Source organism: Anolis sagrei, chromosome 1 (assembly GCF_037176765.1).
Source record: "Anolis sagrei isolate rAnoSag1 chromosome 1, rAnoSag1.mat, whole genome shotgun sequence".
NCBI lineage: Eukaryota > Metazoa > Chordata > Lepidosauria > Squamata > Dactyloidae > Anolis > Anolis sagrei.
Window position 1 is genome coordinate 88646076 of NC_090021.1, and position 102433 is coordinate 88748508.

At 38.8% G+C, this 102433-nt stretch overlaps 1 protein-coding gene across 1 annotated transcript; it reads left to right on the forward strand.

The window, feature by feature from the left end:
* The first annotated feature begins 4878 nt into the window (after window positions 1–4878).
* Window positions 4879–64116, forward strand: MAN1A1 (mannosidase alpha class 1A member 1). The gene is made up of 12 exons (XM_060753255.2): window positions 4879–5839; window positions 19918–20014; window positions 25611–25726; window positions 34546–34626; window positions 39834–39928; window positions 49214–49337; window positions 51836–51929; window positions 53521–53636; window positions 55674–55893; window positions 56849–57021; window positions 60027–60142; window positions 60887–64116. Exons 1-12 carry the CDS (start codon window positions 5228–5230, stop codon window positions 61008–61010), a joined length of 1968 nt encoding a protein of 655 aa, XP_060609238.2. The 5' UTR covers window positions 4879–5227; the 3' UTR covers window positions 61011–64116.
* Window positions 64117–102433: the final 38317 nt, after the last annotated feature.

Genomic DNA, 102433 nt, shown 5'->3' on the forward strand with positions numbered 1-102433 from the left:
CCATTACAACTGTAACTGTGGAAAGTGGAAACTAGCATGGCCCTGAAATCTCAATTCAGATCAGAAAAGGGGGACAAAGGCATTTCCAATGCATGTATTTTCCCCTCTCTTTCATATTAAATAACATTCCCTTAATCTGCAGCAATTACTAGGCTCCAAACGTAGCACCACTGCACATGACTGGGCATCAATCTTTAGAAGCAGAAAATGTTTGATTTTCAGTTGGCATGCATACATTTCCATCTATTTATTTATTTTATTTATTTATTTATTTATTTATTTGGTACGCTTATATACCGCCAATATCTCAGCCTGTGCGGCGACTCATTGCGGTTTACAGCATGTTAAAATATACAATACACTTTAAGCATATAGATTAAAAATTTAAAAATACATACAAAACAGTCATAGTATTGGGCCACCAATACAGATCGGAACATCTCATCGTTTAAATCGTAGTCCAATTCGTTATCCTTGATTGCTAATCCATGGTCAAACAACATCACATCAAAAATCAATTGAAGGCTTGCACGAACATCCAAGTTTTTAGTTTCTTCCGAAATGCCATTAGCGAGGTGGCTGATCTTAGTTCAGTAGGGAGGGCATTCCAAAGCCGGGGGGCCACCACAGAAAAAGCCCTATCTCTCGTTCCCACAAGCCGCACCTGTGAAGCAGGTGGGATAGAGAGAAGGGCTTCTCCTGAAGATCTTAGGGTCCTGGTGGGCTGATAGGCCGAGATACGTTCGGATAGGTATGTATCTAGAAGTACCATGCTTCCTGCACTTTTCAACCAATTTTCCCTCTCAGATGAAAGTGAGGATATATATGCATCGTGATGGCAAGTTATTGAGGAAGCATGAATCTGTAGAAGTTTGCTTTTGCCTAAATTTATGGGGAAGGACAAGGTTTCTCCCCTTTCTCTCCTCTCCCTTTTCTGAGTTAATTGAATGTAAAATACATTGCAGTTTTAATTTGGTTTGCAGCAGTTGAAGTAGTCTTGAGCAGAAAAGGAGATGACGGAAAATTAATTGGGCCTGCCCCAATGGGACATTTGTGGGTGTGAATGGTCATTTCCAAGATGGAATCAATGGGCACAGGATGGATTAAGATGGACCTGTCAATTTGCCCCGATAAATGCCGCTATCCAATTTCCTACAATCTCTGTAGCAGCAGACTTGGTGAAGCAGGTCTCCTCCGAACGACTGGACTCTTGACTTTTTGCTAAGAACCCAATATCTTTTGCTATCTAGCACTGTAACCCTTCATGTTTATGCTTTTAAAATAAAAGCCATACCTGCAGATACATGCAGATAAGAGGCTGCCCCTCTCCTCTGATATTCTTTATCCCCAAAGACTCATTTGTGTCTGTATGTCTCCCTGACATGGTATACAATTTCAAAAAATATATATCTTCAAACAAGGTTTTCACGAGCAAGGATTTCTTTTTTTCTTTATCTCATGTACAGAGTTATATGCCACCTTATATTAAGAGATCTCAGGGTGGCTCATAAGTATTGAGGTCTCAAGCCATTTTGTGCTTTAAATGTTATCACCGGTTCCTTGATTTCACATTGGAAACTTATTGGCAGTCAGTGAAATTTCTTTAGAATTGATGTTACATGGTGTATGTATGGAGTTTTAATGAGCAGTGTAGATGCTGTATTTTGTCCTTCATGGGCAGCCACACATCAAATGCATTGCAGTAATCTAATTTAGAGGTGACACTGTATGGACTACTGTAGTTAATTTATTTGTGGCTTGCTGTAGCTGGTGGACTAGTTATAGGTGGCCCAAAGCACTGAGATCCCATCTACATTGCCATATATTGCAGTTTCAGAATACAGTTTAACTGCATCGAACTAAATAATATGCCAGTAGACTCATATTATCCACTTCAATATAGTTAAACTGCATTATTTGGCAGTTTAGATCCAGCCTGAACCACCAGCTCTAACCTCCAGTGACAGAAATTGAGGGTGGTTCCACACAGGCAATAAAATCCAATCTAATGTCATCTTAAAAGCAGGGTATCTACAAAGCATACACCCCTGCCCACTGCAACACACATCCAGCCAGAAACAGTATCTTTAAAAACTGCTCGTGAGGACAGGCCTAGCACTGAGGCATTCAGAGATGAAACAGGAAACACAGCTGGCTGAAAAGTAAACATACACCCTCCCCCTGGAGAGGAAGCCATGGAAACATTTGCTTTCCTCCCTTTGTTACTGTGTCTTGACTAGTTCTAGCGCTGATCATTATTACTACAGCATCAACGCATCCCACCAGACAAGGCAAGAAAAATATGTTTTTGGATTGATCCATAATCAGTGGACCTTTGTGGCTACCATCCCAGCTTCCACCTGGTTTGTAAGGTGCCTGTGTAGGCAGGGATACATAGATTGACCCAATTTATATGGCTGAGTAAAACGTCCCTGTGCAACGGCTCCTTCAGAGAAAATGCAACCCCATCCAGACCTACCCAATTCCCAGAGCCACTAATCCACAGTCTCCATTTAATAGTGTTTCATTTTCAGATGGTCTCCATCCTGCCCATTTCACGTAACTCAGAGGACAAGAAGAAGTGGAGCTGAGTGTCTTCAACATAATGATGGCATCAGGTCATAATCCATAATCCCCAATAGGTTGCGATCCTAACAGGTCATAACCCATAACCCCCAATAGGTTGTGATTCTAACAGGTCATCATCCTTATCCCAATAGGCCAAGTCACATTCTCTCAGCCTCAAAGAAAAACCAAGACAGATCTCCCTCTGAATAAATCTTTTCAATAAAAACCCATAACACGGCAACATTTACATTGTAGAATTAATCCAGTTTGACAGCACAGTGCAATGAAATCCTAGGAATTGTACTTTCCGCAGCCTCTTTAGTTTTCCCTGCCCAAGAGTGCAGATGCCTTGCCAATTTAAACGAGAGCTCCCCTGCTTCCATGAGCCATGGAAGTCAATGCTGTACCAGACTGAATTCATTCTACACCAGGCCTGGGCAAACTTGAGTCCTCCCTCCAGGTATTTTGGACTCCAAATCCCACAATTCCTAATGGCATGGGCAAACTTGGGCCCTCCCTCCAGGTGTTTTGGACTCCAAATCCCACAATTCCTAATGGCATGGGAAAACTTGGGTCCTCCCTCCAGGTGTTTTGGACTCCAAATCCCACAATTCCTAATGGCATAGGCAAACTTGGGCCCTCCCTCCAGGTGTTTTGGACTCCAAATCCCACCAATCCTAACAGCCTACCGGCTGTTAGGAATGGTAGGAGTTGAAGTCCAAAACACCTGGAGGGAGGGCCCAAGTTTGCCCATGCCTTTTCTACACAGGGTCAATATAAACTGAGGAACGACTTCAAAGCGCTCAACATCAAAGTCCCATTTAACCCATTCCGAAAAAACCTGCCTGTTGTGAAGGCACTCAAAAATGAGATAGACTTAGGGCCCTTCCAAACAGCCCTAAAGCGATTGTCCTCCCAACCCTGCTACATGCCTGCGAAACGTGGACTGTCTACAGGCGCCACATGCAACTCCTGGAACGTTTCCATCAGCGCTGCCTCCGGAAAATCCTGCAAATCTCTTGGGAAGACAAGCGGACAAACGTCAATGTGCTGGAAGAAGCAAAGACCACCAGCATTGAAGCAATAGTCCTCCACCATCAATGCCGCTGGACCGGTCACGTTGTCCGGATGCCCGACCACCGTCTCCCAAAGCAGTTGCTCTACTCCGAACTCAAGAATGGAAAAGGGAATGTTGGTGGGCAGAAAAAGAGATTTAAAGATGGGCTCAAAGCCAACCTTAAAATCTCTGGCATAAGTAGTGGGAGAGAAAAAAGGCGGAAAAAGGACAGATATATGACAGTTTTAAAAAGTAGTTTAGAAACTGTTTCTTTTTGTTGACTTCCGCCTTTATCTTCCCTGGGTAGTCTTCCGCCTTTTTTCTCTCCCACTACTTCCCCCCCCCCCTTGTTTCTCACCCTTCCCCCCCTTTTTTCCCCATTGCCATCCCCCTGCTTCTTCATTGCCCCCTATTCTTGACGCTTGAATGCGTCCATCCCCAACCTCCTTGCCTACCCCACACCTATCCACTATCTTCCCTTTCCTCTTTCTAAGAACTCTAGTGTTTTTAAATGTTTGTAAACAAAACTACAATAAACATATTTTTAAAAAATCTCTGGCATAGACACTGAGAACTGGGAAGCCCTGTCCCTTGAGTGCTCCAGCTGGAGGTCAACTGTGACCAGCAGTGCTGCAGAATTTGAAGAGGCACGAATGGAGGATGAAAGAGAGAAACGTGCCAGGAGGAAGGCGCATCAAGCCAACCCCGACCGAGACCGCCTTCCACCTGGAAACCAATGCCCTCACTGCGGGAGAAGATACAGGTCAAGAATAGGGCTCCACAGCCACCTACGGATCCACAAGAAAACTGATCATGAAAGACTATCCTAAGTAAGTAAGTAGTCTCAGAATATCAGGGCAGAAAATCCCACAATATCTGCTTTGAACTGGGTTATCTGAGTCCACACTCAGTTAATGTGGGATTTCCTCCCTTGATACTTTGGGATATAGGGCTGTGTGGAGGGGCCCTTATTGGCATCCAGTTCTGACCCGGAGGAAAGGAAACAGCGCCCCACCTGCAGCGCCAACGACGCCTGCCCGCTATTTTCCAACCACAAGCCAAGCCCCGCCCCTTTTTAAAAATCCAGGGGACGCCCCGCCCCCTCACGGCGCGCCCCCTTTTCTTTCCCGTAAGCCTCATTATCATCCTCTCCATCTCCTCCTTTCCTTAGCCCCGCCCACTCCCCGATTGGCCCAACCGGCTGCTTTCCCCGCCCCTTCCCTCGCGCCCGCTCCCTTCCTTGACTTTCGCCTCGACTCTCGAGGCTGCCTCAGTCCCGCGCGCTGTGGCGTCGGAGGAAGAGCAAAGCCAGAGGAAGCGGGGCGCGAGGGGAAAGAAGGAGGAAAGTGAGGAGGAGGAGGAGGAGGAGGAGGGCTTCCTGGCCGAGATGGGAGAGGAGAGGAGCTGACGGAGGAGGGGCCGGAGAAGCCCTGAAGGCAGAGGGAGCGGGAAAGTTCTTTTTCTCCGCCGCTGCCGCTGCCGCCTTGAAGGGAGCGAGGCGCTCTTGCTTCCGCCGCTCAGGCTGCCGCTGCGGGCGCTCTTGCCCCGCGGGCGGGCGGCCTGCAGAGGGCGCTGCCGTGACGACGGGTGCAGGTGAGGGCCATGCCTGCCGTCAGCCTGTTGCCGCTCTTCGGCAGCCCCTCGGGGCCGGGCGCCTTGGGCGTCTCCTTAGGCGGCGGGGCCCCCGGCGGGGCGCGGAAAGCCCCGGGTCCTAGCGCCTTCCGCCTGACGGAGAAGTTCGTCCTGCTCCTCGTCTTCAGCGCCTTCATCACGCTCTGCTTCGGGGCCATCTTCTTCCTGCCGGACTCGCCTAAGCTCCTCAGCGGCGTCTTTTTCCACTCCGCCACCCAGCAGCAGCAGCAGCACCACCCTCCGCCTTTGCCCCCGTTGCCGCCCGCGGAAGGCAGCCTCAGCAGCAGCAGCAGCGGCAGCGATGCCCTGAGCGGCGCGGCCAACTTGGCCAAGATCCGCGAGGACCACGAGCGCGCGCTGCGGGAGGCCAAAGAGACCCTCCAGAAGCAGCCCGACGAGATCCGCAGCGACATCCACCGGGACAAGGAGAAGTTCCTCCTCCTCCAGGACCGGCTGGGCAGGAGGAGCGGGGCCGCGGCCAGGGACGGCCTGCCCGAGCTGCCCTTCCGCAAACCCGTGGGCGCCGTGGGAGGGGAGCCGCCCGACCCCGCCACCCGACAGAAGAGGGCCAAGATCAAGGAGGTGGGTGGCCTCGCCTCGCTCTCCTTCCTCCTTCCCTCCCTCTGAATCAACCTTGGCAAGAAAAACCCAGCACACTCAGGCATGGGCAAACGTGGGCCCCCCCTCCAGGGGTTTTGGACTCCAACTCCCACCATTCCTAACACCTTCAGGCCCTTCCCTACCCTACCTATGAAAAAACTCATTATACTCTGCCATGGGCAAACTTGGGCCCTCCCTCCAGGTGATTTGGACTCCAACTCCCACTATTCCTAACACCTTCAGACCCTTTCCTCCCTACCTATGAAAAAACCCATCATACTCAGGCATGGGCAAACTTGGGCCCTCCCTCCAGGTGTTTTGGACTCCAACCGGCTGTTAGGAATGGTGGGAGTTGGAGTCCAAAACACCTGGAGGGAGGGCCCAAGTTTGCCCATGCAGTTAGGAATGGTGGGAGTTGGAGTCCAAAACACCTGGAGGGAGGGCCCAAGTTTGCCCATGCAGTTAGGAATGGTGGGAGTTGGAGTCCAAAACACCTGGAGGGAGGGCCCAAGTTTGCCCATGCAGTCAGGAATGGTGGGAGTTGGAGTCCAAAACACCTGGAGGGAGGGCCCAAGTTTGCCCATGCCTGGCGTTGATCCACCCTGAAGAGTCTTCTTCTCTCCAAAGCATCTTCACTGTTGTTGAAGGAACAGTTTGACACTGCTTTGGCAGCCCTGTGGAATAATATGAGTTGTGGTATGCACTTTTTGGCAAAAGAAGCTAAAAGACCTACTCATACCACAACTCCCATTATCCCATAGTACTTTTTTTCGTGTCAGGAGTCCAGGAGACGCCCAGATGTTTTGATGTTTTACCGTCCTTGTGGGAGGCTTTTCTCATGTCCCTGCATGAAGAGTTGGAGCTGACAGAGGGAGCTCATCCATGCTCTCCCCAGATTCAGACCTCCGACCTGTCGGTTTTCAGTCCTGCCGGCAAAGGGCTGATCAGGGGCTCCATCCCATAGTACGGAGCCATGGCTGGTAAAGGCAATGTCAAACTGCATTAATTCTAGGGTATGGGTTGCTGTGAGTTTTCCGGGCTGTATAGCCATGTTCCAGAAGCATTCTCTCCTGACGTTTCACCCACATCTATGGCAGGTATCCTTAGAGGCTGTGAGGATTCTACAGCATGCTTGTGCCCATGGTCACCCCCTTGGATTTGGGTGCTTTCTCTCCTTTCTGTCTCTTTTGTTCCCCCTTGCTGTAATGGTTTGCAATACGTAGTTTGACAATTTTAGATGATCACCGGTGGCGTAATGGGTTAAACCCTTGTGCTGGCAGGACTGAAAACCAACAAGTTGCAGGTTCAAAACTGGGGAGAGCACGGATGAGCGCTCTCTGTCAGCTCTGGCTCCCCATGCAGAAACATGAGAGAAGCCTCCCACAAGGATGGTAAAGCATCAAAACATCTGGGCACCCCCTGGGCAAGGTTGTTGCAGACGACCAATTTTCTCACACCAGAAGCGACTTGCAGTTTCTCAAGTTGCTCCTGACACACACACACACACACAAAATCAGGTTGCTGTAAGGAATTGATTGGGTTTTCATCTGTTTTAATTTTTTTAACCTTGTATGTTCTTATTGTGTTGTTGGCCGCTTTGAATCTCACTTTGGTGCAGGAGAAAAGTGGGGTAAGAATCAGCTCAAATAAAATAAATTGTAATTGCTGTATAGCTTTGAGCTGGGATCTTTCCCAACCCCAATACAAGCAGTCCCCAAGCATGTGGACAATTTCAACACAGGATGAAACCATGAAAATGAACAAAATCTAGCTACCAGTATTTTAAAAACTCTAAGATCAGGACAGTAAATAAAGAGCAGCACCCAAAAAGCAGGGGAATTCCCGACAAGAATCACTCAGGGCCAGATAACACCTCCCAACAAAGGAGTCCCCCAGACAGCAACCGGCCAGGCTTTGAAGCTGCAAGGCCATTCGGTGCTAATCAAGGTGATCAGTTACAACATTCACACTTGCCTCAAGCAGACAGGAGTTCATTCTTCCACCCAGGACATTCCACAGATATATAAACCCTACTTGCCTAGTTTCCAACAGACTTCACAACCTCTGAGGATGCCTGCCATAGATGTGGGCAAAATGTCAAAAGAGAATGCTTCTGGAACATGGCCATACGGGTCCGGAAAAATTGCAGTAACCCAGTGCCGTGAAAGCCTTTGACAACACATTAGTCCCCAAGTTATGAACAAGATAGGTTCTGTAAATTAAATTAAATTTGTATGTAAGTCAGAACAGGTGTAAATAGATAGACAGATAGATAGATAGCCATTTAGCTTTGGCTAGTATAGGGAAGGGTGAACACCCCTGCAGTTTTTGTTTTGCTGTCTGTCTCCCAGTTCAGAAGATTTCCCCTCACTTTCTGTCTCTGTGATAATTGGATTTTTTAAAAAATTAGGCCTGTTGTAGAAACAAGGATTGGGGAGAAAGCTTCAGTAGATCTCCCTCTCCCCATGGTAACATTTTCAGTTCTGAATTTCCTTTCTGAGGGATAGATTTCCTTCACTTTCTGTTGTCTCACCCCAGTTCTTAGTTGTAAATTGTTTCTAAGCCGGATTTTTTTTTAAACTCAGGACTGCCTGTATATTTATTTCCTTTTGCCTCTTCCCTTTTTCGGGTGTGGTCCGCTGATAGCAGTGCCTATTGACGTGGGCAGGAACTTTCAGTGACAAAAGAGAAGAACACGTGTCTTTCCCTGCGCTCAAGGGCTTCCTAGAGTTCACTGCCTGGGCAGCCCTCCAAAAGTTGGGTTGACCCAGTCAGCCTTCTCCAGGGTTGAGGTGTGAGACAAATTACAGAGAGATGTGATGCTCCAAATGCTTTAGAGCCTGGGAGTGACAACTTGGGTGAAACTTGATGTCTCTTGCTCTAGAAGAGAAAGGGGGGGGGGTGTTCTTTTTCTGTTCAGTCGTGTTGAACTTTGCCACTCTCAGAATATGCTGAGGAAAAGAGATCTCTGGATTTTCTGCCAGAAGTTATTTTTGTTCAAGTGCTACTTGGGATCTCAGCATTCAAAACCAAAAAGGTAGTGGACATGGAATTAAGATAAGTCGATTATGTAATTTTCTAAACTAAATACATTTATATTATATAACTCATTTAGTTTTATCAGACATAACTTGCATTAACTGCACTGAATGCATGTGGACATGGACGTACAGTGCTAATCACAATGCATTTTAAAATTGGGGGATCTTTTCAGCTATGATTATATTATATTGATACTATATTTTCAGTTATGATTATATTCATCCCCTGCTAGTGCTGGATGACATTTTCCTACTATTTCGAGAAATGTAGCAGGGATTGTATACACTAAGCTGTAAACAGGTCCTTAAGTTGGAGAACACTAAATCATTTAGTAAACATTATATTATGGATAGCATACTACTGGCTCTTCACGTTTGCTAAACTTTTAAAACTTTTCAACTATCTAGCACAATTATTGCATGTGAAGCATTGTTCTGTAGAAATATACAAAAACAGACTCTGACAATGCTGTATGTCCAAAGTCCAATCAAGGGAAATTAGCATTAATCCACACGAATTATTGCAGCGACTGCCATGTCAGGGTTAAATATTTAACTGATAAATCCTACACATGAGCCACTTCCAGTTTTTAACATGTGGAATGATCTCCAAATTAGCACAAATCTAGAAGACAAACTTCCAATTAGTACAGTTAGAAATGGATATAGCAAAACATCATAGCAGTCTGGTCAATTGAATGTGTGTCCATGTGTGCTATTGTTTCAGCCTTAAAACAAATCAAAACTGGTGTAGTAGGTTTGGATGAAATCCAGAGTAGATGTACAAAGTCTTGAATGATTTAAGAGGCTGGCTCTGATCGACATAACTACAAAGCTGTCTGTATGGAGGTTTTATACATGCAGCTTTGGTTTCTGGGATGCGGGATTTCTGAATCTGAAAGAACAAAACAGCTTTCATGAAAATGTGCTGGTACCTGCATGCAAAATGGTAATTGCTTCAGTCTAACCCTATCCCTAGTCGTGTGCCTGCCTGTCTGCTTGAGGGTTTTTTTAAAAAACAACTTTTTTGATACTGAATAGCTTGAATTTACCAATCTCTGTGTTAAGTTACCCTTATTAGGCTGAATCGCTCAATAAATCATCTAATTAAATTTAAGATCAAAGCGTCTGCTGTTATCAGTAACCATTTGGCTGACATGTCAGGCTTGTAATTACAAGAGTCTGATTTCATGGGTCTGTGATGTTCTACCTGTGCTACATTTTTGTTTGATAAGAGCAAAGTGCTTGTTCAAGCTTCTGTTTCAGACTATTAGGGAAATAAAATTAAAGCTATTTTCAAAGCTTTGGGAGTCAGTTGGAGGGGACACTGTCAGTGATACAGTATCATAACTGTTGTCATTATCTTGGATTTTCTTTGTTGTTGGTTTTTGTTTTGTTTTTTTGTAAAATGCATATTATATTAAATTGTAGTGACAAAATATCCCTGGAGAACAGTAATTTCCTTATGCTCACCTACCTTCTGAGCAGTTCAGCATCTCACATTCTTGTGGGGTAGGGTGAGGGATGGTTGAAAAATCACCCATGCAGGAGGGGGAGGGATCCACCCTTCTGTACCCTTTGCCTTCCTTCTTTTTGACAAGGGACCACTTTGACCAGGGACTACTCCCCAACATTAGTACTGAAAGGGTTATGAAACAGTTTTTGGTCAACTTTAGATTTGGTTTGGGATGCTGATTCAGGAAGTTGCATTGGATAGGCCACATCAGATCTAGTTTCTGATACAGAACATACGCCATGGTCAGAGACAGAGAAGGAGTGGCAGGCAGCATGAAAGGAGCAGAAATATAATAAAATACAGAAGAAGGAGACTCGCAGACCCATTTTTCATTTTCACGGCCCATTGGTGGTCCGCAACCAACAGGTTAAGAACAACTGTACTAGGGAAACCAACACCAAATACTGAGAAATCCAACTGCAGACAGAGGCTGATAGTTGAGAACGCCACATTGGATTGTTCAGATGATTCTGTAATGGTGTATTGAAAAGGACCAACATAAATGTGAAACACAATTCACCTGATGTCATATAGTGGTGATCTTTTTGAACAATGTTCAATAACTTTAGGATTCTAATAGAACCTTGATCCTCCTCCCAATCTTTGTTATATTTGTTAGCATACATTTTTAACACTTAAAATGGTGTTTGGCCAGTGAAGCGCTCTGTTGAGGCGCCATGCAAATTAGAACGTTTGAAAGCTATGTATTGGCTGGATGATTTCCATATCCATGGTCTTAGTATTCAAAGACTTAGCCGTGTTAGCCTGGATCAATATTCAAAGAGATCTTGAAGTACCCCCGAGACTACTGAGATAAAGAAGTTTAATGCATCTGATGAAGTAGACCCAGTTTACAAAAACTTATGCTTCTTTTTCTCAGTTTCAAAATTGCCACAAGAGGAAATTATATGCTCAATTACATATTACATAATCTTGTAAATAATACGATAGAACTATATCCTTACATATTATTTTTATAATAATAAGTGTTAAAAGAAAGTGTCTGTAACTCTGGTTGGGCACACGCTTTACAGTTTAAAAATCTGGTTTGGTTTCCTTTAGAAATCCCACTTAAGCTAAATACAGTGGTGGGAAATTATGGCTAACTAAGATGTTGTTGGGTCTACCTCAATCGTCATGGTTAATGTTAAGGCATTATGGGAATTGGAGTCCAACCACATCTGGAAGACTACAGGTTTTTCACTTACAGCTTTATGGGATTTTTCTAGATGAGTGTACCTAGGCTAAAATCTTAACTTCATCTAACAGAAACAAAGGGATCAAAAGAATACATATATCTATTTTATTCTTCTTGTAAAGTTTAACAATTACAGCCCTTTTTAACTGTTTTGTTTGAACTCCAAAGTTAAGCAATATCAATTGATCATTCTTACATGAATCTAATCACTTCTCTCTAGAAATCTTTTGCTGCAAACTAAGCACATTTGCAGATAGTCTTCATAACTTCCTAAATCTAACAGTTAAGCTATTTAAATTGGTTTTGTTTTTGTTTTGTCTTTGTTTTTTGCAGAAATATTGTTTTCCTTATTGTAGTAGCAGAGCGGAAAACTGATATTCTGTCTAAGACTTGCTTTAGGATGTGGGATCTGCATAAGGTCCTGGCCTTATAACAGTTTGAATGGGTTGTCTTAACATTCTCTGCAAACTTTCACCTTTCTCCTCTAACTGTTACAAACTTGTTACATGACATAATAGTATATATTATATTGTTGCCTATACCTATCCTTTTTAAAAAGTGTATCTAAAAAGTGTTGCTTGTCAGTATGAACTTGGTTAATCTAAGCAAAAAAAAAAAAAAAGAAAGAAAAGCTGCTTCTAGCATGGATTGCTTTAGAAGGAATGTTTTGGTTGATCTTGAGCTGTTTCATGATAGCTATGTTGTATGTTGTCTTTGTGAGACCTAGAAACCATGCAGCTGTTTGACTTCAGACTTAATGTTTCTTGACAGTTTTACTAGTACGTGATTACAGGCAGTCCCTAAATTACAAACACGATAGGTTCAGTAGGTTTGTTCTTAAGTTGAATGTGTATGTAAGTCAGAACAGGTATTTTTCAAAGTGTAACTCCAACCACATATGTAAAAGCTTTGGATAGCATAGGAAAGGGTTATTACTCCTGTGGTGTTTGTTTTTATGTCTGGGCCCCTGTTCAAAAGATTTCACCTCATTTTAAGCCCCTGTGATCATTACATTTTGGAAAATTTAGCATGTTGTGAAAACAAGATTGGTGATAAAATCTTCAGTGGAGACACCTTTTCCCCATGATAACTCTTTCAGGAGTGAATTTCCCTTCCAAGGGGTAGATTTCTCTCACTCCCTGTTGCCTTACCCCCGTTCTTAATGGTGAGTCATTTGTAAGTCGGTTGTTTGTAACTCGAGAACTGCCTGTACTTAGAAATCCTTGCTGACTTCAGAGTAGCTTCTTGGTAAGTACTGTATGTTCTCAAAGAGCAGTGTTGTATAATACACCTTCTGAAGCATAAAGAAATGCTTCTGGCAGCAAAAGCAAGATTGCTAGATAAATATTCTATGGCCATCCATATGGCATGAGTGAAAATCTGCTGTGTTACATGTTGATGGGCACTCTTATAAAATTGGTTATCTAGATTATACAGTTTACATATGTTACTGTATCATGTGCTGCAGTGGGCTCTCAAATTCAGATGAAAAAAGTTATGTCACAAATGTTGCAAACCCAACCTTTACAACAGGCTTCCCAAGGAGATTACAGTCTTGGTCACCCAGATTCTTTCTTAAAAAAAAATAAAAATAAATAGTTCCATTTTAGTTGTTGGTTTGTAGTTTATTTTTGAGAAAGTTCAAAGTACTGGAGTTTATACAACAATGACATGTTCTTAAGTTCACAATATCAGCCTAAATTAGTTGTAGTTGGAGCAAAATGGTTTGAGCAGGATTTGGTATCATCACTTAGTAAGATTTTAACTTTGTTGAATTGCCATTGCAGATATTTAGAAGTATTATAGTCAAATCAATTTGCTTTTAATTGTAAAAGTGCCTAGAATGTTTCTCAAGAGAAAGCTGATGAATGAAAAATACAGTAATATAATTAAATCCTATAATACTTTAAGAAATCAAGGCAGAAATCCTGTTTGATATAGTTGGGAGAAATCCACTTTGTCCTTTCTGGACTAGTTTCTGTTCATGTCTACATTTCATTATTGGCTATTTCCTGTTCCCTATAGCATACAAATAGCTTATGATTAAAATTTCATAGAGGTTAGGAAAGGAAGCTATAATCCTATATAAAAAACATTTGAAATTATGGAAACAGAAAACTCCAACCTATATCAAATCTGACAGCCTGAGATTACATAATTAGAGACAACAAATATTATCCTAAGGATTTGGCATAGGCTATCATAGACTGAAATGCACATGTTGACCATGTGATAAAGCTATTTCCTGATTCTGCTTTTTCAGCTCTAACATAGGTTACTGCTGAATAATCAGTAAAATTTAGTGTTGCCAGTTCTGTTGTGTAAAAGACAGCTTAGGACTTGCTTATGTGGTTCTCGTTCTCCACCCATCTGTAGCTCTGAGAAATGCACATGTAGGTTTTCAAGATGAAAAGTTAAAATTCAGTATTAACATCAGACTTTGAACATTATAATTGTACGTTCACATTAGTCATATATGTTTAATTTTACAGAGCAATATGATTATTATTTTTATTAAATATCAGATGATTGACAAATAGCTTTTATTGGCAAACCCAAATGCACAAAATGCATCATGGAAGCTTTCGAAGCTCAACTGGATTCTTCTTGGGGCAAAAGATTTTGTGGAAGCCCAGGGGCAAAAGGCAATGACAGAAAACTTCCCTTGAGATCCAGATTGCCCTTATCCTGTGCAAACTTAATTGCTCTTTTCCTAGACAGGGAACTGTGCTACTACGTTATAGGTAAATCTTATTCATTGTAATCCAAATGAAAAGTTTTACTTTTTTTTTTTTGAGGTAACAGTCTCAAAGAGTGAAATCCCAAAGCATTAGCTCCCTCTTCCTAAAATGTTCTGTTGCTGGTGGAGTCATTGTGTGCCTGCAAGTTTCCAAGTTATGGAAACTCCAATGGAGGGTCACAGAGTTTTCTTGGCAAGATTTGTTCAGTGGGGCTTTGTCTCTGCCTTCTTCTGAGGTTGAGAGAGTGTGACCTGCCCAAAGTCGCATAGTGGGTTTGTATGAGTAGAGATCCAATCCCTGGTTTCCAGAATTGAAGTCCAGTGCTCAGATCACCACAACATGCTGACTCTACCAGTCTTTTATTGTTCTTTGTCCCTGGTCTCACATGATCAAGAAGAAGAGTAGCATGGAAATCTCTCCAAAACAACTGAACTACAATTGAAACAACATCTGATACAAAACCTATCCCTGTGACTGCCTCTTGTTTTCTCCTCTGTTACGTTTTAAACATCTTTTGCCTGATGAAGAAGTCAAAGTTTGCATAATATATTTTGTATATTTTGCTTGGCCAAGGAAAATATTCTTCGTGGGTTTTGAATTTTGGTGTCTTATGCTGCATGGCCAGTACAGCTACAGAAGATTAAAGTATTTCAAGAAAACTTTATTTTCTAGTTTACTTGCTGGGGAAGACCCATCCACTACTCTTTTTTTAGCAATTTTCCAAAAACCAATGAAATAATTATGACTTGATATCCACCTTTTGTAGAATGTTCTCTTTCTCCCTAACCACTTTTTACTGTAACGTGCTGCAAAGGGACTCCAAAAACAGAAATTTAGAATGTTTTCTTTGAAAACATTTTACAGGCATTAAAGTTCCATTTTCACCTGCCACAAATTTAGTAAAATCTTTACTGTAATACAGACTGTGCTTGGGACACACTTTTTTGTACTTTGATATTTCAGCTAACTTTGAATTGATTGATAACCTATTTCATGAACACAACAGCATATTATTTATCCAGTTTTCCATGACGGAAATAGGTAATTCTTTCCTGTGTGACAAATAATGGATAATTATATACAAGGGACCCTTGGAATATGCTAAAGTTTGGCTCCAGGACCCCTCAAGGATACGAAAATCCATGGATTTTCAAGTCCCATCATACACAGTGGTGGTGTCCCTCATATAAATAGGAAACAACTCAAACAAGTACCAGAGAGAACATGAGGATGTATGAAATGTTAGGCTATAGCAGGGTATGTACACATTAGTGTAGTGCTGGGCAAATTGCAAAATCAAGACTTTGAAGAGGTTTTTTTTAAAAAAAAGATGTGGTTGAATCCATGTATACATAAACTGTGGATACAGAGGGCCAACTGTAGCTTTTGAAATAACATTTTATTTGGAATAAAAAAGTATTATGGAATAAATTATTTGCTTACCCTTGTTATGTTTCTCAGGTTCTCTTTTTAACAGACTGTATATACTTGTATATAAGTCAACCTTAAGTATAAGTCAAAGGCAGGTTTTAGTGCCAAAATTATGGATTCTGATATGATCTGTGGATAAGACAAGGCTCATTCCATGTGGAGGAGATTAGCACCAATGCCAACTCAGGGGTCCAGCCACCCCTGGCTGCCACAGCTATTTTTCTGCCAAGGAATTTAAAAAGTCTGGAAGTAGCCCCACAGCAGAGAAAGTAGAGGGGAGCAGTGTTTATTTTAGGTTCTCCTGGAATGGGCTAAGTGCTTGCCTTTTGCCACTTTACTCAGAGAAGGGTTTGGTTTCTTTTTTGATAAGAGGTAAAGTACAGTAATCACACTGATCCATGGATAAGTCAATCCAGGTTCTCACATTCCAAGTAATTTACCTTATTACCATCTGATACTTATCCATTAGTATATAGGAAGAGTGTATCTCAATCGGTTTTATAGTTGACAGGTGTGATCTTGACCCTTGGATATCAACAGACGGTATCTGAAAAGGAGTTAAATACATCAATGTTCAGTCCGTCAATGATCCAGATCTTTTCTTAGTACATTTCAGGGGATTGTGCTGGAAGACTAACATTCAGAAATTTAAATGGGTCTTGTGAATATAGGCATATCACAGCTAAGAAATCCAGAGGCAAGGCACCGCTTTTTACACATTATTTTTAAACTCAAGTAGTCCCTTTCTGCACCTAATGACAAACTTTGGGTACTAGGTGGCAGCAGCATGAATGCTATAAAACCACAATAAAGAAAGCTTGAGCTAGAAAAGAATGGGATTCACAATAGCCTGTCCTACTGCAGCTGCACATGCCTGCCTACTACAGGCAAAATTAACAGAAGCTGCACCAGAATTCCTTAGCAAGTATGTGTGAACAGTAAACAGAGAGAAAAGACGAAAACAGTTAAGCCTATCTCATGTTTCAATGTATAAATCTGTATGTTTGTCCACCAAAATGAAAAGCAAATTGGAGGATGTTGAAAAGAAAAAGGGTTTTGTTTACTTATGCAACATTTACATGATTTATTTTATTCCATTTCACATGTGCATACTGTTTGGGTTTTTTTATGATGTTGGACCTTATCACTACTCGTTTGATTGTATTTCTGTCTCTGGTACAAAATTTTCTATTATATTAAAGAAGTAACACCCAGGGGCACATCTTCTTTGTTAACTGAGATTAAACCTATAAATAGCTTTTACTTAGTTGTTTATCTAACATACAATTCTCTAAAGAAAATATATTGTTTCTAAAACTCAGTCATAATATTTCTGTCCAGCAGAAGGTGCATTAGGGTATAATAATTGGAAAGAACAAGAAACTTTACAAAAAAACCCAACAAATTTACTCATGTGATTCCTTCCTTTCCAAATGTGGCTACTATGGGACAATTCAAAATATGCAGTAAGGAAGCATTCTTATGAAGAGATGACCATCCCTTTCTGCATTTGGTTTTTTGAAATAATCACAAGATATTAAACAGTTTTAGGTATGACATTCAATTTAGCCTACAGATTCATCGTTAAACCCACCCCCTCTCCAAATCTTGAGCAGTATCTTTTATCATCTTGCTGACACTACGACTAGTCATTTGAGATAAATCTCCATAACCAAATAAGTAATATAATTTGGGCATTATCAAAATCGCCATGCTTTAAATACACTAGAGTTCATCTTTACTCCCATAGGCAGTATTTCCAACTTGGACCAGTTCAACGAATGCCCAGATAGTTTATGAAAATTATTAATCAATTGCATTAACACAGATTGACTGCTGGGGCTTTGAAAGGAGCAATAAAATATCATTACAAAATATCATTTTTCAGTTCTAAACCAACACATCCAAGTCCATTAGTCATAGATTTTTATCTGATACCACATGCTGAAAGTTCAAAGCACAAATTGAATATTAAATTAGGCAATTGACATCATTGTCTTATACACCGCCTCAATACAAAAAAGACAAAGAAAAATGTTGCCATTAATAAATATTCTTGGTCCTGAATATGATGGGAACAATTGTGACATTTTTTAAAATATCAAATAGCTGTCAATATTTGCATATTAGCATATAGGCTGATGGTTAATACGCTTTTCAAAAAATTACCCCGAAGAATACCGTTTTAAAGTTTGGTGAGATGTATTGTCCATAGGCTATACTTCCATCATCCTTGCACTAGACTGGGGTAGGCAATGTGCCTTTTGAGACTGTTTTGAGCCCCCAGTGGTCATTTTTTTCCAAACCAAAATACCCCCCCCCCCCAAACACTCTCTAGGATGTGTGGAGGGCATTTTGTCACGTTTCAACATCCCCATCCCCTGCCATTTCAGTCCCAGGAGAAGCCTTTTTTAAAAAAAAAGTTAATTGATCAGGAAAGACCCATTCCCTGTGGTTAAAAAAGGCCCCTGGTCTGGGCTGGCTTTGCATTAATCAACAACAACAACAACAATATTGTGTGATTGATAAGAACTTGGATCGGACTTTTAGGTGGACATAGGGATGGTAATAATAATAATAATAATAATTGTTACTGTTATTATAAAAACAAACAGGTAATTTCTCTGGTGAGACATAAACGTTGAAACAGGTATCCACCAACATGAAAATTAACATTTGAACATGCATATCTTTTACTCTCAAATTTGTAATTCTCTTTCTGTTCTCAAGTTAGATTTTGCCCTTTTAAAATGGAAATTATGCAAGGATTCTAAGCAAGATCCATAACAGCATAAATATGCCTTGGGTTGTGCGATGTAATTATCTCTGCTTTCAATAATTGTAATACTCACCATAGTTAGTAGTGGTTTTTTTTACTTATGTTGGCAGTGAAGTCAATATATATTTTGCCAGGTTGTCAGTGGGTTTAATTTATCTGTTAATTGTGCTGTCTTTTGTTTGTTTCTACGGTCTCAATTTACTTTCTTGTTTTTTGTGTTATTGTTATAAACCACCTTGAGGGCACTTATGGAGGAGATGCTCAAAGGCAGTATGTAAATAGCTTTATAAATAAATACTTACATTAAAAAAAAGGCCTCTCCTGGATATAAAACTGCAAAGGAAGCTCTGAAACAAAAAATACCCTCACACCACGCATCTGGGGGCATTGGTAGGAATATTTCACCATCTGTTGGGGATAGTAGGGAGATGAAGCCTCACCAAGTTCTCCTGAGGTGAAGTTCATCTGAAATATGAAAGTTGCAAATGGTATAATATCCCCTTCCACAATCTGCCATTTTAGGTATTGTCGAAGGCTTTCATGGCTGGAATCACTAGGTTGTTGTAGGTTTTTCAGGCTATATGGCCATGTTCTAGAATTTTAGGTGTTTGGGATCTCAACTCCCATAGCCCCATTCAATGGTCAAGAGTAGCTGAAAGGGAAGAGGAGAAGGGATTGGAATATGGGTGCTAGGAAATTTGAATATATCATATTTCAATGATGAAAATATGTCATTTCCATCTACCCTTAGAAGGCCTCTACCTATGACTTCCACAACTTGATAAAGTGTGTGGTCAAGCAATATTGTATACTATGCTATGGGTTTTAATAGAAATATCCTGTAAGCATAGAGTCTGTTTCCTTACACAACTTTCTTTTCATCTAAGCCAACCTGTTCAGATAGCTAGCTGGTTACAAAACTTACAACCTCTGCCAGCCTTTTGATTTACCTTCTATAACTTTTCAAACATAGGTTCCAAATGAATAAATATCTGAGCTTTACTGTGGTATCTTTAAGAGCCTATTATTTTAAAGAAAAAATCTTAATGGTATTAGTAGCCTTTTAATTAAGCATCATTATGAAAATTAATAGGTAAGTATTATAAATTCCTAACTAACAAGGGAATTGGATAAAAGCAGGCATATTATTATAAGTAAAAAATATACCACAACAGCAACATGCTGTTGTAATAATGTTTAATATTTAAATATTATTTCTTCAATATGATATGGATTTAATTAACCACTGAGTTAAACACATGGATCTTTGGTGCACAGTATATTTTCTGCTTGTATTTATCATACCGGTTTCCTGCTAAATCAACATTATAATCCTGCTTTCATTTCCCACCAGATGATGAAACACGCCTGGGATAATTATAAACATTACGCATGGGGATTAAATGAACTGAAACCCATATCAAAACAAGGACACTCAAGCAATTTATTTGGTAAGTAATATGTGCTTTTGTGCTTAGCGACATCAACTGATTTGCTGCTCTGAAGTAAGAGATTACATAGAAACATGTGTGCTCTTAACCAGATGTTATGGCTGTCTTTAAATGGTTGATTATTATTAGAAGAAGAAAATACTAAAACAGCATTACTTTGTCACAGTCTTGTCCTTCAGATACAGGAAATATCATGCCATAGCATTCAGTTCTATATTTCTATATCCATACATCCTTGAATCCCATGAGTGAATTAAAATAACAAATAAATGCTATAAAAACATGACAGGTTGAGTATTCTTTATCTTGAAATCCAAAATACCCCAAAATTGTTAATTTGAGTGACTAAAATAAACAACGTTGCTTTCTGTTAGTTCACAGTATACAAACTTGGATTCATGCACAATATTATTTAAAATACAGTGTATAACATTACCTTCAGGCTATGTGTATTAGGTGTTTTTGACACATAAATGATTTTCAGGTTTACAATTGGATCCAATCTCCAAGATATCTTATTATGCAATGCCAGATATTCCTAAATTCAAAACATTTCTTTTCTCAAGCTCTTTGGATAAAAGGCATCAGCCTTAACATGTTGAGGGTGAAATTCTCAAAAAGAAGGAAAGAGCAGACTGTGGAAACTATCAAGGTATCCCCCTTCTAACCTCCACTGGGAAAATCCTCACAATAATCCTTGCAAAACACGTTCTACGTGTCCCAGAAGACACTCTCCCAGAATCCCAGAATGGCTTCCGCCCCTCCAGAGAAACAGTGAACATGATCTTCACTGCACGATTGCTCCAACAAAAATACAGGGAACAAAACCAACCTCTGTACATGGCATTCATTGACTTTGCAAAGGCATTCGGCACAGTGAACCACAGTGCTCTCTGGACCATCCGCTGAAAAATGGGATGCCCTGACAAATTTGTAAACATCCTGCAGCTCCTCCATGATGATATGATGGCAATAGTCTTGGACAGCAATAGCTCTCAAAGTGACCCATTTAAGGTGGAATCAGGTGTCAAACAGGGATGTGTTATTGTCCCAACTTTATTTTCCATTTTCATCACTAAGTAAGGAATTCTTTCATGCTGGTAAACATATGGGTTCACCAGAATAAGAAAAAGATACACGGATGGGAAATACCTCCAAACTGGCACAAAAAGTGATGCACATTTGAGTTCTTTGGAGCTCTTTATTTGGCTGATAAGACTGTACTCTTCATAGAGTAAATTAACCAAAATGCTCTCTAACTTTTGCAGTTCAGGTCTGCTCCTTTATACAAGATCTAACAATGTTCAGTGTACAGGTAAATGATAGTTTCTCATAGAAACATTGATTTTATTGATAATTTATTGATAATTATTTAAATAACTTTATTTGTTGATATAGGTTTATAAAGAACAACAAAACTGTCTCCTTGCGCTGCTGAGTATCTTTTTTGTTCTTCATTTCTCTTTTACCTTTACAGTGGTAGAATCCTAATTGTTGTATTTCTCTCCTCCTTCATTCAACCAAAAATCCAAAGTAGAAATCTTCGCTTGGGTCACACATTCTTGTAAAGCTCTTTATAATCTAAGCCACTTCAGAGAAGAGACCCAAGCTGATACAGTGGTTAAAATATTGAACTCATTCATGATCATTAGATGACCATGGGCCACCTGCTTTGTCTCAGGGTTGCTGTAAGGAGTAAATGGAAAGGTTGAGCCACATATACTGTCATGAAGTATGGCCAAGGTGTGAATTTAGTACAGTAATAGAAATGTAATGAATGCATATCAAATGTAACTAACAAGTAGCCCTGTATCTATTGCACTGGGTGGAGTACTTCCCCTTAGTTTGAACTGTGTTCCTGTCTGCAGTGTGCCAGAGCTGCTCTTTCCTATTACTTGGATCTTTATTGTTCTTTGTTCAGTTGTATCACATCTAACCCAGTTAAAATAGAACAGTAAACAGTTTTTTTTATTTATAATGCTTTGAACTTCAACATTTGCATTCCACTCTGCCTCTCCCACGTCCCCAGGAGATGATTGTGGGTGCTTGTTGTTATTGTCATTGTTGTGTGCTTTTAAGTAGTTTCCAACTTATAGCAACCATATCATGAGGATGTCTTCAACAAGATTTGTTCAGAGATGGGTTGCATTTGCTTCCCTCTCTGACAGTGTATGACTTGCTCAAGGACACCAGTGTCCCGATTCAGACTTCAGCATCCTCACAGACGGTTGTTACAGTGGAAGCATTTAATTAGCTCTTCCAGACAAAGTAGGGTAGTAAATCAAGCATAGGTGCAGGAGACACACTTACCTGGAAGGCATTGTTTGCAAGAGAACACACAGGAGAAGTTAAAGCCAATCCAAAAGTTTGAGAGCCAAACAACATTATCAGCCACTCCAAGATTCCAGGAGTCACACAAGGTGGTTAGCAAGTCTCAAGTCTGGGTTTCAGGTATTGGAATCAGAGGCATGGGAAAACATGCCAACACTGAAGAGTGGTCAGTTATTTCCAGCATAGACCCTTTCTTAAACTGGTCCCTGACCTTGATTAAGAGAGTTTCTCCTTTTGTTTGAAAAGAAGCCTCAGTTAACATTTTTCTGTCTATCAAGACCGCGGGTTTGGGCTCAGCATTGTCATCTGACTGTACTAGCTGGTCTAATCACGACAATGTCTCGTTAATCTCAGATAAGTCCTAACTGTGTGTGTTGAATTTGCCATTTCACAGGATGAATATCATTTTTATCTGGCCTTGTGCCAGGACACTTTGTGGACTTCTATGGCCAAGCAGGGATTTGAACTCCGATCTCCAGATTTATAGTCCAATATTCAAACCACTACAACAGACTGTCTTTCATGACTGCATTTACCAACCACAACCATAAGATTTGAAGCTATATTATTACTATTAACCATAGATAATCTTGGCCATAGTTTATTTGCATTCACATATAATGGTTAATGTCTTCAGAGCATGCTCAATCTTCACTGGGTTGGAGTATGTGGGAGTATTTGTGTATGCCTCTGCCTGTCTTCCTCTTTTATTTTGTCTGTTTCTGCCAGCTGATTTTCTTCCCCGAAATCTTGGGGAAATGTGAAGGGAAGAGGAATTTGGTATGTAATGGAGAAGAGGCATCAATCAGAAAAGGATTAGATTGGGAATATAGGATGAGTGGGAGGGAGTGCTAAGTAAGTGAGCAGGAGATGGGATAAAGTAGGACAACTGAAACATTTATTTTTAAAAGCTCAGATTTTTAAAATTTAAATTGATTTTTTAAAAAGCTGTATATCTCTGTTCTGTTTAATGTGTTGTCAAAGGCTTTAATGGCTGGAATCATTGGATTGCTGTAAGTTTTTTAGGCTGTTTGGCAATATTCCAGAAGCATTTTCTCCTGCCGTTTCACCTGCATCTGTGGCAGGCATCCTCAGAGGTTATGAGGTCTGTTGGAAAATAGGAAAATGGGTTTATATATCTGTGGAATGTCCAGAGTGGGAGAAAGAACTCTTTTCTGTTTGCGGCAGGTGTGAATGTTTCAATTGGCCACCTTGATTAGCATTTAATGGCCTAGCAGTTCTCAAAGTGTGGCTTTTTACTGCCTGGGGGCATCCTTTGTTGTGAGGTGATTAACTGTCCCAGATTGTTTCTGTTCTGTTTGTTTGCTTTTAGAGACAATTAAGAAATGGGATCCTTTACTATGTGAATTGTCCTACTGGAATTGTAAACTGACATTTCGTATTTATAACTTGTGCTGATTTAATATTATAAAACTATTTTAAATCCAATAACACTTCCTTCTGGAAGCTTAATTAGTGCCAAGATTTATTGGTAAATCAAATAACTTTATCATATTTGTGCTCTGCTCATTTTAAATTAGATTAACCTATTTTGCCCTGTAAATGATGCTGTCAAATAAGTATGCTTGTATCTTAAAGGACCTGCCTCCATTTGTTTCATATTACTCAGAAGAATTATGATGTAAGATGTATGTGAATGACCAAAATGGAGACAGATGGTATTTGTCTTCACAAGATATCTAATATATAAATTGTTAAACATCTGTGAAGTTCCACTTAGAGATGCATTTTTCTAGTTCCCACTCATTGACTGAAACAGCAAGTAATTTCATCCACTACAGAAAAAGAAATAGTGGTTTTATTTGATTTGACAAAATGCTACCTTATAGTCAGAACAAACACAGAGACCAACATGATGCATACTTATTAGTAAGTCAGTAGGAGCCATTTCCTTGTGAGTGTACATTGGATAGTACCATCCAGCAAGCTTAGAGAATAAAATTATTTTATTCTCTATAATAAATTATGTCTGATCTTACTGGAATAGGAACATTTTATGCATGGTATTTGCTGAATATGGACAAAGTTCAGCCCTTCCTTCCTTCTGTTATTAAAGATGTAGACCACATTTCCTGTAGGTAAGTGTTGGGCTTGTTTTGCAATGAACATTCAGTGACTGAGAACTTACCCACTTCAGTTAGTCACAGTTCAGTTTATTGTGGATAGAGAGAAAACAGTGTGTTTTACATAGGACATGCCTGAAATGTTCAGTATTTCTGCTTTTATAATTAATTAAACATAAAGGCCATTTATGTTCATTAATGTGCATTTGCTTCAGTATTTCCATATAATTTCTATGCATTCCAATAGGATGCATTCTAGGTAGATTATGCTTTCATAAAAGCACATTTCTATTCTTCTAGGCCTACTAAAAGCTTACATTGCAGGCAAAGTATTTGTGTATGAAAATTCAATATTGTACAGGACTACAACAGTTACCTCATTAATAGATAGTACACTTTCAGTCATAAGGATTGTGCTACTAAGGGAACACTTAAGCTTGAATTAGTAAGGATGAACAAAGTGAATCAGAGTTCAAATACTGAGCCCTTAAAATCGTTGATACAATCCACTTCCTTGTCATTCTAGATACAAAATCATAGCGGTACACTAACATTTAAAATAAATTAACATTACAGCTCAGACATTAGAGAATAAAACTGAACTAGAATTTAAAATCTAGCATGAATAACTTAAGTAGAGCATAGTGTGAACTGATGTAAGATAGATATGAAAGGGAACTGCAAGGGGATGAGAGTAAAGGATGTAGTTTATATGAGCAACTAATGTTCTAAACCAGGTCTGCACAACTCAGCAGTAGTAAAAGGCCAAAATTAAAATAGATTAAACTTCTTTAGGCTACTCCTCTCCTCCTTCCATGCTCAAACTTGATTGGCTGCAACTCCGCACATGCCCACCAGTTCGTCCCGCACCTCTCCCTCCCCCCTCCCAGGATAAGGAGACGTGACTAGAACCTTTGCTCCCTTCTACTGTGAGGATTATATGACGCAGTGGCATCCTCTTCATGTCACCAAAAATCCTTGTGGGAAGGGGCCCACGTTGTGCAGCTGTGCTCTAAACTGTACACTCACTGCTCTTTTATGAAAATTACTTCAGCTACCATCTGGAATTAGAATTACTCTTCATTATATGGATAGAAATGTATAAAAGTCGTTTCACTAGAAACTCATGACACCAACTAGTGAAGAATTACATCAGTAATGGTTTTCATGACTATTTTCAGGTAATATTCAAGGAGCAACAATTGTTGATGCCTTGGACACACTATATATCATGGAAATGAAAGATGAATTTAAAGAAGCCAAAGAATGGGTGGAGAAAAATCTTGATTTCAATGTGGTGAGTATTGCTCTTTTGGACCTTCTATATGACTATGATCTAAGTTTTAAGCTTTTTCATGAGGAAGAACAGACATGTTTTCTGCCAATTAAATGATTGATATTTCATGTACAGTGATACTAACGAGCAACCCAACGTATGAGTTTTTCGAGATACAAGTGGTCATCTGGTTTGTTTTTCCCTTCAATATATGAGCGTAGATCTGACTTACGAACCCAGAAAAGCAAGGGACAGGGCTCATTGCAAAGGCCCACTCCCTCTCCCCCACCACCAGGCCACCCTGGGAAGTGGCCCCATGACCCAGGATGGGTTTTCACCATGGCCGCCATCTTTAAAGCAGGAAGGACTCTGGCTTCACAATAGCAACCCTCCCTTTCAGCTCTTCCGCATGGGGCGCAGAGTGGGAAAATTAGTCCCTCCGGCTCCACAGAGAGAGAGAGAGCCACCCCAGGCATGGGAGGGGAGGGGGCTCTTTAACTTGCTGTGTCCAGGCCAACTTTCTTAGGTATCTGAGGGCAGGGACCGTGACCCAGCTGGATGCCCCCTTCCCCGAGGGCCCCTTGGGACTATAAAGGTGTCATGGGTGCTCTGCAGAGGGTTACCCTCACCAAGGCAGTGATACATTTTGTCCTGTAAGACGGAAAGAGGCAGTGGAGAAGGAGGCAGCCTCAGCAGGAAGATAGCATGGGGGGGGGGGGAATCTATCTGCGTTGGTTGTACAGCAGCCAGAAGGCAAGCCGTCAGCTGTGGCCCAGGCTGGTGCAGTCCACTAGTTGGGAAAATGTGCCTGCTGGATGCATTCTCTCCCCTGGCTCTTCCTCCTCTGTCTGGATAAACTTTAGGTTCCCTTCCTGTGTCTTTCTCTTTGCCAGCCTACCAGGAGCAACTCTTCCAGCAGATCCCAATAAAAGCATGTCAGTGGGATAGATTGAGAGGGAAGAGTATAGGTTGAAGGGAAGCCTGGGGATGTCTTTCTGTTTTGTGTTCCTCTTTTCTTGCTCCTCAGTGTCTCCTTTAAAGTTGACTTTTCTTTGGTTATTGTTCCATGTGAGTGTGTTGGTTTTGCTTTACTGTTACACAGGCCAATAAACATTTTGTTGCCTCAAATGTGCTTCCTTGCTGCAGTGGCTAGATGAAACCAAGCACTTACCTATCTCTGAACATTTTTCCTTACCAATGTTCATAATAGTGTAATGTTTTGAATATGATCTGACTATTTAAATAAAGGTTAGCGTTTCTAACATCAGAAATAGAAGTAGTCTCTGTTTAAGTGGATCTTTTTACTGATGGAATTCATGATGTGTATTTTAAAACACATAACAAAAATGGGGGGAGGGCAGAATGGAAAATTTCACTTTGAGATAAGAGTGATTTGAGTTAAGAGCTCGGTCACAGAACAAATTAAACTCCTAACTCTAGGTGTCACTTTATATGTGTTTTTCTACTCTTCATATGAAGAGAATACTCAACTGAATTCTGCACTACCCAACACAAAAATGCACATCTACATCCCATTTTTTCACGAGTACCTGTTCAGAGTGGCAATTTTTAGGAACTGAAACAATATAAGAATTGTCTCAGATTTTGAGATAAGTGTGGATATAAAGTTGAAAAGTTGTGATCAGTTCCCACCAAGGCAAAAAACAATTAGTTGTTTAAAGTTGCAGAGTTTTTTCTTGCTGAAGTTTCAAATTAGATTTACTACCATCTTTGTCAGCTCATAACAACTAATTGCAGGAAATCCTTTGATGTAGAATTACAACGGTGTCACCTCTCTTCAATCTGTTTCCTGCATAATGTTTCATGGAAACAAATCTTTCTGCAAAGATTGTTTGTAATGTCACTGTGGAATTAGAATTTAGAATTATCTAAACTTTGTCCCAAAGTCTGTATGTGTCTAATACTGAGATCTTACACACATCTTCTCAGAAACAATTCCCTGAATTCTGTGTGATTCAAATTCACAAAAATACCTTTTGGATTTCTGCCAAAGTTTAAGTCTTGGCTGCTTAATGTGATATTATCCAAGGGAACATCCAAAGAACTAATCTCTAATTTTAATCCATCTATGTAAATGTTCTTTATATGTATCCTGTGCTTTATCATGGAATCTCAGACCTGCATACAAGAAAGACAATTAAGAACAGTTGCAGATTAAAAGACTACATTATTTAAACAAGGTATAGATATTAAACATAGCAACATTTAACCCCCTCTCCCCTTTAAAAACAGTTCAAACCATGTACATGTATGGTTTATATTAAAATAAAATAGTTCCTGAAGACTTTAATTAAAAAAACACATTTTGTCTTGATACCAGATGGAAAACTAACATTATCACTGTTGTGGACTTCAGATGAATTCCACTGAAACTTGAGAAGGTTGTCTCCCATTTCATATTGTAATGCATTTAGTTTTTGCAAATACTTGTAAGGTATCATTATAGCAATCCCACGAATAGCATAAGCAATTCGAGGTACAGCATTCATTTTCATTATGTTTACTCTGTCCCACAGACTCATCTGTAAGCCTACACATCTCTATCAATCATACACAATATCTTTTTTCAACTTACTTAAGATTACACTTTTGAGATAAGTACCTAGGGATAATTATACACAAATAAATAATTTAATTTGGACAACATTAGAATGGCGAAGCTTTACATACCCTAGAGTCTGCCTTGTTTCCCTCTGGCAGTATATCTGACTTGGACCATTTAATTGAACACCCAGATATTTTATCAAAATTATTAACAGGGATCAATTACTGGGGCTTTAGAATTGCAATAGTCTAATCAGAAAGCTACCAGTACATGGACTATTGTGGCTAAATCATCCTCATCCAAGAAAGGTCTAAGCTGGCACATGAGTCAGAGCTGGTGTCAAGCATTCTGTGCCATGGAGTTCACTCGGTTCTGCAGTGACACATTCCATCTAGAGTTCTCCCAAGCTGCACTTCTGGTTCTTCAAGGAGAGTTCAGACTCATTCAGAGCAAGTTGCTTATACTAATAACACTATAATAACCCACCCTATCTCCTCGAGGGGACTCAAGGTAGTTCCCAACTTATCAATTCCCCAGGCGTGAGAAGCAACAATCCACAGAGCCTCCATCTTATTGAAACTCACCTTCAATTTACTGATGATAATCCAGGCCATTAGAGCATCCAGGCTCTACTCCAGCACCTGCACAGGCCCAGCTGACTCCAACAATTGAAATTTCTCATGGCACCCAGCCCCATAACTCCTAACGATTCAGTGGGTTCCCATGGCTGAACATGGATTCAAACCCTTATATCCAGAGTTGTAGTCCAATATTCAAACCACTACATCAAAATGACTCATCCCGCTCCTCAGCCATTGACTGTATCCACTACCAACTAACTAATATCAACTGTCATTCACTTGCCTTATTCAAATCCCTTCCTATCACCATGCACTCTTAACATTCCATTCACTTCCCTCTCATCAACTCCTTACCTGATTGCCTATATTATTCAATATATATCAAAACCAAATGATCTTAATATAAAATATTTTGTACAAAGTCTGTGACATCACGCCAATCAAGTCAAGCATTTTGTCCACTTTGTCAATCCACAGTAACTGAGACTGATCCCAAAAAACTTGACCACACAGAACACTTATGAGAAAATACAAGCAATTTTCTCCTTGAAGTGCCTGGCAAATGTATCACAGGAGGCAACTGAAAGCTACACTGCTGTTTTCTCTTAATCTGATCTCAACAGATTCCTCACAACATGGAATAACGCTACTAGACTACATGTTGAGATATAGTAATGAATGCATTGTATGACTGTTTGAAAACTCACTGTCACATAATAGGCACAACTGAGTTTTTGTTTACTGTATCTTCTATTACCTATGCGACTTGCATTTTAGCCATTGACTAGCCCATTTGATTGCCTGTATGTCTTCTGTATATCAAGTTGAATTATGTGTTTCACAACAGTGGATTGGATACCTAGGAGCAATTGCCTTAATGGCAATCTCCATCCCATTGTTCTATAATGGCAGCATTAAGACAACTTAATTGCAAGTTGCTAAGCCTACATTATACCCATTGAGTCATTGAATTTATTTAATTTTTGACTTACTGGTATGTAGTTGATTCAGTGGGTCCATACTAGTTGGGAATAGCAATTGGGTTTAGCCCAAAATGTTTAAATGTCTTGCTTGTGGAGAAGAGCAAGCCACAGACCACTTACTGCAATTCAGCCTGAGCCCTGCCACATGCACAATGGAGAACCTTCTTAGAGCGACACCAGAGGCACTCAGAGTGGCCAGCTTCTGGTCAAATGAATTTTAGCAGAATGCCAAGTTTTTAACTTTATGGTTTTTTTAATACATTATAACTGTACTCTCAGTTTGCTTCTGATACGATAAAAAAACCTTAGGTTTTGGTTCTTTATGCATTGTTCTCTGATTTACTGAGGAAACACCATGAGGGTTAACAACAACAACAACACCGCCATGAGTCGCCCTTATGGGCTGAGAATGGCGGTTAATAAGTGCATCAAATAAATAAATCAAATAAATAAATAATTTCTAGACCACTGTCTTTCCCCAGAGGGACGTATTACCATTGTGTTCTGTTTTAAGCTTCCCAAAATGTGTATCGGGTCTGAATAGTGTAATGGAAGAGTAGTTGTAGAGCAGTGGTTCTCAACCTGGGGTCCCCAGATGTTTTTGGCCTTCAACTCCCAGAAATCCTAACAGCTGGTAAACTGGCTGGGATTTCTGGGAGTTGTAGGCCAAAAACATCTGGGGACCCAAGGTTGAGAACCACTGTTGTAGAGGGAGACTGCATTATCTCTCACAGTTATCATGCTATGGCTTTAGAATATGCCTCTTGTTTCAGATACTTGAATTGATCTCTTGCATGTGTCAAGGCAACAAAATTTGGATATCATCAACTCATTAAATCTGAGCAGTGGTCATCCACTGGCAGAGTAAGGTTCAGCAGAAGCTAATTCCCCCTCCTAGTCTAAGCCCTAATGGATTCCCAGCCCTGAAGGGCTGGGATATTGAGTAGTGACAGTTTTCTGGCAACAATGGGGAGAGAAGAAGAAAAATCTGTTGTGATTACCAGTCAAATATTTGATTTAACCCTCATAGTTTTAGGCCCAATAAATATTGACATTCATGAACATTAAACAGTCCCCAAGTGATAGAAGGGAATTGATGAGAAGAAGTATTTCTAAATTAGCTTAAGAAGTAGAATTTGGCAACCTTAAAATACTTTCATTAAGGGTATTATATGAAAACATTGTCATTCTGTAATGTACTTTTATTAGTGATAACTACTTGAGCAAGTTATTTAAAAGAATGTATACCTCCAGAGCAGGGCTGGTTTTGTGGGCCCCAAGGATCAAAACAATGGGGGGGGGAGGGGTGTTGTTGTTGTTGTCCTCAAATGCTGTCTAGGAGGCAGCATAGGCATTTTTGCCACTCCCTCCTCAGAGTCATTTTAGATTTAGGATAATCTTTTTTTCTAAAAACAGAAAGGTTACAGGAAGTGACTTCTGTTCTCTTTTTTGTTGCCAAGAAAGGCTTATTCTGGAATAAATGGTCCCATTGAGGCTTGAAACATAGCAGTGATACTTCCATACCCCATAGGAGACTTTTGAGGACAAAACGTCTGTATTTTTGTTCTGTTTAGTTTGGGATGCCACTGTACAAGGTCTCCTGAATAGGCCATTCCTGTGCTGTGGCCTGCATACTGGTAGATAGGCATAATTTTCCACTTGTGATCTAGTTTGCATTTTAATTATCAAATTATTTTTGTGTACACCATATATCCCATTTCAAATTTTGCACATGATCATCAGATTAAAAGAAATACATTTTGTAGACATGCACAAATTTAACTTTGCTTCAAAGCCTCTTCCAACTGTTTACAAAAAAAGACCAGTTTATTTCTTTAGTTTATTGAAATGGCTTTGGTGATTGAAAAAAAGTCTAAAATATTCCCAAGTGAGGAAATAGATGAATGCTGTCAAGCCAAGAATGCCAGTAGTCAGTCTGGGTCTGACTATGATGGGAAGCTTGCAGATGAAAGAAGTTTGGGAGCACAATAAACTTACACCTGAAAATTCCTTGTTTTCCCTTTTCCCTACCCAGTACACTTTTTTGTGTGTGCAGATTGTAAACCTGCAAGCACAAATTATTTGGTTTCTTCTAGCATGTAAGCAATTCCAAAAGCCTGCAGGGAATCAATTCTTTACATAAATAAAGCAAATTGTCATTACTCATGCCTGGCACAACATACAACTGGCTGATGGACACAAGTGAGACTTGTGAAAAGGAGGCTCCAGCTAATGCTGTCTAAACTGAAGGGAAAGATCCTGATCCAAACTGGGTTTATCAATTCATGAGTGTAAATGACTATCCTCTTCTCTTCCCCCTTCTAGTATGGCTATTCTATATTTGTATTTAATAATTAAAATATTTATTTTGTGCATTATACCTGAGTTTACATACAAAAAAATAAAAATGAAATGTTTGATATTATTTAAAACAGTATAATTGATTTAAAGACTAAAAGCACATTAAACCACTCAGAATAGGACAATTTAAAAGCAGTTAAAACAATTTCAAACTATTTGCATGTGCAAATTTGGGTGAAAGCAATCATGTTCCAAAAGCTTTAGTAAGCAACCATGTTATTATTTCTTAGTGCCAGAATTACAGCATTTTTGGCACAGTATAATCCACAGTAGACAAGGCCCTTCCATGTCCTCCCACTGCATATTTTCCCAACTGTTGAGCCTCAACGCGATGCATACCTCAGTCAGATGTATATCAGGAAAGGTGCTCTGCTGGTTATACTGAAATCTTCTCATTCTAGATCCGCCGCCTCTCCAACATTTTCCTTAATTCATACAGAGGTAATTGTTGGTAATGAAAATAAGAATTCTTCATGGTACAATCCTTCTTAAAATTGGTGGCTCCATTGCATTTTTAGCTCCTTTTTATTATGTGGCATATTGATTTGCAGCTTTTTGTCATATATTTCATGCTTTACCTTGGACTTCTGTAGATCTTTATAATGGTTCAGAAGTTACCTGACAGGAGAAAGAACTTTTAAACATATTCTGGTACATCATTAATAATAATCCTCTTATAATGAATTCTAATACAGTTTTCATTAAACTCCCCATTCCTCCTCCACCACTCCATTCACCTGTGTGATGCAGATTGGCTTCCTGGATGTCAGGGTAAAGACTTTTCAGCTGTTCTCCAAATCTCTCTCATCCACATGCTTTCCCAGGCTGGTGCTAGCTTGCCATAATGAGCTTAAGGATAACTATCCTATTAAAGACAGGGCTTTCAAATCTATACTGAATACAATCTCTTGCTCCATTTGTTCCACATGCATCAGTGGATTGTATAACATACTCTGCAAGAGTTGTGATTTGAGCAGTTGTTAGTTTCAGCACATCTAGTAGAAGCTTATTTGGGGCTGATATTTTTAAATGATAGAATATTCAGATGGTTTCATATCTGAGTAATTCATTGCTCATTTAGTGTATGATAAGGCACAGTGTTCATTTTCACAAAATCCCTTTGCATTTTTCTCTCCACATTAAAGCTAACTTTGCCTTTTGGAAGGATCAGTATTCTGTCTAGTAAAAACAGCTTTTTGCTTTGAAGCATCTGAACATTGCTAAATCGGAAAGTAATTTAAGGGTCAGTTTGCCAATGTGAACATTGTGTGTGGTGTGTGTGTGTGTGTTAAAAATGAGGTGTTGATAAAGAAAAAAGGCTGTTTCCTGCAGAACCCATATTGGAACTTATTCCACAGTTCCCAGGTTCTTCCAGGAAAAGCCATTCCCGTGGCTGCAATCCTCATCAAGGTGTTGTTTTCAATAGAATGAGGGGAATGGTGAAGGATCTGGACACCAAGCCTCATGTCCAACTGTTCAAAGACATGTATTTTTATTTTGAAGAAAGGACAATAAAAGGGAGAAATGCTAATGATCTTAAAATATCTGAAATACTGTCAGTCAGAAGATGGAGTATATTTGTTTCATGTTACCAAGTGCAGGACTAGAAGCAAGGGGGCAAACTGAAGAGCCCAAATCTTACTAGCTTCCAAATGAAGATAGCGTTCCCCAGCAGTGGTGGGGCTGAAACTGCCTTGCAGGAGATATGTTCTCATTTACAGAGAGCATTTAAACAAAACATTTGGTCACCATATCTTGGGAATGCTGTAGCTGCATCCTGCATTGCAGAATTTGCATTGGGCAAAAGGTTGGATGAAATTATTTCCAATATCATATCAACAGGCTGATGGAATTTATGATATATGGTTTGATTTTATGACATATTTCAACACAACACTAAAATGAGCCCTCCACAGTCCCACTGAGATTTATTTATGGAAGAACCTGTGTAATCAATTAATACTTTTAAAGTTTAAAATGCATACTAATCACATAAATTCAATTTGGATTACCTTGTATATCTTTGGGATTGGTGCCATTCAGCATTAACTGCTGTCTGGCCTTCCTGGTTTACACTAATTGCTCTTTGTTGTTTTCTAATAAATTTTGTACTCCTGATAGAAAAGAATTCAAAATAGAATGGAAAGGAAGAATTCAAAGTAACTAGATTACTTTCTTTGATACATACCACATTTCCAACCATGATTACAAAACTGAAATATAGTATTTTTATGTTAGAGCTATACAAGAAAGCTATACAAAGATGTATTATGAACCTATTATTGACATTTGGTTAACATTTTCATGTTGAAAATTAACTTGAAACCCTTAATGTATTTGTATTTCTAGAATGCAGAAGTCTCTGTTTTTGAAGTGAACATTCGTTTTGTTGGTGGGCTGCTTTCAGCATATTATCTTTCTGGAGAAGAGGTAAGATCATACATAGTGAACTAACATTGCTGCAGAGGTACAGACTAAAGTCCAAAGTTCTGTGTGTAGACTGGAAAACAGCCAATAATATGTCCTTGACAGACTGGTTGGAAAAATACTGCTGCTCATAGCAGTTACTAGAGTTATATAATTTGGAAGAGATTACCTGTAAATCTGCTTTTCAGGGAAGAAGATGTGTTCCCAGTTTATATCTGCTTAGGAAAACAAACAAAAATCTGAAATCCACAACATAAGAAGTTAGCATAGGACATTGGATAAGTTCCTAGTGTTGGGTCCAACACTCAAAGGGTAGCACAACCATAGATTAACTGAATATGATAATAATTCTTCATGATGAACATTCAGAACATGCAGTATAACCTTCCCAGTTAAGTGAGAACCTTGCTTAATAATATAGTAGTTTCCCATCTGCTGATAGATTTAATTGATTTTTTTTTAAACTAGAATAGGAACATTAAAACATCATCTGGCAGCCTGTGCCTTGGAAGAGCTTCTGGGAATAGGTTGAACCACATGCTTTTTCTGAATATGTAAATCTACTTCCAAGGATTGTTGTTCTGAGTTGTTACATTCTACTCTTACAGGTGTTTGTGCTCAGTTACTTTTATCAGAGTCTGTGGGTCTGCATAATTCCTTCCCTTTCATGAAAATTCCCACCACTTGATTTTGATGTAGCAGCTGATAAATGCTTGCCATAAATTGGGGAATGTGAAGGCATTCTTAAGCTCTGCTGAGTTTACATTCAATCTTATTCTGATAAGGGGGGAAACTGGGGGAAGAGGATTTATAGTCTCTTGGGGCTCCTCCACACAGCCCTATAACCCAGAATCTCAAGGCAAAAAATCTCACAATATCTCCTTTGAACTGGATTATCTACATCCACACTGAGATAATGTAGGATTTTCTACCTTGATATTTCAGGGCTGTGTGGAAGGGTCCTTGATCTTCTCTTAGGGCCCTTCCACACAGCCCTATATCCCAGAATATCAAGGCAGTAAATCCCACAATATCCACTTTGAACTGGGTTATCTGAGTCCACACTCAGATAATGTGGGATTTTCTGCCATGATATTCTGGCATGTAGGGCTGTGTGGAAAAGCCCTATAATACTTAATTCTACTTAAAGACTACAGTCTGGCTCCACCAGTCATAAGTGCTTTAAAATAATTTCCCCAATATAGCTGGTCTTTTATTGTCTTAATTATGGAAAGTATTTTCTGCTGTGTGTAAGGATCATACAATTTGCTCTGAAATCCCAGGATTCGTAGTATCAACAAGGAAGTAAGGAAGTATTCCCAAACTAGTTGTGTGTTCATTATTCCTGTGAATGATCTGGCATCATCTTTTAAAAATTGTTTCAGATTGATAATTTTTATGGATGGTTCTGATTTACCAATGGGAGAGGAGAATCTCCTTTGCTCCCAAAATATTTCTGTGTAAAATCCCTGAAACATTTAAGATGAGAATGCCTCATTACTACATTCCTACATATGCATCATTGTTTGTGCAAGAATGCGGTATGTTTTCAAACTGATTATTGTTTAAACTCTGAAGATTTTTATAAAACAAAATTAGAAGCAACACAACTTGTAATCTGAATATGAAAATGTATTTATATTATCACAGCATATGTTTAGTCTGCTCAAGTGATACCATTCTGCTCAGGTGATATAATAAATTACGTTAATTAATTTAAGTTTAATTTTTATCATTTACTACTTAGCTTTTATTACTGATTAGAATAGAATGGTTAAATTGCAGTTTGGTTTCCATTTCTAGAAGTATAATTGCACGTTATCGAAACAAGATTTTTGTCATCTGATACTAATGTGTAGAATATAGCCACTCTTTCTAGTCATGAAATGCCATGTCTGGCTTGGATGGAAAGAATAATGAGCTTTCAAAACAGCATATGAGCTTCCATTTAAAAAATCCTACTTGTCCTTTATGAAAAGGTCAAGTTTATCAGCCTTGCTAATATCACAAGTGGTGTGCTTAATGGCACGTGATAACTATTAATACCTAGCTCTGATTAAATATTTTAATAATTACAATTAACAATTACTTATTTTATAGGAGTCAATGGGAAACACCTTTAAAATAAAATGACAGTGTAAATAGTTAAAAGCAAAGGTGTTGATGTAAGTTGGTTTTTGTTATTTATTTTCTGGTTTTCACCTAAAACCTTTACCTAAGGCAGTTTATAGCACATTGAATCATTCGAATGAACACTGTAAATTATAAATATAGGTAGAGTTTCCCTTACCCCAAACATTTGTGGCTAGAAATGGTTTGGATATTGAATGTTTTTTTTTAATTTAGTAATAGCTGTGTGTGTGTGTGTGTGTGTATACACACACACACACATACATAAACACACACACATAATGAGATAACTTGGAGATAGAACCCAAGTCTAAACATGAATTTCATTTATGTTTCACATATGCAAAGTTTATACAGACTAAACCATCAGAAAGCAAAGATGTCACCCTCTCAGCCACCTATGTGGAGAGTTTCACAATTTGGGGTATTTGGGATCTTAAAATTCTGGATAAAGATTGCTCAACCTGTTGAAGGCTTGTTCGAATATAATGTTAATTGTCAGAGTGAGGACAACTGGTAGGGGTTGGCCCAATAAGCCTATTTTGCAGAAAACACCATCTAACAATTAGTCTTCCTGCCCAAACCTACTCCAGTAAATGCTCATTTTATTCTTTTAGTTTAATTTAATTTTGTAAATTTGTAATATTTGATCACTGTTCAAAGAGGCTATGTTTTACAAGAATGAGACGCCAAACCAGTCTAAGAAGAGTTGAGAGTTCAGATCCCTGTGTGTGTGTGTGTGTGTGTGTGTGTGTGTGTGTGTGTGGTTGTTGTTGTTGTTGTTGTTGTTGTTGTTGTTAGGAATCAAGAGCTGTTCGGCTCAAAAATAACCCTCACTTGGGGGTGATTCCACAAAATGTAGCAGAGTGCCAGAAACACCATACGTAACCAGAAGAAGCTTACGTGTAGAAAGCAAGGATTAGTTTTCATTTAGCAGGATAGAACAGGATTGCAGATCCACAACTTCATAGGTTCTAAAAATAATATGTTTACTAAAGTCAAAATAAATCCATTCTGGATAGGAAAGGTTCTTGGAACTAACTAGCTTCACTGAGCTATCTTCTAAGGAAAAGGAAAAATAACAAAATAGCCATGCATCTACATCTTGCCTGGGGAATGGCAAGATGCCTCCTCACTCAAGAAGAACAAAAGAAGAGGAGAGGCCAAAAATGGAGAATTGACCACATGGGTTCACCAGGGCAATAAAAATACCTTTAAAGAGGAAATTATGTCTTCCCTGAAGATACCACATTACTAAGTATTCAAAGGGGGAGGAGATAGTGGCATGGAGGATAAGTAAGACAACCCCCCTTCTAAGCCCCTTCTTGAGATAGGCATGCACAGGGAATTTTGGGGAAGGAATCCCTCATTCTAATCTATCTAGGCTAACTATTCATTGAGGGCTGGAGACTTGTGCAGTCAGGGATGAAACCCAACATATATGATACTTTGTACATACATGGGTCATTTCTTAACCCACTGAATACCATAAATGGTGATCTTAATTCTCACTCGGTCTTTATATTGTTCATATGAGTTATCATAAAAGAGAAAAAGAATAAACTTTTGCTGAGAGAGATGGTAGGGTCTCTCATTCAGGACATAGTCAAAAAAAGGCTGGGCATCTATGTACTGGGAATGCTTTGGTAGTCTATGAGGTCACTTTCAATTCCGTGACTTTATGATAGTTTTCTTAAAGAAATGACAACCTTAAAGAAATCTTTTACTGCAAGTATTTACAAGCACTGTAAAATGAAGCAAAGGAATTTGATTGGAATATTAGAAAATGAATGTACATCTCATCTGATTTGAGGGATGTTTCAGCTGCTGCCAAAAATAAGTAGTGCACAGAATAAATGGAATGCAAATATTCATCTTTGTCAGAGATGATAAAATTAAATATTTATATACCATAACATATTCAGCATTTGCCACAGTTAAAACAAATGGTAATAAATGGCTTTTCCAGCTCTCCTGTGTGGTGGTGTGCTGCTGTTAGTGTGCTCTATCACTGGCCCCATAACAGGCATATAAGAATTATGGAAGCTTAAGCAGGAAAGTATCACTTCCCCCCCCCCCCCCAAAATATCTTTTACAGACATAGTATATGAAATGATGAATAAGGCATAGAATTATTTGCTTCATTGGATATTTACTGTTATCAGTGGCTAGTAAACAAGAAAGCTCTATGTTACCTTTTGGGGTAGTATTTAGAACCTGAAATGGAGATAAGAGACAGTCATACTGAACTGAACTAGGACCAAAATTTATTCAGTTAATGGCAAAATACGAGCAGTGAATGAAAGGATAAATGGACAGTCTGTTCATTCAGTTTTTGAATAAAAAAAATTCACCTGAGGGCCCTTCCACACAGCCCTATATCCCAGGCATATCAAGGCAGAAAATCCCACAATATCTGCTTTGAGCTGGGTTATCTGAGTCCACACTCAGATAATGTGGGATTTTCTGCCTTGATATTCTGGGCTATAGGGCAGTGTGGAAGGGCCCTGAGAGAAAGACAGGTAGGATAATGTTCCTGCTATTTGTCAAGGTTCAGCCTTTTTTTTTTTTACACTTCATTTTGAAAAGTGTGGCTTTATTCTAAATATCATAATTATTCAACTGTTCTGGTTCCATCTGCCTGCTTAAATACTGCCTATTTTTTGTTTCTTTGTTTCATATTTTTACAGGTTGCTTAAATTTAGCGTTCTATTGTAAATTGTAAATTTGTAAAGACATTTGTCAAGATTCTTTTTGCCTTTCCTGCAAATTGTTTTGCCTCCTGCTCCACCCACCCCCAAATATAACAAGCCCTATTGTAACATGCTGTGCTTGGGAATTCTTAGCATAAACATATTTCTCTCATTGTTGAATCTGTCTTATAGAATGACCTCAAGAGCTGATGAAGTCGTTATAAAACAATGAATTCTACATGCCGCAGTCTGGTGGTTTACTGTATAACTTCTGATCCGAGTTTAATTCATATATCTAGGCTGAATCAGAAACTTTGTTATCACATGATCATTGCTTATTATAATTTTACAGATATCACTTGACAGTTGCTTATTATAACTTTACAGATATTTCGAACGAAAGCAGTGGAACTAGGAGAGAAGCTGCTTCCAGCCTTTAACACTCCCACAGGAATTCCTTGGGCATTACTAAATATCAAAAGGTAACAAGTTCCAAATTCCAAGTAAAATAACTTCTATCTATTTAGCTCAGCATTTAAAACTGACACGCTTTCCTGTATTGTCTCACCAATTGTATTCCCTTTCCTCAAAAGTCTGAATCAGCATTGCTTTTTCTCCTTTTGCCTTATATTATTGTTGCAAGTTGTCTGCATTGTTTCCACTTTTTGTTCTCACTATTGATGGTACAGTAGAGTCTCGCTTATCCAACCTTCACTCATCCAATGTTCTGTATTATCCAACTCAGCCTGCCTCCCACCCGGATCCACAGCTGTTTCAATACATTGCAATGTGTTGGTACTAAATTCATAAATACAGTACAATACCATGTATTGAACTACTTTTTCTGACGATTTGTAGTCAAACATGATGCTTGGTGCTTAATTTGTAAAATCATAAAGTAATTTGACATTTAATAGGCTTTTCCTTAATCCCTCCTTATTATCCAACATTTTCACTTATTAAACATTCTGCCAGCTCATTTATGTTGGATAAACGAGACTCTACTGTATTTATTTTTTTACTTGTCACACTGTGCTCTGAAATTCTATAACAAGATAGTAAATGAACCTTATCATAGGGGTGTTGTGTGTTTTCCGGGCTATGGCCATCTTCTAGCAGCATTTTCTCCTGATGTTTTGCCTGTATCTGTGGTTGGCATCTTCAGAGGATCTAACCCTATCATAGTATTCTAAGCTGAATGTTTACCACCCAAAATTTATCCTTAGACGTTTTGGTTCAGGTATGTCTTGTATGAACAAAGTTAATGTATTGGCAGCTGTAGAGACTTAGGGGAATGAAATCTGGCTTTGAGAGAGGCAGAATAATCTTCAGGCCGCTGCCTCAATTAAATGTAACACGCTGCCACCAATTAATAATATTCTGAGGAGTTTTTACTATGGAATCAGGCTACCACCAAAGACAAAAGGGGTTTTAGGTTTTTGTTTGACCAGTGTATTGAAAGCAAGCTGGTTTGTGCTGAATTTGAACTCAGGGCGCAGAACTCTGAGGTGGATATTAGGGCTGGGCGGTTTCGTTTTGTAATTTCGTAATTCGTTAAAAATTCTTTTTTTTTATAACGAAGCGATAACGAACCATTCAGGTGATTATACAATTAAGCCTTGATCTTTTTCAAGGCACAAGAAAAGAATGTGCAACTTTTCTACTTTAGATGGGGCAACGGCTTATATGCATTAAATTACCAAATCTTCTCACATAGTGCCAGCCTTCTTGTTCCTCCAGCGTGCCATTTGCCTAGTTTCTGTTTAATGTGTCATTCTTCATTGTAATATTAGAGAACCTTGTATGAGCAGGAAAAGTATAAACAAAAGCTGTTGCCCCATATTGGATATCCAATACTGAGAAAGTAGAAAGAAAACTGTGAAAAATGCATGATACAGCACAACTGCTACCCACCAGAAACAGACTTCGGTTACGGTAAATTAAGATACCACTGCTTAGCTAGACTTCTGTTTCAGCAAATTAAGATACTTCCATCACAATAAATTGTATAGCAAGGTAAAAGTCAAGAACTTGTCTTCCACAGAATTACTATCATGTATTGATAGAATTAAAAACATACCACTTTGTCAAGATTAATTTAATAAAGAGGATTATATATCATGGAAGCATAAGATGTCAGTTATAAATTAGTCATAATGAAAGTCATAGCTGTAAGCATAGTGATAGACTATTCATATTACACAACTAACATTCTTGCAACTTCTGCATTAAGGAAAGTTTATTGGGTGACAGGCAAAAACATTGATGAATATACATAATTAGGAACATAAAAATTGCCATATTGGGCCATGAAAGAAGCTCCACAAGGTATAAAATCAACTTGCATGATAAAGTGTTATTGCATAATGGAAAATGGCAGGCATTGCTGGTGCACTTGAAAGATTTCTTCTATAAATTATACAGAGATTTGCAAAGTGATATATTGTATTAGCCATTTATCTTGAACCATGCAAAGTTTAGTTTAAGAATCATAAGGTTGTATTACCTGATGTAAAAAAAAGTATTTTTTTATTCAACTTCTAAGTTAGATGAAGTACAGAACAGTGTTTTTCTAACACATGCATCAACACTGTCTTAGATAGAGCAGGGTTTGGAGATAAAAAGGCTCACTTTATAAGTATTTTCCTCTTCCTGGATAAGTTCTTGAACACTTACACTGTCTGACACAAACATTTATATAACATAGTTATGTCAGCCTTCCCCATACTAGTGTATCCATTTGACCAACCAACCAAACTACCCGAGTCACTGAGTTTATATATTTCGGTGTAGTTTGATATCTTTTGAGTACATCTTAATTTTTTTTTGGGGGGGGGGGGTGTCACATGTTTATTGGTCACTCTTCAACCCAAGCTTAGAAAATCACAATGAAATAAAAACTATTAACCAGTTTGAGGTCTTTTGTAATCTTGCATTTCCATTTCCATCATGTCCTAGACATATTGTATGAATCTTTAGTGATATCCTGTGGCTTTAGAAAAATTCTGAGATATTACAATGATATGTCATTAATTCTCCTCCATACTTGCTCCTCTTGCCCCATATTTGAAATACCTCTTTCATGCAAATCTTAGATTTTTTCCCATCTTTATGGCATGGTTCACCATGCTTGTTTATTTGAAATGGGCAATGTACCTTGATGCCAGGGCTTCTGAAATCTTGCAGTTCCTACCTTGAAATGAAAAATGCTAAGTGAAAACTTCTGGGAAACATGTCAGACTCTCGACATTGGCTAGGCAGTTTTCATTTTGACATTTCAGTTTAGGTACTTGACTGAGCTTGCATGACGGATAGGAAGGTTAATAACTTCTGGCGGAATAATGCTGCCCTTTTCCATACTTGGCCAAATGTGAAAATACATAGAAGGAAAGAGATACGTTAGAAATTGAATATTCCTTGCTTCTGGGAGGTGCAGTGTTTACATGAACAGAAGGCACATACCTAGCTTCCTAGTTAGATTTCTGTTTAGTGTAAAATGAGATAGAACCAGATTTCAGACTCTACAGCACTTCCAGTCTCAGATTGGAGGGATTGAATAATGGCTTCATTTGATATTCTCATCTTCTGTCAGAAGTTATGCAGATTGTGTTTCTATCAAGTTAGCCACAACACAGCTATTTCTGTGGCCAGTCAACTTGCCCTCCAAGGGAAGTTTGTTTGCTTTTTCCTCCAAGGAACAGTGGGCTGACAGCTGGTGAGGAAAGTTATGATGTGGGGGTGCTTGAGTTCCCCAGGTTTAATTTTTGGCATTGGAGCAATGCTAATTTTAAAACCCTGTGTTGCAGCAGGCCTTATAGTTCACAAACTCATGCTCTATGTAAAGAGTAGTTGCAGATAACCTGAAGAGATGACTTTGTTCAGTGCAGTAACAATGCAATGCTTCTTAAGATTAGTTTTAATGTAGATAAGCATTATCTGTTTTTCAGCCATAGCAATAATTAATTTTAGTCCCAATTAAAGTAGACCCATTAAATCAATAGAACTAACTTACCTACTTAATCATATTCCATTGATTTATAATTCTAGTTGGAACTAATTGGATCTGGGTCTCTTCTTGTAACATATTACTATTTTCCTAGAGATTTGATTATGAACATTCCATACACATTTTTAGGATGTTACACTTTTTCAATTTTGCTCACAATTTATTAGTATTAAATTAGATGTACTATGATATATACATTGTGTCCTTATCTCACCATGTTGGTAGGTTTTCATTTAGTAGCCAATGTCCTTTTCTCATTTTATAGAGTAATATTTTGGTTCTGGTAGTGAACCACTCCATTATATTATATTATGCATCTGGCTACTGTAAAACTGTTTATCTAACAGGTTTCCTTTTCAAATGTTCTTCTTTATTGTTATCATGTGAATATTAGAAGACTAGATTCATATTCATGACTTTCTGATTTAATGTTCTACTTTTTCTCTTTGGGGGAGCTGATTTAACATTGGCTCTCTCTGATGCATATTATCTTGCAATTATCTTGAATTTTATTCCTTCCTCCTATGTTTAAATGCCTAGAGAAGTGATTAGTTAAACCCATTGTGCATAAAGCTATAGAAAATGTGTATTGTTTATTTTTTATGCATCAGTATTGAACACCTCTTTTTACTGATAGTAAAAAGAGGTGTTCAATACTGAGTATTCATGAGTTTTACAGAAGTTGGCATATCATACCTATTAAGAAATCAAACTGAATTTACTGCCTAAAGAAGTGTATACAACTCAAAAGTCCCTGGCTTTATAGTGATTAAATGGCCTTTGTATACTAAATTCTTAAATTCTCACTGTCATTTAAAAATGAATGGGTTCTATATTAATTTTGAAATGTATTCAGTTATGTTATTTTAAAACAGCCTTTCGCGTCTCTTTACCATTCTGCTGATGTTGAATTTGTTCTCATTTGATGAATCATCTTCATATATAATGCAGTTATTAACAAATATAAGCAACAAACCAAGGATGACAGTAATATTCTACCATATATATATGTTGGTCCCATGTATCGCTGCAGGCAGGTTTGGGAGCCAAAATTATGGTTTTTACTTTAACTTGTGGATAAGTCAAGGGTAAAACTTTGTGGCATAAACATAAACATTTTTCTCCTTTTAAAGATGCATAGGGGGGCATGGGTAGGAAGAGCTAATGAATTGGAGAGGATCTGTTTATTTGAAAAGTTGCAGTGGAGGAATATAAATTGAATCTGTACAGATACACATAGGGAAAGGAATATGAATGAGGAAAATGCATGAGAATGCAGCACAAAAAGGGAGGGGTTAGAAGAGCAAGGAAAGCAACCTGCCTGTATTAGGGACCTTGTGTGACAGCAGTGCCGCAAAGCAGAAGCAAGAAACTCCCATCTCATTACCCCTCCCTTGCCCAGACCAGAGAAAGAAAGGCAGCCCTCCCATTTTTGACAATATTTTCCTGATATTCCTATTTTTTCTAGGTAGACATATGTAGGAAGATACAGTATTCACGGTTATAGTAGAACAGTGCCCTTCCCCACCAACATAAACCTGACTAGCAAAAATGTATGGAGACTAGATCTGCAACCCTAACCCTGAGGCAGAGGGAGAGAGGGATATTAGTTGGATTTACTGAAACATATTTCTGAATAGATATATAAAGGCTCATAGTGTAAAGGAGCAACAGCAACATCTTGTGTATCACCACCTCAAGCTAAAAAAAAGATCTTGTTTTGTCTGCATTCAAGTCATTTCCTACTTATAGCAATCAACCTGTCATGGTGTTTTCTAGGCAAGATTTATTCAGAGTGAGCTTGCCTTTGCCTTTTTTTGAGGCTGATAATAGGTGACTTACCCAAAATTGACCAGTGGGTTTCTCTAGCTAAGCATGTATTCAAAACACTGGACTCCAGAATTGTGGTCTAATGCTAACATGGTTACACCACACTGGTTCACAAAAATGGTTTTTACCAGGCATAATTCATATCTTTTCAGTGCTCTTCTCTGTTTTTTTAAAAATTTAAACACAAGGACATATATACAGAGAATGAAATGAACATTACCCATAATCTTGTGGCATCCTGTGTTGATAAAATTCCCTGTTTTATTTATGTACTCCTTTTAACAGTTCAGTAAATGTTTCTTTTAAAGTGAGAAACGTAGTGGCACCACAACTTTTACATTCATTACTTTCATTGATGAGTGTAGCTGCTGTGCTTAGCATATTTTTTACAATTTTAGCAATAAAGTACCTAAATAAACCCATGTTAGTTGATTTCTTCATGATTTTTATTGAGTTGTTTCATTGGGCAAAGTAAATGAAAGTTTATGAAGCACGTGCAAATGCAGAGTTGGGATTTTTAAGACCCATTCATTTCCTAATGTTTTTAACTTGTTGAAATCATTTGTTTCTAATGTAATGAGCTTCATATCAATATCCACGTTGGGTGGTTAGAAATATGCTCTTGACTAACCTTATTTCTGTAATTTATAACAGGAAACCAAATTTAAGCCTTTATACTTTGCAACCATATGTATCTGAGGAATTTTAATGAGTGCACCTCTGGCAGAAAGAAAGCCAATCCTAGTCTTTGTTCCTCTGTTATTTTTTAACAGGGAGAGTTCGGTAGTTTTATTTCAGCTGTTAATATGAATAAAAATAGTTATTAGCTTCCTAAAGAACCCTCTGTAGATAATACTGAATTTATTCCAAAAAACACAATACTGTTGTACGTTTTTCTTTTGATTTCTAAGTAGGTAGGTCTCAAGTTGCGGTGATGTTTTTTCATTCTGTTGACAAAGGATACTAAATCATTCACAGTTCAGTGAAAACATAGGTAAAAATGATGTCATTCCATGCATAGTTTAACCAAAAGATCCACCGAATTCATTGGGACCATTATGAATTGAATAAATTGGATTTCAGCCAAAATACTTTGCTTCTAGCCCATTATACATATCTATATAAATAAAAATGTAATGTTCGTTTGTGGGATAAACATAACTCAAAAACCACTGGACGAATTGACAAGAAATTTTGGACACTACGCCCCTAACAGACCAACGAGTGACCATAACTCATAAACCCCTCCCAAAATACAGCAGAAAGGACTTAAACACTAAAATCTAAATGGTCATACAGTGCATAGACAAAAACAACAGCTCCCAGCATCACCTAGACCAGGCCCTTTAGGGGAGAAGGATGCTCCAAATGCACTGCTTCCAATCTGCAAGCTTGCTTCTCCTTGGATTTCTTTGAGAGCATCCCAATCTGTACATATTTCCTATTCCCGGACTGCAGCTCCCAGCAATACTCCAGATAAGATATATAGATTAGATGGAGATAGATAGATAGATAGATAGATAGATAGATAGTAAGTAGATAGATCAGTCAGGAGGACTGCTGGGAGTTGCAGTCCAAGAATAGGTAGAGAAGGAAGAAAAGAGAAAAAGAAAAGGAGGGGAAGAAAAGAAAGAGGTAGCAAAGGAAGGAAGGAGAGAAGGAAGAAGGAAGGAAGAAAAGAGGGAAGGAAGGAGATAAAGAAAGAAAGAAGGAGAGAAAGAGGGAGGGAAGGTTGGCCACAATAAGTCGTGGCGGGTACAGCTAGTCCTTGCTTAAAATGTCATAAGGCTACTATATGTACTGAAAAACAAAAGTTAGAGAGACCAATTCATTGATTATGGAATACATTTTTGTACTGTTACAGTCCATCTATTCAAATGCATAAAACATCCTGGGATATAAATACGAGATGCATAAAATGTTATCTTGGCTTATAACTCTTGATGAGGCTTGTGGAGTCCTACAAAACTTTATGGTACAAACATATCTTGAAATACTCTCCAGATGTGTGGCCATGTGAATGTATTGTAGCAAAAGCAAACTCTTTTCACCATAATCATTTTATACCCATCTGCTCAGCTAACTCCTAAAAGGGATTTTATTCATCACTTTTCCTAATACTATTGTGATAATTCTACACAAATATTTCATTGACCTGAAAAACTTCAGCAGTTTATTTCAAATGTTTGGTTTAACTAATTTCTAAAGTAAACATTAGCATTATTTAATAATTTTTGACAGACTGCTGCTGCATAACCCCTTTACCCTTTCTTACTGTGGCATTAAGAGCGAAAGAAAAAGTTCTGTTAATTGTCCATGTGTGTTCTCTCTCTCTGTCTGTCTGTATATATGTATATTGTATATATACTGTATATCTAATGAGCCACTTTTTCAATATGTGTGAGATTATGGATGCTGACGCCAGTTTTCATGATTTGCAGCTAACTTGACACATCTTTGCTAATTTATAAACAACACTGAGTACAATTTACTAAACATATCATGACAAATGCTTTGTTGTTTATTACCATCACCACCTCTATGAATGAAAGACCTGTAGGAGATGCTGTCATGGACACCTCTGCTCAGATCCTAAAAGTTACGCACCCTGACTTTCTTGATTGAATCAATCCACCTGTACTGTGGTGGTCTTCTCTTCCACATTAAGATCTTTTCCAGTCAGTCACTGTTTCATGATACATCGAAAGTACAGCAATCTCAGTTTTGTCATCTTGGATTTTCATGAGAGTTCAGGCTTTCTTTGCTTTAGAACTTATTAATTTGTTTTTTTGGCAGACCATGGAATCTACCAGCACCACATTTCAAATGAGCTGATTCTCTTCTTGCCAGCTTTCTTCACAGTCTAGCTTTTATAATCATACACAGAAATTGGAAACATGATGGCAAATGTCGAATGGCAGTTTATATGAATTTCCCTTTGTGAGATTGAGTCAGCATTTTATCACACATATCAGCTGCATTATTGCCAAGACAATATTATTCTATTAGTGAGGTGCCTAAAATAAGCATTTTCAGAACACTTTCTATAGCGTTTACCTTTCCTGAGAAAAATAAAGCAACAACTGTTAAAAGTTAACTACATGAGAAATGTGTACAATAAAAAAATAACATTGGAGATGATTTAGTATAGTACTCCCTTCTATAATAAACAGGTGTGGGTTTTTTTTCTTTAGCATGCAAACCTAGAAGTCTGTCAGATTAAATGTATCACCTATGCAGTCTTGACCAATTCTCCTTTTCATCTTGTTTTGCCTTTTGTTCTCTATCTCTTCAAAAACAATGGTGACCTCTAGTTGTATAAAATGCCAATTTGCATCAAGTGTCTATAGATCTGTTGGTCGCAAAGCAAAAAAGGAAGAAAGATGTCTGATATTGGAACATTAATAAAGTGATCCACTTCCAATGAAATCCCAGCTGAATTTCTAGCTTGTTATGTTCTTGCTGACAATCTTTGTTTCAGCCTTAGCTTTCAATCATAAATGTCTCATGTATTTATGGTCACTAAAAATGGTTTCGTAATGTAGTTCTGGAGGTTTAGAATTAGATACAATCTAACATGAGTCCCATTCTGGCTGATTACATAACAGCAGTGAAGGGGTATAAAAAGCAAAAGACATATATGCACAGCACTCATAAAGGAAACTTTTCAATTGAAAGACTGCCTAGCATAACTTGCTGCTAGCATATTTTGGCTTGGAGCAACTACGGTGAACCTGTTGTGCATCAGTGTCCTTTAACCCATCCAGGATGGGATTTGAAATCCAAGAGCAGTTAAGGGGGATAAAGAATGTGCCTTCCCTGACTTAAGGCTTTATGGGTTTTTTTCTTGTCAAGCTTTTATACTGTGTATGATATTAAAACCATGTAGTACCCCAACTTCCACTCATCTGTGTTCACTGTTATTTTTTAGTGGCATTGGTCGAAACTGGCCTTGGGCCTCAGGAGGAAGCAGCATTTTAGCAGAATTTGGAACACTACATTTGGAATTTATACATTTAAGCTATTTGTCTGGAAACCCGGTGTTTGCTGAAAAGGTCAGACCTTTTACAAATTTATTTGCAGATAACAGTATCCACATATTCTAAAATTATTACAGAATATTTAGAATTTCAGTTAAATTATTTAAACATGTTGTTTTCAGTGAAGTAGTGACTGTCACTAGCACTCAGGTAAGTTGTAGAAATGTTTAATATTTTGGAGAAAGATAAAAGTACTTTCTGTTTAGTGTCTTACGCTGACCTTGCACTTAAAGGAGTATTGGGAAAATTTGAACATAAGGCTAAGCCAAGTTTACATTTTATGTTCATGAGCAGAAGTAGGCCAGATGAAGTTCACAGACACACTCCCCCATTTCCACATTGCTTTGAGGAAAATACATGTTGAATTTAGCTTCACTTTCCTAGAAAAATAGCTCATTCCATTTTAATCAGAGACTGTCATACAAAACAAAGTCTCATGTGTTCAAAAACTAGACTATAGAAGAAGCCAGTCTATCTGCTCCTTTAGCTTTCTGTTGTTAAGTGAGTCATTATTCATATAGGCATTCGATACCGAAATAGGTTTCAATCTGGTATACATTGTTGTTTCTTTCTTACTAAAATGCTTTTATTTTACCTGTTTTATGTTTAATCATAACTTTGTATTTTAGCTTGCACACATTGTGTTAAATCATGGTTTAGCACTATGTGTAATATAGTGTGAAATAGAATATGGATTTTGTCAACACTAAGTCCCTATTCAGTTCTCCTTTGAAGTGTGTGGATACATCGCAAGAATCTGCAAGACTTGCAGTTTCTCAAGTTGCTCCTGACATGGAAAAAAATCACAAGAATGTTGCCTGTTCCATCACTCAGGAGTTTTGTCACTCCTTACAAAATGAGTGAAGTGGTGAATATTATGAATATGTAGAGACTTAAATATTCACTGTGCATAGACATTTCTGTAACTCAAATCCCTGAACAATTAAGGCTAACTTGGGTGGAAGCCTCCAAATATAAAAGTCACTCCTCTCTTCCGACTCACTGCCAACAAAACTGCCAAAAGAGAAACTTAACGTATATCAAGGGAACCAAGCACTGACCGTATAGGGAAGCTGATGAAGAAAGACAACCTATAAACTATCTACAGGCCCACTAAGAAAATCCAACAACTGCTACTTTCAGCAAAGGACAAGTCTACCGTATACCATTCAGCTGTGGGCAAGTCTGCCAAGGGACCACAAAATGCAGCGCCCAAACACGAATCAAGGAACGTGAAAGGCACTGCAGACTAACTCAACCAGAGAAGTCAGCCTTAGCAGAACACTTGATGAACCAACCGGGACACAGCATGTTATTTGAGAACAAAGAAATGCTGGAACATTTTAAAAAGATCTGGCTACCAGTATTAAAAAACTCTCAAATCAGGGCAGTAAATAAAAAACAACACTCAAAAACAGGGGAATTCCAGACAAGAAACAATCAGGGCCAGCTAATCACCTCCCAACAAAGGATTCCCCCAGGCAGGAAGCAGCCAAGCTTTGAAGCTGCAAGCGTATTCAGTTATAATCAAGGTGATCAATTGCAACATTCACACTTGCCTCAAATAGATGAGAGTTCTTTCTCCCACCATGGACATTCCAAAGATACATAAACCCCACTTTCCTAGTCTCCAGCAAACCTCACAACCTCTGTAGATGCCTGCCATAGATGTGGATGAAACATCAGGAGAGAATGCTTCTGGAACATGGCCATACAGCCCGGAAAACTCACTGCAACCCTGCCAAAAGAGAGTTCAGGGCTAATGCAGCACCCTCTTTTTGTTCTTAATACACATGCTTTAAAGAATGGTTTCGTTGGACTTTTTTACTCAGCTTGTTGTAGCAATTATAGAAGTAGTGGCCTTCCTAAAATCAGCCTATGCTTCCATAGTGTACTTTAGTTTCTAAATCAAAGAACATATTTTCTAAGAGCCAGCATGTTATAGCCATTAAAATGTTGGACAGGGATTCTGGGAAACCAAGGTTCACATTCCCACTCAGCCATGAAAACCTACTAGACACCCTTGATTATATCACACTCTCTCAACCTCTGAATAAATCTTGCCAAGAAAACCCCATGACAGTTGTTATAACTTGCTGTTGCCTTGAAGAAACAGGACAATAATAATGTTCCTGAGCCAGAGAAAACATAGTTTGTCTTTTGGTTGGGGAATCTAAAAGGGTTACTGCCTGAATGCATTCCGTGTACTCTCAGACGTCACTGACAGAAGCAGGACAACTTACTTTGAGATGTATGCCAGCACTCATCACATCCTTGCTTCTGTAGCCTTGGCATCTGGGTTTCCTTTCTTTAAAAGGAGTGTGAATTCCAGCAGGAATCCATTGCACTTGTATTAATACCATAAAATTGCTTTGGGGCATGTCCAGATATTTTTTAAAATCTCAGAAGTGTTGTTTCCATTACATGTATTCAAGTTAGTATATTTACCTTACAAGGCATATACATATTTAAATGAAATACAGGGATTGTGTTTTTTGTTTGTTTTGTAATAGGTTATGAACATTCGGAAAGTTCTAAACCGGTTGGATAAACCAGAAGGTCTTTACCCTAACTATCTAAATCCCAATAGTGGCCAGTGGGGTCAACGTAAGTACCGGAGCACACAAAAATCCAGTGTAATTGGTAGAAGTGAAGTCATGCAGATACTGTCCACAATTCAAGGCTTTTGTTCTCTTTGCACAATTTCTGTTTATGTATAAAACAGGTAGACAGTTGCAGAGTTTGGAGCCACCCATGCTCCATGTGCTACATTTCTTTCACCTCTATATAAAATCATTACTGTGTCGTTGAAGGTTTTTCATAGCCGAAATCACTGGGTTGCTGTGAGTTTTCCAGGCTGTATGTCCATGTTCAGGAGAGAATGGTTCTGGAACATGGCAATACAGCCTGAAAAACTCACAACAGCCAAAATCATAACGATTTGCTCTGCACCAAAATCCTTGTTCTCTTTAAGTTTGAAGGCTTTTTGTTAATTTATAGGATTTTAAATGCAACAATGATTTTGTTAGTACAGTAATAAATACCAGGTTACCAAACTAGGTTTTTATATCTGTTGGAAATGTAGAAATTCCTTTTAATGCTGTGACTCCTACCAGCATTTCCCCGCTGAAAATAGGCAAAAGGTTGTCACTGCAACTTTAAGGATCATGAGCCCAAGTATATTTTAGTTTAGCAGGACTAGATAGTATGACCAGGTGCTACTGGTTTTATTGCTGTTGTTCCTGTACATTTATTTAGCCTTTGTTACTTCAGTAGTAAATTGAAAGTGATTTGCAGCGTCATGGGTCAATTAGATTTGTCTCTAGCAATAATGGGTATAATAGCAGGACTTATTATTGATGAGACTCTGCTTCTGCTATTTAGTCTGGAAATGTCAAGAGTTTCTGAGGCAATTCATTTAGGAAACTGTAAAGGTCATTTAAATGCTGCTGTTCAGAGATCAGCCTTCCATCACATAGAGTGCACTCTCTCTTTTGGGGAAGGTTTCTCTCTTACTTTTATTATAGAGATTCCTGTAATTAATTAGGCATTTTTATACTTTTTTAAAAGTGCTCCGTTTTATTAGCTCATCACAGGACTATCTTGCCTTTACAGAACATTTCTTTGGCAATGGATAGCAAAGGTAACATTTACGAAAACCAAATACCACGCCATAGCCTGATGAGCAAAGAAGCACAATATAAAGGTGAAATCTTTTACAGAATAGTAGATTCTGTATAGTTGTATAGTTTCCAACTTTTAGGGGGGGAAACATGAATTCATATATTTACTGAGCATTTTTAGGAGCAACCTTACAGAGCAAAATATAAAACATGGCTCTAATCTAAATTTTGAGATTCCTGTTATCCAAGGTGTTAAATTGTATTTCTTGTCAGGAGATACTTTGTTGGCTTAACTGTGAGCTTTAGTCCTTTAAAAAATCCGCTATATCCCGTATCGAAATAAGAATGCACATGTAGTACATTACTTAATTGTAATTATTTACAATTAACAGGTAATACAGTTTTGCTTTTGTTTTTTCACTTTGTTCCTATCATACATTAGACAGTGTGGACAGCTTGCAGTGTAGGATTTGATCCAAAAAGTACTTGTAAATTAAAGAGATGTGTCTCTGTGTGTATTTAAACTGAAGACGGCATTAAAATACAGTGCTTTGTTGTTGTTTTTTTCTTTTCAGATCATGTCTCCATTGGGGGACTTGGAGATAGCTTTTATGAATATTTGCTTAAGGCATGGCTGATGTCAGATAAGACAGATGAAGAAGGCAAGCAAATGTATTATAATGCTGTTCAGGTAAACAAGTTATATAAATATTTTTAAGATGATTTAAGACCCCTCCTAAGTAAGTGTTTTCGAACTAAAATTATATCATGTTTTTAGGTATTCCTTTAAAAAATATTAAGTAGTTGCATCTAAAATATCCTGTAAAATATGCTATTATTCCTTGTTGATAGGTTGGCTCCAGATTTTGTTCCCATCAACAGGAGCATCCCCTAAGTGGTGTTTCACCAAAGTTTCTTATCAGTGGAAGGGAGAAAGAGACATTTTGCATGCTCCCTTCAAGTCCATTGTGTTGTCCCAATTCTCTTCAGAGTATTCGAAGTGGCACAAACATCTACAAGGGAAAAGAATCAATGCCTTCCACTCTATTAATAAGATCCTTTCACTGGATCAAAAATTCTTTTGTAAATGAAAGACCCTTTCTCCTCATAGAGTGTGATGCCTGCACCTTTGAATGGAGAGTAGGACTAAAGCATGCCTTCAAAGCATATTGATTACAGAACATATCTGTGGTAGAAGATCAAAATGTCACCTGCTCATACATGTAATATTATTTCAAGCCTGTTCTGCTGCCACAAGAACAGTAGACAACAGCCAACTTGCTGCTTGGTGAATGGAAAGATGCTATCAATTGAAATAAAATATATCTTGTCATTTAAGATTCCTCTTTTAAACATTATGGAAGCATTTTCTGTTCTGATAAATTATTTTGGTGATTTAGAATACCAAGAGTGACTTCACAGAATTGTGTTCTCCCATCATTACACATAATTGTTTGGTCCCATTACCACAGGGAAGAGCAATAATCAAATCCACACTTTTGAATGAAATTTCAACTTGCTTGAAATTAGCAGTTGTGGTTAATATACATTTTATAGTCCAGGTAGGCTTCTGAATGAATATACAGTTCATTCTCACTGGCAATTATACCTGTCAGGATTGATAGATGTTGGATAAATGTCATTTCTGGTTGCTTGAGAGTTACTTTTAAAACAGGCCTAATACTATACCCTATACCTGTACTAACTTGATATTGCTATTAAAAACAGTAATTAAAAGCAAAGGAAGACAACTGAACTTAATGTATCATTGCTGCTAAAAATTGGTTTTATTTTAATTTTTATTTAAAGTAAAATTTCTTTCAGTTTTTTGCCAGTTGTTTGAGAGTTCTGTTGTTTGAATTCTGGTTAACTGATAATATACTGTATTTTGATTAAGCAAACCTGAATATGTGTTATTCTAAAATACTACAGTAAACTTAGCTCTTGCCGTCAGATTTTTTAAAAACAGCATAAAAAGCCAGACTGCCATTACTTAAACCAGGGATTCTCAAACTGTGCTCTGCAGAGCTCTTGGGGCTCCGCAGCTAATAGTGAGAAGCGCCATGGAATCATGCTGCTTGTCACCTCATCTTTCCTCCTCTTGAAAAATGCAGGGAAATTATTGAACTGCCAGAATCAGCAGCAGCAGCATCCCTGGGCACAGACCCTTTCCTCCCTCACTGCCTAGACTCTTTTCCTTGCTGCCCAGACCCACCCACCCCCAACTTTCTTTGCTTCCAAAACCCTATTTCCCTCCCACTACTCAGAGTGGTGGGAGGTTGGACTGGATGGGCCCTGAGGTTTTTGTTTTTTGCATTCTGTGAATTAGTTCACACAAACACTCTCCATCCATCTGCCACTGGCCCAGTCCATGCCAGATAGATAGACAGACAGACACACACACACATTATATATAATATATAAACATTTCTTGGGAGTCCATGAGAAACTTTTGCTTCAAAAAGGCTCTGCAGCTGAAAAAGTATGAGAACCCCTGACTTGAAACAGTAAAATCCATCAGTGAGGAGGCCAGGCTCCAGGGAGATCAATGTATATTTGCAGAGCCCTTGTCCACACACTATTATATTTGTAGAGTGCCATTATCAGGGCAGTCCCTTATTCTTCATGTTATCCTGCTTTTGATGTTCATCGCCCTTTGGAATCAGCTTTGGGTGGGGGCTTTATTTACTGAATGCAAACTAACTGACTTTTTTTCTAATGTTTCTAGTCTATTGACACCCATCTAATCAGGAAGTCTAGCACTGGTCTGATGTACATTGCTGAATGGAAGGGTGGCCTCCTTGAACACAAAATGGGCCACCTTACTTGTTTTGCTGGAGGAATGTTTGTTCTGGGTGCAGATGGAGCACCAGCTGATAAAACTGGACGTCACGTTGAACTTGGTGCTGAAATTGCCCGCACATGTCATGAATCCTATGATCGCACAAGTAAGCTTTCTCATGTAGTTGATGTCTCATTCTCAAGAAAGTTTGTGTTGAATTTCTACCACATATAATTTCCAACTTCATATGTCAAATGGGAAAGTTTGCATAGATACACATGACTTCTTCATGTGTTGGATTTGTCAGACATACTGCTAAGGGAGGCCAGAAGAAAAGCTACAGCTATGCCTAAAATGTGAGCTGTTGACTTTTATCAGAAATCTATTTTCTTTTCAATCAGTCTCCTTAATACTTCTTTTTAAATTTTTTTATAGATGAGTTATAAGTATGGAGGAGGATAGAGAATATGAAAGAAAAAAACCTCCCTTATAAGATACATTTAAAATAATATATTTTGTAGCAAACCATATAATATATCAAGTAGTTATTGAGTGCCTATACAAATTTGGTAAGTATGTGTGAAAAGATAGAAAATAATTCAATGTTCAATTGAAATAGTCGCCTATATGTACTCACACTTCCAAGCTAAGAACTCACTCTGCAAAGCATCAGGGAATAGCATTTATACTAACCACAGCCATATAGTATTATCTATGCTTGCTATGTCTTAATTTTAAATTGTTTCATACTAGAAACAAGTAGAGATCAATATGGATTAGACTGTTAATGGCATATAATCTCATTTGACCAATTGACTTCAGTGTAGTGAACAAAATTAATATTTTTAATTCCAAGGAAAGTGCCAGTTTTCATTTTAAAGCAAAACCATCTCATTAGGAGAAACACTATGGAATTTTTCAGTAGTATTATGGAAAAGCTTTTGGCATATTTATTTTTGGCAATGGCAATAAATGTCATATAGAGCAGATGTATTTTGTTTGGAATTTATGTAATATAGTAATGTCATAATGATTTCCATACATGTATATGACTTCTACATACTGAAGAGCTGAAAATCCTTTATGATTATTCTGATTATTGAATGTAAATATTGTTTTAGGCATGAAGCTGGGACCAGAAGCCTTCAGGTTTGATGGTGGAGTTGAAGCAATTGCTACCAGACAAAATGAAAAATACTATATCTTGCGTCCTGAAGTTATAGAAACTTACATGTACATGTGGCGATTTACCCATGACCCAAAGTATCGTGAGTGGGGCTGGGAAGCTGTAGAGGTAATATGTTTGTGCTTATTTCTTTCAAAATTTAATTTTATGGCAGATGTTTTATTTAAAAAATCTTCAAGCAAATAGCGATTCTGTAGGGGTTTTCTAACTTTCAAGAATTAGGTTTATTTAGCCCCACCCCAGATCTGTTCTGAATCCCTGTCTGACTCATGGAGTATCTGGTGCTATCCCACCTTTTTAAATTATCCCACTATGATCTTAAATCAGTGATAAGGAGTAACAATAGGATTCTCCTCCTAACTCCTCATTCAACGTAACAATGAGGAATGTCACAAAAGGACTTGTCCAGGTAAAGAAATTGAGGACTAAACTAGGTGATGTGAAAAGGAAACCTTAAGGGGGATGTTAGTAATAACAACACTGTTGTCTGGTCTACTGGACTATTCTGGGAAGTAGTGAGATGTCAAGAGCCGAAACAGTTATTTGTCTCTCACATTAATAGAAATGTGATCATAGCTTAACTTGAGCCAACATCTATCTCATCTGAATTTTTTTTAAAAAATAAGCATATAACTGGTGTTTTCTAATATGTGTCAGGACCTTACTGTCTTAATATAGATATATTCAGTCTCTATAAAAATTCTGTCAAAACACAAGTGCACTTGTTTTTTACTTACATATACTGGGATATAATTTGAGGACATTTTCTGGCTAGTTTGCTAGCCTCGTTCTTAATGAAAAAGGGTTGGCGAGCTGAAAAGCAGTTGTGTGCCTTAGAAGTTGTGTTTTAACATATAATAATATTGTAATGCCCTTCAAATGCTGGAATTGTATCCATCTGAAGAAATAGCAGTGAACGGAAAGATTTGTTGTCAAGGATGAAATACCACCTGAAATTGTTTTCCAGAACCATTTTCCCCTGTATGAAAGCTTTGTGTTTTTGTAGGATTTTTTGGGGTCTTAACCATAAACATAGAATCATAGAATCAAAGAGTTGGAAGAGACCTCATGGGCCATCCAGTCCAACCCCCTGCCAAGAAGCAGGAGTATTGCATTCAAAGCACCCTTGACAGATGGCCATCCAGCCTCTCTTTAAAAGCTTCCAAAGAAGGAGCCTCCACCACACTCTGGGGCAGAGAGTTCCACTGCTGAACGGCTCTCACAGTCAGGAAGTTCTTCCTCATGTTCAGATGGAATCTTCTTTCTTGAATTGGACACAGTATTCCAGATGTGGTCTAGCCAAGGCAGAATAGAGGGGTAGCATTACTTCCCTAGACACTATGCTCCTGTTGATGCAGGCCAAAATCCCATTGGTTTTTTTTTGTTTTGTTTTTTTTTTGCCACCACATCACATTGTTGGCTCATGTTTAACTTGTTATCCATGAGAACTCCAAGATCTTTTTCACACGTACTGCTCTCGAACCAGGCGTCCCCCATTCTGTATCTTTGTCTTTTGTTTTTTTCTGCCTAAGTGGAGTATCTTGCATTTGTCACTGTTGAACTTCATTTTATTAGTTTTGGCCCATCTCTCTAATCTGTCAAGATCATTTTGTCAAGATAATTTGTTCTGCCAATATAAATATTCACAGAAATCCTAATTCCCTTAAGGAAAACTATGTCTGTTATAAAGGCCCCTCTTGAAACAGCTCCATATAATTACTATAATTCTATTTCTTACGGTGTTAATTGGAGCAGAGCTTCTTAAACTCTTCCCACTCTTTACCCCTTTCTGCTTGATAAATGTGTACATGATACATTTGTATATAGGTATAAAAATAAGTATAAAATCAAACATTTAATCAGTAAGGCTTGTTAAACAAATTGATCTTCCTTTTTATGAAACACACCTGAAGCTTTTTCTACAGACTTCATTGTAAACACTGCATGTTGTTACTAATAGATTCATATAATGTCCAAAACAGCCACTGTGTGATCAGAAACCTTTTACTATTGCCAAATTTTTCATGTCCCCAACATTGAATAAAGGGGACCCCATTTGAGGTTGGAATCTACAGTTCAAGAAGCAGTGATTTAGCGTGATCGGGTACTCTGAAGATGGGGGTAACTGAATCCAAAAACCGCTCCTCTTCCCTATATCCAGCTACTTTACTATACCAATCTATAAGTGACATAACTAACTCATCCTGCTAGTGTTGATGAGATCATTTTTAAAGACAACAAATAGCAAGAGTGAAGCCTTATGCCCACTTTCTGTCCTGGCCAGGAAGAGCTTTCTTTGCTTTGGAATTCATCCATGGTGAATTCACCAAATTATATTTGATATTGCAAATATTTCTGAGAAATGATGTGATTCTAAGAACTATAATACATTAATTTGCAACTCAGAACTACCACATCTAGAAGGATATCATTTCTAATTTTATGCAGCTTTTTTACTAATTTAGGAAATTATATTTAATTGTATTTTTCTCTAAAACTCCATTTCAATTTTACTTTTAAAAAAGTAAGTTTCTAATGCACCCAGACTACTTCACTCCCCACCAACAACACTCTCTCATACTTGACTTTGTTACCATGTTTATAACCTCCTTGAGATGGGTTTCATAGAATGATGATACCCCAGTTCTTCAACTGGTCTTTTGTGCGTTAATTTGCAATAGAATTGAAGGGAAATTCATAGCCTTTATTGCAAAACAAAAATGAAAAATTGTAATTGTACAGGCATACTGATTTAGCAGAAATTGACACTGTGACAGAAAGCGTCTAAAATACTGTAGTGAAGTGGTGCCTCGCAGTATTTGCTTCATCCCAATATTCCATAAAAAGTGGGACCTATGTACAGAGATGAATAATTCTGTTTCAGTTGCACTGAAATAAGTGGAAATTAAAATACACATATTTTAAATTATCCCATTCGCTTTAACTGGACTTCATTTAAGATACTTCTAGTTTTTCTGGTAAATGTTTCATTGCATTTTGTTACTTTTCTTTTTGTCACTTTGTTGAAAGGCAGTCTGTGAATGTTTTGTAATAAGGATAGGAGACATGTCTGTAACATGTCTCATCAAACTCTTTTCTCTCTTGAAATTTAGGCATTGGAACAATACTGCAGAGTAGATGGTGGTTATTCCGGTGTCAAAGATGTATACAGCAATCAGCAAAGCCATGATGATGTACAGCAAAGTTTCTTCCTTTCAGAAACGCTCAAGTAAGCAGTTAAAACTCTTCCAGTAAAAGGTAGTAAACAAAGTGTTAGCTTTTTTTCATCTGGACAACGGAACAGGGGACTAAGAAAGAGGTGTTGAGTTTATCATGGCTGTTACATAAAAACCTCTCAAGGAAATACAAGCCTTTAAAATGATTTCAAGTGAGGCACACAAGGGAGCCTTCCAACAAAAATGCCAGTCTCTTGAAACAAATTAGAATGCCTGAGCATTTGCTACTTAAATGCTATCCAAAATATAGTAATGTATCACACAGTAATAACATTTTCTTGGGTGTAATTTGATTTATGAAGTGGTGGTTCTTTTCTCTTCATGAAGCAGATTGAGCAATGAATCTGGCAAGCTGTCTACTCAGAAGGAATCATCTCCCCTGTCCCAGACAAAAGATCTGTTAAATTAGAGAACATAGGCTTGCCTGCTGGTTTTGGAAAGTAAATAATGTTTTGAACTGTTACCTTCATATTTACTGATGTGTGCAGTTCAGGCTCTGGAATGCGGAAGAAGCAGAGGACTAGTCTAGGAATGAATAATGTTATGAATGTAGCCGCAAGATGAAAAGAACAGAAATAAAACAGGGGTGCACCTCGGGATTTCCACGGTTATTTCCTATCATCCCAATTCTTATATTAAGATGTAAATAATTGGTTTGGTACCTGGAATAGTAACAAAATTATTTGCTCTTCTGACCTAACCTTCCACTTTTGTGATATTTTTTCCCTCTTTGCTAGGTACCTGTACTTACTGTTCTCTGAAGATGATCTCCTGCCATTTGAACACTGGGTCTTTAACACTGAGGCACACCCTCTTCCAGTCCTAACAACAGAAGAAGGGCAAAAAGGCAAAGGCAAATAATACTGAATTTTGTTTTGGGCACATGATAATTATTAATATTCCAGAGACATCACTTTAAACCATTTTTTGCAGTCTGCTGTCAACTCATACAATATTTGTCAAGGGACCTATAATCATGAATTATAATTAATCTTATTTATGTTTTAATAGAAAAAGTAACTTGTCATCTCTAGATTTTGTGAGGCCACAGTGTGCATTCAGCTGAATAGAATATGGAGGTCAGCATGTTACTTGTTTTCTGTTTTATTTTTGACTGCAAAATTCTATCCTCCTCTGTGAGGAGATGTCTGCTTTAAGCTGTAATACTTTGCTGTGTTGCAAAAAGCCATAAAGAATTAAGTATGAAGAGCTTTTTCTTTTTTAAAAATCTGTGTTAATGTGGTTTGTCTGATCACTAGAGACAAATCTAACTGTGACAGCCTCTTCTGATGCGGGTCTATCATTAATTGGTAATTTGAATACTTTAGAAGGTGTACATTCATGGAAAATACATAAGAATATTTTCATTTCATCTGTGCATGCTGTTATGTTGAATTGTGACTCATCTTAAAGGGCAAAGTCTGAATTTTGAATTCCTTTCCAAATATTCTTTGTGAATATTTCGAAAATCAAATCTAATCATGGATAACTTGGGTACCCAGTTTTTTTCTGTACCTCTGTCTAGTTTCACAAGCAGCGGTAAAACCAAGAGCATGGAAGCTGCCATCTGTGCATAGCTTCAGACTGAAATTCTAAAGGTCTTAAGCTGAATTTGCACAGGAATGCAAAAATTGTATCTCTTTCAAACTGGCAATACTGTATTCGAGGTGGGTTGGTCTAGTGTGTGTTTTGAAACTTTTCCTGTTTAAAGTTTTAGACAAGCTAGCCACATAAGTTTGTTATTGCAGTTTCAACATTCCAGCTAGCATTAAGTGCAATCGAAATAGATAACAGGAAAACAAAAGAAAAACTCATTTCAAAAGTAGCATGTTTCAGAAAGCGAAATTCTAAGTTTTAATTCACTTTTTGGGGGAGACTAAAGCTGACCCCACTACTTCTCAAAGTGCTTGATTTAAAAAAACTAATCAGTGTCCTTCTTAATAAAAATGACATAATAAATATTGGTTGCTAAGGGACAGTTTTGTTGTGAAGCAGCTCTTGTCTGCTTCTGCCAACAGAATTGCCTACATGACTGAAATTAAGATTAAAATATTACTTTAATGCAGTATTGGTACTTGCTTGAGAGAAATCTTTTACACATTTTGAAGAACTCATGGGATTGGGGAGATAAATAGTACAGAAATTTAAGGCAAGTGGTTGCTTTCTGTTCAGGCTTACATCATTAGTTGTGTACATAGCTTTGAACAACATTTAGCTAGAAGAATAAGTCAACTTCCTCGCCCTGTTTTATCTACTGCTGCCATTTTTATGCTGTCAAAAATGCTATCCTCCTCCTCATACCAGCTTCTTGATATGGAGCATAAAATAAGTGATCCCAGAGACAAAGTAATTACCATATCTGGTCTACATCCCTTTTCCAAGTGCTTTTTAGCCTCATTGCATGATTCTGCATTTCAGTATAATAGCAAACAATAACCATACTGCAGTTATATTTCAAACAAGCTTACAACATAATGGTTTCATTTGCAAAGATCCACAAGACTGCATACAGAATCAGGCCATAGGAATGACACTTAACAGTGTGTGATCTGGCAGTTTGAATGGTGAGAACACATAAGCAATAATTTTAACCTTCCCCCACCCAAGATTTTTCCTGCCCCCTGTTTTGTGCCTCTCCATGCCAAATCACATCATAAGTTCTTAATCAGCCTCAAGATTTCAAAGGGATCAGTTAGGAAGATTTGTGAATGAATGATGTGAGGAATGAGATGACATAGGACTTCACTAAGGACCTCATCACAAAGGCCCATGGATTTTGCCACACAACGTGGTAAATCCTTGGGCTCCTGGCGGGTATAGAGAAGCCGTCACTCCATGCCCTGGACAACTTTCCTCCATTGCTGGTAAAGCAACACGGCAAGGCTCCCATGTTGCCGTAGCACAGGCATATGTCACTTGCTCTCTCTTTCCAGATGGAACCCACCTGGAAGTACACGTGCATCATGTAATGGGCTCCATCCTGAAAGAGGAGAACAATGGGGAAAGTACCCTATCGGATGAAGATGGTAGCTCTTCACTGCTATTTATACTAAAGTCATAATTTCATTATAATTGGGTATGATGATTTCTTGTGTTCAGTTTTTGCATTCTGTGTTTGATTTTTTTTAACAAAATGAAAAAGACTTTTGAAAGCATGATGTTAGAAACAATACTGTGGCAAATATTTATCTGAATCTTATTTCACTGGTTCTTCTGAGATAAGTATGTCTTTGTACTGTATTTAACCATCCTTTTTCTCATTTGGAAGTGTTAGGAAGAGTTTAATTCTAAATACTCATTCCTATAGATGTGACTGAAGAAAGCCAAATGTAATTTGATTTTTATCTTTTTCCATAAATAACCCATCTCTAGCTCACTTTTTAAAATACTAAATCATAGTTGTACTTGGGCACTAAGGCATCTACTGCTCACAGTAATAGGTTGCTCCAACAAAGTGTGCATTCTGTCATATCACCGGCAGCACTGCACTACTGTGTACACAATTAAAATAACAGTAATTACAATTAAATTAAACACCTCGATGTTTCGAGTCAGTACTCTGTTATCACACAGCCTGCCATGTTACAAGAAAAATCTGTGATATGTTATTGCAAGAGAGGATAAGTTTAGGATGCCCACTGCAGTACAGGTTTTCTAGTCTTGGAACTCAGAATTATGTAACTCGGAATGATTAACTATCTTGTTTTCAGAATTCACTCATGTTTCAAAAGAAAAAGCAGGGCAGCAATTACTTGAATGGGCTAACCATGTGCCGTGCTCTTTTAGAACATTGCAATCTGTGCAGTATCTTTAATTCAATGAAGATAGTTAGTGTCAATTTGCAACGCTTAAGAGTGAAGCTCCACTCTAACTCTCTTTGTCCTAAATCCAACATTGTGTTGATACTGGAACTGTAGCATTACATAATTTCCTTCCCTTTTTCCACCCCCTCCACCTCCCCCCCCCCCCCCAAAAAAAACCCCAGGCTCTTGAGTTTCTCAGTCTTCAAACGGCGATGTTAAGAGTGTGCAGGGGACTGCTATTGAGAACAGGGATTGCCCTGTTCTGCTTTCATTCTGTTTAGAGGTGATGCCAGCATTTGTGTAGCATTGAATGTTGCTCTTGGGAGCTACCATTGCCATTAGACTGTGATGCTGATCCCCAAATTCTCTTCCATGCACAATAAATCCGCAACATTCCTCACAGTTCTACCTCAGGGCCCCAAAACCCATCCTTCCTTTATTTCGACCCTTGCTAGCAACATCTATTTAGAAGAGCATGAATAACCTAAACTTTGTGGGAGATCTACCAGATCTTCTAGTGTGCGAGAACAGATCTCAATCTAAAGAGCATAATGCCCTGTCCAAATATTTGAATTTTTCAAAAATACCAACAGAAAGAGATCCTTGTTTATCCAGCATGATTTTCAGTTCTCTTAAATAATAGCCCATTTTTGCCTTATACCTAAAGTCCTTCAAGCCTCTATTTTGGAGGCACTGGATTTCACCCATTTTCTGTGCCAATCAAGTGCTTCTCCTTGCACGTAAATCTAGAACATTTCATTTTAAAATAATTATTCTGTAGATATTTATTTCATCTGTACATGCCTACTTACATTGAAAGAAAATGTTCAGTACATCAGGTAAATTGTATCTAGGCCACTACCTAAAATATTTTCATCATTTACTATACATTCCATACAAACAGAGACCATTGGACTGAAGTAGCCTCTGGAGGGAAATCTGGCCTTTCAGTGTCTATCCTGCTCAGCACTTTCACATCCATATAATAGCCTAGTCTGGTTGAGTAAAGAACAACGAAATACAAAACAAACTCTCAATTTGATGAAAGTATGATTATTCTGACCTCATGCTCTAAGGAAGGGTATTCTACACCCAGAAGATCTGTTTTCCTGAGATGTGCTTATAGAGCCCTTTAAAGGGGGAATACCCAAACCTATCTAATGGTAGAAATGTAGGCATACTTCACACTCATATTGCCTGATGGATTCTCCCCACCTACTGTATTTTTGGTGATGTTAGGCATTGATGTGCTGCTGCCAAAATGTGCAAGTTCCCATTTTGGGAAACCTAGTTATTCTGCCCCGGTGGTATTTCTGTACTTGTCACTATAAATACTGGAAGATAATTATGAATGTAGCAGGAATTGTACTAGTCATTTTGCTCCTTGCCACTCCCTTAGAAGTAATTCACATAAACAGGTGCAATCTATTAAAAGGCATCAACATACGTTTTCATCAGCTTCATATTTTCTCTTGACTGGAAATTGTGATTATGATCTTTTCTTCATGGGTATTATTATTTGAAAGAGCACAAAGTTTCTATGGTTCTATAACATACAGTAATCAGGTTGTATGTATAAGCTGCACTATAATGTACCTTTTTTGTAAAGTGATGTAAGTAGACAAGAAGATTGTATACCCTTAGAACTGCTAAAGTAAAAGAGAAACAAGTTTTATATCTTCAAAAGTAGTTTAACCCAAGAACACCAAAGTATAAAACTTCAGAGTGATCACCGTTTCAAGACTACAATCCTGAGATTATTTACAACGATGTAAATGGTTTCAGAATTATGTTTTAGTGTTTATGAATGATTGTCATACAAACACCCTGGGGGAAAATCTGTTACCTTGTACATTTAAATAACTATGGGGTGACTGATTAAATGCTAACCACTGTATATGTATTTTAGAATTAAGACAAAAATTGTTTTTAAAAGGTCTGTTCCTGTTTAGACAATGTCTAAACTTCCATTGCTCTTCATCATATCACAGTGCAGTAGTTTCAATATCTATTCAGTCTTGAAAATTACTAAAATATCATATGTGTTGTATGACAGCTCTATGATCCCCAAATGACACTGTGTTGATATGGTATACTTCTCATGCCCTCATTTTGTGTAATTAAAATCTTCTTTTAATTTGTGCATATCTCACTTTGTCCTTTTCCACCTTTATAGAAATCTCTGAAGTTATAAAAGATCAAATGTTTAATTTTTAAGAACTATATTTGTAAAAAAAAAATCTATTGTGAATAAAGCTTTTTAATACACCTTTTGTCTGGGCAGACATTTTTCATATATTTTGGTAACTGGTGGATCCAAGTGTCAAAATTTGTCTGTATCTGCTGATTTTGTTATTTCCATTACAGCACTCTCAACATGAATATATGAAACTAGCTCCATAGTTAGTTGAACAGTGAGCCTGTTAGGTCTAGAAGTCTCCCTTCTATAATTATAAGGTCTCCAGGAATCCAAAACAGCTTCTTTTCACAGCCCTGCCACTTAGATATTTTAACCAGAATTTGCAGTAATATAACATTTCAGACTGAAAGCATATATTCTGTCATCACGTTGTGCCTCTTTCTTATTTCATCTATGAATGATGTGTAGATGCTGTCATATAGGTGCTAGACAACAGATCCATATAGGTCATTTCATATAACAACACAACCAACTCGATACTTCAGATTATCAGAAAAGAATATATAGTAGTGACTGGCTGAAACTGGAGTTTCTGCATGGATAGTGTTTCAAAGTTTTCTCTTTCAAGTAATAAAATGGTAAACAATCATCCTTGAGTAGAAAAAGATGTAAAAAATACTGGTAAGGTTGGAGTTAAAATGACATACCTGATATGGCATAGCGTATCGCCTGGCATGACTTAAAATGTGTAAATATATCTACTGAACAGATTTCATATGAATATTGTTCAGTAACTTATTTCTGAATTTATTTGTCTCTGGGGAGAGAGGGCAGGGTATAAATAAAGCATTATTATTATTATTATTATTATTATTATTATTATTATTATTATTATGTAGCTGAAGCCTTAGCTCCACCATTTTGTTTCTCTGTTCAGCTCAGATTATTTTGTGGTTTTCTTGGCTATTTAAGGGACTACCAAAGAGACTACTAGGGTGTAGAAACCATGTAGGCTGCTTTATTTTGAGCTGCATTTCTTTTTTGCATCATTTGAGAGCCTTAAAACAATACATTTCTTCTGGGATTTTTACTGCCTACTCATCTTACTCTAAGGCTTTTATTGATCAGAAGTGTACATTTGCCAGGCTGTCCCTGCTGTCGTGACTTTGAGTGCACTGCCATGAGTGATAAATGTTAACTTCAGTCAGCCTTATGCTGAAGCCAGTTTTGTGAGAGCTTACCCCCTCCCCATTCTTTTGCACAAGAGATTTGTTAGAGCTATTGTGAGATTATAACATCGCGTTTTCATAAGGCAGAGAGGACAAATGTCTTAATAGGATAAGTAAAAAAAAAAGGCTGAATAATATCCTATTACGCTTGTATAGGTGACCTGATGGCATCTTGTGTATCACCCCTACCTCAAAACTGAAAACATCTGTCAAAGATGAAATAAGAAATTAAATTACAATTATGGCAATTCATAATAATGTTAAACGATTAAAGTCCATCTATTTGATGAATGCAAACAGGATGCAATAATTCAGCACAGGACATTATTTTTTTATATCCTTGAGAGGGCCAAAGTAAAATCATGAGCTGTGGACAGTTAATAAAAATAGTCATCTTTCTTGCTGGGTTCATAAAACGTATATAAAATTCTAAACAGATGCCAGATTTTTAAAATCAGTTTGCATCGCTCACTAACTGCTTACTAGACTGTAGAGCTACATGATTGTAGAATTTCAAATAAAAATGCCCAAATGTAACAAGGACCATCCACCTATGAGAATTAATTTCTACATATCTTGCAGATGTTGTACAGCTATAAATCCCAGTGCTTGTGCAGGCCAGACATAGGCAGATGCATGTAAATCTAAATCAATATCCCCATCCAGATAATATCCTTTTTTTTTTTTTTTTTTTTTTGGTCGTGTCAGGAGTGATTGCAAGTCGCTCCTGGTGTGAGAGAATTGGCCATCTGCAAGGACGTTGCCCAGGGGATGCCTGGATGATTTTGATGTTTTTATCATCCTTGTGGGAGGCTTCTCTCATGTCCCCGCATGAGGAGCCGGAGCTGATAGAAGGAGCTCATCCGCCTCTCCCCGGATTCGAACCATTAGGGCTGTGCAATCAATAAAAAAGTTTCAAAAATCATTACAAAATTAGAGGGCACTGCCATTTCATTTCTACAGTGTTTCTATAGTATCATTAATTAAAAAAATTACTATTACAATAGTAACAAAATTTTGCTCCTGTTTTGTTAAAGTAATTGGGGGGGGGGGGGTCCCAGGGCTTCTTTATCCTCATTTTTAGAGCTATTGGGGTGAAACTTGCTACAATGATAGAACACATTTAACACTGTTACCCACCTCAAAGTTTCAGAATGTTTCACTCATCTATTGATTTGGGGGGAATTTCTTTGGGTTTACCAAAAAGATTTTAAAAAAAACTACAAGAACTATGTCCTTGAGTTTCTCTACAGTTACACAACATAACCAGGGCAACATTCCCCAAGTTTCAGAAATATTAGCATATCTCCTGGGGTTTTTTTGGGGGGGGGGGTTGAATTTTTTCTCAAGAAAAAGCTTTTTCATCTGCTGTGGCTGGCTGGAGCGGGGTGAGGTGATATTTCTTAAGCACTATATTAAGCAAGAGCAAGGTCTCCCAAAACCCAGAGAATCTTTATAGTCCCCCCCCCCCCCCAACAAAAAAGGGATTGAACTCAATGCTTTGACTTGTGGCCAAGATAAGCATGTGGTTGTGTTCTGTTTTGTTGAATTATGCACACATAAATCACACTAGCTATAGAAAAAGCAGGTAAGGCAACTTATGCCAGAGTTAAACAAGTGGTTCTTTTTTTTCTTTTTTCTTTTTGGATTATACTCAGAAATCACACTAGGTCTAGAAAAAATAGCTAAGGCAACTTGTGCCAGAATTAAATAAGTAGTTGTATGGGGTTTTTGTTGTTGTTGTTGTTGTTTTACTTTATTATGCACACAGAGATCACACTAGCACTAGAAAATGCTGCCAAAGCAAGTTGTGACTGGATAAAAATGTGTCCTTAGGATACAGCAATGTATCCCAAGGAGTAAACCTTAAAGATTCTCTAAAATGCAGCAAGAATATTAGTCGTAAGGCATAAGGCACCCACCCACCCCAAAATAGAATAAGCATACTAGTGTCTGTCTCAGGGCCTCTGCAATGTGCAAAACTTCTCTCCCCTTCTCTTTCCCTCATGTGAAGAGTTAGCCTCAGCAACAGTAAGCTAATAGCTATAAGCTAAGCAGCAGCTAATGGAGTCCTCTCTCTTCTCCAGTGCAACCCTGTGCCTTATACCTGCCTGCCTGGAAAGCTAACCTGGCACTGAGCTCCTCTCTCTTTCCCTTCCTGAGTGTGAGTGGAGGGAGTGACAAGGCACTGGGGGAAAAGAGCAATGACAGCGGCTCTGCCTTCTCTCTACCCCTGCCCCCAGGCCTGATTGGCTGAGAGGCATGGCAAAATGTTTGGCACAGAGTTATGATGTTAACGCAACTTATGAAAAAACACTAAAGTTTTTATTCTTAATATTTTGGTGCAGATGACACCCATTCATCAGATATCTCGTAAGTATGAATCTCACTACCGTATTTTCCAGCATATGACGACTGGGCGTATCAGATGACCCCCAACTTTTCCAGTTGAAATATAGAGTTTGGAATATACTCACCATATAAGATTAGCCCTCTTCCAACGCACACTAAATAAAAATTTAAAAAGCATCAGTTTTTATTTCAATATGGTAATTTTCCTATTACTGTACCTCCTTCTCTGCCTCTCTGATCTCACACATGTGCACCTGCCTCTTCAGGAGCGAGATCTGAGAGGCAGAGGAGGAGGTATGGTAATAGGATACAAGGGTGAGCCAAACAGGTAAAAGAGGTGTGTTTTTCTGGGCCCAGAGCCACTCTTATCTCTTTTTTTCCATACCCCAGGCGCCCCGGACGCCTTCAGCTTGCTCCACCCTTCACTAACATCTTCCCGGTGAGGAACCCCTTCACCTCACCATTGGGACCGCATTAAGTCCACGAATCCTGATGAATGGATTTCCTTCTACCATACTTGTACAGCGTCACCCTTAATGCTTTCATACAGTAGCTGCATACGGCAGAGACGTGGCCACTACCACTTTTGAGCTCCCCCCACCATATGCAGCAACCATAGATTCTTCAAACCGGATTGGAAGTTTCAGCACCCGCTCTATAAGATGACTCTCGGCATATAAGACTACTCCCACATATAAGACGGTTCCCACGTATAAGACAACTCCCGCGTATAAGACAACCTCTGACTTTTGAGAAGATTTTCTTGGGTTAAAAAGTAGTCATACATTCCAGAAAATATGGTAATTTGATCTGACTTACAACAAGTTACGAAAATATTGCATAGCCCTAATATCCATATATCTATACTATATCCATGGAAGTCGACACCGTCCATTCCGTAGCACCTACAGGGAAACAAGGTTGAAGTAAGTATGTAACATTTAGTTGGAATCTATTGCATGTAATTTATATAATTTGAATATAAGTGCTTATGAAACAGATGACAAGCTTAGAGAAGATGTTCTTAATCAGAGTACTGCTTGAGTTTAGCTATTAAGACACACAGATAATGAAATGAGCATGTAAAAGGTTGCATTGGTTTTCTAGTCTCATGAACACTTCTCAAAGAACTGGAGCTGCCTAAGAGCCTGCAGTGGGAAAGAGAAGTTCACTGTCTATTGACCTAAATCAGGCATCCTCAAACTCCAACTGTTCGAGCCTCCAACTTACGGAAGTCCTAGCCAGCTTGTTCAGTTGTCAGGAATTCTGGGAGTTGGAGTCCCAAACAGCTGGAGGACCTGAGTTTGAGGATACATGTCCTAAATAAATGATTAACTTTTAAAAATAGCTAAAATACAAACATCCAACATGCAAAATGTCCACTTCCCTACTTCTCCAGCAAAGAACTTGATAGTTCTAGCTTGATTCTTACTGCAATTTATATTGCCTTAGAATCCTCTTATTCTTTTAAAGGAGATTATTCCATTCCAGTTTTAATGCACATATCATTACAGGCCCTTCTTGACCATCAGCTAGACATACACAGCCCTGATTTCTATTCTGATTGCTGTTAAATGTAAAAGCAGCTACACAACATCATCTTCAGACTGGCTATGGGTTGTATCTCAATATGCTTTCTAGGTTATTCATCCTGTGATTTAACTATTCATTTTAAACCTAAGGTAATCTGCATCATGTACAATGATAGGAGATGATGCAGAAGAGAAACCGAATGCACATTCTAGCCAAGAGAGTAATATTGGCTGTAGTTTAATTTGATCTGTATTGCATGAATCAAATACACACAATATAGTTCAAATCAGGCCCGTAGCCAGGATTTCGATTGGGAGGGGGGGGCTGAGTTTCAGGGGGGGTTCGGGGGGGCTGAGTTTCGGAGGGGCTGAGTCTGAGTGAAAGGGTCTACCCTAGTAAACCTTTTGTATCGTTACCCCAATACCCCCATGCATATGGGATATATTGAGTATGGTGATCAGATCATGATATGAATAAACATAACAGTTTAAATAATGCACCAGTAAGGCCTTTTCGCGAACCACCATGAGAATTTCGGGGGGGGGGCTGAAGCCCCTCAAGCCCCCCCCCCCTATAAATCCCCGCAACTACAACTCCCAAATGACAAAATCAACCCAGCCCCAACCTCACCAGTATTCAAATTTGGGCATCTTGAATATTGTGCCAAATTTGGTCCAGTGAATGAAAATACATCTTGCATATCAGATATTTACATTACAATTCATGACAGTAGCAAAATTACAGTTATGAAGTAGCAACAAAAATAATGTTATAATTGGGGGTCACCACAAAATGAGGAACTGTATTAGGGGGTCACGGCATTAAGAAAGTGGAGAACCATTGATTTAGTCCTTTTCCCTTCATGTAATACAATATTTGTGTAATCAGGAGACTTACTTGTGTCACTTAAAATCAACAATGCCATGGGCTTCTAACTGAAACATACTATAGAATTGGACTAGATGGCCTAGTGATGCATATAGAGGTGTTTCTCGTGGCCCCTTTTTCTTCTGAGAAATTTTATGTAACCTGGGTATATAGTATGTAAAATAGGCATACCAAACAATATTTTAAAACTATCAGATGGTTAAATCCATGAATGCAGAGGACAAACAGTACCTCAGTAATAAATGGTACCACCTGCCATAACAGTTTGTCGCTTTCACTTCCTAGGTTATGTCCCACTACCAGAAGTTGCATATCACTTCTGGACTCACTTCCTGCAATATAATTTTTAAAAGCAAATATATTCAGTCAGATCAATTTGTTACTGCTTTTTTTTCATTGACCACTAAAAAAGTCTGTCTGGGAAACACAAGCCTGGTAGATGGGGATTTTCTGCTTTCCTAATCCAAACTCAACCAAAGCAATTGCTAAAGGTGCTGTCTCTTTCAACAGTTGCCCAGAAAGCCTGGGTTTAATCAAGGATCTGGGCAAAGTCTGAGGATGCTGTTAGCGTTTCAAAGGCACATGGCTCAGGGGCCCCATGTGGGAATTGAAAGAAGGCTACACAGTTTCCTCCTAGCAGCTGGTCCATGGAGTTGCCTTTATTTCTCTCTGTGTGGAATCAACAAAGGTGTCAGGAGGACAGATGCTGGAAGGACAGGAGGGAAGGATGCAGCTTGATAAGAATAATGGAATTAATTTAAAAATGTAAATTGAACAAATAGAGGAACAGATGTGCAGGGATTTGGAGCTCCTCTTTGGGTTATATCTCCTCGCATCCCTGAGTTCCCATTCAGTTTGAAATGCCACTTTATTTACATGACCCAAATGTTATTAACTGAGCAATAAAATACCGCAGGCACTTTTAAAAGCCACATTTGTTTGCACCGTGTGGGTGTTTGTAGTCTTCTAACACCTCCTCCTTTTTTGAAGCCAATATAACCTTTGGGGAGAATGCCTTCGATTTGTATGAGGCAGAACTATATGGCAGCACAAAGGAGTTTGTATAGAATCTTGATTACTCAAAAGAGCTGGAGAAGTATACTAAAGGGAGGATACAGTGCCTGCATTTGAATTCCTGAGTGATTTGATTATTTTGCTTGGTCTACTTTATCCTGGTCAGTCAGTTCAGTTGTTCTGCTTGTTGAGAATGCATCCAACATTACACAATAGCCTTTTCCAATTCTTTCTTCCCTACAGGCCCCAAAAAATCTGTTCCAGGGGGCAATTCAACTCTCCAGAGCAGATTTTGAAAGCAAGGGTGCACCAAGAGTTAGGCTAGCAATTTCATTAGGAAGAGTGGGAGGTACCTGCCTCAGGCAGCAGGGTCAAGGAAGCCAACATGAGGGCAGAGAAGTACAAGGAAGTCAGAAGTGGGTGCGCCAGAGAGTGTGCTCTGAATCTTTAAGCAGGCCAGTTGGCCTCAATTGCAGCAGAAGATACTCTCCTATCTCCAGTACCAAAGTAAACTTCTTCCATTTACAGAACATCCAAGCACTCTGTCTCATGCAACAAGATATTGGAAGAAGCAGGAAGATCTAACCCACTGGTATGTTGTGTTCTCTAAGTGGACAGACATAATTGTTTGCGTAAACTGCCAGATGGACACGGAAGAAAAATAGTCTTTGCCCTCTGAGCAGTTGCCCATCCCTTTTGCAGACGGTTCAGAATTTCTCAGATTCTTCTCCCAAGCCACCTACTCAAATATAGCACCCGTTCCTTCTATATTCAGTTATCACATTCAGACAGATAGTGGACCCTCCATATTGACAGATCCTGACTCAACTGTTCAACTATTCACAGCGTGGAAAAAAACTTAAACAAAAAGACTTATTTTTATAAGAGAGCCTATTATAGCAATGCTATTGCACACAATGGGACATGAGCATCCATAGATTTTGATATGAATGAAGGTCCTGGAGCCAAACCCCAGTGAACACTAAGGGCCCACTGTTCCTCAGCCCACTAAGATGAAATGTGAAGGTATCTTTTCCCCAGTGTCCTACTCTGAAAGGTAATTCAAGGTTGTTTCTACAAACCAGCAAAAAGCAGCAGAAATCTGGTCTTTCCCTTGCCCTGAAAGTCTTAACCAAGTCAGGTATCCCTATATTTATCTATAAAAAAGTTGTAGAATATGGACTCACATCTCCCTCTCTTCATATTCTGTTAAACTTCATTTTCCTGCTGCTGCTAATTTCATTTTTGAACTCGCAAAAACATGCACATAAAACTATATTGTCACAAAATCATTGTCAGAAATATTAAATATTAACTATCATGTTTAATTACAAAAATGTGAGTCAAGCACTGAAAGGATTAAATGGATGCAATGATTCGGCAAAAGCTATTCAATATAAGCAGGTGTGCTTGTAGCTTAGTAGCTCTGAGTGTGTGAGAAGGCCTCAGTGTGAGGTAGGCCTCAGTATGAGAAGGCCTGGCTTGAGAAGCTTTGGTGAGAGAAGCCCCAGGCTGAAGGCCATTGTGTGTGATGGCTACTGCATGTAAAAAGCTACTGTGTCAAGCTCTGCATAACTTTGGTGTGAGAAGAGGCTCTGTGAGAGTGAAGCTATTTATCTGCATGAGAAAAAAGCCCAGCGTGGAAGCAAAGAAGGAAGTGTGAGGAATTTTATTCATTTTATGAAATAGTGCAACCATTTTATTTTGCTATAAAGAAAAGCCTCCTATGGAAGAGATAACATTGTTCTTTTTTGTTGTTGTTCTTTTTATCACTTGTGGCCACTGGTGCTGGATCACACAGCTGCTAATAGGCTTACTCTGCTGTACATTTACGAGGAGGGTCTTTTGTTAATAAGCCCACTCGACCAACAATCATTGCTCTAGTTATTGTAGTTTCCCAATTGGGAACAAAAAGACAGATAAGCATCATGTTTTAACTGCTGTTGCTGCAAAGGGACTGTGTGTTTAACCCAAAGCCTTCTGCATATTGGCTTATTAAAGAGAGGCACAATCATTTAAGCCAGGCATACTAATATTGTTCTCAAGCTTAGCCTTTTCAATGCCAATGGATCTTAAGTAATGAATCTTTTGTCTCTTGACAAAATAGTGAGGGATGTGGGCTGATGGTGGCACATTCATTTCTGAGGCTGGGCTGGAAGATTACCCAGAAAGGAAGGGATTAGTAAAAAGGGCAGGTGAGCAATTTTCCTGTGCACAAGACTAAATCATTTCTTATTTTGCTTAATTGCCTAATTATTCCCCTCACTAATTAGACAATTTCTATAGCTTCAATCACCTCATAGCTGTCACTGAGAGGTGAGTGAGACCTAACCTCTCTGCCTTTACACACAGAGATGAACTGAACACCAAACCTTCATTTAAAACCTTTCATGCACTGAGATTTCAACTTACTATAAATGTTAACAAGACAGGTAATTCTTGAACATTGGCCTTCTCGGCAGCTTCAAAATGAACCTGCATTGAAATTTAACTCACACATTTTTTGGCTCTATGAACTCATAGCTAGATGTGTATGTGTGTCTGTGTGAAATGTAAGATGCCACAGGATCAATTGTGTTAAAAAAAGATAAACCTCTGAATTTGAAAACGACTGTCATATTCAGACTTAAGGCTAAATCACTTTCTTTCCCCCTAGTTCAGAATTTGTCTTACAGTGCAGCCGCACTATAGAATAAATGCAGTTTGACATCACTTCAATTGCCATGGCTCAATGCTATTGAATCCCAGGGGTTTTAAGTTTATGAGGTTTCTTACCTTCCCTGCCAAAGAGGGATGGTGCCTCACCAAAGTACACACCCCAGGAATCAATAGTATTGATCCAGAACAGTTAATGTGGTGTCAAACTGCATTAATTCTACACTGCAGATGCACTCTTAGTTCTGCTTGCAGATGCCATCCCATTAACCAAACACATTTGTTGGATCATTGTCTTAAAACCTTATTTTCCCAACAAGATAGTGCAAACCCTCCCTTGTGAATACTGCCTGAGATATATGAAGGGCAAAGACTCTTTGGAAACGGGGAGTTGCAGAGAGAACATGGCCTCTTCAAATAAGAATTTTGCTCCTCAAGTGAAATTTTCTTTCACTCCCCAGATTTCTAGCATTGCAGTAAATTAACATTTCACTTGAGCATTGAGAAATACTGTTTAAGGTCCACAAAAAGGGGGCAAAATTACCAAATAAGGTCAATGCAGCTAAGTACAGAAAATGAACTATTTTCAGTATCTCACTCTCTCCAAAGCTAGAAATTTGAGGGAGTGGACTGAAGAAAAAATGGATACGTCAGAGAAAGACAAAATTCTTATTTGGATGGCATGGCCCGCATTTTGTCTAACTGTTGTAGCTGCACCCCACATAGCATTTACCCAGCTGAGATATTATAGATTAAAGTACTATAGACAAAACCTCAGATGTGCTCATTGGGGAGTAAACAGAGCGATGATTGATTGCTAGGCATGAAAAGTAGAATTTTCATTAGGCAGACTATCCAACAGTTGCAGGAAAATATGGATCTGATCTAATTTTCTAGGAGTCAGAAATCTGAAATGATAATTAGGTTTTATTTTGAAACAAAAACTGAACAGTATAATCTAACTTGATAAGAATGTTCGGTTACGAAAAACTAATAACAATTTAATGACAGGAAAAATTCCCTTAAACCTCATGAAGAATCAGCACAACCTGGGCTTGACCGAGGAATGTGGAGCTTGCAGATCACTCCATGTTGTTGAATGGTTCTTTTGTTAATTTGTGTACTTCAGGTCATTTCTAACTTATGATGACCCTAAGGTGAACCTATCATAGTATTTCCTTGGCAAGGTGTGTTGAGAGAAGGTTGTTGTTGCCTCTCTCTGAGACTGCGAGAGTGTTACTTGCCAGAAGCCACTCAGTGGATTTCCATGGCTGAGCAAACTCTGATCTCTCTGAACTCCGGTCCATCACTTGAATCGCTACATCACCCTGGCTCCCATTATTGAATTTTCCATAATTCTGGAACATTTTCTAACCTGCTTGAGGCTGATCAGAGTTGTTATAGATATTCCTGTTCCCTATGGTATCCTTTCAACCTAGTAGTTCGTTAGATGATCCCTCATAGCTTGAGGATGATTGTCTTCCAGTTGTGGTGTCTTGGTGGTGGGTCCATAGGTGGCAGTGGAGCCCTATTCTTGATCCGCATGTTCTCCCACAGTGAGGACATTGATTTCCAGACGTAAGGCAGTCCCAGTCAGGGTTGGCTTGACATGCCTTCCTCTTGGCATGTTTCTCCCTTTCACCCTCCATTCATGTCTCTTCGAATTCTGCAGCACTGCTGGTCACAGCTGGCCTCCAGTTAGAATGCTCAAGGACCAGGGTTTCTCAGTTCTCGGTGTCTATGCCACTGTTTTTGAGGTTTGCTTTAAGGCCATCTTTAAATCTCTTTTCTGTCCCTATGCTATCCTTTCAACCTAGTATTCAAGAGTTAATTCACAAAACCGTTAACTTCTATAGCAGCAGCAGCAGCAACAGAAATGTATGTTGTCATCAATTCATAGTTACTACAAGAAAACCAGGTCTTTGAATGTCTGGTTTTTACAAAGAGCCAAAGACGGGTGAATAGGGGCTTGTCTACAATGATTTAAAACATATGTTTGCTGTCACATTTTCCTATCCACATTGGTCCTGCAATGCTCCCCATTAATATCACACACATCATGATAGATTGCCATAACTGGCCATGCATTACCCGCTGCCAAACCCACCTTGCTGCTAGCAGTGGTTCTCAACCTGTGGGTCCCCAGGTGTTTTAGCCTACATCTCCCAGAAATTCCAACCAGTTTACCAGCTGTTAGGATTTCTGGGAGTTGAAGGCCAAAATATCTGGGGATACACAGGTTAAAAACCACCATGTTAGAGGATGGTCCAAATTTCCAGTCCTTTGTATTAATTTTGGCCATGTGGCTATAGACATTCTTCTTCCACATGCCACCCTCTATCATGCATGCAAATAAACGTATTTTGTTAAGATAATATATTGATATAAAAGTATATGCACACTTTTAATAAAACTGCCGAGGAGTTGGTGATCCCAATTAAATCAGGGCCTCCTCTTCCATGGAGGATTTCTACTGAGGCCGTACTTGTAAGAGTCCCTTATTATAACAGAATCTGAAAGCTTGGCCCTTATAAAGATGGCAGGTTTCTTTTATTAGAGGATTCCCCTCTTTGATGGTGAGAAAGCTTTTCCTTTTATATAAACTGAACAACATGCCAGAAATCCCACATTTTAATGTATGGGACCTTCAAGAATTATGTGATTTAGGAAAGTGGCCAATATGTTAATTTTACAGAGAAACATGTGGCAAGCTTGACTGAAATGAGTACTTTCATTTAGTTTTTAGGTAAAATACAGACTTGTTAATGGCTGCTTTGTGATTGTTAACCCTGTTTTGAAACTAGCAGATAGCCTTATCTAAAAGCAAACCCGTAGCAAGGATTTTGATTCGGGGGGGGGGGCTGAGTTTGATTGGGGGGGGGGGTGTTTGATTTGGGGGACGACGACTCAGGATCTACCCTAGCAAACCTTTTGTATCATTACCCCAATACCCCTATGCATATGGGATATATTGAGCATGGTGATCAGATCATGATATGAATGAATATAACAGTTTAAATAATGTACCAGTAAGGCCTTCTCGCAGACCACCATGAGAATTTCCAGGGGGGGGGGGTGCTGAAGTCCCTCAAGCCCCTAGCCCCTCCCCTTTGGCTACGGGCCTGTCTAAAGGTGTTTTGATCTCTTGGTGTTTCTGATGCCAATATTGTTGGAATTCAGGGCTGGTTAAAGCGATTTGAGACAAGAAAAGCATAAATAAGCTTGGAACAACTACTTTGCTGGTCTGCAACTCCAAAAATCCCTCGTCAACATGGCCAACAAAGTGATTTTTTTTCTGAATTTCAAAATAAACTAATATCAGGTAGTTGTGATTTGTCTACCTGTGGGCTTTTAATTGATCGTATTTAATGGGGCATGTTAAGGAAGATTTGTTCTTTTAATTCTGTATTTTGTTTCTGATACAAAAATGTAATGAAGAAAATTACAAAAGTTCATACGAATACGAGTATATGTATATACGAACTGCATACAACTTTATCTCCTAAAATCTTTGCAAACATCTTCTTGTTATCTAGGTAACTAGCAAAACAACTATTTCGTCAGAAGCTGTGGGAAGACACACTGTTCTTTGTTTAATTCTAATCACCATTCAGTACTGCCCCAAGTATAAAGAAGGCTCCCTAAATGGAAGCTAATCAAAATTACGTCTATGAAAAAGCAAGTCAGACAGGCAAGTGGCATCCACAATTGCTGTCCTAGCCTAGATACTGAACTAGGCAAAGAGACAGCTCTGTGCTGTCATCTGCTGTCATGTTTTAGAAATACTCAAATTTTCAGTTCTGCATGTTTATATCTGCCTTCACGTTGCCTGTCAAATCATGGAGATCCCATGAATTTCACAAGACTTTCTTAGGCAAGGAGTACTTAGAAGTCGTTTTTCCTGTTGCTTCTTCTGAAATACAGCACCTGGTACTCTTTTGCAGTCTCCCACCCAAGTACTAACAATTCTGCATACCAATGACAAATTGACTCATGTCATTTTTCTCACCATCTCAACATCTGTTGGGTTGAAATTTAATTAATGCATATAACTAATGACTTCCAGAGTTATGATGCCCCTGCCCCCACAAGGATGAGCATCTATTTGACTCCTACACACATTAATTTTCAACTTGTAATGAAGTATTTTGAAAAGGTAATTTTAACAGGAGGACAATTTCTAATCATTGATTTGTTAAAGCAGAGGGTATCATTGGAAGAACGCTGCCTTGAATGAAATATGTAACTCGAGCCAAAGGTCCAACTAAATCAAATAGCTGCATTCATGACAGGGCACTGCAAATCACAATACTACACATTCGGCTTAATCTTTTTCAATAGTTGCTCAAATAATACCACAGAAATTGGGGGAGGATGGGGGGGGGGGGCTAGGGAAGGTGTGTTTTCAGGTTTCAAATCCATTTATAGCAGTGATCACCAAGCTTTGGGCCTCCAGGTGTTTTGAACTTCAGCTCCCACAGTTCCTAACAGCTGGTAAGCTGGCTGGGATTTCTGGGAGTTGAAGTCCAAAACATCTGGTGGCCCAAAAGTTGGGAACCACTGATTTATAGAAACATGCATTTCATAGCATTTTCGTAGGACAAGGAATACTCAGAGGTGATTTCATCCATTTCTGCTTCTAAAATAGAGCCTACATTTTCTGATACTCATTGGCAGTCTACTAGAATCATAGAATCACAGAGTTGGAAGAGACCTCATGGGCCATCCAGTCCAACCCCATTCTGCCAAGAAGCAGGAAAATTGCATTCAAAGCACCCCCGACAAATGGCCATCCAGCCTCTGTTTAAAAGCTTCCAAAAAAGGAGCCTCTACCACATTCCGGGGCAGAGAGTTCTACTGCTGAACAGCTCTCACAGTCAGGAAGTATCCTATCCAAGTACTAACCAGGGATGATGCTGCCTATCTTCCAAGATCAAACAAAATCAGGTCCTTGCAGCATTTTAAGGTTGTGACATATGTAGACCTTCCTTAAATACTATTTTAAGGGACAGCTGTCTTCCTAGTGATACAGGAAGCCAAAGGTACAAGGATGGAAGATTATAATGGTGGCATGTCAAAAAGCTGCTCCACCTCAACCTTTGGCATTGCCATCATCTCCACTGGGTCTAAACACTGCAGAAGAAATAACTTTGAAAAGAAAACACTTTCCTTTCTTTGCCAGCAAAGGGTTATTTTCTCCATCTGTTTCCATGTAGAAGAATAGAAGATGTGGGCCTTAATCCAAATACAATATAAGGACTTCTCAAGATTTTTGAAAGTATTCCACATTTTCCATGAGGATCAGCAAACATATTTCAAAGTGAGTTCATACTGTATGAGTCAAAGTGACTGAATGCTTCAGAATGTCATAGGAACATTACAAATATCTCACGAGCACATTTATAACACATCACTTAAAAATCACATTGCAATTGTAAATAGAGTGAAGAGATCATTGGGAGCCTTCTGGAAATTTTCTTCTCTTCTCCCGCCCTCCTGTATATTCTACTACCATTGTTTTGCCACCTTACAATCTGTCTATTTTTATTCTCATTTTCCTTCTTAATTTGCTTGGCTTCCACATGGCACTTATTTGCCATACGATGTTTGTAGGTCTAAAGTGCCCTTTTGCACTCATTAAACTCTCCGCAGAAAATTGCTGCAAGTATAAAATGACTCATGCTGCCAAAGATCCTGGCGCAAAGGAAGAAAACATTGCTGAAGCACTTAGTGCAAAGAAAATAGGATAGGTCATCCTGGGTCTCCCTTCACAGTGAAAAGAGGAAGGGCTAATAAGCAGATAAAGGCCATCACAAAATGCTAATGTATAAACCTTTCCAGCCAGATCTTCAGCTCTTCCCAAGTAAACCTGTGACAACTGTCTATTAGGGGCTGGAGGAGGGCAAGCATTCCATTCTCAATTTATGAATGACACACTTGCATAAATGGGTCTGTGCAGGTACATTAAAACAATAAGTTTGCTGTATTGTCGAAGGCTTTCATGGCTGGAATCACTAGGTTCTTGTGGGTTTTTTCGGGCTATAGAGCCATGTTCTAGAGGCATTTCTCCTGATGTTTCGCCTGCATCTATGGCAAGCATCCTCAGAGGTAGTGAGGTCTGTTGGAATTAGGACAATGGGTTTATATATCTGTGGAATGGCTGGGGTGGGGCAAGGAACTCTTCCCTGCTGCAGTTAGGTGTGAATGTTTAGCTGATCACCTTCATTAGCATTTGAAGGCCTGCCTGAGCCTGGGAAAATCTCTTGCTGGGAGGTGTACCTGGTTGTTTCCTCTCTGTTGTTTTGCTGTTATGATTTTAGAGTTTTTTAATACTGGTAGCCAGATTTTGTTCATTTTCATGGTCTCTTCCTTTCTGTTGAAATTGTCCACATGCTTGTGGATTTCAATGGTTTCTCTGTGTAGTCTGACATGGTGGTTGTTGGTGTGGTCCAGCATTTCTGTGTTCTCAAATAATATGCTGTGTCCATGCTGGTTCATCAGGTGCTCTGCTATGGCTGACTTCTCTGGTTGAAGTAGTCTGCAGTGTCTTTCATGTTCCTTGATGCGTGTCTGGGCGCTGCGTTTGGTGGTCCCTATGTAGACTTGTCCACAGCTGCATGGTATACGGTAGACTCCTGCAGAGGTGAGAGGATCCCTCTTGTCCTTTGCTGAACGTAGCATTTGTTGGATTTTCTTGGTGGGTTTGTAAATTTGCTGTAATCTACTGTACTGTAGATTAAAATCCATAGGTGAAACCAAAGATGGGAACAATTAAATCCTCCAGTTGCTGTAAGACTGCCATTCCCATCAGCCCTAGCAAGCCTAGTCAGCAATGAGGAATGCTGGGATTGTTCACCTGACAATATTTGGAGACTTCAACTTTCATGCCCTAGAATAAATTTGTCTAATTCATCCTAATGGAATTATTCACTGAATCTTGATCCAAGCCAAAGTACTTTTGCAATCCTGACTGTATTGCTATATTTGCGAACTACATGCTGGCTACTGGAGTCTAGAAGTTATCATTCAAAGATGTAAATTTCCCATGCTTTTAATCTTGCTCGTATCTACTCAGAAATAAAGTCCTATTGAATTCAATAAAGTTCTCAGATTAGTGGTGTCTGATTCGACCCTAAGTCTCTTTTAAAACTGGTGATTTTCGGTACTGAAAAATGTTTATTTTCTGCTATAAATGTACAGTTCATGGCCTTCATAATCTGCCTGAGGCCATCCTTGTTGAGACCTGAGCAAATCATTCTGCCTTTTTTGGCTTATGTTTACTGCTTTAAATCCTATTTCTGCTGAAACTGCCAGCAGGAGAACAAAGGAAAGCTACAGTGAACATTCACGTGTGGGTGACAGATGAGCTATAGAGCACATTGGCCAATTGCAACATTCACACTTGTATCCAGCAGACAAGAGTTCTTTCTCCCACCCTGGACATTTCACAGATATATAAACCCCACTTGCCTAGTTTCCAAGAAACCTCACAACCTCTGGACTGCCTGTCATGAATATGGATGAAACATCAGGAGAGAATGCTTCTGGAACATGCCCATACAGTCGGGAAAACTCACAGCAACCCAGCACGTTCTCTGTTTGCAGGAGATTCCTGGCTCAGGCCTATTCTACACTGCCCTATATCTCAGGATCTTATCCCAGATTATCTGCTTTGAACCAGATTACATGGTAGTGTAGACTCAATCCAGTTCAAAGCAGATAATCTGGATTATCTGCTTTGATTATCTGTAGATCCAGGCTCAGTCGCTTACATCTCCAAGTCAGGCTAGGAAAAGATCCAATTTGGAGAATAGTCAAGACGGTAAAAGATTTGGAAGACAAGCCCCACGAGGGATGGTTTAAGGGAATTGCTATTTGATAGCAATCTTTAAATATCTGAAAGGAAGTGAGCATGCTTTCTACTGCTACAAAAACTAGAACATGAACCAATTGGTTCAAATTAAAAGAAAACGTTAGGTTCAGCGTTGTTTAACAGTGGAATAGACCACCTTGGAAGGTAGAAAACTTTCCTTTTTAAACAGCAACTGAATGGTTATCATTTGAGGCTGTTTTAACTGTGGAGTTTCACCCTGGCAGGGTATTAGACTAGGTAGTCCTTATGTTCTCTTCCAGCACTCTGATTTTATTATCATACACAACAGTAAATTTAAAGAACTAATAGTATAAGGCAGTATTTTATCAGTGGTTGGTGGTGGGATGTCAGATATATTTTAATACAGCATTTAAAGAAGGTGTCCAAGATGCTCAATCCATTAAACTTATTTAAAACTAGCTGCCCCCTGCCACGTATTGCTGTGGCCCAGTCTGGTGACCTGGAAAATAGTGTTGGTTTCTAATATATGTAATTTCTTTATGCTTGTGGGTAAACAGTATTTCTTGTCAGTGGTGATGTGGAGATTGTCTGCTTTGCCTACTCTGAAACGTGCAACATATCATTGTCCTTCTTTAGAGGTCCCTTTAAAATATATGGTACTATATCTGGCATATATGTGTGTGGTTGTGAATCATATCTACTTATCTATATCTATGGCTGGATAGCTCTTTCTCAGGAGGGCTTTGATTATGTTTTCTTGTCCTGGTGAAGGGAGTTGGACTGGATGGCCTTAAGGCAGCATTTCTCAACCTGGGGGTCGGAACCCTGGGGGAAACTGTGGGGGGGGGGTGTCTGAAGGGTAGCCAAAGACCACCAGAAAACACAGTATTTTCTGTTGGTCATGGGGGTTCTGTATTTAAAGTTTGGCCCACTTCTCTCGTTGGTGGGGTTCAGAATCCTCTTTGATTGTAGGTGAACTATAAATCCCAGTAACTACAACTCCCAAATGTCAGGGACTATTTTCCTCAAACTCCACCAGTGTTCACACTTGAGCATGTTGAGTATTTGTGCCAAATCCATCATTGTTTGAGTCCACAGTGCTATCTGGATGTAGGTGAACTACAACTCCAAAACTCAAGGTCAATGCCCACCAAACCCTTCCAGTATTTTCTGTTGGTCATGGGAGTTCTGTGTGCCAAGTTTGGTTCTATCCCATCGTTGGTAGAGTTCAGAGTACTCTTTGATTGTAGGTGAACTATAAATCCCAGCAACTACAACTCCCAAATGACAAAATCGATTTTTTTTGTGGTCACTCATTGGCCTGACAGGCGTATTGTGTCCAAATTTGGTGTCAATTCTCCCAGTGGTTTTTGAGTTATGTTGATCCCACAAATGAACATTAAATTTTTATTTATATAGATTCAGACTGAAACCTACCACCCCACTAGCATGCAAGACACCAATCATTGTTTCTTGTCTACCAAGGAATTAAAAACTAGGAAAAGGGCAGAAGCAATACAGTGAACCATTTCCCCCAGGATTTCTCCTTAATGTTCTTGCCCAATCCAAAATTTAAACAGTAATCACCACCTTTTTAGTACATTCACAAGGTCACAAATAGTCAATTGGAAATTTATAGACACAAGCACACACACACTAGATATCAAGCAAGAGGAGGATTGATTATTTCAATGAGGTGTAAGCAAATTTCATTGGTAGGAGCCCCTGGTGGTGCAATGGGTTAAACCTTTGTGCCAGCAGGATTGCTGACTAATAGGTCAGCGGTTCGAATCTGGGGAGAGCAAGTTGAGCTCCCTCTGTCAGCTCCAGATCCCTATGCGGGGACATGAGAAAAGGCTCCCACAAGGATGGTTAAACATCAAACATTCGGACATCCCCTGGGCAACGTCCTTGCAGACAGCCAATTCTCTCACACCAAAAACGACTTGTAGTTTCTCAAGTCACTCCTGACACACAAAAATGGTTCAGTGTTTATTGTAAGGAAGAAACCTACATTGGAGAGGCTAATGAAAGTAAATTGACTGCTATTTAAATAGATGTGTGTGTGCATTTCTTTAAGTTGTCTTTCAGCTTGTGGTAACCCCATGAATTTCTTTGTTAAGCAATATTCAAATGCGGCTTTGCAAGTTTCTTCCCTTAAATATAGCCAACAGCATCTGATAGTCTCCTACCCAGGTACTAACCAGGTATGACCCTGTTTAACTTCCAAGATAGAATCTTGTGCCTTTAGAGGACTTAGACCCTGAAATCTATGTACAGAAATATTTTTACATTAAATATATTATTATTATTATTATTATTATTATTATTATTATAACTTTATTTGTACCCTGCTAGCATCTCCCAAAGGATTCGATGCGGCTTACACAGGCCGAAGCCCCAAAAACACAATACAACAATACAATACCCAAAGCAAATTAAAAACAGTTAAGCAGGAAAACAGTAACAATACAACAAGACACTATTAAAACTGGGCCGGCCGCAGTAGGGGTACAGGGTTAAAAGTGCTGATGTGGCAGGAGGGATGTGGGATTAAATATAAGTGCGATGTGGAGTAAATGTATTGACTCTTTGGTTTATCACCTATCAAGGTCCCCTGCACAAATACTATTAATACCTCCAGAACATTCTTCAGGTTGAACTGAACAAATGTGATTTATTTAATTTAGTCGTGACATATATTGCTTGTAAAGGAAAACCTTCAGCAAGCAGAAAATCTGATGTCTGGTAGTTCTACAGAAAACCATTATTTTTAGAAGTGGTATTCTAACTTCCCTGGAAGAGAAAGTCCATTTGGACCCAAACCCCATAATAAATCTCCCTCCTGCACCTTGAGAGGAGCCATCCAGCCTCTGAACAAGCCCCCGCTGTTATTAGCAGGTCATTTTTTCAATGTGAAGACTGATGCATGAAAAGATGACAGAACCAGCAGGAAATGATGACTAATGCAGGGTAATTTTATTTTGCGTTTTACAGCATATCATTTAGCAAATAATAAGAGGCTTCTTAAATCAGATCTTGATTCCCTTGGCAACTGGATTAACACAATTTCATCTGAGACGACTGGGCTGGAGCTGGTGGTTATATATAGTATTTCCATCGGACTGTTTTATCTCGTTAGGGATTTGATGGAAAATGCATGAATGCCTCTGCCATTTCTGCTATGCTGCGTACATGTAGTCAAACTGTGATTTTTATCTGCACTTTTCAGTTGTTTCAGCCTGTGCACATGGTTGGATTTGAGAGATGTATTTTAAAACAGTGCTGCTCAATGACTAAGTTCTGTCAACCCATGAAGATGACAGAGAAATAGAAATAACTTGACTGGTATAATAAGTTCAAAATATTTACAACAAGAATGTATAAGAGGCTTCTATAGACCGAGGGGCTTCTTAAGAGATTCAATGCATCTCAGGATTCATTGGGACACATGGATTCCCACAAGCATTCCCTCTTGGTCAGAGCAAGTTTTGTTCTTTCTACAATAGCTTTCCCAACAGAATGTCTTACACCTCCACCCCACACCAATTCCATGAATGAAAATGGCAGATATTTGGGAGAAGGTAAAAGGATGTCCTTGAGAAAATGAGAAGAAATGTTCACTTTCTTTCCCGTATTTCTATCTCCCTATTCATCAAAGAAGTTGAAGAGAGGCCTGTACTTTTCTGCACATTTTATTCACACAATAATTCCAAGAGGCATGTTATGCTGAAGGACTCGGGTACCAATCACTACTTAGCACAAAGTTCTGAGGATTCCTACCATCCAAGCTATGACAGCAACAGAAGTTAAAAGCCTGTGGGCAATGTGGCCACAACATGGCCATACAGCAGATTGATTAGTTTGCCAAGCTCCTTGAACTTGTCATCAAAAGGATGCCCACTCCAAGCAATCTTATTCTCCAATACTGGAGCATTGGATGAGGAAGGAGAATTCTCTGAGATAAAAGAACTCTTGGGAAGTTGACATCTAATATCGTTGATCCTCTGGCACAGGAAATATTGCACGCCAGCTGTTCCAGAATATGTTTAGCTCTGAGGACAACCTCTAGTTCCCCAGAAGACTAGCACAGGAAGAAAAGGGTGCTTGAAGTCAGCAGCCACAATAAGGCACCAGCACTCCCTTGTAAAACTATGATTGTAAAACTTGTAAAACTATGATTCCCATGCTCTCATAGGATTGAACCATAACAATTAATGAAGTGATATCAAGCTGCGGAAATTCTATATTACTGACACAACTTTAGTTGTTACAGTTACAGTTTTTCAAACTGTTATATTTCTCAGCAATAGGTGAGGTACTTATTACTTACTCTCAAGAAAAATCTTCTGCTGCAGACTTGCTATGTACAAAATACTCTTCTCTTGTCCTTCTTAGCCACTGCAAAAAAGTACAAAGCAACACCATAACAACACAAGTCATCATTTGAATCATGGACTATTCCTCATCTGTTCGAGTGATATCACAACCTTGAAAGCTGCAAAAATAAACATTTCAGTTCCCTCATAGATTTTTTTTCATGTCAGGAGAGACTTGAGAAACTGCAAGTCACTTCTGGTGTGAGACACTTGGCCGTCTGCAAGGATGCTGCCCAGGGAAAGATGTTTTGATGTTTAACCATCCATGTGGGAGGCTTCTCTCATGTCCCCACATGGAGAGCTGGAGCTGACAGAGGGAGCTCATCCATGCTTTCCCAGATTTGAATCTGCAACCTGTCAGTCTTCAATTAGTTTAACCCATTGCACCACCGGGGGCTCCTGCCCCATCGAATAAATGAAGTTATCCTTCATGTACTTACTACTCCTAATGCAATGTAGTTATACGACTATATTCATTACTGACAAAAAAAAAAAAAAAAGCTCAGGTAACTAATAATCCAAGCTAAGAGGACGCCTTGCCCACCACAATAATTTGTTAAGTATTGTTCTTATGAGATGGTTTTTTTATTGTTGAATGCTTGTTTTTATTTATTGGAATTGTCAAGTCTATTGTGGTACTTTTACGGCATTGAATGTTTGCCTTTTATGTTGTGAACTGCCCTGAGTTCCCATGGGGAGATAGGACGAGATAGAAATAATGTTTTGCTTGTTTACTTACTTACACCCTAAAGTTCTCAATATCATCTCCTGTGTCCTCTGCAGACTACACTTTGAACCAATGCATTCAAATTACAACAAAAGAGATCCCTCCTGAACCATAGGAAGAACTAGTGGACTGTTCAAACTGTTCAAGCATAGAACAGAATGTTTAGGAGGTGGTAGATTATCCGCTTTGCAGGTCTTTAAACTTATATTGGAGGGCAATCTCTCAGATGTGCTTTAGTCACATATTCCTGCACAGCAAAGGAATGGAGTATACAACTCTTGTAATCCCTTCCAGCAATGTGACTTCATGATTGTAAGGGCAGTACAATGTGTTACCTATAAAGACACAAATCTCACTGCTGGCTCAGCAACAATAGATTCTTGTCTCACATTGTGAACACACACCAGAATGTTTCTAGTCCCTTCTATTGGCTAGCTCTTTGCTCTTCACCAAATCATGAAAAATTAAGTCCAGTCATGGCATCAAGCAATGCCAAAATATAAAGAATGAGTTCATCTGAGAGTAGACTGGACAAGAAAGTGTTTTATCCTTTGTATTCCACTACAGAATCATAGCATGGATGATAAAAGAAAAAGCACACATCCATCAGAAAGACACTCAACAATAAATAGCATTGCTGAGCCAGGCCAGGTCAAAGTTTGGAAGAGTCACTTTTTATGACTACACCTCCCAGAATCTAGTGGCCGGGTTGACTGCAGGGCTCCATTATTATTCAAAGAGCATCTTTTTCAGATTCTGCTTAAGGCTTTTTGAAAGATACAGATTTCAGCCTAACATCGGCAAGAGAGCAATGTTGGAGCAACAAGCCTCTCTGAGAGGGACATTTCAGAAAGCTGGTAATACGAGAAAGTGATCCTGTTCTTGGTAACTCTCTGGCATCAGCACCTAAACACTATGTGGAACAAAGCTTTATTATTCAGTGTGAAGAAGGACTTGTGCTTTCCATTTTTCTTCATGACATGTAAGCCTCAGCAAATTTGGAAATGTTGGCTTAATGGATTTCACTCAAAATGGGAAATGGGGCCACGGAGGTAGATGACTAGCTCTGTTTCTTTAACATACAAAGCTGTAGTTATTTCCTTCATGTTTATGGAAATATTGCTGTTTGTTGCTCTCAGGGCACCCTTTCTCCCCTTTTCTGCCTCCTACCTATGCAATTTCAACTCACTGCAGTTATTTACCCATTGATCCTTCTGCCACATTTTGGAAAGGTCAAGCATCACAAGGGATAGCTCTCTAGCACTCTTTAAAAACACTCCATCCCCTTATAGAAAAGACAGCAATTCTCTCAGGTGACAAGCTCATAATTAATGCAGCCTTTTTTGAGATAGGCTGAACTATGTGACATTTACCATTTTAAAAAAGAAAATGGCAAAAGCCAGCCCATAAACATTCCTTCTTTTGAAACATGATGCCTTACAACCATGCATTCAGCAAACACATCAAACATTACTGCAGCATAGATTCTTTCCATTTTGTACCTGCCACAGCTTAAACTAAAAAACTATTACAAACATATTTTTCAAAGAAAGGAGGAAATGCTGGAATCATGTAGTTATAGCTGGACATTTCAGCAGAACTGGTGGACAATATGTTCAAAAGATGTAATTTTTTTTACTATAAACATAATATCATTTATGTCGTAGTTTAGCCTGTGTTTGTCCCTGATGTTAGTGGGGATGAAGTGTTTTCAGGACCTGTGCCTGATGTCAATGTGGATGGCAGTTTTTTTGGCCTTGCTGAGAGGCCCAAGATGTCTCATGAACAGAGTGCTTCTCCTGCAGATTCACAAGGTCAGATTCCCAGGAGAGGCCCACAGCAGTCTTTCTCTGATAAACTGTCTTCTGGGGGTGATTTGTCAGGTGCAGATTTAATGAGGGTAAAGATAGAAAGCAAGACTTTTCTAAACTGAGTTCTCATGATCAGCAAAGGTCAATCCATCTGCTGGAAAAGAAAGATAAGAAATCCTTATCTGGTTGTAAGGGCAAGCAGAATGCTTTCGTTTCAGTTCTTGGGCCAGGAAAGCTTTATATCGAGACAAAGAAAAGGTTTTAGCTCAGTATCGTAAATGCTGGAACTTCATTACAGTCTTGTTTACAAGTGAATTTTTAGTTTCATGTTTCAAGTTTTGCCAGGTTCCTGTTTCATATATTGGATTCCCATGCTGTCTTGTTCTCTGGATTTTGCATCCTTGAATCTTGTGTTTTTACCTTTGTACCTTGAGGTTCATGGAGTATCTTGTATCTTTGGTATATTGTTTTAGACTATATTGTTTTTACCATTTTACTGATTGCTTACATTTATCCTTCAATAAACTGCTTGCTGATTTAACTATACTGGTGTGGTGTTTAAGAACAGAAGTGTTCCTGCTCTGGGATACAACAATTTATATCTTTGGGTACTTTAATTTGATTATTTATTGGGGAAAAGACAACGTGTGCCCATTATTCTTTAGCAAACTGTTCCCACTTTGTGGCCAAGATCCCTTTGTGACTTTGTACAAGCTTAACCAGAGGTCATTCTGATCTAACTCCTCTTTCCCACCATTGCGTAAGGAATGTTCTGAACAATAGTGTTGCTAGCTACACAATGGCAGGTGGATGGCACCAGACACAACTCTGCCCTAATTCTACAGGCCCCTAATAAGCCATGGAAGTGTGCTAAGAAATCTCCTTCATATAGCTGGCTTTTTCTATATTCCTTCTCTGGCATCAGGGTGCCTGCTGGCAATACTTTACTGCCCATCGGGCCAAGGGAAAAACGGGAAGGGAGAGATAACTCTCAAAATGAGCAATCAATGGCTGTTTTATTTCATAAAAAGCCCAACACATATTAGCCTATAAATATTTCTATAGCCTTCTTTGGGCGTGATGTGAAATACACCTGCAGAAACTTCTAAAGCTGACACTTTCATTCCATTTGCTGGAAGGAAAAGATAGAATCGCACTCCATTTCTCAAACGGAATGAAATTCTCAGTTTTAGAAATTTCTACAGGTATATTTCATATCAGCTCAAAGAAGGCTATAGAAATATATACAGGCTAAAATGTGTTGGAGTTTCTCCTAAAATATAACAGTCATCAATTGGGCACTTTCTCTGGTTTTCCTATCAGGTGCTGTCCAGTTTTTGAAAACTTTGCTTTTTTTGCCAGTTTCAGATAAGATCTAGGATATGTCAGAGAGGGGGAATGGAAAGGTACAGTTCACAAGCCAGAGGTTTGTGTAACTGACACAAAAAATATAGTTTGGCATAATATCACAATAAAAGGAATTCTTAATTAACATTTGCAAACTAGGAATTTTCACAATCAAACTGTATACAGTGTTCCCTCACTTATTGTGGGAGTTACATTCCAGGACCACCTGCAAAAAGTGAAAAACCACGACGTAGGGATGCCCCCTCCCGCCTCATCCTCTTTACCTTCATCTTCCTCCTCCTTGTCACCTGGGCCTTTTGCTGCTGCTTGGGCCCTGCGATTGAGGAGGTGGTGGAGGTGTCACATGCTCCAAACAGCAGCAAGAGGCCCAGGCAGCAACAAGGAGGAGGAAGAGGAAGGTAAAGAAGAGCCGCCCCTCACTGAATTATATGGCAGTGTAGACTCATATAAATAACTGCTCACTGGAGGGAGGGATATTAGAGGCAAAGATGAAGTATTTTGGCCACATAATGAGAAGACAGGAAAGCTTGGAGGAGATAATGATGCTGGGGAAAATGGAAGTTTAAAGGAAGGGGAACAGACCAAAGGCAAGATGAATGGATGGTGTCCTTGAAGTGACTGGCTAGACCTTGAAGGAGCTGGGGGTGGCCATGACCAACAGGAAGCTCTGGCATGAGGTCATGAAGAGTCGGAAGTGACTGAATTAAGAAACAGCAACAAAGACAAATATAATCAAATTCAAATCAGATAATCTGGACTTTATATGGCAATGTAGATGGGGCTAATATGGCATCCTAGCCTTCCACAGATGCCCATCCTTGTCATAGAGCAACCTACACCCAACAAATGTTTTCCAGGTTTGGATAACTTCTGATTATAGCCAATTCTTCACTTCCATGTCTTTCTGATAAGAAGTAAAAAGGTGAAACATTTTTCTTAAGGTTTAATTGGGACTTTCAGCATGGCTTTCAGTACAGCGTGCAATTTTGTGTAAATTTTCCTGTTTTCTAACTTTTCAGCTTTTTTTCTCACTGAGACAGCAGTTCTTTCATTATTTTCTCCCTTATTTTAGGATAGGATATAGTATGTTCTATGTAGAAGAGTGTATAGCAGAAGAAAAAGCAAGACTTTAAGTAGTTTGAAAAGGCTATGGGTGTATTTGAATGCTGACAGGTTTATAACCAGTTTCAGCTGCAGAGGGCAGCAAATACTAAAAGATTAACTAGACATCATTAACTCATGCCATCCTAGCTGGGCAGAGCAGCAGTGCAAAACCAAACTGCTGAAACATCAATAATTCGAAGCTCGTTTATAAACTATACAGTGTTCCTCAAATTCCATAATTATATAAGACTGCCAAAAAGGCATACATAAAAACAGGAGTTGGCAACTTCAACTAATCTCTGATATCTATATATATAAAAATGCTCTGTGCATAATGAGTACCTTAAAAACAAAAGAACCAATGAATGAAATCACACCAAATTTGGCAACAAAACGTCTCACAACACAAGGAGTGACCATCACTCAAAAAATTATGATTTTGTCATTTGGGAGTTGTAGTTGCTGGGATTTATAGTTCACCTACAATCAAAGAGCATTCTGAACTCCATCAACGATGAAATTGAACCAAACTTGGCACACAGAACTCCCATGACCAACAGAAAATACTATAAGTGGGCATTGACCTTGAGTTTGGAAGTTGTAGTTCACCTACATCCAGAGAGCACTGTGGACCCAAACAATGATGGATCTGGACCAAACTTGGCACAAGCACTCAATACGCCCAAATATCAACACAGATGGAGTTTGGGGGAAATAGATCTTGACATTTGGGAGTTGTAGTCACTGGGATCCACAGTTCATCTACAATCAAAGAGCATTCTGAACCCCACGAATGACAGAATCGGGGCAAACCTCCCACACAGAACCCCCATGACTAACAGAAAATACTTAAGGCCATCCAAGCCAACTCCCTTCATCAGGGCAAGAAAACATAATCAAAGTCCTCCTGAAAAAGAGCCATCCAGCCATAGATAGATAGATAGATAGATAGATAGATAGATAGATAGAGATATGATTCACACACACAGAGATATAGTATCATAGATTTGAAAGGCACCCTTAAAGAAGGACAATGATATGTTGCATGTTTCAGGGTGGGCAAACCAGACATTCTCCACATCAACACTGACAAAGAAACAGCAAGAAATACTGTTTACCCACAAGCATAAAGAAATTACATATATTAGAAACCAACACTTTCTCATTACTTTATTTTCCAGATCAACAGACTGGGCCACAGCAACGTGTGGCAGGGGATAGCTAGTCTTTAATAAAAGACACTATTACAATGAAAGCTGGAGTCCCTTTTAATATGAAAATACATTCTACAGTTTGGTTTCATTCTCTCTAGAGCCCTGCTTGGCTCTATAAGGAGTGCATAAACACATATGAGGAGGACTCTGCAGAGTCCACTGCTCGCCGTGCATGTTTCTAATTCTCTTCTTCTCATATAGAAACTGATTTTCCGAAGAGGAAAGCCTTCTCTAGATATAACCATTAAGACAGCTTTATGTCCTGAAAGCAAAGGATAAGAACAGCAGTCAGCAGGATCAGTCTGTTTGGGGAAGGAGCAACCATGAACCTCATGTAGTACCAACCCTGGTTTTTGGCCACCTGGAAGCCTCCAAATCCCATCATTCAAAAAAAACCAAAAACAAAAAAAAAAACAATGTAAATATTTTAAAACAACCTTTGGGCCAAAATTTCCAGCTAGCCACCTAAACCTTACATCCAAAAACAGTTCTTTTGTTCGCCCCATGGCCCCCCAATCCCTGAAAACTCACTGACTTTCAGTCAATAACAAGATCAGAAGTAATGTAATTTCAGTTCCAGTTCAAGGGAAAAATACCTGTATGACTCACAGGGAATGTGCAGAAGAAAAAAGTGCCCCCTATTACTAGCACATCTCCTGTCAAAACTATTCAAGACTATTTTGTTTTTAATGTTTAGCTATAGCTTGGCATTGGCATTTTGTACACATCCTATGTCTTAAAAGTTTTTTTAAGTAGTATTAGAGCAGTGGTTCTCATCCTGTGGGTCCCCAGGTGTTTTGTCCTACAACTCCCAGAAATACCAGCTGTTAGGATTTCTGGGAGTTGAAGGCCAAAACACCTGGGGATCCATAGGTTGAGAACCACTGTATTCGAACATAAAGACCCTCTGGTGGCACAGCGGGTTAAACCACTGAGCTGCTGAACTTGCTGACTGAAAGGTTGGCAGTTCGAATCCGGAAGGGGGGTGAGCTCCCGCTGTTAGGCCCAGCTTTTGCCAAACTTGCAATTTGAAAACATGCAAATGTGAGTAGATTAAAAGGTACCGCTTCTACAGGAAGGTAACAGTGCTCTATGCAGTCAAACTGGCCACATGACCTAGGAGGTGTCTATGGACAACACCGGCTCTTTGGCTTAGAAATGGAGATGAGCACCATCCACCAGCATCGAACATAATTAGACTTAATATCAGGGAAAACATTTTCCTTTTTTAGTATTATAACATACTTTAAAAAATGTAATTTAAATTTAAAAGTCCTAGATCTAATAAAATACAACCACTGAATCAATGATAAATGGTAACACTTATGTAAATCCTAATGCTTCAGTGATCTACTGGACCTGGGACTAGTAACTGGATTTTGTGGAGATGTGTTAGAAAGTGCCTAAAAGTCATCTAAATCCCTGCAGTTCAGAAAGTGATACTATAAAATCATCTCCAAGAGATGGTCATACAATCTCTGTAATCCTCCCATGTGGATTATATACCTTTCAGGATCACCCAACCTTATATCAAATAACTGTCAGCATCAGCAACTACTTTATAATGTTTGCCAGATTTTCATTTCCTGAATTTAAATCGACTGACCCAAGTTCTACCCTCTGGAGGAGCAGAAAGCAAGCTTGCTTTATATTCCCCCTGATATCTGAAGATGGCTGTAATCATGTCTCAGGTTAAAACTGTTGTCTTAACCTGACTAAGCATGCCCACCTCCTTCAGTCCTTCCTCGCAGATCTTGGCTTTTATCCTGTCTGCCATTCTATTCACTCATCTTGTCTTGGATATGTGCCAGCTTGTTGATATCTGCTGGAATTTAAGTGCCCCAAACAGGGCATATTATAATGTCTGACCAAAGAAAGCAGAATATTGCTTCCTTTAATCTGGATACTTGATTTGTCCAAATAATCTGTTTTATTTTCAAATAATTGATCAAATATTTACCTAGAGTATCCAATATTTCCCAACAACAATAAAAATGGTGATTTCTTAAACCACACCTTCTGTGTTTCTTTTCTCTTCAGTTTGATAAATGGAAGGGTATACCATAATTAGGGCCTTTACCTCACCCTAAGAAAGGAACATTTACAAATTTTCCACAAAAAAAAAACAACCCCAAAACTGATTATTCCACAATGTGAATTGTTTAGTATCACAATTGGCTACATGATAAATCAGAGGGTGGGTTTATATTTCTTGAAAATGAAGCATTTCACGAGAGAGTACCTCAAAAATTATGCAAGTCTAACTGTGAATGATAGTGTAGTCAGGAACTCAGCAGTGCACTCACTGCAGAATAGTAGTTCCAGCACAAGAATTTATTGGAGCAGAAGACATTTCAGGAGGAGGGGAAGAGTCACCTTATGAGTCAGAAAGAAAAGAGAATGGTCTTGTGCATGAATGACACAATGGGACAGGTTTGCTCCATGTGCAAAAATGTTAGGGGTCACTTAACACTGGTGTTTCTGGCTGACTGCAAAAAGTCCTTTTTGTAATACATCCAGAGTTGGCAAATCTGTAGAGCCTACACTGACTAAGAGGAGCTAACTGGGAGTAGTATACCCCATTGTGCTTCTCTTTTTCATCCTCTGGCTGTGGAGAATTGGATCCCAGCTATTGCTCTGCTGCAGCACTGCCAGAGCGGGAAAGCATCTGGATCAATTCAGCAAAATCCACTACAGTGGATCTCACTTGAGCAGCAGAAACAAGAGGGCAAGAAGGGGCAGAACTCAACAGGAAACATGCTTGGCTGTATAACGCCTGCAGCGTTGGCTCACGGTTGAAGCAGAACAGAAACAAAGAGGCCTTCAAGATGGGATCAGTATGATGTACTACCCCACACTGCCTGTCTGCTAACTTGGGTGGGAGGGCTCCCATCCAGACTGGCCAGTGATAAGGGAAGATTGGTATTCTATTTCATCTACTACGGGAGAGATGAAGGTTCTTCCTCTCTCCGATGAACTCTGAAAAAGGGCTTCCTTTTATCTCTTCTGAACCTATTATCAATCTAATCAATTTCATTTGATCATTTTAATACAATGATAAGAAAGAGGAACATTCTTTCTATCTTATTCCAAAAAACACTATCTTGCCATGACAGCTGGAGGCTTTGATATCAGTGGGGGATGAGTCTGCTTTGGCTTTTAGTCTGAATTTAGTGGAGCTCCCTATGACTCTGAAGCTTTTCTGGTGGTAGGGTTCAATACCCCTTAGAGTTCAAGAATTTTAGGCAAAAGTATGATAGCTGGGACCCTACGCATAGCTAGAACCCACAACGCGCATCAGAATTAATGAAAGGAAGTCCGCTTGGACTGCTCCCAGCTGCTCGGGCTGCTTTCTTTGAAGGGCGGAAAGTGTGCTGGCAGCTAGGGAAAGTTTTTACAAGGCCCTAGTGCAAATAGAGCAGCAGGAACCAGATCCCCCCCCCCTTCCCCTCTTCTTGTGCTTTCCCCCGCCCGCTTTCTGACAGTGGATGAGCCGGGGCCCTGGGAGGGCAGGACATGTGAACATAGACCCCCTCCTCCTCCCTACCTCGCAGTTGCATCTCCCACTCGCTGCGCTGTCTCACGCACATGTTCCCTTCATGAATTCTGACCTGCAGTGCGCAACCAGTGTACGGTCCCAGCTATCCTACTTTTGGTGAATTTTAAAAGCAACTCCTTTAAAGTTCAAGTTCAAACACAAAGTGGATTCACTTCTCAATAGAGAATGGAGCCACCAACTATCATTACTATTATTTTCTTGGCCACCAAACTGCCTGGAGCATGCAGCCAACCACAACTCACATAGCAGCCATGACTATAACAGAAGTGCTATCTGAGAAAGAGCAACAATTCCAGAACGTTTCATTTTGTTCACTAGGGGAATGTGATATTAACGGATCTGCACTGTCTCCTCATGAAAACATACCTAGATCTCATACATTGAATCACTCTGCATTAGGTCAGTCAGATAATCCCTAAGAACATGCTTCCTTTCATGCAATAACTCTTAATACCTTGAAATTAAAAAAAAATGATGATTCTTTTTTCTTTGTATTTCTTTTTCTTTACAATTTAGGCTTTTTAAAGTTGTGCTGCCATCTGTGATTAAAACCTATTGTGATTGTGCTTACAGTCAGTTGATTCCAATTCTCACAAATGTAAAATTGCCCCGTTACTGATTTATAGCAGTCTTTCTATCATCTTGCACACAGAGACTGAACATGAAAGAAGATAAATTGGCAGAGAAGATATCTGTAAGATGTCATCTAGAGATTAGATGGAAGAAAAAATGGACTGGAGAAAAAAACCCAGTCATGCTTGCATTCAGCACCATTTGCAATGCACATTTATTACAAAAACAAATTCTTCTGTATATTTAACTTGATGTATTTGTGCAGTAAAGATTTTGTCACCAGCTCCATAAATTTAAAACTGGGCTCTTGAACTATCTGGTGTAACTTTTCATTTAGCACAGTGCTTCTGTGTCTCCTTGTTTTTCTTTGGTAGACTGGCAACTAAGCAAGGGAACCACTAAGTCACTAAACACATTTTTGGATCACGGTAATGTTTAAGAACATAGACATATGTTGACACATCCAGACTTTGGAATGAAATGGGAAGCTTTGAATTCTGAGAGATCATTGTGTTTTTTGTCTGTGTTTTTGCAAATTTGCAAATTTTGTTGCTTTGTCATATCTCAGGTGTGAATGCAAGTTGAGGAGACAAAGGGCTATCTTAAGTTTTCCTGGATGGGACTTGAGCTAGGACTACACATTAAAAAATAAAATAATCTCTACTGAACTCAGTCCTAGTTATAGACTCTATATACTCTATATAGCTATATACTTTGGTCAAAAAGGTGACTGCAAAAACCTGGGTCAAATTATGCATGGGCCACTGCACGCACTATAATTTAATCTTATCAAAAAGTAACCATCCCCTCCTTTTTTAAAAAAAATGAATTTTACTATTATTATTATTATTATTATTATTATTTCCAAAGTGTACACATTATAACATAATTATTTATGTATGAAGCCACCAATCAACAGTAGTAGTATTACATTTTCCAATAACAGTTAAACATGTATCCCATTTGAAGGAAAACTTCCTGACCCTATAACGAGATAGCCTCTCAGAGTGGCAAAAGGTGAAAGCTCAGTTCATCCTAGGAGAACCGTGTTTACTGCAGCAAACCCACAGAACAACTCATCCACTGGTCCATATAGGAATCATTTTGATGCTCAAGTAACCAGTTCAGGGGCAAAAGGAGGCAAGGTGAGTGACAAAAACCCAAGAGTTTTGAACTGCTGGCCCAGCCTAATGAGGGGATCCATCATAAATATTTCAATTCCAACTTATCCCTACACCACAAGGGGCTTCTTGGCAATTTATTCAGAGCAGAGTTTTGAATCGTGGTTATCTAGTCCTAGTCCAGTACTCAAAACACTCCATCATACTGTCTCTAAGTACTTGAAATACAAGAACGCATAGCAAAATGTTCTTGATTTTTATACATTATGTCATACCCAATTTGTACCAAGCAAACTGAATATAAGTAATGCAGATATAAAATCCACAATATTAATAATATTTTCAAGCAAATGTAGGCCACTCCAATTGCAACTAAAACAGCTTCACAGTTCACTGCTTCTTCACCTGGATTTTACCTAAGGGAGTCTGTGATGCTTAATCAGAAGACATACATATAGACAGACATATTAACTGGTGGTGAACACATTTTACACTCTGCTATTATGACTTTGATCTCTGCAAAAAAATGAAAGTGGCACCTGTTACAAGAAAACTGAACAAGCATAAAAGATGCTAAGCATTTGTAATGGTAATAAAACCTCCAATTTAATTTAAGTTTAGAATAAAAAATTATATTGCATTTTACACTGTATTCTTAACGGTGTTGTTAACAGTTTTGTCCCAGACTAATTTAAAAATTTTCCCACAAGCACCTAGGTACATTGATTACAAAACTGTCAGATGATCTCCTCTAATGGATTCCTACAGACATTAACAAAAGAGGACAGGAGAAAACTTGGAACAAACTCATTACAAATAGAGAGTTACTCATAATTAATTTGTCTTCCATCAACTATGACATAAGATCCATTACAATTCTAACATAGCCTACAAGGGATAACATGTCCTCTTTTTGGAATGCTGTTAATCTTACGTTGATAGCTACTGGGGAGCTGTCACTAAAAAGCAGATGAGGACTATCACAAGGTTCAAGCCCTAGCTTATGTTCTGCCTCATGTTCAGTTCTGAGGCACCAATGAAACAGGAAGACAATGCATTTTGTACCACGCGTAAATGCTTATAGTAGTAGTAGTAATATTACCCTGCTTTTCGCTCTTGATCAAGATCCAAAATGGCTCACAATCTTAAAAACAATACAATTTAAAACCTACAAAATACAAATATTAAAATAAAATTAAAGAAACAAATATTTTAAAGGTCAGTTAAAATTATAGTTGCAGCATTCTCATCAGAAGTTTGCATGTTCCAAAAATGTTTTCAGTTGCTTTTGGGGGGAAACAGAGATAGCTGGTTTATAAATTATAATCATGGCATAATATTCAAAATTATAACTATAATAGTCTTTCAAAGGAAGGACTGAAAACTATAACTGTACATAATTTATCTTTTAGAAATAACTTTTCAAGTTCTGGTTGTTAATACAAGTAGATATTGTGTGTTACCTGGAAATGGGGCCTATGAGGTTTCTTCTAGCTCAATGATTCTAGGTCATTCACTTCATCCAAAACCACTGGGTCCCCATCTACATTGCCATATAATGCAGTTTGAAATGGCATTATATGGTCAGTATAGACTACATATGTCAAACCTAACACCCGTGAGCTAAATCTGGTCTGCCACATCATTTTATGTGGACCATGAGGCTTTCGATGCCAAGACAACATAGTTATATTTATACAGTTTTACAATTTCAACTGGCCATTTGAAGGTCACCATAAGGCTGATGTGAGTTTGATACTCCTAGTGTACACTCATATAATGCAGTTTAAATACACTGAACCACATTATGAACCACATTTTCAAACTGCATTATATGGCAGTGTAGATGCATGTTTTCACTACTACTCTCTCAGGGGCCAGTCACACTACTCAATAACAGCACTGTTATTTCTCATTAACTGCCATGGTTCCATCTTATGTAGTTCTGGAGCTTGTCATCTGGTGAGGCTTTGGAGCTCTTCAGCTGAGGATTCTAAATGTTCATCTCTTCATTGCAAATCCAAGAATTCTAAAGGACAGAACCATGGCAATTAAAGTAGAACAATAATGGAATAATAGTGCTATAATTCTGCAGTGTGAATGGGTCCTCCATTACTTTACCCAAAATGGAATGTTTGAGAGTGGCCTGCAGTTACTCACATCAGCTTCATCCAATGAGTGGATTATAGTTCTCCACCTGTTGAACAAGTGCAAGCAAGTTCCTCAAAGCAGGCTGGGGAAAAGTTAACTTTCAGCTTTCACAGACCTGTGAAAAGAGAGGTCTCAGCTTCCCAGGTCCTTGAGGTTAGCTGAGAAGAGAGCCAACAACAGGGAACACCTGTAGGATTTAAGGAACTGAAGACTAGTACCTGGTTGCTGGCTGAAATGTCAGTTCTAGATGTGACAATCATGGGCTCTTGATTCTTGTGTTTCTTGAACCCTAACTTACTTTGGATCTTGGCTGATGGAATCTGATTCAACCTTGTACTCTAATACTTCGGTAATTAGCTCATGACCCTGGAAAAGACATTTAGCTGCTCTGTTGTGCTATCCTGTTAATGTCTGCATCTCTTTTGGACTATCAGCTAGACCTTGGACTTTTGATTTATGCTCTGTGGGTATTTGGAGGTTGAGGTTCTGACACATGGGGTTAAAAAAGCTTATTTTAAAGTCAATAAAACCTCTGTGTTACAGAATAAAGTCCAATAATGTCTGTTAGCAACAAGCCGAAGTGCATTTGGCCACCTTTCAAAAGGACAAAGGATAAAAGGGCCAAAATTCCCAGGCAAATTAACTGCTTCCTCAGGATAAAACATCTGAAATTCACCCAAACTAATTGAAGAAGTAACAGTTTCACACTGATGCACTGTGACTGCAACAACAGCATCCAAAGTGAGTTACAGATGAAGTATTTTTGTCTATTGGGGGGCTCTACAAATAAGATACAATGAACTGAAGGCAAGCCATTCATCTTCCCAGG

Coding starts and splice junctions, on each gene's coding strand:
- MAN1A1 (XM_060753255.2), top strand. CDS start 5,228: ATGCCTGCCGTCAGCCTGTTGCCGCTCTTCGGCAGCCCCTCGGGGCCG. Junction 5,840..19,917: donor AGAGGGCCAAGATCAAGGAG/GTGGGTGGCCTC, acceptor ATTTCCCACCAG/ATGATGAAACACGCCTGGGA. Junction 51,930..53,520: donor TAGTGGCCAGTGGGGTCAAC/GTAAGTACCGGA, acceptor TTTTCTTTTCAG/ATCATGTCTCCATTGGGGGA.